Genomic DNA, 121,896 nt, shown 5'->3' on the forward strand with positions numbered 1-121,896 from the left:
AGAAGCCATGCTGTGCAGCAGTTTGACAGGGGTTTCTTGACTGTAGTATTGTAGCAGACAGATGAGCTCTCCCATTTTGACTGATTTGACTTGGAGCTTGAAGGGAATGGGTAATGAGTCCACCGTCAGGACCCAAGACCATCCACAAAGGCCCCCGAGTTGCCATAGGGATGGCATATCCATGGCAACTGAAGGAGCATGGGGTGAGCGGGATTAACACCAGAGAGTTGGGTAACAAATGACGTTAACGGGTGAAGAAAAAGTGACACAATTACTGTTTATGTGCTAGGCCCTTCAATACTTTACAGTGTGTTTAAGCAAAAAGTTCCATTTAAAAATGTATGTTTCCTGGGACAATAATACAGAAGACCTTAAAAATTCAATTAAGTTAGGTAACTCAAATGAAACATCAATGGTCCTTTATTTTGTAGATCAGCATGGTTCTACAGTTTAAATCATTACCTGAACAGAATTCAACATCAATCTAGCATAGCATTAGAGAAGGCGAAAACACAATAGTACAACTCTTTTTCACCACCGAGAGCATAATTAGGTCAGAGCCATAGACAGGGCATACTTTACCCAACAAGCCATCAAATAAAAATGACATTACAACAGGATTGATCTGTGATAGTAGACGTCATATGAAGAAATACAATGCACAGAATAAATGAAAAGTGAGAACAATTCCTCTTAGTGATGCTGCTGGTTATAGAGATGACTACTTTAGTATGTACTATATGTTATCCTCGTATCTTGGTTTGAATCAGAATTCATTCCATTTTGTTGTGTTCTTAAATGTCCATTGCTGTTAATACACTGATCTGAAAGATGGACCTCATACCTATTTCTTGTGAAAATAGAAATATGAAGCTGCTATAAATAAGTTACAAGGATGAACATCACCACTTATGTATGCATGGTTGATGAATTTATTAATGTATTCATAATTCTGTTGCTAAATTTCAGTCTAAAGTATTACAGCAAATAGAGATAAGTAATTCAGAGCAATAATTTGATTCGTCACAAGGAAGAAGTCATTATTTCACACAAAACGAGTCAGTAATATGCAAAACATATAGGCTTGTTAATGCAGCTATAACATTCAGAAATTCTGTAGGCCAGGCCTATATAATTTCACGTGTTAAAAGTGTTTAGGTATGCTGCAACCAACAATTAAATTACTGATGCACACTTTGTGTAGATTTGTGTACATTTCAAAGTGTATATTTGTAAAATCCTCCTCTAACACAGTATTTCTCAACCTTATGACTCTAAGACCCCCCCACTGTCCAAGATAAAATTCAGTCTGTGCTTACCGTAATTCAAAACACGGCCCCTAGTGGCCAAAGTATTAAGTATTGCTGGCCGTATGGGCATGTTTGAGCTCCATTTTCCAAGTGTAATGTCCACAGAGGGGTGCCAAAGCATCTTGTGAAGAGAGTTGTTTTCAGCTGTACAGTCTGTAATACAGTGAAGAGGAATGCTTATTTTATAAACTGAACCACCAACCCAAACCCTAAACCTAACAATAAGTGGAGTAAAAATGTAGCCTAATGTTAGCGGGGGGAAATGCAAACTCTGAATTGTGCTTGTCACTGACTATGCGAACACAATTACTTCCTGGTTTCAAAGCGGGATCTGAACCCGGGTTTACCACGCTGCTGATGCAACATGCTTCCGGTGGCGCCAAAGGTAAATGATGCAAAAATGATGATGCATAATGTGTCTGATCCTAGGGTACTGGAACTGTCGGAAACAACATGCTGACTTCCCGTGTGATCGTGTTGCTTAAGAACCACTGACACATGACATTGTCTACATATTTGTCACGATTCACTGTTGTTTGCTTTGTGTTTCTCCCCTGTCATCTGTTCCTCCCTGACTACACTTCTCATAATTCCCTGCCCTCATCACTGCCAGCTGTCCTCGATTGTCCTCACCTGTGTTTCATTAACTCATTATCCCTTGTGTATATAATGCCCTGATTTCTGTTCAGTCCTTGTGAGTTGTTATATTTATGCATGTGTTTCTCAAGTTCATGTTCCCAGTTAGTTCTTGTTTGTTTACGTTTTGTTCTTGCTTCACGGTCCCCAGTTTTACCCTGTTTTGTATTTTGCTTTATTCATTTATCATTAAAACTTGCTGCACTTAGATCCTGCTCTTGTGACCTCCTTTCAGACTTTACAGAACAACTCACCACACAAATGGATCTAGTAGCATACTTCATCCAACTGAGCCATGTGGATTTATCCATAAGAGAATACTCCCACTTTTTCACCACCATTGCCAGTCACACAGGATTTGATGATTCCACCCTAAAATCCATATACCAGATCGGACTCAGAGCTCGCCAATGGAGGGAATTGCTGGAGACCGGAGATTACACGTGGGAGGAATACGTGAAGCTAATCTTAGAAACACTCGCTTCAGAGGATTCTCCTCTCTCAATCCCAATCCCGGTTTCCGAGTCTTCCACGCCTGATTCCACTCCACGCCATGTCCCAGCCACATCTGAGTCTGCTCCAAGCCATGCCACTGCCACACCACAGTCACCTCCACGCCATGTCACAGCCAAGTCTGAGTCTGCTCCATGCCATGTCACAGCCAAGTCTGAGTCTGCACCACGCCAGGTCACAGCCAAGTCTGAGTCTGCTCCACGCCAGGTCACAGCCAAGTCTGAGTCTGCTCCACGCCAGGTCACAGCCAAGCCTTCCGCGACTCCTTGCTCCAAGCCTCCCACAGCCCCTGTCTCCAAGTTGAATGATCGCCACTGGTATCGGTGCGTAGGGCAACAAAAACCCTTCCTCACAAATTGCCAGAGCCCACGCCTGCCACAGCCTACGAGCCAACGCCTACGCCTGCCACGGCCAACGAGCCAACACCCACGCCTGCCACGGCCAACGAGCCCACGCCCATGCCTGCCACGGCCTACGAGCCAATGCCCACGCCTGCCATGGCCAATGAGCCAATGCCCAAGCCTGCCACGGCCAACGAGTCAATGCCCACGCCTACCACGGCCAATGAGCCAACGTCCACACTTGCCACAGTCAACAAACTGCCAGTCTTGTCCATCCCAGGGCCAGCGTTGCCAGCCTCATCCATCCCAGAGCCAGCGTTGCCAGACTTGTCCTTCCCAGAGCCAGCGTTGCCTACTTCGGCCGTCCGGAGGAGGAGAGGAAAGGCTTCCGTTTCCAAGTCTCTGCCAGTGTTCATGACCACAGAGGACGTTCCCGAGTCTTTGCCCATGCCCATGACCACAGAGGTCGTTTCCAAGTCTCTGCCAGTGTTCATGACCATTGAGGTCGTTTCCAAGTCTCTGCTCATGTCCACGACCACAGAGCTCATTCCTGAGTCTATGCCCATGCTCACGACCACAGAGATCGTTTCCAAGTCTCTGCCAGTGTTCATGACCACAGAGGTCGTTTCCAAGTCTCTGCTCATGTCCACGACCACAGAGCTCATTCCTGAGTCTCTGCCCATGCTCACGACCACAGAGGTTGTTTCCGAGTCTCTGCCCAGGCCCACGACCACAGAGGTAGTTCCCGAGACTATGTCCATGCCTACGACCACAGAAGTCGTTCTCGAGCCTCTGCTCATGTCCACAACCACAGAAGTCGTTCTCGAGCCTCTGCTCATGTCCACGACCACAGAGTTCGTTCCTGAGTCTCTGCCCATGCTCGCGACCACAGAGGTCATCCCCGAGTCTCTGCCCATGTTCATGACCACAGAGGTCGTTCCCAAGACTATGTCCATGCCTACGACCACAGAGGTCATTCACGAGTCTCTGCCAGTGTTCACGACCACAGAGGTCATTTCCGAGCCTGCCACGGCTCCGCCTTCCATGGCTTCACCCCTTGAGTCTCCCACAGCTCCGCTCCTCGAGCCTCCTACGGATCCGCCTACCACGGCTCCACCCTCAGAGTCTCCCATGGTTCCAGTCTCTAGTCTGTGGTCTAACCCTGTTTCAGCCCTGTGGCCGCCAACCAGGCCTCCTGATCCTGTCCCTACCCTGAGGTGATTTCCTTGGTCTCCTGGCCGTCCACCTGATCTGCTTTGGTCTCCCTGGTCTCATGGCCGTCCGCCTGATCTGCTCTGGTCTCCCTGGTTTCCTGGCCGTCCGCCTGATCTGCTCTGGTCTTCTGAATCTCCTGGCCGTCGACCTGATCTGCTCTGGTCGTCTGGGTCTTCTGGCCTTCTGCCTGATCTGTTCTTGTCTCCTTGGTCTTGTGGCCATCCGCCAGATCTGCTCTGGTCTTCTGGGTCTCCTGGCCGTCCGCCTGATCTGCCCTAGTTTCCTTGGTCCCCTGGTCATCTGCCTGATCTGCCATGGTTTCCTTGCTCTCCTGGTCATCCGCCTGATCTGCTCTGGTCTCCTGGGTCACTTGGCCGCCCGCTTGATCTGCTCTGGTCTCCTTGGTCTCTCGGTCGTCCACCTGAGCTGCTCTGGACTCTTTGGTCTCCGGCTCCATCTTGGCCCTGCCTCCCTTACCTCCCATCCTTGGGCGTCTGGAGCTGCCCATTAAGGGAGGGGTTATGTCACAATTCACTGTTTTTGGCTTTGTGTTTCTCCCCTGTCATCTGTTCCTCCCGGACTACACTTTCCATAACTCCCTGCCCTCATCACTGCCAGCTGTCCTCGATTGTCCTCACCTGTGTTTCATTAACTCATTATCCCTTGTGTATATAATGCCCTGATTTCTGTTCAGTCCTTGTGAGTTTTGTTTATGCATGTGTTTCTCAAGTGTTTCTCCCGGTTAGTTCTTGTTTGTTTACATTTTGTTCTTGCTTCATGGTCCCCAGTTTTACCCTGTTTTGTATTTTGATTTATTCATTTATAATTAAAACTTGCTGCACTTGGATCCTGCTCTCGTGACCTCCTTTCAGACGTTGCAATATTAGAGGCTGAATGTTTTGTGAATCTGTTAATGGCATATAATCAGAAAACAATGCTAATGGTATTAGAACCACATTTAATAATTATGTTAATTATACAAAACAATGTACAATTGAACTGAATCCTATATGATCACGCTATTAGTGTAATGCCACAAACAATTCCATCAAAACTTATGGGGCTTGAACCTCCATGTGTAAAGGAAGCATTAATGAAAAGCTTTCTATTCTGAGGTATTGCTGGAAACCACTTTCTGTCTTCTAGCTCCCTGAACCTGTCAGTGAACTCAACTCTTGTTTTATTCTGTTCAGATGTGGAATTGTGCCCTCCTGCTCTACAATGACATCTACATCCTCTCCAGCAATCCCCTCACATCATCATTCTTGTCAGTCAGACCTACCTGAAGGAATCCACTATCACAAACTATCTGATCTCTTCTATCTCTACACAAATAAGTGGACTACTCAACAGAGTCCTCTTCTTCATGCCAAGGAAGAGGAATCTTTTCTAAACTAGGTTGAGTGAAGGCATCTACCTTAAAGGAATGTTCCGGGTTCAATACAAGTTAAGCTCAATCGACAGCATTTGTGGCATAATGTTGATTACCACAAAGTTATTTTGACTCAACCCTCTTTTTCTTAAATCAAAAAGCAGAAATCTGGGTTACAGTGAGGCACTTACAATGGAAGTGAATGTGGCCAATTTTTGGAGGGTTTAAACACAGAAATGTGAAGCTTATAAGTGCTTGCATTAACTTGTCTGTTAAAACCAGTGTATTATTTGAGCTGTAACATTGTTTAAATTGTCATTTTTATAGTCGTTTTAGCATTTGTTGACATTACATCGTCATGGAAAGGAAGTTGTAAAATTGGCTATAACTTTACACGGAAAAGGTTAGCAAGCGATTTTAACACTAAAATAATTTTTACATGCATATCCTTCATGTCTTGTGGCTATACTTTTGAAACAGTGAGTATTTTAACATAAAAAAAAAAAAAATTGGCCCCATTCACTTGTGCCTCACTGTAACCCAGATTTTTGCTTTTTTTAAAAGAAAAGGAGGGACCAGTCGTACTAAATGATTATGCCACAAATGCTGTCAACTGAGCTCAACTTGATTTGAACCATGAATATCCCTGTAGTCTGTGTGTAAAATGCATCATAATAATTCTCAGAATGACTTTATTGCTGACATGCAAATTATAAATATTTTTAATTATTAAAAGATTAATCAGATTTTTAATTGCTAATGAAAGCTAACTGTTTGAGTGTGACCTTTTTCGTGAAAAGTTCATACCATATATGGCAAAATCATTAACCGTCCACAACTACAAACAATATCACTATCATGGAGTAAATGGGCATTGAAAAATCTCAATGAGAAAGAGTAATTTATGCTCTGCATTAAATGAACACTGCAGAAACCTTGGCGCAGCCGGGCTTTAGATGCTCTGCTGACTGAGGAGGATGCTGCGGGACAAATGAACAGTGTGGGCTGCCATCACTAAAGAACTTACTGCCCCAACAATAATTAGCCTGTTGGACCTGAGACACGTAATTGCGACATCCATATAAGTCTATGCTATCGATGAGACACTCTGACCTGACGAGGAGAGGTTGGCCTTTGTTCCCTCCTGGGTGATAAGTCTGAGGCAAAGTTACCAGCTGTGAACTCAATTACAAGAGAGGTGAGCTACATGCTCTGTAACCATATCACAGGTCTGCAAGACTGTTTTTGTGGGAAGATGAAACTGTGAGAGACAATAAGTTTATGTGAAGTCCAGAAACAAAGATTTTGCCAGTTAGAACAGGTCTGAAAATTCAGTGTCATTAATGCAATAAGTGTTACACATTGACAACTTTGGAACATATGTTTATTATAATGGACAAGACAGAACAGAAAACAACTAGACATTGCTATTCTTACAATTAACATTTAATAAAAAAAAAAGCAGAATATCAAATGCACAGATGTGACGGAGCTGACATTATACATTTTACCATTTGGGGATGTTGTCACAAGGCTTATACTGTATATCAGTAACTAAGGTTTTGTCAAAAGTCCAATTGCAAAAATACTTGTTCTTTCTAGCACTGATTTTGTATATTTGTTTCAAACATCTACAATGGTAGCCAAAGGTTTGGAATAATGTACAGATTTTGCTGTTTCGGAAGGAGACAGAACTTTAATTCAGCAAAGTGGCATTCAACTGATAAGTTTAGTCAGGACATTACTGATGTAAAAAAAAAAAAAAAAAAAAAGAGCACCATCAGTATTTGAAAGTCATTTGATCAAATCTAGACAGGCCCAATTTCCAGCAGCCATCACTCAACACCTTATCCTTAAGTAATCATGCTAAATTGCTAATTTGGTACTAGAAAATCACTTGCCATTATATCAAACAATGAAAGCTATTTTATTCGTTAAATTAAGCTTAACATTGTCTTTGTGTTTGTTTTTGAGTTGCCACAGTATGCAATAGACTGGCATGTCTTAAGGTCAATATTAGGTCAAAAATGGCAAAAAGAAACAGCTTTCTCTAGAAACTCAGTCAGTCATTGTTTTGAGGAATGAGGAAGTATCTGTAGCAATGATGGCAGGGCAGTTGTGTTCCATGTGCAGTTTATTAACAGTATAAATAGTAAAACAAAGTAACAAAATAAAGGAAAAACAAAAGGCAGGAAAGGGTTCGATACACCGGTAGACAATCCAGAAAGGCAAACCAAGTAAATCTGAGAGGCAGAGGGGTAATCCAGTAAACAGGCAATAAATCCAAAAACTCACTAGCAGGCTGGGAAATACGAAGAACAGGCAGGAGTCAAAACACAGAGAAAACAGGAATGGTAAATAACGCTCAGAAATGTAGACCAGACAAACAAGACTTCGCAATGAATGCATGTAAACAGGGAACTTAAATAGACAGTTAATATGGAACAGGTGGGAGTGTAATCAGTTTGAACGGAGGATTATCGGAAATGTAGTTTGTGAAATGTTAGTACTCTGGAGATGGCAACCTCTGGCAGCATACAGGAGAGATAGCAGGCGCTGTAGGTGTAACGGAGCGCCCCCCCCCGCCGCGAACGGCTCCTGACGTGAGGAGGTTGTCTACGTCGGGGTCTACCTTAACCTCTGGGAGCGGGACGATTAGGAAAATTGTGGTGGAATTCAGCGATGAAAGCAGGGTCTAGAATGTCCTCAGAGTTAGTCCAGGAACACTCCTCAGGGCCGTAGCCCTCCCAGTCAAACCAAGTATTGAAGCATCTGACCCCGGCATCGAGAGTCCAGGAGCTTGTGTACCTGAAAGGCTTCCCCTCCATCAATGAGGAATGGAAGGGGTCTCTGGGGGTCTTGAGGGCCCTCCTCTCTCGGAGGCGCCGCAGGTTTGAGCAGGGAAACATGAAAGGTGGGGGGGGGGGAAACACGGTAATTAGCAGGGAGCTGATGTTTGATCCGATAAACCCATTGTCCTGGAGCATAGTTGGGGCCAGGGTGCCGATGGAGATTGGCCGGTTCTCCCTGTCGGCAAATGGCATGCTGTAAATGGACGTGAGCTTGATACCAGATAGCCTTGCTGCGCTGCATCCAGTCGTTGACTGCAGATACATCGGATGGCTCCCTGGACCAGGGAAAGTGTGGGGGTTGAAAACCTAGGATGCACTTGAAAGGCATGGTTCCGGTGGCTGGTTTGAACAGGGAGTTTTGAACATATTCTGCACAGGGAAAGAAACGGCTCCAGTCGTGCTGGTTGACTTGACAGTAGGCCTGGAGGAATTTACCTAGGTCCTGATTTAGACGTTTACCTTGACCATTGGATTGAGGGTGTTAACCAGAGGTTAGACTAACATTGATGTTGAACAGTTTGAAGAATGCAGACCAGACTCGGAAGGTGAATTGGGGGCCACGGTTGGAGACAATATCTTCAGGTAGGCCATAAAAGCAGAAGACGTACTGGAACAGGTTCTCAGCACATTCCATAGACGAGGGGAGCTTGGGCAGAGGGATGAACCTCCAGGCCTTAGAGAAGCGGTCCACCACGGTTAAGATGGTAGTGAATCCCTGAGAGTTGGGTAGATCCGTGACAATTCACTGCGATATGGGACCAAGGACATCGAGGGGCAGGTAGAGGCTGAAGGAGACCAGACGGGAGCTGTCGAATATATTTGGGAGGCACACATATTGCAGTTCTTTGCATAAGAGACCTCAGTAGCTAGGTTCTCCCACAAAAACCAGTTTTGCACTAACCTGCAAGTAGCTTGAGTACCTGGATGTCCCGAGCAGGCAGAGTCATGAACCCACTGAAGAACTCGGTTGCGTAAGGAGCTGGGAACAAAGACCTTATCTGGAGGGCAGTCAGCGGGAGTGGGTTCTTGGTTCTGAGCTTGGGTGATGTCTGCCATTATGTCCCATTGTACGGGAGCGACAATGAGAGTAGGTGGAATAATGGAAGTCACATGGTTGTTGCCAGTAGTGGACCCATAAATGCGGGACAGGGCGTCGGCTTTGGTGTTCTTGGAGCCAGGTCGAAAGGTGGTGAAATCGAGCCTGACAAGGATTTAAGCGTTTAGCAGACTGAATGTATTCCAGGTTGCAATGATCCATGATTACCAGAAAAGGATGAGCTCCTTCTAGCCAATGTCTCCACTCCTCGAAAGCCACCTTCATGGCTAAAAGTGCACGGTTGCCAACATTGTAGTTTCTCTCAGTAGCAAATAACTTGCACGAGTAGAAGGCATAAGGATGGAGTTTGGCAGGAGATCCTTGTCACTGGGAGAGTATCGCACCAACTCCTGAATCTGAGGCATCTACTTCCAACACGAAGGGTCGAGTGGGGTCTGGATGATGGAAAATGGGGGCTATAGTGAAATGTCATTTAAGGTCATCGAAAGCTTGACGAGAAGGTGTCCAGTTTAGCTTCTGGGATTTACCATGGAGCAATGAGGTGAGTGGGGCAGCCACAGAGCTGAAACCTCGGTGAATCATCTGTAGAAGTTGGCAAAACCAAGGAAGCGCTGTAGTTCTTTGACACAGGTAGTGGCCACTGCAGAATGGCTTGTAACTTGGAAGAGTCCATGGTGACCCCCTCAGGGGAGATGACATACCCCAGGAAAGAGATGGTAGACTTGTGAAACTCACATTTAGCCATCTTGGCATACAGTTGATGTTAGATGAGGTAGTTGAGCACCACTCTGACATGCTGAATGTGCTCATCAAGGGAAGAAGAGTATCAGAAAGTCATCAATATAGATTATAACCCATTTGACATATTTCGCGATATCATTGACATTCACAAAGGCTTGGAAGACAGATGGACTGTTGGAAAGTCCAAAAGGCATTACCTGGTATTCGTAGTGCCCAGTGTATGTAGAAGAGACCGTCTTCCATTCATCCCCCTCCCAGATGCGGATTAAATTGTAGGCGTTACAAAGATCCAGTTTAGTGTAGATCTTGGGGCATCATAACTGTTCTAACACTGCTGGTACCAGAGGGAGGGGATAGCGATACTTGGTGATTGTGTTCAGGCCTCAGTAGTCAATGCATGGACGAAGACCCCCAACCTTCTTTCCTACAAAGAAGCAGCAGAAGTGGATGGTCGAATTAATCCTTTTTCCAGGAATTCCGAAATGTACTCCTCCATAGCTTTAGTCTCAGGCTCAGATAAGGGGTGTATCCTCCATGTGGAGGAGAGAAGCCTGGCAGAAGGTCAATGCCAGTCACAGGAACGGTGAGGAGGAAGTTGTGTAGCCTTTGATTTGCTGAATGCCTCCTGGAGATCCAAATAACAATGTGGTAGAATTGAAATCTCCTTTTCAGGGAGGATCGTTATGGTGCTTACAGGAGAGAGAGAGACGGGTTCAGGAAGGTTGAGGCAAGACTGGAAACAGGAAGCACTCCAACGAGTGATTTGTCCATCTCTCCACGAGATCTCAGGGTTGTGAAGTCTCAGCCATGGCAGGCCAAGAACAATCGGGTTCCTAGGAGATTGAATGACTAGGAACTGAATTTCCTCATGAAAGACTCCAACTTGAAGACGAATGGGTTGATTGATCTGTAGAATCTTGCCAGAGCCCAGGGGTCGTCAGTCTAGCGCTGAGACATGTAAAGGAGGGACACAAGGGACAAAAGCGGTTTTAGATTTGTGGCAAGTGCCAGGTCAATAAAGTTACCTGAAGCCCCTGAATCTAAAATGACAGACAATTGATGTTCACTATTTAGAACATGCAATGTGACAAAGTTCAAACTGTTCAATATGAATTAAGTTTGAAAATTAGTTGGGCAGGCAGCTAGTAAGTGTCCCAACTGTCCGCAGTAGACACATAATCTCTCTCGGAGACGGCGTCGAGAGGAACGACCCACTTGCAATGGCTCATGATGACTGGTTGCAGCGATGTCAAAGTGAAGTGACTGTAGAGAACTGACTGGACGACGGGCTTTGATCAGGTTATACAGGTGATTGGCGAGTTTGATGAATCCATCAAGAGGTCTCCCCTCATCACGACATGCTAGTTCAGTTTGAAGGTCAGGATTTAACCCCTGACGGAACAACTTCAAAGTGTCCTCCACCCATACGGTTTGCGCTGCTAGCGTGCTGAAGGATAAGGCGAACTCATCAGCAGACTTCTTCCCCGGTTTTAAACTCAATAGAAGTTCTCCCGGGTCCTTACCACCCTCAGAGTGCTCAAATTTCCTGTAAACGAGCTAGGAAGTGAGACAAGGAACACTTTAAAATGTTCTCACAACTCCAAACTGCCGTAGCCCAGTCTAGTGCCTTTCCTGACAGCAGTGATACATTGAAGGAAACATGAGCTTCATCATTAAGATACATTTGAGGTAGTTGGGATAGAAAAAGCTCATCGTAAGAGAAAACCTTGACACTTACTGGGTGATCCATCAAACTACTCTGGAAGTGAGAGTTGAGGATTAACAACGGCTGTAGAGTGCGTTGTGCTGCAGGCTGAGTTGTTTGTGGAAACCCCCTTCGGAGATACCTGCAGGTTTGGCTGCACGGATTTAAAGAGTTCTTCCGTGACTGAGGTAAGCTTGCACAGCTGATGGTGACTGGTAAGCATTGCTGCTTGCGTTGTAACAAGCTTGTGTAACTGTTGGAAAGCTGCTGGATCTAAGTTAGGTGAAGTCTTCTGTAGCAAAGACGCTGGGGCAGTTGTGTTAAGATCCATGTGCAGTTTTATAACAGTATAAATAGTAAAACAAAGTAGCAAAATAAAGGGAAAACAAAAGGCAGGCAAGGATACGATACACAGGGAGACAGTCCAGAAAGGCAAACCAAGTAAATCCGAGAGGCACAGGGGTAATCCAATAAACAGGCAATAAATCCAAAAACTCACTAGCAGGCAGGGAAATATGAAGAACAGACAGGAGTCAAAACACAGGGAAAACAGGACTGGTAAATAACGCTCAGAAATGCAGACCAGGCAAACAAGACTTCGCAATGAATGCATGTAAACAGGGAACTTAAATAGACAGAGTTAATATGGAACAGGTGGGAGAGTAATCAGTTTGAATGGAGGATTATGGGAAATGTAGTTCGTGAAATGTTAGTACTCTGGAGATGGCAACCTCTGGCGGCGTACAGGAGAGATAGCAGGCAATGCAGGTGTAACGGTATCTGGACAAACTGACAGCTAGAATGCCAAGGATCTGCAAAGCTGTCATTACTGCACGTGGAGGATTTTTTGATGAGAACTCTTTGAAGTATTTTAATTTTTTATATATTTGTTTTAAATTGTAATAGTAATTTTTCACGTTATTAATGTCCTGACTATAAATTGTGATCAGTTGAATGCCACTTTGGTGAATAAAGTTACCAATTTCTTTCCATAAGAACAAAATCTGTACATTATTCCAAACATTTGGCTGCCAGTGTAGTTCTGCATTGTCATAAAGGTGCACTCAGTAATTTTTGAATATGTTGTCTTGGACCTACACAGACATCTAGCGACATGGATGCAGCATAATTTAAAAGCAATTGTGTCCAGTTAATTCACTATTCACATTCAGTCATGATCAGTTTAATCCATGAGTGAAAGTGTCCAATAACAGAGTGGTTACTGAGATCAAGAGAATAGTATTCAGCTGGTCATGTGATCCCAACATGGCCACCCCCTTGAGGGGACCCTCTTCATGTAGATTCAAACAGCTTTTATAAGGTTACTGATATAACTGGAGTCTTCATCCCATGTGAGTGCGCATGATTTTATACATATGTCTCAAAATTAAAAAATTTTTTTTTTTTAAAGTAAAACTTTTTAAATGAGAAAAAAAATACTGAGTGCACATTTAAATTGTTTCAAATCATAATTTTGCAATAGTTATCTAGTAAACAAGTGAACATAATAAAACCACACTGAGATGTATTATGGTAAGAGTCAACTACAGTAGATTTTTTTAACTGAAAGGTTGAAATGTTTTTTTAGAAAAAGAGTATTTCTCCTAAATATCAGGTCAGGGCAGATTTATATAGAGACAAGTGGTCACATGTGTTTTATCCTGTATGCTTTAACTTTATACAATTCAATAATTACAATTTCTGTGAACAAAGGCAATTATTTGATATTTCTGTGCTCCTTTTACATGTTTGCTTTTGTTTTATAAATTGTTTTGTGTTTCCTTATTGTTTTCATTTTTTACTGAAAAGCCATTTAAAGAGCATACAAGTCTTTTTTTTTAGGCTGCACGAGGCAAGGCAAGTCATGTTTATTATAGGTATAGCGCATTTCATACACAATGGTAATTCAAAGTGCTTTACATAAATACAAGATACATTAAAAATCTATTTTAAAACCAAGAACAAGAAATGAGAATAAAAATAATAAAATAAATGCAAAAATGTATTTAGAAATTATTATAATAATAGAAAAAAATCCTAATTCAAGAGCTTTTTTATTCAGTATTTTATGATTATTTTGTGGGAAACTAGGACATTCTGTTTGACACTGACCATAGGCCCTTATCACACTTCCAGTTGCAGAGCAGAAGCTTTGCTTAGTAGCATAAAACAACTTCCGATGCAGTCTGTTTCAATGGCAGTGCCCACAGTGCGGAATTATTATGGACTATTTTATGTATAATTCATCTCAAATACTTAATCTAAACAGACCTACCTCACCGTACAATCATTATTCATGGATGATGAAGTATAGAAAAACGATGTCATGTTGTTTTATTATTTTAAACATGTATGTATGTATGTGAGCAGGGAACGCTTCACATAAGTATAAGTACGTTTTTTTTATTAGATGAATGCAAGAATATATACAAACAAGAGTACCTTTACACATTAAAGAGCATTGGAACAAGACAAGGATATACAGTAAGTCACAAAAAAAACAAAAAACATATATTCCGAGTAAAGATTATATAGTGTACTTGCAATGATAATGATCACATTGCTTTCATGTACTTATTATAATCTCCATGTATGACATAAGATCCATTTAAAAATGTTAAAATAAAGAAACCTTTCTATCCTAGAGTCCAATTACTGAAAATAACTGGTTTAATCATTGTAAACATGGAGTAATATCTTTGTGGTTTGAGAACGATGATCGGGGAAGCGTCCACTCACGAGTCGTGACCGAATGCAATGTAAATAAAACAGAGATGAAACTGTCACAGTGTCTACAACTGTATTGTATTTACAATAGTGACAACATTAAACATTAACATTAAACAACAACATTAAAACTCTTAAACGCTGTCTCTTTGCACTTGAGTTGAGCACTTTCATCCTCTGGGAGTAAGCTGAACAACACATACAGCTCTTCCTGAACTGGGAAAACTTTGTGCTGATAATTGCTTCACTCAGATACTATTACACATTAAAGTGGTAGATAACACATATGGTGAAGTGCTGTTAATCCAAATAAACAAATAATCTGCCAAGTGCATCCAAGTTGGCTAAATTTATTTAGAAAAACTCGGTTACGTACATAACCTCGGTTTCCTGAGACGAGGGGAACGAGACATTGCGTCACTAAGATGACGCATATGGGGGGAGTGTCCTTCTACACGACCTAGTTGAAACCTCTCTACAATAACACCAATTCTAATATTGGCTATGGTGTTTGAGCACCGCCCTTTTAGACACGAAGCTGAAACACCATTCCTCAGAATTTTTCTGACTGAGGGACAAAAAGTGCAACGCTTAAACCTCAAAGAACTCTGAGTCTTATAGTGCGGCCGGCTTACGCAATGTCTCGTTCCACTCGTCTCAGGAAACTGAGGTTACGTATGTAACCAAGATGTTCCCTTACTACTCAGTACACTTGACATTGCATCACTAATCTGATGCATATGGATAAAAGAGTCCCATCAAACCACACTACATGACATAACCTTCCAGAGAGGAAACATGACGCCGCAGTCCCGCGGGGTAGCGACCGACATGAGTATGCCGCAAGTGAATGACCATTATGGTCAGCCAGGAACTATGGTCATATAGTATGGATTAACCCCTTTACGAACCCAGTCGGAAAGGAGGTTTATTTATAATGAAGTGCTTGTAAATTTGGAAACACAATGGTCTGAATGCAGGCGGTTGTGTAAAGTGACAGGGAGCCTGTACTTAAAAAGAGATGCATGAGTATATATTTGGCCAATAAAATAGCAAGCGCTCTAGGTGGTAAAACCTTGCAAATGTGTCTTGAGAAGACCATCCTGCTGCAAAACATATGTCTTGTAAGGACACATTGTTCGTCCATGCCCATGAAGAGGCCATGCCTGTAATTGAGTGTACTTTAACATCAATTGGGCAATTCGCACCCTGTGACTCGTAAGCCAGGGTGACCGTATCAATGATCCAGTGAGAAAGTCTTTGTTTGGAGATGGACATTCCTTTCGTGGGTCCTACATAGCACACAAAGATTTGGTCAGACAGTCTGAACTGGTGTGTGCGCTCAACATATGTCTGTAGCATTCGCAAAGGGTATAACAAATGCAAGGCCTGTTCCTCATCCGAATTAAATGGAGGAGGGAAAAAGTCTTGAAGGTGAACCACATGTGCTCTGAAGGGTGTGGTTATGACCTTAGGCACGTAGCCTTTTCTGGGTTTGACAGTGGTTTCCAGACATGAATTGTCAATTGACAGTATTTGCAAATCCCCAACCTGTATTACTAAGGCCAAAGCCAGCAGGGATGCGGTCTTAAGAGAAAGCACACGCAATTCAACATAGTCCAGAGCCTCGAAGGGAGGCCCACGAGCACTTTTAGGGCAAAGTTAGGTCCCAAGATCGGGCTGTAGCCAGGAGAGGGGGATTTAGCTGCCCTGCCCCGTAGGAATTATGATTAAATCATGTTTTTCTATAGAGGTGCCGGTTTCAGGTACGTGATACGCAGATATAAATGCCACATAAACTTTGAGCATAGACGAAGTGAGCCCTGCGTCCGATCGCTCTAAGGAAATGTATGAATTTCAGGTATGGGGCAGTTCACTGGGTCTTTGCCATGTGAAAAGGACCAATTAGTGAACACATTCCATTTCAGTGTGTAAAGGTGTCTCGTGGACGGCGCTCTAGCCTGTAAAATGGTGTTCATAACCGACTGAGCCAATTCTGGCTCATCCACTGTGCTCCGTTCAAAGGCCACATGTGTAGGCTTAGCAGCCCTGGCTGGGGATGCCAAACCGTGCCTTGTGTTTGAGAGAGAAGATCTTTCTTCTGCGGTATTTGCCATGGAGGCCCGTCCAGTTTTTATACCATCTCCAGAAACCAGGACTGATTTGGCCATTTTGGCGCAATTAACAGAACAGTTTCCATGTCCACTCGGACTTTGCTGATGACAGAATGAAGGAGGCGCACCGGGGGAAAGGAATACTTGAGTTTCGCCGACCATATGTGGGCCAGCGCGTCATGGCGACATATATACGCCACTACTGTTGTGTTGTCCAAACGAATCAGAATGTGGTGTTTCACAATATCAGAATGAAAAGCTCTCAAAGCTAGAAAGACAGCCAGTAGCTCTAGACAGTTGACGTCACGGCCGTTTCGCACCTGTCCAGGTGTCAAAAGTCGGGCGTTCATTACACACCGCACCTCAACCTGTGTTAGATGCATTTGTGGTCAGCACTTTCCTTCTGAAAACTTGATCCAGCATAACACCCTGTTGGTAGAAGGCTGGCGCTGTCCATGGTGCTAGAGCAGCCAGACAGTGGCAAGTCACCGCGATGCGCATGAAAATGAAATAAATTCAGTGGTAATATTTTTTCAGTTGAACTGAAACAGACACCGAAGAATGGTCTGTACGCGCTCGTTCATAAGGTGAGCACACATGAACTCCTAAAAAGGAGTTTTACCATATACTATTACCATTTTTTTGGGCTGCCTTCGTTTGGGCCATGGCTTGCGTGGCTTTACCAGTGGCTCGGCGGTGACATTTGGTGGTACTGAGGCAGCTGGTGTGGGGGTTTTATCCGGGCGCTGGCCCGAGACAGAGCGGGAACAAGCCGTTTGTGACGAAGTACTGCTCCGTTTTGGCATAAAATGTCTCATAGCCTGTGAGTGTTGCTGAGTCTTGATGTAGCGCTCAGCAAATCTCTCCACAGAGCCTCCGAAAAGGCAGACTGAAGACACTGGAGCATCAAATAGAGTGGCTTTTCCCATGTCACGCATTTCCGTAAGGGTCAACCAGATGTCACGATCCAAAAACACCAGGTTGCTCACTGATTTAATTGCCAATGGCCTATGCAGTGACTTTCGTGTCACACAGCGCTAAGTCCGTAGCAGTGTGGAGCTCATCGTACACGATTGTCCATAGACAGATCGATGGGCAGATGTTTGGTTATGCTACTATTCAGAGCCTGATGTGACAACACGCGGACTGTAATAAAGGCTATTGTGATATCTTGTATGTCATTCGTTGATAATGAAGCATAACATTTTTTTTTTTAAAAAGGCCAGTATCAGCAAAGAACAGCATTGGGGTGAGTTGGAATAATAGGGTTCAAAACAGTGTTACTATGAATGCAAACTTTAATACAGTGAAAAAGACACTCTATTAGCGTAACATAAATATAAATAAATAAATAAATAATTCCAACATTCTTTTGAAGTCCATGTACTAAAATAAAATATTTGATTGCATGAGTGTACCTTCATTTACTATTACTATTATTTTGAATGGCCAGGGAAAATGAAGCAATGTGATAACAATTTAACCTGGTCGCAAAAAGTAGTCCGTTAATTTACCTGATGAACTTTCACCTTTTGCTGACCCTTTATGCTTGGCAGAGCTAATGTGTCCTTCTAAATCACTTGCACCTTTATTAGCAACTGACACATAAGTGCCAGCTTTACATGTCATACATTCTGTTTCCCACGGATCTCGACCTGGACGAAAGCGTGGGAATTTTTTGTGCAAATCTTCTGTCAATTTGCTCTTTCATTTGGGCATTGTTTCCAGTCAGCTGTCATTTGCTGCTACTGTCAAGCAACTGTTTGATGCCAAACACAACAGCGCTTCGCGCATTCGCGGAGAAATTGACAGGCAGGAATTTGGTCAATAGTTGCTGCAAGCCTCTTATAATCGACCAATTGGTGTGCGAGAAGGCGGGACTTACAAAGAGGGGTTAAAGCAATGCAAATTTGCCCGCACACACAATGAAGTATTAGACCAGATGCACATCGTAATGCAACTAAAGCTGAATCCCGGACATTTTTGCAAATTTAGAAATCCCGCCTGGATGCTTTTTTAAGGTCCGAAAAAGAGGACATGTCCGGGAAAAAGAGGATGTTTGGACACCCTAATTTTTGTAGAACTTCATAAAAAGTCATGTTCAGCAGTTCACACTTCAGTATGATAGAATCAGCTTTATTGCCAAGTATGCTTACACATACAAGGAATTTGTCTTGGTGACAGGAGCTTCCAGTGTACAACAATACAAAAACAATACAGCAGCAAGACATAGATAATAATAAAAAATAAAAAATAATTATACACATACGTACAGACACACACATGCATACATACATACACACATACACATGGGTAGTGCAAATCTAATACAATCTGTTATGTACAGTGCAAATGTTTTTTTTTTTTTTTTTTTTTTTTTCAGAGGAATGAAATGGCAGAAGAGGTTGGATGTGTTGGATAAATATAAAAAAAGACTAAACTGTGTATTGCACATAGTTATTGCTCAATGGGGCAGTTTAACTGTTCATGAGATGGATAGCCTGAGGGAAAAAACTGTTCCTGTGCCTGACGGTTCTGGTGCTCAGGGCTCTGAAGCGTCGGCCAGAAGGCAACAGTTCAAAAAGGTTATGGGCAGGGTGAGTGGGGTCCAGAGTGATTTTTCCAGCCTTTTTCCTCACTCTGGAAGTGTATAGTTCTTGAAGGGGGGCAGGGGGCAACCAATAATCCTCTCAGCAGTCCGAACTGTCCTTTGTAGTCTTCTGATGTCTGATTTCGTAGCTGAACCAAACCAGACAGTTATTGAAGTGCAGAGGACAGACTAAGTAACCGCTGAGTAGAACTGTATCAGCAGCGCCTGTGGCAGGTTGAATTTCCTCAACTGGCTAAGAAGTACGACCTATGCATTGTTGTCCTTTGTTGGGAAATACTTATGATGCTTAAACACTCTACAGTGCTGAAGTCTCATAGAATTGTTGAGACGCAAATTTTAATAAATGATCATTAGGCTTTTCCCGATCGTGAAGAAATCTGGCTTGTCCTTGTTCAAAGCGTAAAAGACGGTCATTTGGCACTATCTATTGCCGCAAAAGAGTAATTTGCAAAAACGGACAATGAACGAATCAGTGAACTAAACTGTACGAAACTTTTTGTTGAACAGATTAAAAAGACTCGTCAATGAGATTAACCAAAGTTCTTTGAGCCAGTGGATGGGTCCACTGGTGTAAGATGAAGTAGGCTATAATGTAACATTTCGCACAGATTTTTTTTTTATTATTTATTTATTTTATTTTATTTTTTTTTCTTGTTCGCCTACAATAGAAAAATATAATAAAAGTTCTGTTAAAATTTTTGGGCCTTTGCCCACCCTCTTCATGTCTTGACATGCATTTGTCAGTGAATAGAGATAATATGTATGACAAAGTATGCCTAAAAATTGCTAAGAAATGTATACATTCAATAAAGTTACCAATATTAAAATCATGAATGGATTTTAATTGTAAAATGAATCTATGTAATAAAAGCAGAAGAATAATCTAAGTCTGGCCCCCCATGAAAACACAGCAGAGTGACCTGGCCCTGGAAGCAAAAAATTTCAACCCCTGGACAAGTGTCTGTAGTTTATTTGCTCTTTTGCTGGTGTACAGCGACATCTACTGGTTCACAGAGCAATCACAACAGTAGCGGTTCACAGTTGATCATAACAGAGGATGTTGCTTTCAGTAACTCTATAAAAGAGCATATCAATCTTGTTGTTTCTCAGCAGAGCGCACATTGTCTACTGTGTCATTCCTACAGCTCTATATAGATGTCCTAATACAATGTACACTGAAACAAGTTTAAATGAATGTCGCAAGACCTAAATAGACACACGAAAACAATTCCACACCTTCCGGACTCCGTTTCCTGCGTCATGACGCATAATTGATCAGGTGGTGTGATTTACCTTCGTTCAACTTTTCTGTTATAAACTTAATTGTGAGTTTATTCCGTATGGTGACATTTGTGGCTTTAAATTCTGTTTAAACTGTAGAGTAAATATTTAAAGAATGTAATATGTTTACACAAGGTATCTCTGGTTTAAAATTTGTGTTGGATATACAGGGTAATTTTCTCCAGGGAACACGTGTGTAACCCTCAATGCACTTTACATTGAAAATACAATTGCAGGTATCTCCTGACCTACTCACGCACATATTTTTGACATGCATATCCACTTTTTTTGTTTCCACCTTCGTCTCCTGTTGTTTAGCGCCGAAAACAACCTATCTAGCACTTCTTCGGGACAACACCAGCTCAACTGTGAGTGTTGGCACCTTGTGGACCCACTCAATACTGCGCGTTCAGAGTACGCACGGTTACAAAAATCGGGCCGCACGCGTTCAGTGCTCAGGCACTCTGCTGATGATGAAATTTGCATCATGCATCCTGTACTCATACGCCTAGCGTTCGCGTCTAACTGAAGTATATTTTGGGCTTAAGGGTAACATTCTGCCTAAAATCTGACTGACAAAACATGAATTTTGCGGTCTAGAGTTTCAGAGAACCTCTTGAAGTGCCTTTTACATCACTCAAAAATTAAAATGTACTCACCCTGCTGTTGTTCCAAACATTTATGGCTGCCTAACACCTAAAAGGTTAGTTTTAGATGTTTTGACTCTGATGTCAGCATTGCCTTTCAGCGTGAGGCATAGCTTGGGTTGTGATTGTAGTCGTCTTGTCAGACACATCTTCATTGTGCATCTGACCAAATTTATCATTCATTCATCTATGGTGTCGTATTACTGCTGTGCTTTCATTGATAAACAGGCTTAATATGCAGTGTTCTAGTCATCTCATTTTCTAACTTTAATGATTTAGTGTCATTCAGCTTTATTTTTGTTGAATTATTGACCTCCATCCTTTACCAATGTTTGTAACATTCTCCTCTGTGCTTCAAAACCATAGTCAGGACTCATTATACTTGAGATGAGAAGTAGGGTAAAGGTCTGACTGGTAGATGATAGAGTTGTAGACAACAGGAGACTGGAATCCGGAACCACTACTAAGATCATCTCCGATAAATTGTTGATGTTACGTATTTCTCATAGGCCATAGACAAAAAAGGTTCTAGAAATCATGACATTTCACAAAACTGCGGCAGTATGCAATAGAATCAGTGAGTTACTCTAACAAATTCTGCACATGCCGTGTGCATGAGTATTTTCTGCTATGCCTTGAAGTCACAATTAAACTTCAAAGAATTAACTAATAACCTACATTTCCCAAAACAAACTCGTAAGATAAAGAAATATACAAAAAGTTTAATACAAATATCAATATAGAGAAGAATAATACAAATGTCTTGGTTCTCAATTTTCAGCTGCTGTATTATTGTATCACACATTATATTTGTATGCAATATTATGTCCTGTTATTTTATTATTTTAATTTATTTTGTGAGGAAAAGATTGAATGTGCTGCAAGTTGTTTCTTATATCTATGTACATTATTTAAAATGATACAGTACTTATGTGTGACCACCTCAAATCAGCCGTTGACAGTAACCAGTCCTGTTTCACTGTTTTTTAGAAGGGCTTTCCCCTCTCACTCAAAACAGTTTAAGTGAATGGCTCTCTTGTTTATTGAGCCAGTCTGATACGGCGTGGACTCCAGCTTTTTTTCTATTCAGAATCTGCTGATGTGTCAAAGCCAGCTGTTAACACATGAATGCTGAGCATTCTGAAAGTCTCTCTCCATGCAGCAACTCACTGCAGTTCCCTCAAATTAAGACCATAGCTGAAAATAGAAGTCCACTGTCTACCTTTGCAGTCATGTATTTGAGTCCCACAATTGCATGCATTTTGCAAAATGCAAAATTACATAAATTTAATTTTCATAGTCACATGGTCTGGAACTGTATGCAAAGTTTTATTCAGTGGTAATGAGTAAAATGGGAGAAAGCTGATTTTGTAAATTAAATCAAGTCGGCCAATTTTTGTTAAGTGCCTTTTTTGTTAAGCTCCCAGACTCTCCAAGTCTGCTGTCACACTAGGCTTTGAGATTGTGAATTTACTCTGGACCCTGCAACGAATATGATGTCACACCCTAGTGTTTCTGTTTTTAATGAATAATCAATTTAAATAATAATATATTATAAATGTTAAAATATACTATCCCGCAACTACACTGAAAAAAAAGGCGAAATAAATATGGCAGAAAAGATTAAGTAGCTTCTACATTTAATAAGTTAGTATAAACGTGAATTAAAAAATATTAAGTAAATTCTACATTTGTACTCAATTCAAACATGTTTAATGCTCTAGTTTATAAGTAAATGTTATTTATGAAATTAGGTTTACTACTTCTTTGTTATCCTAAAGTAGTAAACCTAGTCATATTTATTTGCTTATTTGAGTAAATTTCACTGGTAAATAAAATAGTAAATTTCACTGAACTTTGTGAAGCTGGTGTTCTCAGAATGCACCGGGCTTGAATAAGTAATGAGCTTGCAGGGGTTCACTGTTTAGAAGTATATGTACACCGTTTTACATTTTTAATTTGTTGTTACCTTTGGAAACTTTTTGTTTTGTGAAGTCTGAAGTTTTTCTACTCAAAATTACCCATTCATGTTCAAAAAAAATTACCTGTTGATTGTTACCGTCATCTTATTATTTGCACCAAGTTTTTAGGTCAGTGTGCGCAGCTCTGTATCTTGTGTTTATCACCAGTAATGCAAGGAGATGTTGTTAAATAGACTATAGCATGCATACGCTTCCCTGTAGAAGGCTTCTGTATGGCATGTGGTACATGATTAAACATGTTTACAAGGAAAGTTCAATATGTGAACTGTTCTAAAAAAAAATTCATTTAAATTGTATTTTTATTAAGTGAAGTTTAAAGTTTATTAAAAGTACCTTTTACATCAGAGTTTTAAGTAAAAATTGCTGTATTAACTGAAACATTTGTTGAATTTACTCACTTTAATCATTATCATGTCATAAAGTCAAGTACATTTTACTTAATTTTAAATAAATTAAAATTGACTTAGAAAAACTATGCAAAAGCTCTAGCTATCCAAATTCGCATGTCAAAGTTCACTGAGCTTGCAGTGGAAGATTAAATTTCTTCACATCAGCTTGTGTTTCCATTCTACCATGTTCTGATGCTTCAGAATGGAAGTAAAAGGAGTGTGAAGTCTAGTGTGACCGCAATTTGCCCTAGAATGCTTTGACTGCTTTAGTATGCAGTGTTAAAATCTTTTTTTTTTTTCTTGCTTGGGTAGTTGCAGCATAGCCTAAAAATCAACACAATACAGCTAATGTTTAGAGCTGAAATTAAGCTAAAGATTTAAATTCCAGACAAAATATCCTAGGCTCAGAATAAAGAAACTGATATCTAATGTATTGGCCTATGCAAAAAAATAAAATAATAATAATTAAAAAACTGGTCAAAATGTCTTATTTCTTCTAACACATAAGATTGGATAAAGATTCGCTTTTGCACTGATATTCGGGGCCAAATTGAGAATAGATGCTAAGGATGGTCGTAAAACATTCACATGCCCACAGCAAGCGATGTCCTTCATAAAGTCAATGGAGTAAGTCATCTTGTGGTACTCGCGTTGCAGTCGATTGGACCGGCTCACTGAATATTCGCTTGACTGTTTGACGAAACTGCGCACTTATGGATGAATCTACGCACTCTCTGTGCTTATTCCTCCTATTGGCTGGAGTTTGTTTTGTGGAGTATTTCTTGCAAAGACATTGGAGTGATTAAGTCATTTGTTTGCACTTATGTTGCAGCCGAGCGGACCGGCTCACTGAACATTCATTTGACTGTTTGACGTATCTGCACGCTTTTTTGTGATGGTTCCGTCTAGCGGCTGGAGTTTATTTCATAGAGTAACACACCTTCAAGACAGTTTTATGGATGAATCTACACGCTCTTTGTGTTTATTCCGCCTATAGTCTGGAGTTTGTTTTATAGATTATCTTTTGTCATGTAATTCTGTCTCAATTTCTATAAAATTGTTATAGAAACACGGACTTCAGTAATCCGACGGCAAAGTTGTCGCAGGGGTTTTCGTAGACCAGGCAAGACTCCGGGGCCAGACGGCTTTGCCGCTTAATTTTTCAGATGCTACAGAACTGGCACCACTTTTGCTAGAAGTTTATACAGAATCATTAAAGATTGGAAAGCTTCCGCCAACCATGACACAAGCCCGGATCAGTCTGATTCTTAAAAAGGACAAAGATGCATGCGAGTGTAAGAGTTACCGTTCAATTTCCCTGATCCAGCTAGATATTAAAATATTGTCAAAAATGTTGCTAACCGATTAAGTAAAGTTATGACATCACTTATACATATAGATCAGGTTTGGTTATTCGGGGCTGTAACTCTTCTGATAACATTAGGCATTTCATTAATGTCATGGGGCAGTAGTGAACGATCAGGCTCCAGTCGCTGCCATCTCGCTTGACGCCAAAGAGGCATTTGATACAGTAAAATGGGATTATCTTTTTAGGATTTTGGAAATGTACAGGTTCGGGAATACTTTTATTGGGTGGATTAAGTTACTTTATAGCCACCTGGTAGCGGCGGTTCAAACGAATAGATTAATTTCAAATTATTTTACTCTGGATAGGGGCACCCGGCAGGGTTGCCCTCTTTCCACATTATTGTTCTGTCTTGCCCTGGAACCATTAGCAGCCACGATAAGAAAGGAGGATGATTTTCCAGGGGTGGTGGCGGGAGGTGTAGTGCATAAGCTTTTGCTTTACGCAGATGATATTTTATTATTTGTCTTTGATCCTACTAGATCTATGCCTTGCCTCCACAGAATTATTCATTACTTTTCTAAGTTCTCAGGATATAGAGTGAATTGGTCTAAATCCGAAGCTTTGGCTCTGACAGCGTACTGCCTGGTAACGTCTTTTCAGTCGAGCACCTTCCAGTGGCCCAAACAGGGCAGTAAGTATTTGGGTATTTTATTCCCAGCAAATTTGTGTGATTTAGTTAGTTAATTTTGACCCTTAATAAAAAGGTTTTCAAGCGATGTGGACAGGTGGGCTTCATTACATTTATCAATGATTGGGACGGTTAATGTTATTAAAATTAATTGTATTTCAAAATTCAACTACCTGCTACAGTCTCTCCCTATAGATGTTCCCCTCTCTTATTTCAAGCAATTTGATAGCATAGCGAAGCCTTTTATTTGGAATGGTAAACATCCATTACACTTCAATAAGTTACATAGGCCGATTGACAAAGGTGGGCTAGGCCTACCCAAGATTTTGTTTTATTATTATGCATTCGGTCTCAGACATTTGGTTCATTGGTCACTTCCACCTGAGAGAGCCCCTCCCTGGTTTTGAATTGAACAGGAATTTATTGCCCCTATTTTGCCATTGCAAAGCCTTGCTATCAAACTAACCGGAGAAGTCAAGTTACACCCTGTTATCTCGCATTTGCACGCGATATAGACAAAAGTTTCCAGAGTGTTTAACTCGGACATTTATTTAAATGTTGCTTCGAGCATATGGCTGAACCCCAAATTATGTATTAATAAGTCCCCTTTCTGCTGGACAGGGTGGATTGTGCAGGAGGTTAATACGCTCGGTGACCTATATGAGAGTGGAGTGTTGAGATCCTTTGAAAATATGTTCAACATTTTGGGATTCCCAGGTCTCAATTCTTCAGGTATTTACAGCTGTGCCACCTGCTTTGTACTATTTTTGGGAGTAGCATACACCCCCTAAAGTAGCAGATACTCTGGGAGTGGTGATTACTGCTTTTGGAAAAGGTCATGAGGCATCAGTGTATTACTCCCTGCTAATTCAATGTCTGGGGGATGGAGCTTCGGCTTCTCTCAAGAGATTATGGGAGAAAGATTTAGACTTGGTAATGGAGGAGGGAGTGTGGGCCCACCTGCTGGCGATGCCAATCAGAAGATGTGGACACAACCCATGTTTTTGATGGTGTGTTAAGATCCAAGAATTTTGGTTGAGGGTTCAGAGTTTATGTGTGACGTATTGGGCACTCAAATTTCATTTTGCCCCTGACTCTATTTTAAGCGATGGGGCGGTCATTAATATAGGGGATAAGTACATAAAAAATTTGGTCCTAACCAGTGTTATGATCGGCAGACAGGTCATCCTTAGGGGATGGAAGTCGGCTGGAGTGCCCTCATTTCAAGAGTGGTGCACAGAGATGGGCAGGGTAGCAGCATTCGAGGAGATGTCATGTAGAAGGCTAGGCACCTTAGATTTGTTTAATACAAAATGGGGCTGCTATTTGGCCTTTTTGGAGGGCTGACAGGGAGGGGCAGTGGAGAGAGATGTGCAATTTTAAATGTGTGTGATATTTATTATATTTTATATCTATCTATCTATCTATCTATCTATCTATCTATATATATATATATATATATATATATATATATATATATATATATATATAATATCTTTGTGTGTGTGTGTGTGTGTGTGTGTGTGTGTGTGTGTAACTGAAGTTGTGACCACGGGAATATTTGTTGTGGGTCAGGATGGGATTGGGGATTGGGAGGGGGAAAGGGAATAATGGGGGTTATAGTTGATTCTATGAATATATGTTTTGCTTTTCTGTTTCAAATGTGTGAATCAATAAAAAGTGTTAATCTGAAAAAAGAATGTTAAACAAGAGATTGGTTGTGTAGCTAAACGGGCAGAACAACTGCCAGTTCTTCTGATTACAGACACACTGCTTTTATGAACAACATCCACAACATTCCAGAGAAAAAACAAACATATGGAGCTTCTATACATATATCATCTGATTCAGTTTAGTTATATATGTTGGATTACATAAAATTATTGAAGTACTAATTTTGGTTAATTAATAACTGAAATTATGAGATCAAGCAAGAGATCAGGAATCCAAAATCTACCCCTTGAGGTACTACAGTTATTAATCCCACTGAATCCAACTGGCTGCCTGTGGCAGTTTTTTCTGTCATCACACTGTGCCATTTTTTAACATACTTTGTGGTATTCATCCTTTGTTAGCTGTAGTAGTGGCATTTACATGCAAGTAAATGAAAATTTTTAGCACATATTTGTCCATTAAATAAGCTGGTTCAGATCTCGTCATTCATCTTTGACAACTGTAAGCATGTTTTTTTAAATAGTTTTTGTAGTGCCGTTGAGGATTACCTCTACACTGAAAATGAAGCCATTGGTAAAAGGAATCCAAACATCTCTCTGTGACAACTCACATCCACTCTCATCTCTCCCTCTCTTCAAAGTCTTTCGAAGGAGTTTCGGGGAGCCTGATATTCCTTCACTGTGTGTGCAAAGAAGAATTCAGATGGTTGTGTGCCTATTCATTCATGTGTACGGTAATACCTACTTTTTGTACCTCAATATCCTTTGGACATGCTCAATGGGTTGTGTCATCGGGCTCAGTGGGTGTGGCTAAGACTAATAATATAAATTAAAACATTTACATCCCTCTTAAAATCCCCCAAAATTCCTAACCCAATTCTTCTTCTACTGTACAAATTTCAGCATCTAATTCATGCAACCCGCATCGTTTTTCATACACCTGGGAATGAGGTGTCAAATCAACCATCTTAATGTGGAGACATGTGCTATGACTTTTATAAGCAATTGGGCATATATTGTTCAGCTGGCAGGCGAAAAATCAGATGTGTAAATCCCCTAGACTTCACAAGTTATCACATTGCTAATATCTGTGGATCTGAATGGCTCATTTGACCCAGGCTAGCAAGCAGTATCAATCACCATGGCAACTGGCTAATCACACCCTAGCAACCATTCAAGGCACCCTGGCAATCGTATAACAGCATACCCCTGCCTTATCTCAACACCAGAACATCATAGAGACATGGGGGTGCGCTCATTTTCGGGCTAGCAAGAAGCCTTTAAGTATCACCCTGGCAACTGCCTAGGCATGCAGTATGCTAGCAAGCATCCAGAGCACCCTCGCAGCCATATTGAAACTTAACCCAGCCATGGCTCTGCACCAGAAAATTGTTGAGACAAGGGGTTGGGCTCTTTTGAGAGTGTATTTTTCTTTTGGCCCTTGGTGGGGCATTGTGGTAGCGAGTTTTGCGACGGCCAGCACCTATAGAGTTCTAAGTTTAATTTTGGTTAGTATACTTCGGTTTTAAGAAGTGGACAAAGTTCTACAAAGGTCTTTATACAGGCCGAGTTAATCTTGATATCTCTCTTGTTTTTGAACGCATCTCTGGTGTATGTGATGTTGAACACTCATGGTGTTTATTAGTTGACAGTATCTTTGGCAGTGACAACAGAACTGATCTTATCTGGTATTTCAATGAATGTGGTGGAAAGAGGCTCAAATTTAAGAGTGTGGCCCTAATGGTTATAGGGATTCAGCTTTGTGTCCTGAGCTTTCCAAAGTTGAGTAGCCCTAAAATAGTGTTGTTGCTTTCTGTTTTATTCCTAAATGATGAGTTAGAATAAGATAGAATCGTTAGAATATTTATTTCGGGTTTTTTTTTTTTTTTAATATGTGAAATATGATTAAAGCTATTTCATTGGTTTTGTCATAACACTGAGTGTATCAGTTGTCACACTGCTTCTTGTGTCATAGCAAATGGCTGTAGAGTTAAGACTCCCCACTCATGTCAGGATTTTTGTAATATTTCACCTCCTCCCCGACTGAGTCAGTTTGACGGATCCCACACCCTGTCCTCAACGTCTGAGGAACGGGTCAGACCAGTGCTACGGCAATCTATTGAAACTGACTCGGGGATGTTAATGTACCAGCGTAGAACAAATGCCACATGGTAACTCGGAGCTGGATGGCTCACTGGCTTATCACACATATAGTTTATCACACATTGTGATAAAGCATATCTAGATTGAGATGTAAATGGAGGCCCAGAATAGACAGATGTTCATCAGTGCCATACATTGACTGACAGATAAATGTTGATTAAATTATGTAGTAGTTAATCTCTGTGAACCCTTATAAAAGGGTGGCTATAATGTAACATTTCCACATGAAATTCCCTTGTATGGAAAAAAGGTTGATTATTTTATTACATATTCAACCACACTAGACTTTCATGTTACATAGTACATCTGTGATTTATGTTAAATCACCTTTTATTGACTAAAAACTTAATATAGCCTACTCTATAAATGACCAATGTGGAGTCTTAAATCATTCGCATTTACTAGAAAAGTTAACTGTTATTTTTATATATATATATATATATATATATAAATGTGTCATATTTTCTAAGGCTATTACTATTGGTCTTATTCTCAGTGGACAAGCCTTGCACCCATTTTTTGTGACCCTAGGGAAACAAAAGACTTTTCATTGTCAAGCCATCAGCACTCATTTCTCGCCTACTTCCACTGCATGACAAAAACCTTACCAGTTTCAGAGCCAATCACTGACCAGCCTCAGTCTCAACAGCCAATCGTTGGGTTTTGAGGTGGGTTTCAGAAGGAATCCCGAAACCAGGCGGGCGTCGTCTCTTTAGAATGAGCTGCTGCTCCGGTTTATATTGGGCGGGGATTGACTCTTCTAAGTGTTGGCCTGTCACTGCCTTGCACTCTCAGTTAGTACACTGGTGACAACTGCTGTGATTGAAAGTAAAGATAAGGACACTAGGAAAAGTTTCCAGTGAGATCTTTTTGCCCCTGTGGGGCAGTATTTTTTTTTTCCATTTCATTTTATTTATTATGTATTCTTTTTGTCTGGAGTAACTGTAAAAGAGAACCTGAGTGGAAAGAAAGATAACAGGTAAGTTAAAAAGAAGTTTGCGCTTGTCAAGATTTCATTTTTGTGCCTTATGTCTGTTTACATTTTTTTTGTGTGTGTGTACAGTTGACCGTTTGTGGTTCATTTTCATGATGTTTTTATTAATGGTTCCTCTCTAGTGAGTTAATCTGGTTCTATGACGGGATAGTAAGATAACCTTTCTCTACCTCACTAGTTCGACTAGCTTTGCACTATTAGTCAGCGAAGGTCTGGTATTAGAACAGCTTTATCATTACAGGTGATTTTAGAGTGTTTCTTTGAGTGTTCTGGTATTGATTTAGAGCTGGTACTGTAGTGAAATGTTTTTAATCCATCTTAAACCACCTTGTAACTTGTATGATTCAGTGAGAATGAAGAGTTAGTGAGTGAAACAGAGAGAGTTTAGGGAGTAGTTTGTCGTGGCATCATTCAAGTTCATGATCCATGAAGTGTATTTTTAAAGATTTTCTGATCAAAACACTTCTTTTGTGCGTTTATGGTGATTTTGCTCTCTTCTGATAAAACAGGCACTGTAGCAAGATTTGTAGTCCGATAGGCATTATAGGATATTAAAAAGCGTGCTTTGTCGTCCTGTCCCATTGTCTCTGTGATGAAAAACAGCTGTGAAGAATGATATTTAAGTATATAGTCCTGTTTTGTTTGCCTGGTTGGATCCTGCACGTGTTCGAGAGCATGGAAAAACACTGACTTGTCTGTCCATTGAGATCAGTCTGTTGACTTCAGTGAGTTCTCATTTAGCTTTAATGTGTTGCGCAACTCTGATTTTCAACAACTGTATCTGAAAATCAGTTTTGTACATTTGTATATATTGTTACTTACTGCAGCTTAATGGTGCCAAACGAGACTGCTGAAACTAAAGTCATTTTAACAATACTCACTTAAACTTCGCAAAACAGAAAAGTTTCATTATTCATTAACAAAATTGGAGTATTTTGGAAACTGACACAAGCTAAATGTGACTCCTGTTAATCGGCTGAGTGGGCATAGCTATCGGCTTGTTGAAGTTGTCAAATATTAGCCTTGTAATTGTTCTGGCCAAAATATCTATCCAACTAATAATAATTTGTATGAGATGGCGAAAGTGTAAGATATCCTACAAAAAGTTACGACTTTTATCCTCATAGAGACCAAACAATCAACAAACACATTTCAATTTGATACAATACAGGCATCACATTTTAGCTAGCCTCATATCCAATACTTTATTTTAAGAAAGGAAACAAAAAGTCCCAACTCTTACGATTTCACCAACTCATACTAATATTACGACTTGTCATGAGACCAGGTTGATCAGTCACTTGTAGAAATTGCTCTTTAATAAGATGCACATCTTTTAGAATGAATTAGTATGGCTCTATAATCGTTGCAACATCATCTACAAGTGCCTCTCAGGTATGGCTATCTCTTGTTCCCTTGGCCAGCTGTTGCCTGTTTGCTTTTGGTGGGATGTCATTGTTGACTCTGTCCTCCTGATAACAGCATATTACCATCAGCCTTTTCCTGGTGTACTGTCATTGTCTGGGCACGTAGTTTTAACAAATGTACTTCTTTCCTTCAGTTTAATAGTTGTCTGAAGAAATAAAGACAAGATGTTGGGAGAGGTGGTTTCAAACGTATTGAAGTTCTATGACTACCTTCTCAAACGAACTGGTAAGAGCTCATTGTATTAATGCTGTTTAATCATTTTGCTTGAAACTGTAGTGTTGCATCAAACAACTGGTCACAGGTAATGCAGGATTTATTATTCCACTTGTCTAGAACAGGGTTCTCATGGTCATGAAAAACCTCAATATCAGGAAATTTTAAAATTGATGTTCATGCCTGGAAAAGTCATGGAAATTTGTATAGTGAAATATATATATATTTTTTTTCTTTATAGTTTTGCTCTGCTCTACAGTATGTCATTGGCTTAATTGAGTGCTTGTGTAGAGTAATAAACTCAGCAAAAATGAAACGTCCCTTTTTCAGGACACTGTATTTTAAAGATAATTTTGTAAAAATCCAAATCACTTTACAGATCTTTATTGTAAAGGGTTTAAACAATATTTTCCATGCTTGCACAATGAACCATAAATAATTAATAAACATGCACCTTTGGAACGGTCGTTAAGACACTAACAGCTTACAGACGGTAGGCAGTTAAGGTCACAGTTATAAAAACTTAGGACACTAAAGAGACCTTTCTACTGACTCTGAAAAACACCAAAAGAAAGATGCCCAGGGTCCCTGCTCATCTGCGTGAACGTGCCTTAGGCATGCTGCATGGAGGCGTGAGGACTGCAGATGTGGCCAGGGCAATAAATTGTAACGTCCATACTGTGAGACGCCTAAGACAACGCTACAGGAAGACAGGAAGGACAGCTGATCGTTCTCGTAGTGGCAGACCACGTGTGACAACACCTGCACAGGATCGGTACATCCAAATATCACACCTGCAGGACAGGTACAGGATGGCAACAACAACTGCCCGAGTAACACCAGGAACACACAATCCCTCCATCAGTGCTCAGACTGTCCACAGTAGGCTGAGAGAGGCTGGACTGAGGGCTTGTAGGCCTGTTGTAAGGCAGGTCCTTACCAGACATCACCGGCAACTACGTTGCCTATGTGCACAAACCCACCTTTGCTGGACCAGACAGGACTAGCAAAAAGTGTTCTTCACTGACGAGTTTCGGTTTTGTCTCACCAGGGGTGATGGTCGGACTCGCGTTTATCGTTGAAGGAATGAGCGTTACACCGAGGCTTGTACTCTGGAGCGGGATCGATTTGGATATGGAGGGTCCTCCATGGTCTGGGGCGGTGTGTCACAGCATCATCTGACTGAGCTTGTCATTGCAGTAAACCTCAGTGCTGTGTGTTACAGGGAAGACATCCTCCTCCCTCATGTGGTACCCTTCCTGCAGGCTCATCCTGACATGACCCTCCAGCATGACAATGCCATCAGCCATACTGCTCGTTCTATGCATGATTTCCTGCAAGACAGGAATGTCAGTGTTCTGCCATGGCCAGCGAAGGGCCCGGATCTCAATCCCATTGAGCACGTCTGGGACCTGTTGGATCGGAGGGTGAGGGCCTTGGTGGAAGTGGGGCAACATCTTGCAGCAAGAACTGGCAAATCTGGTGCAGTCCATGAGGAGGAGATGCACTGCAGTAATTAATGCAGCTGGTGGCTACACCAGATACTGACTGTTACTTTTGATTTTGACCCCCCCCCCCTTTGTTAAGGGACACATTATTCCATTTCTGTTAGTCACATGTCTGTGAAACTTGTTCAGTTTATGTCTTAGTTGTTGAATCTTTATGTTCATACAAATATTTACACATAAGTTTGTTGAAATAAAAGCAGTTGAAAGGTGAGAGGACATTTCTTTTTTGCTGAGTTTACTTGCTTGTAATCTGTCTGAAAGTCTTAGTCATTTCCACTCTTAAGTATAATAATTTAAATCTACAAATTTAAATCACAAAATTGGTACATGACATACAAATGGATATCTGTCCCAGCAATCTCTGTAAAATTATTTTTGAAAATCCTTATCCATTAGTCATGAATGACTGGAAAGATCATGGGAAAAGTAATTGAAATTAATTGGTCAAATTAGGTGGGAACACTGCTAGAAGGATGTCATGATAGAGTACAGGCACATCTCATGAGGTTGATCAGCTGATGTGTAATTTTCTTCAGATGCCAGAGTGCGGGATTATCCGCTGATGCAGAGTCCCATACAGATGACCCTCATCTTGCTGGGATACGTGGTCTTCGTTCTATATGCGGGACCAAGATACATGGCCAATCGCAAACCTTTCCGCCTCAACACAACAATGATCGTCTATAATTTCTCAATGGTGGCCTATAATGCCTACATTGTTTACGAGGTGGGATAATTTTCTGTTTATTTGTATGTGTAAAGTACTGTGCAAAAGTTGTTTGTGAAAAATGTTGAATAGTGAGAATGTTTTCAAAAATAATGCTGTGAATAATTTTTATTAATCAATTTCATATAAATTGCAGTAAACACAACAAATATTGATTCAGCTTTTTTTGTGACAACCTTTGCCTTTAAAACTGCACCATTTCTCCTAGATACACCTGGACACAGTTCAGATCTCAATTGCTTCTGTCTCTTCATGTAATCCCAGACTGACTCGATTATGTTGAGATCCAGGTTTTTTGGGAGCCATGCCATCTGTTGCAAGACTCCTTGTTCTAATTCTATTCTATTTGCAAAATAAATGTTTGGAAATCTATAACTGAGATGTCCTATTGACATACTAAAGCAGAAGATTTAACATGACAATCTTCAGACAAATCATCTTTGTGAAACATCTAAGACTTTTGCACAGTACTGTATGTCAATGTAAGATGATCTACTTTTGTAGTATAACTAAACTTACTGCAAATTGAACTAATATCTTTGAATAGATCCTCTCCGGTCAAAAGCAGAGCTTAGACAAGATTCAAGAATAATGTATGTCTTTCAGGTGACGTGTGGAAACAAATCTATGTTAAATAATAATCATTGTTTTCAAACGTTTCAAAAACTCCCCCTGTCCTCCATTGGTCGGATAAACACTATTTTAAGCTAGTGTAGGGTTGCTCAAACAAACAAAGCAATATATTCACCCTTAACCATTGGCTTATTTTAATAGATCAACAAACAGTGTTGTCTTTGCGTGTATTGCTAGAGATATTTTAGATCAGCCTGACACTTTCTTTTGTCACAGTTCTTGATGTCTGGTTGGGCAACAACATACACCTGGAGATGTGACCTCTGTGACCCCTCCAGCAGCCCACAAGCACTCAGAGTAAGTACTGCAGCAGCCCTTATCCATTTCATTCAAACTTGTTTTCTTCTTATTCTCAGAAGTGATCATCAACATGACTAAGCAACTCATGATTCGAAAGTGTTCTTTGGTTTGTAAACAATCTATCATTGTGCTTCTCTTTGATTCCTCAGATGGTTCGAGCTGCCTGGTTGTTCTATTTTTCAAAATATGTTGAACTTCTTGATACGGTAAGAATGAATTTTTTCCCCTAAAGTGTATCCTGCTAATGCTGTCTGTGGCATTCGCCTTCCCACCAACTGCAGGATGATTTGTGAATTAACAAGACCTGTGTCTGTTATCCAGGTGTTTTTTGTGTTGAGAAAGAAGCACAGTCAGGTGACATTCCTGCACATCTTCCATCATTCCATCTTACCCTGGACGTGGTGGTGGGGCGTCACTCTCACTCCTGGTGAGTTACTACTGGTGCTTACTGAGTTAAAGCTAATTTATTCTTATTAGCGACCCATTCTCCTTTTAGTTTGCCTAAAAATATGATGAAATGTACTGACATTTTTGTTCTGCTAAGGTGTTCGTTTCGTGATATTTGCTGTTCACGAACATCACTGAAATTCTTGACCAAGGAGAACTCGGCTAGTTGAACAGTGTTGGTGATCGGTTAAAACTAGGGCTGTGAATTTATAAAAAAAAAATTTAATCTAATTAATTATATATGTCGATTATTTAGTCGAAATAATCGCTTATAGTAATTTGCTAAAAAAAGGCCCTCAAATAAAAATAATTTTATATACAGTACTCCGCAGGCATTTTAGGCACTTGAGAAAAATATTGAATCGTGAGGATGTCTTCAAAAATAATGCTGTAAATAGTTTTCATTTATCAATTATCCTCATACTAAAAAAAAAAAGGTTAAATCAATATTAGGTGTAACAACCTTTGCCTTCAATACAGCACCAATTCTCCTAGGTATACCTGGACACAGTTTTTCTTGGTTGTTAGCAGATAAGATGTTCCAAGCTTCTTGGAGAATTCGCCACAGTTCTTCTATCTATTTAGGCTGACTCAATTGCTTCTGTCTCCATGTAATCCAAGCCTAACTCGATGTTGAGATCCAGGCTCTGTGGGAGTCATGCCATCTGTTGTAAGGCATCTTTTCATCTTCTATTCTATTTGCAAAGGGAATGTTGAATCTAAAACTGATATTTCCTACTTGTACACTAAAAGCTGAATATATAAATTAACCATTTGAAGACAAATGTTTTTGTGAAAAATATAATGCGCCTAAGACTTTTTCAAAGTACTGTATAATGATATAAATATAAGAATAATTATGAATAGTTATATTTACATAATTAGAAATATTATATATATAATATACAGTAATAGGATAATTCAGATTATTAAAATTGATTGCATTTTTATGGCAGACAAGTAAAGCATTGATAAGACAATACAAATTTGGCTTTAGAGGGCAATATTGTGATTTCCATATTATTGAACATAAGCCTATCATTGGCCTACAGTTCACAGTAATCCATTTTGCAATTAAATCCGTCAATTTCTTTGGGATAGATTTATTAAAAGGAATTTTCTAAGCATCAGAGGGACGTTTTTGGTGCATCTCACTTTGGTTGCGTTGCGTCATAATCGCAGAATTTTTAGGTCACTGTCTACATAGTTGAAACTTAGAAAAACATCAAGTTCCCTGTTCTCATCTTGTGCTGTCACTGGTGTCAAGCAAGCCTATGGGTGCATCTCAATTGGAAGGCTGCAGCCTCGTTAGGCTGGATATCTGGGTTGCCACGTCATCAAGCATCATCGATTGTGATGATGGAAGGCAGCTTCTTTTCGCAGCCTTCGTTTGCCATATTTTGGAGGATGCATCAGGTGTATCCTTCGTGGCCTTCAGTCACCCACAATCCTTTGCACATGTCCCAAATTATTTTAAAAAAGGGTGGAAAACTAGTCATGACCGCAGAGGCAGAATCCTTTTTTTTTTTTCTTTCTCTCCAAGTTTTTATTTGCATTTGCAGCAATGACAATGTAAAAAAAAAATGCAAGTAGTTTAGACAATACAACAAAATAGAAGACACAAAGCACCAAAAATAAATACATTAATTAATATAAGGACAATTGCATTAATTTAAAAAGCTTTTATAGTTTTTACAAGTCTAGGGTTCTGTTTTTTCATTATTGAAAGGATTTGAATATAAATTCTAAGATCAGTGTTGCAAAATGTATTATATAAAGGCTTTTTTTTTTTTTTGTGACTTTAGCTTTGTGAATAACAAGTTTTGCTGAAATAATTGAGATTAAGGACATTTCTCGTTTTCTGAAGTATATGGGTTTTCTAAAAGTAAAATATCACATGGTTCTAAGCATATGGATTGCCATCTGCACTTACTCATTCTAGCGCTGAATGCTGAGGAGTCTAGGCTACAGCCTCAGAAAGACTGATCTAGACACAGCCTAACTAGGCAGCAGCTTTCCATTTGAGAAGTACCCTAGTGTAGTGTTGTCCAGTTCATGAACGAATCGTTCTTTTGAACCGGTTCTTTTTAGTGAACGAGTTGAACCAGTTCACCAAATCGGACTGAATCGTTTGAAACAGTTCGGGTCTCGAGTCAACACTGATCCACAAGTTACTCTATCTTAACCTGTCTCTCGGATATGCCTGACACTCCGACTTGAAATAAGCAGATAACCGGGAATAATATGATCCTAGAACTGGTGATATCTGCTTTTCCTAACTCTTCTTTGCAATGAACTGCTCCAGCTAGTTCACAAATCAGACTAAACCCTCCAGTCGCAACAGTTCTCGAGTCAACAGTACACTGAAATGCTAACATTGAGCATGCGTGTGATTAAGAGGCGAAATATCTGTTTCTGGTGTATTTTGCTGAACAGCAGAAAATATAACAAAACATACTGGAAATATGTTTGACTTGATTGTATTATCGTTTTATGAACGTATGAAGATGATCTAGTCTACAGTTCTCGAGTCAACAGTACATTGATCCCTGGACAGCAGCTCTCGAGTCAACAGTACAATGAGTCGATCATAGCAGTTCGCGAGTCACCAGTACACTGAACTGAGAATCGCCTCTTTCGGACATTATACTGAGAACTGCTCATCAGTGAGTGATGAGCATACGTGAACTGAATTTAACAACACGTAACTTTTTATATAATTAATCGCACTGAATTAACACGTTAAATCAATAGCCCTGGTTAAAACTAATCATGGCATTCTTTATTTACAAGTGTGCGTGCCAGATGCGATTGTTGCTAGCAAGGTTACTATCGTAACATGAAAAATTGAAAACTTTGAAGCCCGACTCTGTGAGGTTGGTCAAAAGTACACTTTTTTTTTTTTTTTTTTTTTTTTTTTTTTTTTTTATATGATGCTTAACACAAATTTTGCAAAGACAACATGGCCACAAATGCGTAAAGAGAGATTTTGGTGTATATGGAATCAGATCAGGTAAGTTCGCCTAATGTGGAAAGTTCAATAAGACAAAAAAGCGACAGTGCTAAAAGCGGCAATCCAAGCAGAGAAAGGCCTGCATTAATGCTGTTACTTCAGTAGCTGGACACCAGTACATTAAACGTCAGGAGAGTAGACAACCTTCAGTGATGTAACCAACTAACTAATTTTAAAACAAGATTGCACACAAACTCCGCAAAAAAAAGAAACATCCTCTCACTTTCAACTGCTTTTATTTTCAGCAAATTTAACATGTGTAAATATTTGTATGAACATAAAAAGATTCAACAACTAAGACATAAACTGACAAGTTTCACAGACATGTGTGACAAAAGTAACAGTCAGTATCTGGTGTGGCCACCAGCTGCATTAAGTACTGCAGTGCATCTCCTCCTCATGGACTGCATCAGATTTGCCAGTTCTTGCTGTGAGATGTTACCCCACTCTTCCACCAAGGCACTTGCAAGTTCACGAACATTTCTGGGGGGAATGGCCCTAGCCCTCACCCTCCGATACAACAGGTCCCAGACGTGCTCAATGGGATTGAGATCCGGGCTCTTCGCTGGCCATGGCAGAACACTGACTTTCCTGTCTTACAGGAAATCACGCACAGAACGAGCAGTATGGCTGGTGGCATTGTCATGCTGGAGGGTCATGTCAGGATGAGCCTGCAGGAAGGGTACCACATGAGGGAGAAGGATGTCTTCCCTGCAACGCACAGCATTGAGATGGCCTACAATGGCAACAAGCTCAGTCCGATGATGCTGTGACACCACCCCAGACCATGACGGACCCTCCACATCCAAATCGATCCCGCTCCAGAGTACAGGCCTCGGTGTAACACTCATTCCTTCGACGATAAACGCGAGTCCGGCCACCACCCCTGGTGAGACAAAACCGCGACTCATCAGTGAAGAGCACTTTTTGCCAGTCCTGTCTGGTCCAGCGAAGGTGGGTTTGTGCCCATAGGCGACGTTGTTGCTGGTGATGTCTGGTAAGGACCTGCCTTACAACAGGCCTACAAGCCCTCATTCCAGCCTCTTTCAGCCTATTGCGGACAGTCTGATCACTGATGGAGGGATTGTGCTTTCCTGGTGTAACTTGGACAGGTGTTGTCACACGTGGTCTGCCACTGCGAGGATGATCAGCTGTCCTTCCTGTCTCCCTGTAGCGCTATCTTCGGCGTCTCACAGTATGGACATTGCAATTTATTGCCCTGGCCACATCTGCAGTCCTCATGCACCATGCATGTTTATGCAGATGAGCAGGGACCCTGGGCATCTTTCTTTTGGTGTTTTTCAGAGTCGGTAGAAAGGTCTCTAGTGTCCTAAATTTTTATAACTGTGACCTTAATTGCCTACCGTCTGTAAGCTGTTAGTGTCTTAATGACTGTTCCACAGGTGCATGTTCATTAATTGTTTGGTTTATTGAACAAGCATGGAAAACATTGTTTAAACCCTTTTCAATAAAGATCTGTAAAGTTATTTGGATTTTACAATATTATCTTTCAAACACAGTGTCCTGAAAAAGGGACATTTCTTTTTTTGCTGAGTTTAGTACAAAAGCTGGCTTCATTCACCTTGGGTGCTTTAGTTCGTTCGGAAGATAAAAGCTTGGTTTCTTCCATTGTATAGATGTATAATTACACAACATTTGAAACTTGGCTTTCAAAAGCCTGATCATGGACTACTTTTATTAGTGCTTTATTTTGTAGTTTTGTGTGGTTTGATATATTATACCAGTTTTAAAATATGAATATGACTACATACTGGGGATTCTGTCAGGTTCCAACTTATCACAACTATTGTGGATGTGGGCAAAGTAATTAAAAGTATAAAAGTATAAGGTTAATCTAGAACCAGTGTAAACATGTCCTCTCTGGTCATAATGTTAATCTATTTGTTTTCATCTGCAAATGACAGCTGGTGGAATGGGTTCCTTCCATGCTATGGTAAACGCATGTGTCCACGTCATCATGTACACCTATTACGGTCTGGCTGCTGCAGGACCACACTTCCATAAGTATCTGTGGTGGAAGAAGTACATGACTGCAATCCAGCTGGTTAGTGTACATTCTTTTAATGAGCTCTAAATGCATTTGCATCTAATTGACATTTTACAAAAAGTGTTACTGGAATGGCAAGTTATTATATATTTTGTTAATTATGTTGTGCCCTGTTTACTAGGCATTTGTAAAACAACATTTTCAAAATCGACTTGTCGTCTGGGAAACCAACTAATCAGTTTTAAGGAAGCCCTGCATAATTAGGCTAATCTCAAGTTCACCTGACCCGGATCGGGCATGTTTCTCAAGGGGCATTTACGTAAAATGCAACAGAATGGAACAGGATGCATGGATCTTGTGACACGTTTTTAGAAGTTGGACTATTTTAACTTGACACTCTGTCTTAAAAATGCAATGCTCATAGCATGCTAATTAAAGCACCTGTGCAAAAAAAATATAAAAACTAGAAAAATATCAAACAAAAATCTAGATAAACTAGTCATTCTCACTCATTTACTAGTCGATTGTTGGACTGCTAGTCGGTCATCATGAACCATCCCTTCTGTTTACTCCTGGCATTGAAATCCGTATCGGGTGATCCCATCACAAGTGGACTGCTGAGTCAGATTGGTGTTTACACCTGGTATGTACATGCATCTCAAATGCATCTCCTGTGACCACTTGTGATCGTTTTTTTTATAGAGGGGAGGGACATTGAACCTGGCTGCATACTTCACTTTGTCAGTGACCCCTTTAGTGACACCATCTGATCAAACTTACCCGTGAAAAATGGAAAATGCACTAACATATTGCATAGGCTGCGGTAACTGAAAATTCTCCATTTTAATCTTTTTTTAAAACATCGATGGATAATTCAAATCATTTCCCTCATTTTTACAGTTAAACTGTTGAGGGGTCCCATGTGTATTCCAATGGAATAATTCATGGGATATTGTTCATTAAAGTAGGTGATAATTTCTTCATCAATTGTAAGCCTTTCTACTCACTGCGGGAGTTTTCCTTATTTATTCTGGTGAGTGTGTACATCCCGCCACAAGCATGTGTGAACGCAGCATTGCAACAGCTGGCTGAACACATTAGACATGAAGCAACAATACCCAGACTCTCTTATCATTATTCTGGGAGATTTTAATAAAGCTAACCTCACCCGTGAACTGCCAAAATTCAAACAACACATCACATGCCCCACCAGAGAAATAAATATACTGGACCACTGCTACACCACTGTAAAGGATGCATATCGCTCTGTCCCACATGCAGCTTTAGGATGCTCTGATCACTGTCTGGTTCATCTTCTCGTGACAAACAAGCAGAAATTAAAATAAGCTAATCCTGTAGTAAGGACTGTAAAGAGATGGACTAAAGAAGCAGAGCTGGAACTACAAGCCTGCTTTGACTGCACTGATTGGAGTGTTTTTAAAGCTACAGCCACAGACCTTGACAGATACTGTGACATCACTTTCTGTGAGAATATGTGCATCCCCACTAGGACATTTTTAGCATTCAATAATGATAAACCATGGTTTACAGGAAAACTCGAGACAGCTTCGTCATGCCATAGAGGATGCTTACAGAAGTGGGGATAAAATCTTGTACAACCAGCCCAGAAATACACTGAATAAGGAAATCAGAGTGGCTAAAAGAAGCTACTCTGAAAAGCTGAAAAACCAGTTTTCAGCCAACGATCCTGCATCTGTGTGGAAATGCCTAAAAAGTATTACCAATTATAAGACACCTCCCCCTCGCTCTGTAGAGAATCAACAAATGGCTGATGAACTGAATGTGTTTTACTGCAGGTTTGAAAAGCCCAGTCTCACACCCATTCCCCACTCTGATCTTCACTTCACACACACCAACACCTCCTGGAACCCCAGTCCTCCCCCCTTCTGCTACTCAGCCTGCACTTATGGTCTATGAGGAGGATGTGTGCCGGGTCTTCCAGAAACAAAAGACTAGGAACACTTCAGGCCCAGATGGTGTCTCACTTGCCTGTCTGGAAGTCTGCGCTGACCAACTGGCCCCCATCTTCACACAGATCTTCAATGGATCATTGGAGCAGTGTGAAGTTTCCTGCTGCTTCAAATGCTCCACCATCATTCCAGTCCCCAAAAAACCCAAAATCGCAGGACTTAATGACTTCAGACCTGTCGATCTCACATCTGTGGTCATGAAAGCCATTTTAGAGACTAGTTTTGGCCTACCTGAAGGACATCACTGGACCCCTGCTAGGCCCCTTTCAGTTTGCTTACCGAGCAAGCAGGTCTGTGGAGGATGCTGTCAACATGGGACTGCATTATATCCTGCAACACCTCAACAGACCTGGGACTTATGCAAGGATCCTATTTGTGGACTTCAGTTCAGCCTTCAATATCATCATGCCTGATCTTCTCTCAACCAAACTGACCCAGCTCTCCATGCCAACCACAATACGTCGGTGGATCAACATCTTTCTGACAGATAGGCAGAAGCTAGTGAGACTGGGAAAATCACATCCGGGACCCTCACTATTAGCACTAGTGCTCCTCAGGGATGCGTTCTCTCTCCAATTCTTTTCTCCCTGTACACAGATGTCTGCACTGCAAATGACCCCTCTGTCAAGCTCCTGAATTTTGCAGATGACACCACAGTCATTGGCCTCATCCGCGACCGTGACGAGTCTGCATACAGACGGGAGGTTGAACTGCTGGCTGTCTGGTGCGGTCACAACAACCTTGAGCTGAACACGCTCAAAACAGTGGAGATAATAGTGGACTTCAGGAGAAATCCCCACCATCCTGAACAGCACAGTGGAGTAATTCGGGTTCCTGGAGCTGCTGACTCCGTTCTTCTCAGCCATCATTGAGTCTGTACTGTGTACCTCTATAACTGTCTGGTTTGGTTCAGCCACCTAGTCAGACAGAAGGAAACTACAATGGACAGTCATGACTGCTGAGAGGATTATTGGTGCCCCCCTGCCCACCCTCCAAGATCTGTATGTCTCCAGAGTGAGGAAACGTGCAGGTAGAATCACTCTGGACCCCACACACCTTGCCCACTCCCTTTTTGAACTGTTGCACTCTGGCCGGCGCTACAGAGCACTCAGCACTAGGACATCCAGGCACAAGATAAGTTTTTACGCTTAGGCCATTTACCACATAAACAAATAAACTGCCTTCAGGACTCCCATAGTGCAATAATGTGTAAATATGTCATGTGCATATGTAAATTCACTCATATTTAATTCAATAACTGTACATACCCCTATCTTGCACATATATTACCACTTGCACATTTACATACGCCATTCTGTTATATATCCTATTTTTATTTTTATTTATTTTTTGGTCTATTTATGCTCTTGCATTGTTTTATATTCTGTGTCTCACTGTAATGTTCTGCGTGCACTTGCTTGTTTCTCCTGTCACCAAAAAAAATTCCTTGTGTGAGCGAGCACACTTGGCAATAAAGCTCATTCCGATAAGATCACAAGACCTCAGTGTCTGTTGTGTTCTTTACATTTCGATGGCAGAATAAATAGAAAAGGTCAAGAACCCGCAACACAACGCTTTCACAACCGGTGACTGGTTCACAACCTCATTACATAATTTTGTATCCAGATAACGAAAACACATTTGAATTTAAACCTTAGAATGTGGTTAAAATCTGTCCCTGACCACCTCCGAATGTGGTTTCAGTGATCCGTTCACAATGCGTCTTGAGTGCAATTACTCCTGTCGTTTAATGTGGTCAAGTGCTATCCCATTGCGATCCGATCACCAAACGCGTATGTTAATGCCAGGTGAAAAGTGTACCAATGTGTTACTGTATGTTGATAATACGCAATTTATTTTTTAAAAAGCACAGAGAAGTCAGCGCACTGTTGCTTCCAGTAGTTACATTTATTTTAGTTGAGTACCTGTATTAACCTCCGATGTACTTCACATGATTTGTGTCATTGTGTGTTGATATCAGACACTGAAGATGTAGATGATGTTTAGATATTTTATTTTTTATTACAGCTATTGTCTTTTTAAGCGGCATGTTACCAGCAAAGTTTAAAACCTAAACTTTTAATGCAGTGTTTTAGAGTATGGATCTAGAACAATGACTGAAGTATTTGAATCTGAATTTTGTTCATTTGAATTCTAGACACGTGATATTTAACAAAATTGAAGATATTTTGAATGGCAGATAAAAAAAAAAAAACAATTGTGGTGGAATTAGCTGTAAATATTTAGATCATAAAATTATAGGTTCAAATTTTCAGAATGAAAAGAAATCTAGAATTCCAAATACAAATTGGCCAAAATGCTAAATTCGACTAATCACAAAGCTACTAGAATTCTCTGAATTCTGAATATTTACAGCTAATTCCACCTCTATAAAAATCAAAACAATAAATCTGCTGTTTAAAAGTAAAAATAAAAAAAAATAAGCCACAAAATCTTAACAATTTTGTTAAATGTATCATGTCTAAAATTCAAATTGATAACCTTCAGATTCAGATACGTTAGTCATTCTAGTTTCATATAGTGCAATGGTTTTCCTTCACTGTTGTTCAGGACATGATGGCATTTGCACTACAAATATGACCGTTATAATTTAAATTTCTCTCTTGGATTTCCACAGATTCAGTTTGTGCTGGTGTCTGGCCATATCTCTCAGTATTACTTCATGGAAAAGTGTGACTACCAGGTTCCCATTTTTATTCATCTCATCTGGATCTACGGCACCCTTTTCTTTATCCTCTTCTCCAACTTCTGGATCCAGGCCTATATAAAGGGCAAGCGACTACCTGTTAGCAGCGAGGACAAACCCAAACAGAATGGCATTACCACTGTGATTGAGCCGGTTCCAGTGGCCAACAGCAAACACTTGGAAAATGGCACTGTGCACTACACTAATGGATTTGCTCACAATGGGAAAGTAAAGGAGGTTTAAACAGGCCAGTAGCATACAGGACTCCACTGGAACATCACACAGTCGAGAGACATGGTTGTTAGATTATTTTTGTTTTCTTTGTCAAATGTAAAAATGTTTATAATTGTGTGGGAGATGAAACGGCACATTTGATCTGGCAGTGGGTCCCCCTTTCTTTGTATTTATTGAGCATCAGGCTGGGGAGCACAATGCATGAAGAGAATTCATCCGCTGAAGTTGGCTTTGTAGACATCGCTCTGAAACCTGACAGCATATCTTACAGCTGTCTGTAGTTGAATTTGTTGTCCTTGGCTTTTTTCTGGCATATGAGTCTCCCAGTTTGCACACTGTACAGTCCTCACAGATCTAACTCAAACTTGACTGTAAATAAATTTTTCCTCACAGTTTATTGGAAATGTATGAGTTGTCTTTTTTTTTTTTTTTTTAAATGTATGTAACTTATCAGTTAATAAAAGCTTTTTATAATAAATTGTATTTTTGACTTTCGTATGCTCTTTGTGAACAGATAAAGGGATATAGGCATTTTAGATATTAGCAGCATTCCTCAATATACAGTTATGCATGGTAGTGTCCAGTATAGTCTGGAAAGGTCTTACAATGGAGTCTATACATAGGGCAATGGAATTGCTCTGTAGTTCTCACACTCACTATTAATTTTATAGGTCATCAAGAATCTGAACAGCAGCATTGTTAGGATGGAGATGTCTCTCTCATGCACTTGCACCCATGTTCTGTATAAGTTTTTACTCGATCATCTCTAGAAGGTAACCCCCCTGGTTGCCAAAAGTCTTGCAAGAGCTACATGCATAATTCAAAACCATTGTTTATTTGGAGTCCCATGGAAACCCTTCACCTAGACCTAATCTTATTCAAGACAATGAGATTCTTGCGAGATTAGGCAACCAGGGTGTTGCCTTCTAGACACAACCATTGTACTCTTCCTTTTAGTTCTGTAACAGTGTTGAGCTTCTAATTGTAGACTTTTGTATAAATGTGCTGATCCATAGCCGTTTCTCCAGGTGTTGCTTGTCAGTTTTTAAATCTAGTGTATCATTCATTAACATTTAATCATTGCCATATGTAGTTTTTTTGTATTCATAATATCAGTAGACATTTACATAAAATCACCAAGACAGGACTGCAAAATTCCCTCCAACATTTCACTTATGTCAATAGTTAAAATTCCACCCCAAATTCACACCATTGGTATAGTCAATGTTTCAGTCTCACGGTGCAACAGCGTTTACACTGGGGAAATAAACCAATATATGGCTTATAGTGGTCTCAGCATATTAAGATGGGATAGGAGAAAGTATTTCACACCTTCCTGGCTCACCCAGATGTATTAGTTACCCCTTTTAAAATCACCTTTATCCTTTAATTTACCTACAATTTTCAAGCTTTCCACAAAACATGACTTACACTAAAAGTTTCCTAACCCTTGTACCAGTATGGGAATCCTCATCCCGCTTAAAATTAAAAATAATTGTTACCTGTGATAGCTGGTCATAAACATTGCACAAGTACCTATAAAGCAAGAGGAAGCCATCATGTCCTTTCAAAACTTTATTTGAAATTTACATTTTTGTATATAATTTAATACATTTCAGGGATAAATAAGCAGAGCAGGAAAAACAATTTCACAAGTCACTTAAAAAGTCCTTTGGGGGTTTAGCTTCCAAAGTGGGTGTACTTTTGGGAACCCCACTTAACCACCAAGACATTTTTCAGCTTTAAAAAAAATGCACTGAGCTCTTGAAAACAAAAAATAAAAAGGTGCATCTAATGGCCAATTAGAAGTTAGTGTAGCTTGTCACATGTGACTGAGGGCACCCAACAACCCAACTGAGTTCCTCTGTAGTTTAATTTGGCAAGCCAAATTACAATAAAACCAAGTGAGTCATTAACATTGATTTTCCAGTTATTTCCCCACTCAATCTTTGCTTTTTTTTTTTTTTTTTTTTTTTAAGAAAATAATTTATCTAATATGTTGCTGAATAATACTGCTGGTGGTCTTGGGTTTCTTGACAGGATCCTTCTCGAAACTCTTCCAAAGTCTGATAGTTTCATCAGCTGATAAAGAAGCCACAGTGGAACCATCTGGACTGAGTGACAAATTCAGAACTCGGTCTTCATGTCCTGAGAAATACAATACCATTGTTAAATTCTTCAATCATCATACAATTTGCTGTGGTTGATATTTTCACCTGAACAATTGACAAGAATAACCAGTGTACAGCAAATCATAAAACTTACCTTCAAGCTCCACAACTTTAGTGAGTGAGGGGTATTTCCAGATGATAACCCTGTCATTAGCAAAACCATGGCCTGACACCAACTCTTTGTAATTCGGAGCAAACACAAGAGATGATATCTGAAAGAAAGCGATAAAGGAGGTAATTATATTACTCTGTGTGCATGTATGTTTTCATTATAGAGGCAGAGATAAATGTTACCTGTGAACAAGTAGGTAAGGCACTGATACAGGAGCCACTATTAACATTCCAGATGCGAATATGACGGTCACTGGTGCCCCCTCCTGACGCAAGGATGCTAGGTTGCCATGGGCACCATGCCAAAGCCTTTTGGGAGGAAAAAATAAAATCATGTTGTAGAAGAAATGTTCAAAATCTTGGCCAGTTAAGATCCAACTAAATTCAAGTCACCTTGACTGCTCCTTGGTGTTCAGTGAGAGCATGGATAGCTTGATGCTCTGTGCCCATTGTCATTGGCCAAATGTACACCATGTTGTCATTGCCACCGCTAGCTAAATACTTCCCATCTGGAGACCAGGTAAGGCCACAGACTTCCTGAGTGTGTCCCCCGAAGGTGAATATGTGATGGTCTGCTACCCGAACATCATGCTGATGAATCAAACCAGATCTGGAGCCACTAAAAGGGGAACCAACAGAATAAAAGGGCTTTATCTCTTCCAAGAAAAAGCACACTATCAGTGGAGTACAAAGTAATACTGGTCTTACCTAGACAAAATGTGATCATTCCAACTCAAGCAACCAACTCTTGCCGAATGGCCATCCATACTGCGAAGACGTTTTTGGTATTGCACATCCCACAACTGCAAAACAAAAAGGCATGAACATACATGATAAAGAGTTAATGACATGCCTTTTTTATTCTTCTAATATGTTCCTTGAGGTTCACTTATAAAAGTTTAAAAAAAAAAAAAATAAAATTCGTTATTTTCCATCACCATGTTGCCCCTGTGTCAGAAACGCTCAATTTTGTTGCTGCTTCTCATTTAAGACTTGACAGTAAACACCCACTGTTCTGATTGGCTCTCTCCTTGCCAACTCACTGCTCACCAATGCTGGGTGGGCTATAGAAGTGATAATATAAAAGTAGGTATTGATGCGTTATTGTGGAGGTGGTCAGATACAATTGTTTACCACAGTGTGACATCCCAATGTGGAGAACGAGTCATTTTGGAAGCTTGGTTTTAACAAATGCTCTTTTTGCAGTGAGAGAGTTCTGAAACTTACAGGATGTTTTAGTAAAGTTACCTCTCTTGTCAAAAGATCAAAGAAAATTTGATTCCTCGTTTCATGACCCCTTTAAACAAGAAAGACGGCAGTCACAGAGAGAACTTGTTAAACTTTAGTTGTGGTCTTTTTGACTTGCATTAAGATCATCGTGTTAGTTGCACTCAGTAATTAGCATGTTGCGCTGACAACTAACGGCCTAGATTCAGCATCATGTAAGAGCAATGATGTCACCAATATAATTTCAGAAATGTGCTAGTCAGCCAAAAAATAATAAATTCCACAAGTTAAAAATGTCCCAATACAGGGGATTGTTCAGAGGCTCCAATGATCTCAAAACGGCAGCGCTCAGGAATGTGCGCACAATCGCCATTATGTAGAACAGCATTACTCAAGCTCGAGTGATCTTTTGCGGCCTAATATCATAATCAGAAATATATTAATCAGCAGCCTATCAAATTTGTATGAATTATAGTGTTCATTTTCATGAGGATTTACACTAGTTCTCTACATTGCTGAATCATGTTAGAGTGGGAATTAGACTGCAAGAGGAAAAAAAACAAATACCAATCAGAGAATGGCTGATGTTATGAGAGCGGTGGTCTGTCTGCACACGTGTTCATACATGGTACGTGCGCTCACGCGCAGTCTGTCAATCACACATGTGTGCTCAATCTCACTTAAATCACTCAACACGGCGCCAATCGGTCCAATCTCTTGAATAGCTCATCAAATCTATGATTTCACTGAAGGATTTTTGGTGCTAATTAAGCAATATCAAGAACGCAAGAGTGCGATTATGGCCCTACATCAGCACTGCTGTGATTCGGCCGTAGGCCGAGTGCTGTAGGTAAATCACAGCAGTGCTGATTTAGGGCCATACAGCACAATTGCAAGTGTGATATTGCTTATATACAGTTGTGCTCAAGTTTGCATACCCTGGCAGAAATTGTGAAATTTTGGCATTTTGGCATTGATTTTGAAAATATGACTGATCATGCAAAAAAACAAACTGTCTTTTATTTAAGGATAGTGATCATATGAAGCTATTTATTGTCACATAGATGTCTGGCTCCTTTTTAAATCATAATGATAACAGAAATAATCCAAATGGCCCTGATCAAAAGTTTACATACCCTTGAATGTTTGGCCTTATTATAGACACACAAGGTGACACACACAGGTTTAAATGGTAATTAAAGGTTAATTTCCCACACTTGTGGCTTTTTAAATTGCAATTAGTGTCTGTGTATAAACAGTCAATGAGTTTGTTAGCTCTCACGTGGATGCACTGAGCAGGCTAGATACTGAGCCATGGGGAGCAGAAAAGAACTGTCAAAAGACCTGCGTATCAAGGTAATGGAACTTTATAAAGATGGAAAAGGATATAAAAAGATATCCAAAGCCTTGAAAATGCCAGTCAGTACTGTTCGATCACTTATTAAGAAGTGGAAAATTCGGGGATCTCTTGATACCAAGCCAAGGTCAGGTAGACCAAGAAAGATTTCAGCCACAACTGTCAGAAGAATTGTTCGGGATACAAAAAAAAAAAAAAAAAAAAAAAAAAACCCACAGGTAACCTCAAGAGAAATACAGGCTGTTCTAGAAAAAGACGTGTGGTTGTTTCAAGGAGCACAATATGACGATACTTGAACAAAAATTAGCTGCATGGTCGAGTTGCCAGAAAGATGCCTTTACTGCACCAATGCCACAAAAAAGCCCGGTTACAATATGCCCGACAACACCTTGACACGCCTCACAGCTTCTGGCACACTGTAATTTGGAGTGACGAGACCAAAATAGAACTTTATGGTCAAAACCATAAGCACTATGTTTGGAGAGGGGTCAACAAGGCCTATAGTGAAAAGAATACCATCCCCACTGTGAAGCATGGTGGTGGCTCACTAATGTTCACAAGGAAGTGAAAAAGCATCCACCATCGATCAATTACCTCAACTTTACAATCACTGGTCCCAATGGCCAAGAAATTGCCATCTTTGCTCCAAGAGACTGAGCAGATATAACCATGTTCATCCTCCATTTTCTTCAATAAAACTATGTCCCCCGCAGCAGCATCCCACAAATACACGTCGCTGGTAAGGCCAACTGCCAACATGTTTTGCCTTCCCCAATCTATCAAGTTCAGATCTGAGGAAAAATTGCCATGTTAAATGGACAAATCCAACAAGTACTTTTTTTTTTTTTTTTTTTTATAAATGGACAGTATTTTTGAAGAGCCATTAACTTACAAAAGTCATTTCTGATATCAGGGGCATCTAAAATCCGCTCTGGAACAGAGGAAATGTACCGGCTCTTCTTGGATGAGACAGGTGTGGGCACTTGGCTGTAGAGAACCTTCAAGTTATTCTGATAACCTGTTTGAGATGGCACTCTGTTAGCTTACAACACTTACTAGATTTACTTACTAGATTATTCATGGAGCACTGTGCTGCATTTAATGATTGCACTGCATAATTTTATTTCTGTATTCTTTTTTCATTTTTAAACGTGCACTTTTAAATTTGTTTTATTCTTATTTCTTGTTCTTAATTGTTTTCAAAATTAATTCATATATCTTGTATTTACTTGATCAATTTTATGTAAAGCACTTTGAATTGCCATTGTGTATGAAATGTGCTATATAAATAAACTTGCCTTGCCTAGATGGACAGCAACCAGAAGGGCATGTGTAGTTAAATATACACATAAATAAAAGTATATAATTCTCAGTTTAGAGAAAACTATGCCATTTGTAGGACAAAATAGATCTGGACGTTACCTTAACTTGCACAATTAAGACCGTTTGACCATGGGCAGACAGAGAAAGTGTTAGTGAAACCAGTCAATTTTGCAATTCTGTGTGGAGACACTGGGAGTGCAGAAATTACACACTTTACCTTTAGCAAGATACAGTGGATTGTATATTAAACTCTTGCACTCCTGCTGATAAATGCAGTAGCATAAATAACACCGGACTTAAAAGAACTGCAGAACACAAACAAATATTTTTAGAAGAATCTCTCAGCTCTGTAGGTCTATTCAATGCAAGTGAATGGTGACCAAAACTTTTAAGCTCCAAAAAGCACATAAAGGCAGCATAAAAGTAACCCATAAGAATCCAGAGGTTTAATCAATGTCTTCTGAAACAAATCAATTTTGGTTGAGAAAATACCAAAAACGTAACTTTTTCCATTGTACATCTCATCGCAGTCTCCAGGCATGATCATGATTTCAAGCTTGATTACACATCCTAGTGCTTGACGCATATGCAGAGCACTAGTTGGTGCTAGGAAGTGTAATTGAGCTTGACACCATAATCGCCAAAGGAGACTGCTAATGTCAAGACTTATACTGATAAAGAAGTTATATTTTGGTCTGTTCTCACCCAAATCCAATTGCATCACTTCAGAAGATGTGAATTTCTTATGAGTCTTATGGCTTACATTTATGCTGCCTTTGACTTATTGAGCTTCAATAGTCACCATTCACTTGCATCGTATGGACAGTGCAGAGATATTCTTGAAAAATAAATTAGTAATAATAATAATAAACATTATTATTATTAGTAGTATTATTATTGTTATACTACTGCATTTGTGTTCTGCAGAAGAAACAATAATACACATCTGGAATGTCATGAGGGTGAGTAAATAAAAGAACTTGAATTTTGGGGTGAAGTACCCCTTTAAAAGTTTTGAATAAATGTTCAAAGGCAGTGCAATATTTCATTAACAATATTTTGTCAAAACAACAAGCTAATACCATACCCTCAGGTGCATTAAGTGGTTTTCCTCCTAAATGTAAGATCTTTGCTTCTTCAATGTCATAACCATTTAGTGTCACAGACCAAGCTTTCTGATTTGCCTGTCAGGACAGAGACACAAAATCAGTAAAAATGACAAACTGTTATTTGGAAATCTGATGCGCATATCTCAACAGCAAAACTAAAAATGGTTAGGCCTTCTTACTGCTGCTGAGGGGCTCTCTTCAACCAGCTCATTCTCTTTGGAAATAAGAAAACTTGCCACATCCAACTGTTTGTTATTTCTTGTGGGAATAAAACGATCTCCTCCTGCCTTAGATGGTGTGTTTTGGGTCTTGCCACTCTTTCCTGGTAGGGATCATGAAGATGCATCAAGTATGTAACAAATTAAACAGCTCCATATTGACTAGGATCTGCACATCAAAACGGGACTCGTACCTGGTGTTTTACTAGGCGTTTTAGAAAGGCTCACTGATCTGTTTGCACTCTTGCTGGGCGAGAGGGAGAGGGAGTTTGAGTTTGTAGAGTTGGATGTGCTGGCCTTCCTCTGCCACCTTGCAATCGGGGCGTTTGTGATAGGCATATCTAGCCTTAAGACGTTGTGAATGTCATTCTCAAACCCAAATTGGGACATGGTTACTCTAGATGCAAACACTCTGGAAAAATAAATAAGTCTGGTCACACGGCGCACACTTCTTACCATGATTCAGCTTTTGAAGTGACAATGTAATGGATAAGATAAAAATATAACCATGTTTCCCCAAGTGGAATACAAGGATAAATAATAAGAGCATCAAAAACATATGCAGCTACAGTGCTTATCTCAATTACTCAAAACTAGCATTTAAAACAAGTACGCAATAAACACTTATATTCCATCTTACCATAAATCCCACAACTTCTTTTCGATGTTCAATAAAACTTTCACCGATGATTAAGCGCTTGTATTTAATGCAATTTGTGTGAGTTTTTCGTACGTGCACAAGCAAAGCCAACAATCTTCAGACTAGCTGAATATGACTGACGGATGAACGCTAGTTTAAATGTCTGAAGTGCGCTTTCCTGATTGGTCAATTCAAAAAACAAGTTTTTGCTGTTACCACGGCAGCCAGGCAGAAAGCTGCGCGCTGATTGGTGAATCACATCTTGGAGGACTTCCTGGAAGTATTACGTATTAAGAGTTCTGTTGTATTGTTGACAATTTTGTAACAATTTGGTCCATTATTAGTATCTTCTGAACTTTTATTTCAGGATAAATCCTCGGTGCGACAGGTTAATATTTTCAAAAGATGCATTCTGCTTGAGTTGTTAAGTTTTTTTTTCTGCCAGTATTAAATAAAGGAATTATTAAATTTTTTTAACGATCAATGCAAAATGTCTGCAAAGTATATGTCAAAACTATATTATTACATTTTCATTTTATTTTTCACAGTGACGATGCATCTTCTTAAAGGTCAAGAGCATAAAGATACCTCAGAAAATTAATTAATTGCTATTTTCCAACACATTAGGGCCCAAATAATAAATTTCCATATTTTTCCACATTTTACAGCTTACAGAAATTAAATAACATTGAAAAGAGAGGAACATCTGCAACGAGGTCAGCTGCTTTCTCAAAAAAATCCTACAGGATACAAAAACCTTTTCAAAAATGCAAGTGATGATTTCTACTGATCCCTCTTGTTTGAATGAGCATTGCGCAAGCGCTTGTCTGCTTGTGTCTTTCAGCATTTATGTTAAGATGAGCGGAAGAAGAAATAGATTCCATCCTGCACATGTATTTGCTAATATAGCCTTTTGTTGGGTAAATATCATCTTCATTCATGTAATTGTGGAAAAAATGTTAACCCTCTTTTAATCTTTTTCTCAAGTGATTATGTGAATACATTTCAGAGTTTCAAATACTTCAAGAAACAAAATAAAAAGACTTAAGTTATATGTTCCTCTATGTAAGTACTGTATATTTATTATTTGAGTACAGTTTTGTCTCTTCTCTAATGTCTTTTATTCATTTCCCCATCCTGACATAAATCTTGCTTCTTGATCCTTGCTCTTTTTATTTTGTTTTGTTTCTATTTAGTACTTTTGTGTTCATCTAAGTACTTGTGTCTTACAGTGTTGTAATGTTCCCTGTTTTGTAATGTTAATAAAAATCTATATCTCTCTCAAAAAAAACAAAAAAAAAAACAAACAAACAAAAAAAAAAAAAACAGCGAATGAAAAGATGTCTGCCATTCACAAGTTGAGACTTTTATTTTGAAAATGCTAAAGGCAGGTGTTGTGTCGAAGTCTGTTCCACCTATGTTTCCCCTTTGTCAAAGTCTGTTTCCCCTATGTTTCCCCTTAGGTTAGTGTCAAAGTCTGTTTCCCCTATGTTTCCCCTTAGGTTAGTGTCGAAGTATGTTTCCCCTATGTTTCCCCTTAGGTTAGTGTCGAAGTATGTTTCCCCTATGTTTCCACTTAGGTTAGTGTCGAAGTCTGTTCTCCTTCTGTTTCCGCTTAGGTTAGTGTCGAAGTCTGTTCCACCTAGGTTTCCCCTTTGTCGAAGTCTGTTTCCCCTATGTTTCCCCTTAGGTTAGTGTTGAAGTATGTTTCCCCTTAGGTTACTGTTGAAGTATGTTTCCCCTTAGGTTAGTGCTGAAATCTGTTCCCCCTATGTTTCCCCTTAGGTTAGTGTTGAAGTATGTTTCCCCAATGTTTCCCCTTAGGTTAGTGTTGAAGTCTGTTCCCCCTATGTTTCCCCTTAGGTTAGTGTCGAAGTCTGTTCCTCCTATGTTTCCCCTTTGTTGAAGTCTGTTCCCCCATGTTTTCCCTTAGGTTAGTGTCGAAGTCTGTTCCCCTATGTTTCCCCTTAGGTTAGTGTCGAAGTCTGTTCCACCTATGTTTCCCCTTTGTCGAAGTCTGTTTCCCCTATGTTTCTGCTTAGGTTAGTGTCGAAGTCTGTTCCCCTATGTTTCCCCTTAGGTTAGTGTTGAAGTCTGTTCCTCCTATGTTTCCCCTTTGTTGAAGTCTGTTCCCCCATGTTTCCCCTTAGGTTAGTGTCGAAGTCTGTTCCACCTATGTTTCCCCTTTGTCGAAGTCTGTTTCCCCTATGTTTCTGCTTAGGTTAGTGTCGAAGTCTGTTCCCCTATGTTTCCCCTTAGGTTAGTGTTGAAGTCTGTTCCTCCTATGTTTCCCCTTTGTTGAAGTCTGTTCCCCCATGTTTCCCCTTAGGTTAGTGTCGAAGTCTGTTCCGTCTATGTTTCCCCTTTGTCAAAGTCTGTTTCCCCTATGTTTCCCCTTAGGTTAGTGTTGAAGTCTGTTCCACCTATGTTTCCCCTTTGTCGAAGTCTGTTTCCCCTATGTTTCCCCTTAGGTTAGTGTCGAAGTCTGTTCTCCCTCTGTTTCCGCTTAGGTTAGTGTCGAAGTCTGTTCCCCCTATGTTTCCCCTTTGTTGAAGTCTGTTCCCCCATGTTTCCCCTTAGGTTAGTGTCGAAGTCTGTTCCCCCTTTGTTTCCCCTTTGTTGAAGTCTGTTCCCCCATGTTTCCCCTTAGGTTAGTGTCGAAGTCTGTTCCCCCTTTGTTTCCCCTTTGTCGAAGTCTGTTCCCCTATGTTTCCCCTTAGGTTAGTGTCAAAGTCTGTTCCCCCTCTGTTTCCACTTAGGTTAGTGTCGAAGTCTGTTCCCCTTATGTTTCCACTTAGGTTAGTGTCGAAGTCTGTTCCTCCTATGTTTCCCCTTTGTCAAAGTCTGTTCCCCCTATGTTTCCCCTTAGGTTAGTGTCAAAGTCTGTTCCCCCTATGTTTCCCCTTAGGTTAGTGTCGAAGTATGTTCCCCCTCTGTTTCCACTTAGGTTAGTGTCGAAGTCTGTTCCACCTATGTTTCCCCTTTGTCAAAGTCTGTTCCCCTTATGTTTCCCCTTAGGTTAGTGTCGAAGTCTGTTCCTCCTATGTTTCCCCTTTGTCAAAGTCTGTTCCCCCTATGTTTCCCCTTAGGTTAGTGTCGAAGTATGTTCCCCCTCTGTTTCCACTTAGGTTAGTGTCGAAGTCTGTTCCACCTATGTTTCCCCTTAGGTTAGTGTCGAAGTCTGTTCCACCTATGTTTCCCCTTTGTCGAAGTCTGTTTCCCCTATGTTTCCCCTTAGGTTAGTGTCGAAGTCTGTTCCCCCTACGTTTCCCCTTAGGTTAGCATTGAATTCTGTTCCCCCTATGTTTCCCTTTAGGTTAGTGTCAAAGTCTGTTCCCCCTTTGTAGAGGGAAACAGTGGATATCCAATTGTCTATTAGTAGATCAGAGTTAAAATCAATAATCAAAAATAATATTAATAACATATTGCAACAGCAATGGGATAATGAAATAAAAGGCAGACATTTGTATTCAATTCAACCAGAAGTAGGAAAGGGTAGGTTATCAGGAGGGAGAAGGAGAGAAAAGAATATAATATAAAGACTAAGGTTGGGTCATACAGGGCTGAACAGTACATTATACTTAATAGGCAAACATCCAACAGGATTTTGTGAAGTGTGTGGAGTCAGTGAGTTGGTGGAGAAAGTAATTGTTCAGTGTAGGAAATATAGAGTGGAAAGAAAGAGTGTAATAGAAGAGTTAAAGAATGTGTTAAATCCATAAATAGGAAGTAATAAAAGATCTATAGTGATGAAATATCTGGAAAGTTCTGGGCTAGTTAATCGAATATAAGATGAAAGGATTTTTAAAAAAAAAATTTTTAGGGGCTGCATGTGGAAGCTAGAGGAGATGAACACGCAGCACCAGCTGAAGCTGCAGCCCCGACAGGTTACGAAATTAGGTGTGAAGATAGATAGGGTGGTGTAGGTATTTTATTTGTAAATAGAGTGTCGATGGTCCAAATGGGAGATAGGTAGCGGTAATGCACCAATGGGTTTGCGTACCTCCGTAAAACAGCAAGAAGAAGAAGAAGAAAAGGTATAAGTGTTGACAAAGTTAATTTTAAACCGTTTACATTTTTGTAGCAATAGATGGTTTTGTTAAATGTGCTTTTGATCAGTCAGTGCACTTTGTGTGGTCTTGCATGAATGACTACTATGTTGGAATACAGTTTGTTTGTTAAGTACTATTCCACAAAGAGGTGTTATTTTTAACAGTTTCAAAATCTGCCAATGACACAGGACAAAATACACTCATTCAATCTACAGTTTCTGAGTCTTAACACCTAATGGCAAATATGCCATCCATGTGGTTCACTTATAAATGTATGCAATAATATGAAATTGCAACTTAAAATGCATAAAATGTTAATTAATACTTTGTTTTCATGATACATTTTTATTTTGTAGTGTGCAGAGGCACAGTTCTAATGGGCAATGATGCAAGTAGACAGGTCAGCAGTTACCACAACATTTTTAAAAAACTGGGGTGACAGGAATTATTTCATAAAAACAAAACATTTGTCAAAGGGAACATTCAGATACAGTTATATTCAGTTAAACACATTGCTTATTATATTGCTTATTACACACTTACATTTTGATCACTAAGCATGGTAAGTTCTTCTGATATTTGTTTTAGTGCATTTAGTTATAAGTAATAAAATATTTAAACCTTTTAAAGAATGAAACATAAACTCATAATGTGCTGTTAGAGATTCAAGTAGTTGCATATTTCATTCTTTTATTGCAGTTTCACTGCAAACATTCATTTTAGTGTTCAATAAAAGGAACATTTACCCACAAGCCTATTTTGGAAGGACTTTGCCTATCTGTCTAACTGAGGAAAAGGACTCTAAAGTGAGGATAGAAATAGACTGTTAAACATTAGCCAGAAAAGAGTAAGTTAACTCATCACCATGGATCATTAAAAGCTGGATGCTGTCACACAACATATTAATGAAGACATGCTTAAATAAAATGATTGAAATAGGTTGGGGGGGACGGGGGGTAAATTTACTTATCCACAGTGCAACATGTGATCAAATAACAGACAATAGCATTTATTTCATGTTCATGAGGGGAAATACGCTATTAGTCCCATAGTCTGGGACTGTTTATTGAATACACAGAATAATCACAGTTATAATTAATAATTTTTATTAAATCACAGATACTTCTGCTGGTTTATTGCAGTCACTGTTGTTGCAGAGTCACCAAATTATAACAACTTATAGACATATGAATTTAAAGGTATTTAAGAAAAGAAAGAAAAAAAAAACGCACAATGTGGACTTCTTTTTTTAATATATATATATATATATATATATAAAGTTTGCTCTGTTGTATTCTAACTTAGCCTAACACCTTCTTCATTGAATGCTGTATTCAGTAACACAAAACTAATAAAAACTAATATTTTACAAACTGTAAACCTTTACAAAAATCTGAATATGGTAGTTTATACATACTTTATTCGACACTGAAACTTAGATCCCTTTTCAAAATAATCTTTCATACAAGTTGAATCATGACAGTGGTGCGCTAATGTTTTCAGTTCCACCTCAACGCGCATGTCAGGATAATGAATGAATATTCGTGTATGCTCCGCCCACTGGAAAACAATTTCACAGGAACTGAAGATACTGACCGGTGTCGTTTGCTACTGTTGGACGTGAGGTATCTTGATGTTTTAGTTGCATTGGTTGTATTAGCAAAATAGATCTAATGGTATGAGCACTGCAGTGAGCTACGCTGTTTGTTTCTTTGTAAATCACAGAGGTAAATAAAACAACATTCTGTCAAACCGCTTAACTTGTAATACACCGGTATCCCTCTATGAGGGGTTGCTGGCGAATGGGACGTCTTTAAGGATTTTTCGGTTCGGTTGTCATCATATACTATATGTACTTTTTTCTTTTCAGCGAGTTTAATTTTAGCCGGACATTATCATTATATATTGTCTCTCATATCCGTAAAGTGCTGTTGTTTCTACCATATACACTGACAGCTTCATTTATTCAGGGTTATGAAGCACTTCATACGGACGGAAGGAGGAAGTGGAGACAGTTTGCGGTTGACGAGGAAAAGAAAGTGAAATAACAGTTCATAACTGTTTGCAGGATTCGTGGGGTGAGTCAGCAGTCCACGTGTTAACAGCACATGTGACTGTCGTTTGCTCTAAACTTCTGTCAGACTGCCATCAGACACCTTCATGTTATTAGTTCATACTCACATGACAACTGTTCAAAACCTTGAAGACAGAAACACAAAACATATCTTCTCTATTATTCCTTCGTGACAGCTCTATTTTCGTTTATTTACACTCTAGAGTCTGGCCTCAGGCACAGTGTTTGTCCAGTAAGTGGTGGACGAGCAGGAGGGAATGTTTGGCAGGAAAAACAAGCGAGCAGCACCGCAGAAAGGCCAAGGCGCAGCTGCAGCCAAACAGGCGAGTGGGTTTTTTTTAATTTTTTTTTTTATTTTTTTTTTTTTTTGGATATATGACATCAGCTGTAGGTATGTTGTTTGTCTGAGACATGTAAAGGAAGGGGTCTATGATTTAGAAACCCTCTATTAACTTCCCACCTGTGGACCACGACAGGTGTACAGTGGAAAGTTTAATGCTAGCATGTCTTTTTGCAGATGGGGTTGTTGCTTGATTTCAAACCAGATGATATGATGGTCATGGACCAAGACATGGATGACCCCGATTTAGAAGCAGAATTTGCTGCTATTGTTGGGAAGAAACCACTGCCTGCTGCAACAGGGAAAAAGGCTGGTAAAGGTGGGTATCATGGTTATTGTTTCTTCTTATGATATTCAAATTTGTATTATGAATACAGATTGTATATTTCGCAACCAATCCTGAAAAGATGACAGTGTAGGTCTACTCTTAATAAAGTGCTGGTATTGACTGCCACATTAAAAAAAGATAATTCTCTCATCATTTACTCACCCTCATGCCATCCCAGATGTGAATGACTTTCTTTCTTCTGCTGAACACAAACAAACATTTTTTCAGCTCTGTAGGTCCATACAATGCAAGTGAATGATGGACAATTCTTTAAAGCTCCAAAAAGCAAATAAAGACAGCATAAAAGTAATCCTTATGACTCGTGGTTAAATCCATATCTTCCGAAGCGATATGATGGGTGTGGGTGAGAAACAGATCAATATTTTAGCACTTTTTGTTTACTATAAATTCTCCTCCCAGCCCAGCAGATGGCGACATGCACGAAGAATGTGAGTTGCCAAAAACAAAAGGAGAAAGTGAAAGTGGAGATTTATAGTAACCACTGGAGTCTTATGGATTACTTTTATGCTGCCTGTATGTGATTTTTGGAGCTTAAAAGTTCTGGCCACCATTCACTTGAATTGTCTGGACCTACAGAGCTGAGCTGTTCTTCTAAAAATCTTCATTTGTGTTCTGCAGAAGAAAGAAAGTCATACACATCTGGGATGGCACGAGGGTGAGTAAATGATGAGAGAATTTTCATTTTTAGGTGAAATATTCCTTTAATAATGTTATCAATCTGATCGGTTATTTTCTGTCTTTTATGTTATTCTTTTATAACTTTCTTGAAAATGGTCTGTGAAAGTTTCAGATTCACTGACATTACTTTTTATGATAAAGCCCCATTACCAATGGAGGATATTGCAAAAATGGCAGAGGCATGCATGAAAGATGTTGATGATGATGACGATGACAATCTGGAAGATGACGAAGATCTCTTGGTAAATGAAAGATCTTGATTTTAGACTGTTTCAGCACCTACTAGATGTGTTAAAACAAATATGTATGTTGTGATGTGTCGCTAGGCTGAGCTACAGGAAGTGGTTGAAGAGGAGGAAATAGAAGACTCAGGTGCCGCAATCTCATCCTCCCATGTTAGTGCCAAAATTCCTTCAACAGAACCGGCACACCAGGTATAAGGCACATTTTATTTAGGACGTCCTAATTGATGTAGTTATCATGTTGTCAATGTGAATCTCTATCACCTTAAAAGCATTGAATTGCTCATATATATATGATTTTCTTCATAATACTACATCAGTTATACTATATTTGTCAGGAGTTCGTAGAAGGCTTTTGTATAAGAATAATGAGCCACATCATGTTTTGTTTTCTCCCACTGGAAACTAAGGTCTCCTCAGTGCCTGGGAGCATTGAACACACCTTAGAGGAGAGAATAAACATGTATAAAATGGCTATTGCAAATGCCAAGTCCGCAGGGGAATCCTCTAAAGCCCGGAGATATGAGAGAGGCCTTAAGGTGAGTGGATTTAGTGTAACTTTGGATAAGGGAAAAGCATGCAGTGTTAGGGAATAAAACAGAATCAATCATGCATGCACTCTTTAAATTTGTTTAAATGGTAGTTGACGAAAAATAAAGTCTTTTGACTTTTTTTAAATTTGTTAGACACTACAAACTATGCTGGTGTCAGCACGGAAAGGAGGGAAGACTGACGAAACGGAGATTCCCCCGCCAGTTGCATGTGGGGCCTCTAGTGGTCCCGATTGGCCTCTTGCCCCACCAGCAACATCACCTGATCAGCATGGGGAGTCTGATAGCGCTGTTGAGATCTCTCCTGTCTCAGTGGAAACCGTCCATGTTGTCATGGATCCAGCACCAAACTCTAGAGAGGAGTCCTCTGGTGTAACCTCTCCAGCTTCCCTGTCATCTCCAGAAGAGGAACATGCAGGACATGCTGCTGAATCATCCTCAGGTCAGTGATGTGCTTCTGCAGCAACAGACCACTATTTAATTGTTACAATTACAGTTACAATTACACATTGAAAGTGTGGGATTTTTTTTAGGGATTAAAGAACATTTGTGTAAAATGAAGAAATATTTAAGATGATCTAAGATTCTGTTTTTGGGTCACTAGTCAAATGTAAGCAAATTTGGGGCATTGACTGTTAAGTCCTTTGTACAAAATGTCAGATTGCCTTGCTTCCATTGAAGCACACAAGATACTTCTCAAATCATGCTGAAATAACATGGATCACATGTTTTTTCATGAACTGTGGAGTGCATGACAAGTCGAGTGCATGTTGTCATTAATGCAAAAGGGGACTTGCCAAATACAAAAAAGAATCTGAAATTCATCTATTTTTCAGTTAAACTTCTCACTCAAAACGTTATGTGAATAATACAATTGTAATTAAATATTTTATATTATATTAAGCCATCTTTACACTGCAAAGGTGGCACAGAAGCTGCATCTGAAGTGAGATTGTGGTGTATTTACAAAGAGCTGATCAGAGCAGGCATAAATGCATTTAAAAGCAATTACAATTGCATAAATAATGTTAAGAGATGAATATGTAAATTCAAACCTTAAAGTTTTGTTTGATAGCAGGGGCTGAGGTGGGTCAGAGCAGGCATAATTTAGTCTGGTTTTTGTGTTTTTACACAGAATTTTACACAGCCACAGAGCAGGCTTAACTCTGTAGTGTAAAGATGCCTTAAAATAATGCAAAATAGAAGCATTTTCACTGGTGGTCTCAGACTTTTGAACCCCACTTTACAGTATGTGGTTGTGAGATCAGATCAACTTGGTTTCCTATTTGGTTTGTATTTTGCATGCTTTTTCTGTTCCTTTAGATAGGCTTTGTTCCTTTGTTGCTTACAAAATATTAAGAAATCGATACATTAGATTTTAGTTAGATATTTTAATTTTTTGACATTTATATTACTTTTGGGTTTACGTTTGGCACATTTTCTGGTTACAAATATATTTCATTGCTGTCCAACAAAGAATATATATAAGGAAAAAAATATTTATTTATCATTAATAGTAGTCATAGTTTGTCAGAGATAAACACATACAAGAAAGAAGAAAATAAAGAAGGAAAAGTCTAATTCGCCAATTCTTGAGATGGACAAAACATGTTTTAAATCTTATTCTTTATTTTTTTAATACTAAATTATTTTAAAATGGGTAAATTTGTAGACAAAGTTATCAGCTAACAAACCATGTAAGGAAACTAGGAAAAATGCTTTTTTTTTCTGAAAATTGACATTTATTAATAACTTACATCTTACTGTGATTTGTCAACTCTGTCAGATACACTTAAAAGCAAGCCATTTTAATTTGATCCATCCAACAAGAGCGTTAAGTCTATAATTATCTAACAATAGTGTTCATTTAAGGACTTAAAGAGCACCTATTATGTTTTTTCAAATATTACCTTTCATGTAGTGTTATATAGCTGTTTGTGAATGTAAAAAAGTCTGCAAAGTTTCAAAAATCAAAGTGCACAAGTTATTGACTCCCCAAAGAAAGAACCGATTCTGAACACCTGAAACGAGTCGTTAGTAATTCCAGACTTACCTCCTGTACTAACCTACGTAATTTGGTAACAAAAAACCCACCTCTGATCTTCATTGGCTGCTCGCAAACAGCTTTGACCCGCCCTCAAACACTACACTAAGCGGTAGACCAATCACAACAGACTGGGACATCTGACCAATCAGAGCAGTGTAGGCTCTCTGAAAGGAGGAGTTTAGAATGAATCCTTTAGAACGGATCATTGAACGAGTCGTTTTTGACACTGGGAAAAAAGCTGCAATTTAAATTATGAGCAAATTAAAGTGTTTTTTGACCTTGGATGCATGTAAATCTATTGTACGAGACCTTTAAACAAAATTAGGCACGTTTAAAAACCATAATATGTGCTCTAAGCGATAAAAAAAATATTCTATAAATGTTTTCTGTTTTCACACTATTCGGAAAATTCTGACGGAGTTGACAAAATGTATATTTTTCCATTTTAACCATGTGTTGTACACTGGAGCCATTTTGTTTTTTTTCCCTCCATTAAAGCTGCCTCTATAACCTAAACTATAATGGCAAAGTTATTCCACTTAACAGAAATCATAACAATGGGAATGACGGAGTTGACATGTTGAAGCTTTGACCGCAGAGACTTAAACATTGTTTAAAATATACAAAAATATAAAACTTACCAGACCGTGTGTCCTACTGTTGCATCCACCATGAGCAAGAAGTGGGAAAGGGTTACTCAGAGTTATAGCTGACCATGGCATTGTCTGATTTATTCAGGATTATTAAAAAATCTGATGAAACTGATGCAGTGAGGACACAATTTAGATTTTTTTTTTTTTATGGAAAATGTAACAATGATTTTTATTTTTATTTATTTTATTTTTTTTAATGCAAAATGTCATTTAAAGTTTACTTTATGTATTGTTTGATATCTTACTGATCCCTACCTTTCATTTAATATTTATATTTATGCATTTGTGGCATTTTTAAACACTTTGTTTGGCAGTTTAACATTGTGACATCTTGCTGAGTACAGGTTAAGTTACATGTGCTTCCAAGTATAGAGCATGCATTTAAAAAAATCTAATGAAATTATTTGAAAATATAAGTAATAAATGCCCTGAGTATACACCTTTCCTTTAGATGTAACTTTTTCAGTATTTGTATTATTATACATTTCTTGATCTTTAACATAAAGAGGATTTTTGTATGTAGGACATGTTTTGTCCCTTATCTCAAATCATATTTATTTATTGATTGATTGAATCAACAAGGTTAGACATGTAAAAACTAAAAGTATGTTGAAAATTAAGATCTTCCCCTTTAAATTGTTCCTGACATGCTAATTTAACTAGAAGTTTGACATTCTACAGTGTTCTTGTAAAGGGCTTATTGTGGTTTCCTCTGCTCCTCAAGTAGACTCTCCAGTCAGACAGCCCACAAAAGACATTCTGCTGGAGCGACAGAGAGAGTACAGGATGGCAGCCGTCAAGGCCAAACAAGCAGGAGATATTGATCAAGCCAAAATGCACGTGAAGGCCAGCAAGGTAAGACATGGTTTCTGTCAGAACCTATATCTATATTGGCGGCCAAAAGTTTGGAATAATGTACAGATTTTGCTCTTATGGAAAGAAATTGGTACTTTTATTCACCAAAGTGGCCTTCAACTGATCACAATGTATAGTCAGAACATTAATAATGTGAAAAATTATAATTTGAAAAAAAATGTCAGAACTTCTTAAACTATTTTAAAGAGTTCTCATCAAAAAATCCTCCACGTGCAGCAATGACAGCTTTGCAGATCCTTGGCATTCCAGCTGTCAGTTTGTCCAGATACTCAGGTGACATTTCACCCCACACTTCCTGTAGCACTTGCCATAGATGTGACTGTCTTGTCAGGCACTTCTCGCGCACCTTACAGTCTAGCTGATCCCACAAAAGCTCAGTGGGGTTAAGATCATAACACTCTTTTCCAATTATCTGTTGTCCAATATTTGTGTTTCTTTGCCCACTCTAACCTTTTATTATCTGTATCAAAAGTGGCTTTTGTTTTTGCAATTCTTCCCATAAGGCCTGCACCCCTGAGTCTTCTCTTTACTGTTGTACATGAAACTGGTGTTGAGCAGGTAGAATTCAATGAAGCTGTCAGCTGAGGACATGTGAGGCATCTATTTCTCAAACTAGAGACTCTGATGTACTTATCCTCTTGTTTAGTTGTACATCTGGCCTTCCACATCTCTTTCTGTCCTTGTTAGAGCCAGTTGTCCTTTGTCTTTGAAGACTGTAGTGTACACCTTTGTATGAAATCTTCAGTTTTTTGGCAATTTCAAGCACTGTATAGCCTTCATTCCTCAAAACAGTGATTGATGAGTTTCTAGAGAAAGCTGTTTCTTTTTTGCCATTTTTGACCTAATATTGACCACAAGACATGCCAGTCTATTGCATACTGTGGCAGCTCTAAAACAAACACAATGTTAAGCTTCATTTAAAGAACCAAATAGCTTTCAACTGTGTTTGATATAATGGCAAGTGATTTTCTAGTACCAAATTAGCAATTTAGCATGATTACTCAAGGATAAGGTGTTGGAGTGATGGCTGCTGGAAATGGGGCCTGTCTAGATTTGATCAAAAATTACTTTTTTCAAATAGTGATGGTGCTGTTTTTTTACATCAGTAATGTCCTGACTATACTTTGTGATCAGTTGAATGCCACTTTGGTGAATTAAAGTATCAATTTCCTTCCAAACAGCAAAATCTGTACATTATTCCAAACTTTTGGCCACCAGTGTATATGTATTGCCGGCTCTATATCGTTCATTTTTAAAACAGCTTTATTTATAACTCTACAAGTAAAAATCTGCAACTCCTCTCCTGGAAAATGGTTGAAGCATTTTTAAGGCTTTATTAAAATGTATCAGCCCTAAGTGTTTTCTTTGTGTTTGATTGTATTTTTATTTGTACAGAGATGGGATTCTTATTATGCTCGAGTGATTTTATTCTGCAGTTTATTCCTATTTATAACAGATTTGAGAAATGCAATTTGGCTGTTTACCTTATAACTTGCTTACGTTTTGTTGTCACCAAAACTTTAGTTTAATTTTTTGTCTCCATTAAAACCCAAAGAACTCTCTTATAGCTGTGTAGTCTGTACTCTATGTACTCTCATATAAACTCAGCAAATAAAGAAACGTCCTCTCACTTTCAACTGCTTTTATTTTCAACAAACTTTGAAGATGTTGAAAAAGATTCAACAACTAAGACATAAACTGATCAAGTTTCACAGACGTGACTAACAGAAATGGAATAATATGTCCCTGAACAAATAGGGGATGGGCGGGTGGTCAAAATAAAAAATAACAGTCAGTATCTGGTGTGGCCACCAGCTGCATTAAGTATTGCAGTGCATCTCCTCCTCATGGACTGCACCAGATTTGCCAGTTCTTGCTGTGAGATGTTACCTCACTCTTCCACCAAGGCACTTGCAAGTTCCTGGACATTTCTGGGGGGAATGGCCCTAGCCCTCACCCTCCGATCCAACAGGTCCCATACGTGCTCAATGGGATTGAGATCCAGGCTCTTTGCTGGCCATGGCAGAACACTGACTTTCCTGTCTTGTAGGAAATCATGCATAGAACGAGCAGTATGGCTGGTGGCATTGTCATGCTGGAGGGTCATGTCAGGATGAGCCTGCAGGAAGGGTACCACATGAGGGAGGAGGATGTCTTCCCTGTAACGCACAGCATTGAGATTGCCTGCAATGACAACAAGCTCAGTCTGATGATGCTGTGACACACCGCCTCAGACCATGACGGACCCACCACCTCCAAATCCATCCCGCTCCAAAGTACAGGCCTCGGTGTAACACTCATTCCTTCGACGATAAACACGAGTCCGACCATTACCCCTGGTGAGACAAAACCGAAACTCGTCAGTGAAGAGCACTTTTTGCCAGTCCTGTCTAGTCCAGCGAAGGTGGGTTTGTAGGCGATGATGTCTGGTAAGGACCTGCCTTACAACAGGCCTACAAGCCCTCAGTCCAGCCTCTCTCAGCCTATTGCGGACAGTCTGAGCACTGATGGAGGGATTGTGCGTTCCTGGTGTAACTCGGGCAGTTGTTGTTGCCATCCTGTACCTGTCCCGCAGGTGTGATATTCAGATGTACCGATCCTGTGCAGGTATTGTCACACGTGGTCTGCCACTGCGCGGATGATCAGCTGTCCTTCCTGTCTCCCTGTAGCGCTGTCTTAGGCATCTCACAGTATGGACATTGCAATTTATTGCCCTGGCCACATCTGCAGTCCTCATGCCTCCATGCAGCATGCCTAAGGCACATTCACGCAGAGGAGCAGGGACCCCGGGCATATTTCTTTTGGTGTTTTTAATGTCTTAATGACCGTTCCACAGGTGCATGTTCATTAATTGTTTATGGTTCATAGAACAAGCATGGAAAACATTGTTTCAACACTTTTCAATAAAGATCTGTAAAGTTATTTGGATTTTTACAAAATTATCTTTAAAATACAGTGTCCTGAAAAAGGGACGTTTCTTTTTTTGCTGAGTTTACATGTTTCAGAGTGTGTTGTTTATTTCGCTTACCTTTTGTTTAATGTGGGGATTTAGAAGGACTTGAACTTTCCTCAAGCCTTTGCACAGTTTTCATTTAGCATTGCATTTAATTCATTTAAATCAACCATATTATTTTAACTGTTGTCATGCAAATTTGGATATTCCTCATAACCAAGTTTCTTTATTCCCATCAACATGGGTGATGATTTCTAATAACTCTCTAGTAACAACATTTTGCAAAGTTATTTTTAAGACTAAAATAAGACTTGTTGGATTTCACAAAGAGAGCCACTATGCTGTGTGCTTGTTTGGCTCAGGGATTCGATGCAGCAATTGAGGCTTTGGAGAAAGGCCAGTCGGTGGACATGAGCTCCCTCCCTCCTTCTTTGACTCAAGGTTAGACCACCTGAAGTGTCATCTATATACAGAAACATACTCTACATAAGCGGATTATCCATGTGATGTTGTTTCAGGCCTTGTAGCTCAATGGAATAGCTGTTGTTGCATTGTATTAAAAATTAAAGGAAACCAAGACAGTGTAATATTCAAACTAATATTAGTTTTCATTTAGCTTGTGAGACTTGATTGAGATTTTGTGGTTTGTATGGATACAGCAGTGTTCAGTTGTATTAGTACTGTCTACTGTATTTCAATCTGCTTTTAAAGGCTGAATTCTTTTCCTGGCTGCTACAGTTACTCGTGTCGCACCTCAGGCAGCTGTTAAAGTCTCAACTTCTGCTCCTGAAGGGCAAGGTGAGTCGTGTTTCTTTTTTAGCAATAGTCAAATTATGGTCTAAATGGAACTAAGAATTGTATGAGTTGCTTGTCCTGTCTCTTACTCTGCATTCTCTGTTTTTGGTTATTCTAGCTGACAATGTTTCTGGCCCGGCTCAGCCCAAAACTATTCTTGAAGCTTTGGAACAGAGGATGGCCAAATACAAAGAGGCCTTCACACAAGCTAAGGCCAGCGGGGATGATCGCAAGGCCCGCATGCATGACCGCATCACTAAGGTTAGCAAAGCTGTCACGCTAAAAATGGACCTGTAATCAGCCACATCATGTGTTGATAATGGCACGTAGTCGAATTTGACAATCATGCTTTCAGTTTCAGTCACATAGTTTCCTGTTTAGATTTTATCAGTTTGGATCAATGGGGGGTATGGAAATCCATTCAAGTTTGCATTAGCAAAGCATTGCACATTGTAGGCATAGCCGGGTGTTTGTACAGACTTGTTTGGTTATGGAAGGAAGTGGATGATCTTTGGTCTTCTTTCTCTGGTTCACAGCAATACCAGGCTGCCATCCGTGCCCATAAAGCAGGTCGAGCAGTCAATTACGATGAACTTCCAGCCCCTCCAGGTTTGATCTCAGAGCTCTTGCATAGTACATATTTTACATTAAATTCAATAGTTAAAGCCGAGAGAAGATTAGCACAACTGACAAATGCAAGAATGTAATGTGTACAGTACATTACTTTATAATCATCCATTAGCAGATGCTTTTATCTAAAGCAACTTAGGGCATCTAAGCTTTACATTTTATTAGAACATGTGTTCCCTGGGAATTGAATCCACGATTTTGATGTTACTTGCGCCATGGACTACCACTTGAGCTACAGGAACATATCAACATTTCTTTAATGACTTGTTTGAACGCCTGCCAAGAAATGATGGAGATCAAATTTAAATGTTCCCTGTAGGTTTTCCTCCAATCCCAGGCCAGAAGGCCACTTCACCAGAGCAAGGATTGGATGCTGTGCTGGAAATGGCCAATAAGCTGACATCTAATGAAGCTGATGCTGGTGCTGAGGAGGAAGCTGGATATGGGGAGGAGAAGGTGGCAGAAAAAGTAAGTATTTTTCTATTAAAATTTCCATAAAATGTTCTTGTAATTTTATAAATTTGTCCCCTTTTGTTTAAAGGGGTAAAGACAAGAGGAATCAAATTTGCCTTGATTCTTTGACATATATGAGGTCATTGTATTATAAAAAAAAACATACTGTAAGTTTTAGAACTCAACTCAAAAGAGCATTTTTTTAAACTAAGCTGTCAAGACGACTCGTTCTCTACTTCCTCTCCACATTCTGATGTCACACTGTGGTAGACATTTGCATCTGTCCACCTCCACAACAACACATCAACTCCTACTTTACCTTATGACTTCCGTAGCCCTGCCCCGTATTGATGAGCAGTGAGATCGCAAGGAGAGAGCAGGTCAGTCAAGAACAGAGACCCAATCATAACAGTGGGTATTTACTGTCAAGTCTTAAAGGAGAAGCAGCACCAAAACTGAGTGTTTCTGACAGAGGGTCAGAATGAGGGTGGAAAATGACCATGTTTTACAAATATATGACATATCTAATATAAGTGAATCTCAAGGAACATATTCAAATAATAATAAAAAAGCCATGTCATGACCCCTTTAAAGATGACAGTGTAGATTTAAATCTTTTGTAATGAGCACACAGTCTCTGTTTGACAACCATTTTGCCTTCCAGACTGCAAAAGTAGACAACCAGAAGAAGCCCACTCTTGCAGTACAGCCAATGGTACAGGAGCCCAAGAGGACCCCTTCCCCAGACAGGACATCCAAAAGGGGGAGTCTGCCTGATACTTGTAGGGTTTATGTTTTATGTAATTAAACATTTTAATCAAATTAATTTAATCATGTGCCGATTAATTTATCAAATGAATTACATTTAATCGCTTGTATAAATATTTATGAGAAAGGCGCCCAAATAAAGATAATTTAGTGTATAATAATTAAAATACATTACGTAATATACAGTGCATCTGGAAAGTATTCACAGCACTTCACTTTTTCCACATTTTGTTATGTTACAGCCTTATTCCAAAATGGATTCAATTCATTATTTTCCTCAAAATTCTACAAATAATACCCCATAATGTCAATGTGAAAGAAGTTTGTTTGAAATCTTTGCAAATTTATTAAAAAAATAAAATAAAAAAAAATCACATGTACATAAGTATTCACAGCCTTTACTCAATACTTTGTTGAAGCACCTTTGGCACCAATTACAGCCTCAAGTCTTTTTGAGTATGGTGCTACAAGCTTGGCACACCTATTTTTGGGCAGTTTCTCCCATTCTTCTTTGCAGGACCTCTCAAGCTCCATCAGGTTGGATGGGGAGTGTCGGTGCACAGCCATTTTCAGATCTCTCCAGAGATGTTCAATCGGGTTCAAGTCTGGGCTCTGGCTGGGCCACTCACAGAGTTGTCCTGGAGCCACTCCTTTGTTATCTTGGCTGTGTGCTTAGGGTCATTGTCCTGTTGGAAGATGAACCTTCACCCCAGTCTGAGGTCCAGAGCACTCTAGAGCAGGTTTTCATCAATGATGTCTCTGTACATTGCTGCATTCATCTTTCCCTCGATCCTGACTAGTCTCCCAGTCCCTGCCGCTGAAAAACATCCCCACAGCATGATGCTGCCACCACCATGCTTCACTGTAGGGAGAATTCAGTCTTTGTTTCTCATGGTCTGAGAGTCCTTCAGGTGCCTTTTGGCAAACTCCAGGTGGGCTGTCATGTGCCTTTTACTGAGGAGTGGCTTCCGTCTGGCCACTCTACCATACAGGCCTGATTGGTGGAGTGCTGCAGAGATGGTTGTTCTTCTGGAAGGTTCTCCTTTCTCCACAGAGAAATGCTGGAGCTCTGTCAGAGTGACCATCGAGTTCTTGGTCACCTCCCTGACTAAGGCCCTTCTCCCCCGATCGCTCAGTTTGGCCGGGCGGCCAGCTCTAGGAAGAGTCCTGGTGGTTCCAAACTTCTTCCATTTACGGATGATGGAGGCCATTGTGCTCATTGGGACCTTCAATGCTGCAGAAATTTTTCTGTACCCTTCCCCAGATCTGTGCCTCGATACAATCCTGTCTCGGAGGTCTACAGACAATTCCTTGGACTTCATGGCTTGGTTTGTGCTCTGACATACACTGTTAACTGTGGGGCCTTATATAGACAGGTGTGTGCCTTTCCAAATCATGTCCAATCGACTGAATTTACCACAGGTGGACTCCAATCAAGTTGTAGAAACATCTCAAGGATGATCAGTGGAAACAGGATGCACCTGAGCTCAATTTTGAGTGTCATGGCAAAGGCTGTGAATACTTATGTACGGGTGGTTTTTCTTTTTTATTATTTTGTTTTTTTATTATTATTATTATTTTTTTATAAATTTGCAAAGATTTCAAACAAACTTCTTTCACGTTGACATTATGGGGTATTGTTTGTAGAATTTTGAGGAAAATAATGAATTGAATCCATTTTGGAATAAGGCTGTAACAACAAAATGTTGAAAAAGTGAAGCGCTGTGAATACTTTCCGGATGCACTGTACATATATTGTGGCAGCAGACAAGTTAAGCATTTCTACAATACAAAAACACATTTCACAATGTGAAATTAAGTTTGAAACTTTGAAAAACCCACCTCGAGGTCCCTTAATTCTGTTGTGCTTCATTCAGCTGTGATTGAGTGCAAAAGCACATCTGTGGAAGGCAGAGCTGCTTGTCTTTTTGGTTTGACAAGGCGTGTTGCCTGTACAGTTGGAGTGCTGACTGCCCCCTACTGCTACATCAATGTGGTACATCAAGCTTGAATTGCTCTGATGGTTGGAACATTCCTTATTACGAAATTTACGTACAGATTGGAGTCATGATTAATTGCATTCATTTTCATTTCATTAATCGCACTAAATTAACATTTTAAATCGACAGCCCTAGTTTTAAGATTACCTGTTTATTGGGGATGCTTTCCTATTTTTGACTGATTTATGTGAGAAGCACAGAAAATTCCTATCAAATGGTCTTTGTTTCAGTTTGTACTTGTTTGCACAGTCATTCTGGTTATTGTCTTCTCAGCTCAGCAGCTGCTGGAGTTTCTGGAGGGCCGCAAAAAACAGTACATGAAAGCAGCACTGCAGGCAAAGCAGAAGAATGATCTAGAGCAGGCCAAGACCCTCCTGCGCACAGCCAAGGGTTTGGACCCCTTGATAGAAGCAGTGTGCAGCGGCAAGACAGTGGACATAAGCAAGGTAAGCTGATTGCTGTTTTTTGTAATAAATATTATTATTACTCTCCCGTGTCCCCATTTCTATTATAAATTATTAAATCCCTAATGAAAGGATGGTAGTGTTAGCAAATGTTTTGGAAAAAGTATATGGCAGGGTTATGACCCTGTTGCTTGTAAACAATCACCAGGAGGGATCCAGCAATTAGATCTTGATTTTAATTTGAGGACATCTCTCAAGTACAGTGCTGTAAAAATGAATCGTAGTGCGAATTGAATTGTATTGTCTTCAGGTACCATCACTACCTGGAGATGAGGACTTCATCCTGGTTCATCACAGTGATGTTCGGATCTCTGAGAAGGCTGAGGAGGTCTACACTCAACTTAACAAACTACTCAAAGAGCAACATGAGGTAATAAGAAGACAGTGATTTAAAGGGATAGTTCACCCAAAAATGAAAATTCTCTTATCATTTCCTCACCCTCATGCCATCCCAGATGTGTATGACTTTCTTTCTTCTGCAGAAGACAAATTAAGACTTTAGAAGAGCATTTGAACTCTGTAGGCCCATACAATGCAAGTTAAAGGTGACCAGAACTCTGAAGGTCCAAATATCACATAAAGGCAGCATAAAAGTAATCCATACGACTCCAGTAATTTAGTCAAGCGATCCAATCAGTTTTGGGTGAGAACAGACCTAAATGTAATGTCTTTTTCACTATAAATCTTGACAGCAGTCTCCTTGGCAATCCTGATTTCAAGCTCGATTACACTTCCTGTAGCGCCAGCTAGCACTCTGCGCATGCGTCAAGCGCTAGGAAGTGTAATCAAGCTTGAAATCATGATTGTACTTAGAGACTGCAATGGCAAGATGTCCAGTGAAAAAGGAGATACATTTTGATCTGTTCTCACCAAAAGCCAATTGGATTGCTTCAGGAGACATGGATTAAAACACTGGAGTCTTATGGAATACATTTATGCTGCCTTTATGGACCTTCAAAGTTCTGGTCATTTGCATTGTATGGACCTACAGAGCTGAAATATTCTTCTCAAAATCTTAAATTGTGTTCTGCAGAAGAAAAAAGTCATACACATCTGGGGTGGCATTTGGGTGAGTAAATAATGAGAGAATTTAAATTTTTGGGTGAACTATCCGTTTTATGAAGTAGCTGAGAGTATATGTGGAACATGCAAGTCTGATATGTTTTCTCTCTTCTTCAGAAATGTGTAACATACTCCAAGCAGTTCACGCACATGGGGAATGTTGCAGAGACGACCAAGTATGTAAATATAGCACATGTCTCACATATACTGTATAGTTTATTTAAGCTATTCATTTATTGCCATTGGTTCTCTTTAGATTCGAGAAAATGGCCGAACAATGTAAAAAGAGTCTGGAGATCCTTAAGCTGGCTCACAACAGGGGGCTTCAACCTCCTAAACATCATTTTGAGGAGAGAACATACCGCACTGTCAGGTCTGACATGCTCTCTGCAGATCTTGCCAGTGCAATGTAGAGTCCTGCTCTGAAACCGTTAAACACCACAGTCATTGTGGAGGTTGGAAGTTTCATTGCTTTTTTCTGTTTATTGAATTATTCTTTTCTAGGATATTTCCAGAGCTTAGTAGTACAGACATGGTTGTAGTCATTGTCAGGGGGATGAACCTCCCTGCTCCCTCTGGTAAGTATTAAACATAAAACACCTATGCTTTCTTGAACAACTGAATTCTGGAATACACCACCCGACTTGAGTACAAAAATACTAGGTATCACACACTTTTAAGACTATGTGAATGGGCATCATGCACCAATTGACTGAAGATCACACAACACCCAACTTTCAAGTCGATCTCACTTAAACTCACATGGAATCACAAGGCTTCCTGTTTTTGACATCATAGAGGCACCAGTTTTCCTGCCAAAACTTAATTGATTTTTTTTTTCTCCATCATGAAGCTCTTTGAGTTGCTCCACACATTTGATTTCTGTTGGTTGGTTACCGTAGGACTTTAGATTTAAGTTGAAGAGCATCACACACTACGACATTTCCTCTATTGTCGACTCTGAAATATCAAACATGTTTGATATCCTCTGACTAGATGTAAGAAATTGGAAACTGTTCACATAATATACTACGCAGCATTCTGTGAAATCTGTCAGCCTCGACTGGCCCAAAAATCTGCACACAGAAGCAGACGAGCACCAACTTTACTCAATTGCAAATCACGACTAAAATCTGTTAAAGCTAGGTTGTGTAATCCAGCCTTGAGTCACCTCTGTAGTGTTTTAACAATGATCCACTCATTACAAATAATTACATTAAATTCTGAGGGTATTCAAAGATTAAAAATAATCTTTAAGAACCTCATAACCAATATTTTGACCTCATAACCTCTCCTCCTCTGCTTCTTTTGAAAGGTGTTGCATCAAATGACCTGGATGCCTATGTCAAGTTTGAATTCCCATATCCCAGTTCAGTGAGTAACAGCTCCGTAATCTGTGCTTAAATTTACCTTATCACTCATTTGATCTTAACACTGTCTGTATTCATCGTAGGATCAACCTCAGAAACATAAAACATCAGTAATCAAAAATACCAACAACCCAGGTAAAAATGTTTAGTTATTCATTTCTGTACCATTAAATACTTGATTGGTGATGTGTTACGATTTTGCAATGCAATTTTTTTTTTACAGTAGCTGTTTGTTGAATATACATCATGTTAATGTTCTCTGCTGAATTTTCATTACTGCTGTGCTGAATTATTATTTTGTGTCTTGGTAGAGTATAACCAGAACTTCAAGCTGAACATCAACCGTAACCACCGTGGCTTCAGGAGAGTGGTACAGTCTAAAGGCTTAAAGCTGGAAGTGCTGCACAAAGGGTGAGCATTCCTGTAATAATCTGTGACCACTGTCTTTATTCTTATATCTCCACATAATCAAATAATGTTATGAGGAGTCCAAGAGGCCTATGTGTTATTACTCCTCTTATTATCTATCAAAATGGTACGTTGGTTTTCTTTTTTGTGTGTGTGTGTATTTGAAAACCAACACGTCAGTAAATAAGGAATGTTTTTTTGTTTTGTTTTAAATAGTGTTTTACAGGCCTGGAAAAGTCATGAAAATGAATAAAATCTTTAAAAAAGTCATGGAAATTTCCAGAGGTTGACCGAGAGTGGAATTTGCTGATACCGATATCTAAGGTGGAATAGGCTGATAGTTTTAAAATCTGTTATTAGAATTAGATGGGGTTTTTTTTTTCGATAACTGATAGTTCCAAAAAGTAACTATTGGCACAGATGAATTAGTAAAACCAATATATCTGTCTACATCTACACATTTTTGTAGTTTTGCTCTGCTCTAAAATATTTAATCAACTTGATATTGCTTGTGTGTAGAGCTTTGAGGTAAAACTTGCTCTCGAGCCATAGTAATGTCTGATTTGTGAGCAAATCATTCTTTTGAGTTGGTTCTTTTCAGGGAATTGGTGGAAACAAATTTATTTAGAAAATGTCATATTCAGTAATCACTGAAAAAAACTCATGAAAATGTATTGGTCAATAAGAGTGGGAACCCTAGTAAACATGATGTGACCAATGCTGCCCTGATTTGATTTCTGTGCCTGGCTGTGGTGCATGCTGGGTCAGTATGTGTAGGTGGCTCTGAGGGTCACACTGATGTCTTTGTTTTATGACAGTGGCTTCCTGAGGAGTGACAAGCCAGTAGGAACAGCCAACCTTAAACTGGAAAAACTGGAAGCTGAAAGTGAATTGAGGGAAATAGTTGAGGTGAGCTATAGGCTTTTTAATCCACAGTTCTAATTTTTCAGTGTGTTTAAAGGGGCGTTCATCCAGAAAAGCGTTTCAAATAGTATATGTGTAGGAATTGGATATGAGAATGCAAACATCAATTGCAAAAAGCAAACATCTGTGTTGAACCAGTGAACTTGAGCTAAAATGGTACATTCACATCCATCAGTGAGACACTGCTGTTTCCATTTGCAAAGGGAATTCATGTTTATGGTATTGCCTTTATTTGTGTATGTAGGTTATGGATGGGCGAAAAGCCACAGGTGGTCGTCTGGAGGTGAGGGTGCGTCTCAGAGAGCCTCTGAGTGGGCAGGATATCCAAACAATCACAGAACGATGGCTGGTGCTGGAAGAGCCACAGGTCAGTGCTTTTCAAAGTCAATGTAGGTTTACTATCATTTCCCTCCTACGTGGTAAAAACATACCATGTCTACAGATACTACAGTATAGTCAATATACTATAAATAATAGTTTCAATATACACAATAGATAGTATTCAGTGTATGTGGTTGTGTACTATTGTTAGGGCTCTAATGATCAGTGTTGGGGAGTGACTGATGAAAAGTAGCGATGCTACTAACTAACTTATTGTAACTACATTTTTCAGTACAGTTCAGTACATATTCAGTTAAGACAGTAGCTCCACTATTTTCACAATTGTGCAGCTTTTCCAGTAACGAGTCACATTTGTCTCATTGTATCATATTGTGAACACAGCAAAGGAGCCAAGGGAGTAATCAAATGTGCTCACTTAAATCAGACTGCGAGGAAGTGTAATTGAGCTTCGAAACATGACTGAATTAAATCTGATTTTTTTTTTTTTTTTTTTTTTTTAAAAAGCCTCAGTGTAGTTAGCTACTGTTTGTTATTAACTTGTTTTGCTAACTTCTTTTTAGCTTGAATGTAGTTTTAATTTTAAGTAACAAGTAGCTTGGGAAGCTACAGTTTCAAAGTATCTTCCCCAACATGGCTAATGATGAAAAATCTGCTAAATAAATAGTGTGTGTGTTAAATCCTGTTTTCTTGCTATTAAAGGTGCACTCAGTATTTATTTATGTTTTTTGTTAATTGCTTAGCTTTTAAACAGAAAGAAATAGTCATAGTAGAATAATATATATATTTTTAAAATATGTTTGAAAAATGTACACCCACATAAAATGAAAACTCTATTCATATCAAATTTGGAGAAAAAGCTTTTATTCTACAATATGGTGCTGGGTGCACAAGCCGCATATTCATGAGAGCTGCCATATTGAAATCATATGACCAGCAGAATATTTCTCACGTTATCTCGATAAGGAATGAGACAATATATCAAATTTCTATAATAAAAAAATGACAAACCATATAGAGTCTAAACTCGATATTTCGAAATTTGTAACGTATTCTATGGAGGACCAAATCTGCCAAAATAGAAATAAATAAATATATGTGCAAATAAATGTAAAAAAAAAAAAAAAAAATGTACACAGAAATAAATTCATTTTCAAATGTGACATAAATTAATATTTATACTTTTATACCCTTTATTATGTATTCATCTATTTCCACATTTATTTATTTCCACATTTTTCTGTTTTTAAATGTGTATATATTGGCTCATTTATTTTGTTACACATTATTTCCACATTTATTTATTTATACATTTCTTTGTCTGTATGAAATGAGGGGGTGTGTTTTCACTTTGGGACATAGCAGTCGGAGTAGTCCAGAGTGAAGTTTGGAGGCCACAGTGACATCTTGTGGTTGACAACATTAAATGCGATTCTACAGACTTGAAATATAGCCACAGAAGGGCATGGATTAGCAAATAGAAATTGTTAAATATATCTGTGCTGCACTAATGAAAATTAATCTGTCTATATCAGAGTCATATAATTTTGCACTTGGTCTTCCATAGTTTTCTGTCCATATGATCATAAATGACCCGTCAAACTTCATAATCTCTCTATCGCTTGATTTTACCCCTACTGCACTTTTTTTCTGCACTGTTTACAGGTTCGCACATGGTGCTTGAAGTGCTTAAAGGTGTTGTAAGCGATTGTTTTTATGGAAAAGTATGCAAAAAAAATGTTCCCACTCCCTTAAAGATATTAATGAAATAAGTGTCCTGAGATATCTCACCGGTCTCTGTGACACCTGTAGACTTTGTAAACAGCAAACAAAAATGTGTCCGTGAACCACGTACATTGACACTTTTCACCTGTCAATCGTTTTGCTCGTTCTCATTTGAAGCGGATCATTGAGGCTATGATTCATAATGTTTGTCAGTTGAGAGCGCTATTGTGCCACTGTACACAGGAACAAACAATGCTGCTTTTTTGCTGGGATTTGGTCTTAAAATAATCTTTGGAGGGCCAAGTTTTGAAATGAGGGGGCGTGGCTAATTCAAGGGCTCAGTCACGTGAAAGCTTCAGAACGTTAAAATCGCTTTTAGCACCTTTAAATGACTTAATTTAGCTTTTAGAAATATAAGCACTGGAATGCCTGGAAAATCCCCTTGTTTTGGTGAAAAGATCTTGAGATTAAAACAAACCATTATAATGTGTCCATCAAAGATGAGATCCACACACTCCACTTTCATTGAATGTCTTTTAATATCCTTTCTGTTCTTTATTGTCATATAAAAAAGTAAAAAGAAATATTCATTTTAATCACAAATAGCACAAATGCGATAGACTTCTCTCTTGTTAATAAACTGGAACAGCTTAAGATGCGTCTCATGTGATCCGATCACGTGGTCAGGTGAGACACATCGCTGTTTATACCTGGTCGCTAAATGCATCTCCTGTGACCACTTGTGTTCGGATTTTGAGGGAAGGGTCTCTGATTTCATGTTGACATACGTCAATCACTATGTCAGTGTGTTTACTGCATGACAATAAACAGCAAAAAGACAGAAAGCGTGAACAAAACTGGCGTGCTGTTTCTCCCAGATGCAGTTAAAATTGAATCTAAGCACAAACTCCACATTTCGAGCAGAATTTCCATTATTTTAGTGGATTACATGTATTAAAGGAGCTTCAGATGTTTTAGTGCAGTGGTTGATTGACAGGTGAGGGGTGGCACATCACTGCTGTCCAGGACACATTCAGGATGGATTTGTGTTTACACCTCAAATGCGATGTAGTTACATGCGTTTTTGACCACATTTGTGTGTGGTTTTTAGACCCTGTTTAGACCTGTATTTAGCGCTGACCACATGTGATCGGATCACCAAAAACTCATCTTAATACCAGATGAAAATGGGTCTTTGAGATGCTCATTTAACTCTTAAAGTGACAGTACCATTTTAGCGCTTGTTTACATACAAATGAATGTAAACTCAGTGTTACTACTTATAAATTGTACACTTTATTTCAAACAGTGATAGCTCATATCATTATTATATATAACATTTCATGATAGAATATTTATCATATTTATTAAAAAAAAAAATAGTTTTATTAATAACAATGACAAACAAATTATTAAAACATAAACAAACAAGCTCTTTTACAAACTTTTCCAGGACAGGTTCTGTTCAGTTCTATTGCTTGTTCTACACCTGATCAGCCTGAATGTAGTCCACTATTTTTGATGGCTTGTTTGTTTGTGATATTTTCTTACAGAGAAAGGCATATGAGAAACTCTCTAATACGGTATATTAAAGAACTTTATTTTGATGAGAATTTATAGTGCATTTTGCTCAAACATTTTTCAAAAAATAAACACAATTTTCTGTCATACTTTGTCATTTGTGTTATTATATCGAATCGAAATTATTTAGAATTGTGAACCTCATATCGTGTATTGAACCGAATAGTGAGATAACAATATTGTCCCATCCCCAATCCCCCCCAATTAGATGCTTTCACTCATGGAATAAATTATTAATCATGGCTGACTGCAAATAATGCATTTTTACAATTATATTGGTAACTGAGGACTTCGTAATGCTGCATCTACTCCGCCAGGTGTCACAGCAAAAACATAAAGACTTTTCTATGCAGTGTGCACCTTTAAAAATGACATTGGGAAATCCCAAGTGATTCTTAATTCTGATTTAATGTTTATGTTAGGTGCTGCTGTAACTGGCACTGTGATGTACAGAACTTCTTCTCAAAGTAAGACTATTTTTCCTTTTCTTTTAAAGACAGAGATAGCTTACAGATCATATTTACTGATTACACTTTCAATGTCACTCCTTTCAGGTTCCAAGGTCTAAACAGCTTCTTCAAAGTGGATGAAGATATGGAGGGTGAAATCTCCACAGTGCTGCAAGCCTCAAGCACTTGCCACTAGATGGATATCGCCAGGAAATTTCTCAACACACTCTCTGTGCTTTGAGCCATTTACGGAGACACATCGTCACTTACAGGCTTGTTTTTATCAGGGTAGAAGAGGATGTAATAGTTGAGGGTGATTAAAAATACAATAGATATTAATAAGGGGAGCAGGAACACTTGCGTGAGATTAATATTCCTTTTAAATCTGCCTTTTGAGATGGATTGCCTCTTGATTTTATAATAACCGCTCACCCCAACTGTTACGTTAACGCATTGGAGTTGAAGCCAATGAGAGCTAACCTTTTTTTTCTGCTCTGGGATGCACTTACGCCAAAGTAATCACTGTTGCTGCAGTAAGATGAATGACTTAATCTGTTCTCCCTCGTACTAGGAACCTGTGGCTGCCATACCATTAACACCAATGTGTGATTGCTATGAAAATGAGGTAAATGCGATTAGCTATGCAAAAAGGTTTGCATTTGCATCCCAAACATTTTGTCAGACATTTCAAAACTTGTTTACAACCTATTTAAATTCTCTGCACGGTTTAACATGGGTTGATTGTGCATAGGTCGTGCCAGAGTACTGTCGTTATATATTATTCCATATAAATGCCATAGAATAGCTTTTGCTAATTGAAGAAGATGTGAATTATTCATTAAAGGTTCCAAATAGTATTGAGCTTGTAAGCTTGAATAAGCTTTTTCAGCACTTTGTTGACAATCACTTGTGTATCTTCTGAGGTCTAAAGAGCCAGTTTGGTTAATACTTAGCAAAGGTAGTCTTATGCATTCATTTGTATAAATAAATAAAAGTCCCTTTCATTATTTATGAGAGTTAAAATTGTTTGGGTTATAACCGCTGTTGCACTTCATGGTCTTGTCCTGTAGGGATTGCAAATTTCTCAAGGCGCTTTACATTGTGTTTACATTGCGGTCTAGTGTTTACCTAAGATTTAAGACACACGATTGCCACCTTATGGCTTCATTTGCCATAGCAATGACCTTAGAAATCTGTTGTTTAATATTTACTTCACAAGTCCAAAATTACCTCATTTACACTCTTGAAAGACTCCGTTTTGGGATATGTTGGATTTAAAATTTGTAAGAATTGACCGGCTTTTCATTTTTAGGCCTAGATAATGTGCAATCTAGGTCAGCAAGTCTAGTTCTTATTCTGTATAGCTCTGTCCATTCATTTCACTTAGATCTTCCCATCTCATGTGAATTATTTGGTTTTTAAACAGCTCTGGCACATTCATTATATTTTTGTTTCTTTCATCAATATCTGGGCTTATTCTGAAAACTGACTCTTAGTTGTCTGGTCAAGTTACTCATACCATAAACTATTGTATTCTCTTTCCATTTCACAAAGTTTGTGAACTTTCAGCTGTTTTTTTTATTAAACGTGAGAAATGAAGAACTGTAGTTCCTGAAATTTTTCTTCGACTTCTCATTAAAGGAAATGTTTCCTTTTATTCTAACCTACATTGCAGTTTCTCAATGTTGCAAGAAATTATTTTCAGCATCATATTGTGCAAAGATAGCATATTTTTGTATACTCAACAGGTTTGATAAAGACTGCTTTTATTGACATTTGTAGTGTACAAGAAATGTTGTATACTTTTTATTTTTGGCTTTTCATACATTGCAAATTCACTTCCATTTTGCCCATGTCAATTTTTTTAGTGTATAATCACAGGTCAATCCAATCCGTAATGTCTGAATAGTTTGTACAAATATGTTCTTCCAAGCAGATCCACACCTCTGAAATGTTGCTCCAAAATGCAAAGGTTTCTGGAAAACTACTGTAAGTTCTTGTTGGTTTCAGCATGCATGCTGTCCTGTTACTGGTTCAGGAGGACTGTCAAAAATAAAGGCTATGGCAAACAAAACAATAACAGGTTATAATTTTGGATATACAAAAATGCACACCTGGAAAGAATGCCAAAGTTGAATGCAGAGTAACAAAGGGGTGTTTTGGGCTGCGGGAAGATAATGCAGCTTTCATGTAATGCCATTTATTTTTAATGAACAATCTTTTTCCAAAGCTGTCAGCATTCTTCAGCTAAACACATGATTTATGTCTCAACTATTGACCTGCTACAGTAGGTCTGTGAGGTTCACTTGCTGTGGATATTTATATCAGCTGCTGTCCTCATTCATCAGATGCTCTGAATGCATCTCACTGAGCTCACAGAATGACACTGCCATTTTAAAGTCATTATGCAAAATAGGAGAATATGATACCATGCCACCTTAACTCTCTGTCTGGTGCTCTGTTATCTGATTAAAAGATTAACTACAATTTGATTGTCATTGTCAAGGTTCTACTTCAGTTTAGGTCATTTTAATTATTGACTTGTTAACTAAAAAGCTATGGTTAACAAAGCCATTCTGCGGCGTCACAGTGCCTTTATTTCAGTTTAGCATGATTGACAATGAGTGCGTATACATGCACAATCTTACACCGATTATGCGTACTAAGCCGACAATGTGCAAGGTCGTGTAAATGGCCTAAACAGTTTTCCTTTGTCAGGGTATAAGGTCATAAACAGTTTAAGCATAAACTAATCGCCACATATACAGTAGACTTTAGCCCGATTTCGTTCTGCATGTAAACACCATTACCAGCGTTGTCGTAAAGGGTATAGCTGTAGACAGAGCTCCAAAAAGGGGCAGGAGCTCCAAATCACCAGCAAAGATATAGGGAGCACCATACCTAACCATAACTGTCTGTGGAGGCGTCACCCCCTTTTAGAGTAACCCCACCCCCTTCTGGAGAAACCACACCCTATTTGGGAGATTCTACCCCATTTGGCGATCTCCGTACTGCAGCTATACCCACTTGGTGTTGTCACCAGCTTATCCAATGTATGCAAGTTTTGTGCGCATTCCTGTTTACGTTTTCACGTCAAAAGCTAATCCCATGTAAGCACGGTTTTCTTTTGTTTTTGTTTTTTTAAGCTGATTTTTGGTTATTCAAAAAATTGGTGAGTATGCAAATGCACTCCATAAATCCAACTGACCTTGGAATATGATGTCTGATGATGGGCATATCAGTTTCTGAAATTTGAAATCAAATGCCCCTTTCTCTGAAAATGTTATCGACGATGCCCCACATACTGTACATTGAGCTCCTTATCGTATATTGATAGTTATCTATTTTGGAAGAGTGTCAGTATTATACCAGATAACCACAGAAGGCAATCAATTTTCTGAATGAAAAATCAAGTTCATTAAAACAATAAGCACTGCTCATGAAGAAAGTTACATTTTTATAACACATTATATCTGTAAAAGAAACAAACATTTTGGGGAAAACCGCTGATATTTACTCAACTAAAGCATATTAACAATATTCATAGCAGCACTACAGAAGCGCTGTTTCAAGACATAATATATCTTTAAACACTGTGAGAAACCCATTGAGTTAATGACCCCGAGTTGTCAATTTAATTAATGACTTGGAGACCTCGTGCCAAAATCCAAACTTTCCTCTTATTATCAACTAAAATAGCATCCATCTTTCAAGAACCCTTAAATCTCAGTTTCCACTCTTCGGTAGGGCTGCAACTAACAATTATTTTGATAATGGATTAATCTAACGATTATTCATTAGCTCTTAACCGATTATTCAGCTTGTGCCCGACTTAAAAGTTTGTATTAAACGTGCTTGCAAACAATAAAGAGGACAAAATCATCTTTTAAAAATACCTCTAAACGACATTCACTGAATTAAAGGGAAAAAATAATTTTTATTAAGTTTAATTCAGTAAAGAAATTCACTGCAAAAAAAATCCTATTGTTATCAAGTGTTTTTGTCTTGTTTTCCATTTAAAATTGATACATTTACTTGAAGCAACATATAAGATATTTACACTTACTTTAAAATAATGTATCTTAAATATAAGTGTATTTTGTATATAAGTATATTTTTTCACTTGGTTATACTTCTGTGTGCAGTAAAGACAAAATATACTTATATTCAAGATCTATTCTCTAAAAGCAAGTCTAAATATATTATATGCTGCTTCTCAGGTGAATTAATCTTTTTTTTTTTGAAAGGATTTTTAGATATTTTAAAATATGTGCATTTTTAATATTATATTCAACATTCTCAGATAACAATGTTTTCTTCTGCAGTATAGCTGCTAAAGGAATTGTACTTTGTTTTAAAGGAGTTTTAGATATTTATATTGGAAAACAAGTCAAAACAAAAACAAATCAAAAACGTATTTTGTTGCAGTGTATAATGGGGCAAAGACTACCCTCTCTCACCTTTCTGTTCACTTCAATCCATCTTTAACTCACAAAAATCAAACAAACTCTCTTTTATTAATAAAGCTGTGTATTGCCAATTTTCTTCATGATAATAAACATACAGTGATGTGTTATGATACAATAAGTCGCGAGCCATCATGTTATAATCTAGCTACATAAAGTGTGCGCACTCGAGGGAAGAGCATCCCCGTGACAGAGTGTGCATCAGCCGGCTGCAGTTTCAATATCTCCCCCTTAGATCGGGACATTCGCGCAACTCATAGAAGAGGCACTGACGCACAGAGAAATGCCAGTTTCGGAGTTTGTAGTTATTTACATGATCTGCTTCCGTATTATTTGAACTTTAATAAAGCTGTAACACATTAAATATAACTGCATTTAAGATGTAACGCCGGGGTGTTTCCTTTAAAGTCGCTCGACACGCAAGTTTTGCTTCAGCAGAGCGGCAGCTCCAGCTCCACTTATTCCACAACGAGAGTGCTTCTGTATTTACTTTTGTATTTTTGCATTATAATTCCCTCATACTTCGCAATCTACATCACCTGAAGCTGTGAAATTTTAGAGTGCATCTGGACTGTGAGCTGTGTAATTCTTCCTCAGTCAGGCGCGAACTGCAGTGCTGCTCTCGCGCATCATAAGTGTCTCATATGATCTCATGTTATGTTAAATGAGATGTTGGCGACAATTTTTTATTGTCTACGTTGTCGATAACGTTGACTAATCGTTTCAGCCCAACTCTTCAGTGTTCTTTATTCCCTCCTTCAATTTCCTAATAATGGCTTACTATACAGTGCACTGCATTGCTTTTTTTTAGGCCTATTCCTTGTATTTGCATAATCCTTTCAAATGAAAACATGTTTAAAACATTAGGAGAACATTATATAAACATAGGTCACTAAAAAGGGTTGGAAAAGAAATGAGACAGGGACAGAATACTAAATGAAGTGGCTTCCATCATTAGATGAGCTATAGATCATAACCAATCCACTACAAAAAGCTCCTTTAGAGGATTTTTATTGGATCGGGACCTTCAGTGGTGTCAACACTTGAAGTTGTAGTTAAAATCCTGAAGGCTGCATGAAATTATAGTTGGATCTTATTGATTCAATAACCAGTCGAGAAGTCTTTTTGTACCAGAGGTCCATTCTAGACATTTGTAACAGTAACTGAATCGTCATCATTCTAAACACTATTCCATCTTGCCTCTGTCTGCCGAGCAGTCCATCGCTGAGGAAGCTATATCATTTTAGCTTTGGAGCAATTTTACACTCTAGCTAAAAAAAAAAAAAAAGACAAATAAAACAAATTGAGGTCCAGTTTCATGAAATAAAGCATCTGGTGATTCATAAAGCTTAGAGACGAGACTGAAGCTCAAAGGAATCCATTCCTTGTTTCGTATCGAGTCCCAGGCACTGTCCACCAGAAACCATTTCTTAGAGCAAATCATCCTGCTAGAGTTTCTCTCAGTCTTTAATTCTCAATATCCAAGGAGAGTCTCCATAAGGGCCGTGAGGTTACAGCCCCCTCTTTTTTTTCAGGAGCTTAATGTTGCTACAATGGATTCTGAAGAGATCTGATTCAGGGTTACCGCCCTTTCTTGTCAATCAACAGGGCCTATGGTTTCCACAGTGGAGGTGGGGAGAAACGAAAGATCACCACATTCAGAGGGGCTGGGCTGAGGGTCCCAGTGGAGATGGTGCATAGATGGCATGGAGGACTTTTTCCTGCACAGCTTTCAGGCTTTTTGAAGTGCAAATGAGAGAGAGAGGGAGAGAGATAGGCAAAGGAAGAAAGGAGAAAGGAGAGCTGGACGGATACCCTCCTTTCAGGAGATGATCTCCAGGATGTAGAAGGTGAGCTCCATAACCACAGGCCCCTCACTCAGCTGGCAAGCCCTGCTATGGATCACTGGGATGAGGGCACTGTCAAGATCACTCAGGTACTGGGGGAGCAGTGGCTGGCCGTTACTTCCAGCTAAGTAGCCCACCTGTAATACATTTCGGAATATATCAGAGGTCAATCTGGACTACTACGGGTAATCTTGTTTTTAATTTTAAAGCCAGTCATTCTCACCTGGTCAGAGTCCAACGTGACCCGCAGGCCCAGTTTTGCCATGCCATCCTCTTTGAGAAGTTTTAGGTGAGGGCACAGGGCCATGCAGAAAGCCCTTGCCACGTTCTCAGCGAGTCGGCTGTGGTCTGCAGGATCGCTCAGGCCACTGGTCTGGTCCTCACTCCGCAGGAAGAACACCTAAGCAAACAAGTATTATTAAGTTAATTAATCATTTTCAAGAAAACAAAATAGATCACACATACTTTTATAGACTACACAAACTAAAATGAATAACAAATCAGTATTAAGAACCTCTGTCCAGCGGATGACTTTCCCATTGGCCTTATACTCTGAGCCATGGAAGATCTTAATGCTGGTGACTGACTCCATGGATTTCCCATCAATAGGGCTGATGACTCTGTCATTAAAAACAAAAGTACATAGGTGAAAATGCCATTAGTTGATAACAGTTCAGTTCATTTAACCAAAACAGTTCAGCATTCACCATAGTACCCTCAAAGCCTGTCATAAAGCTCCTTTGAAAACAGATTTTGATCTATTTGATGGTATGTCCACAAAAGGGTAGGAGCTCAGTACCAACATATCATCTACACTGACTGTAAACACTGGAGCTAATCCAAGACTGTGTTAGCCCTACTGCTCTTCTCTTTATTCACCTATGATTTTGTCACCAGGCATAATCATGATCACAGATGGTGAAAAGTCTGTAAACAGAAAAGAGGTTGGAATTCTGCCAGTATGATGCCAGGACAACATGAACATCAGTTAGACTATGCCTATGATCGTGGATCATACATATAGCATTGAATGGAATGATACTGAAATGGAGAGCAGTCAGTAGTCTTAAAAGCATTGTTCTCTCATTCAAAATTCTCTCATCATTTACACATCCCCACACCATCCAAGATGTGTATGACTTTTTTCTTGTGCTGAACACAAGCAAAGATTTGTAAAATAATATTTCATCCCTGTAGGTCCACACAATGCATGCGATTCCGAATGGTGCCCAAAATTTGGAAGCTCCAAGAGTACATAAAGGCAGCATGAAAGTAATTCATACGACTCCAGTGGTTTAATCGATGTCTTCAGAAGCAAGATGATAGGTGTGTGTGGGAAACAGATCAATATTTAAGTCCGTTTTTTACAGTCAATCTCCATTTTCACTTTCACATTCTTCTTTTGTTTTTTGGCGATTTGCATTCTTAGTGCATATTGCTACCTACTAGGCAGCGTGGAGAATTTATAGTAAAAAAGGACTTAAATATTGATCTGTTTCTCACCCACACTTATCATAGCGCTTCTGAATACATAGATTTAATGACTGGAGTGTTATGGATAACTTTTGCAATGCCTTTGTGCTTTTTGGATCTTCAAAATTTTGGTACCCATTCACTTGCATTGTGAGGACCAACAGAGCGGAGATATTCTTTTAAAAATCTTTGTGTTCTGCAGAAGGAAGAAAGTCATACACATCTGAGATGGCATGAGGGTGAGTAAACGATAAGAGAATTTTCATTTTTGGGTGAATTATCCCTTTAAGTTCCTGGGTGTCATGAAGAATATATTTACCTGGTTTTATAACACCTGCACTGTGGTCAAAAAAGCATGGCAGCAACTTTTTATTCTGTAAAGATTGAAAAATTTTGCCATGCCATCAAATATCCTGAACAGGAGCACTATTAAATGTGCCTGACTGGTTACATCAGTCTAGTTTTGGAGCTCTAACACTTGTTTTTTTTTTTTTTTTTTACTTTGGCAGTTTGCAGGTAAACACATTTCAGAGCCTGCAATTACTGCTAAATTCTGAACTGATGTGCATTTGATTAAGATCTCAATACCACACTCCAATAAACCAGCCTGTCTCATTAGTTGGTGAAGATGTTGTTTGTTTGTTTGTTATTTAACACCAACACTGCAAATATTTTATATTTGCAATTAATTTAATTAATTAATCAGCATTCAGCATGTCATGTAATTAAGTAGATTAAAAATGTTATTGATTGAAAGCCCTAGTTCCAGCTTTACTTGTCTGCTCACCCCTTGTTAATGTTGTGGTCATCCTCAACCCATTGGATTTGGACCTGCTCCTGGTTCTCTTCCTGATCAGCTTTCCCACAGGCAATACTGAAATCTTTCATCTCTCTTAGGGCTTGCCTTAAGGCCTCCATAGTTTCAGCTGTAATCTGCACCATCACACCATCTGAGACACAACAATTCAACATTACTACCACATCACATAGTATGTGCTAAAAGAGCTCTGTGGGTCAATGGCTGATGAGACTGAATCTTTAGTTAGCATTACATGGTACTGAATGTACAATTCAGCCTCATGGTGACTTTTGTCAAAAAAAGTTAAATGGGAAGTTATGTCCAGTTTAGACATTGTTCCAGAGGGATCAGATGTCCTACATGAACAGAAAGAGGTTATAAATGCCTTATGTAGTACCTTCAACAATACTGGTCTTAGCCAAGTAGCCCGATGAAGCCTTCAGAGCCCCACTGAACACGAAAAAGGAGGCACCAGTAACTAAAAGAGGAATGAAATTAGTGAGGGGGAAAAACATGAGTACATGCTAAAACATTCTTTCCTTAAAGGAATATTCTGTGTTATACAATACAAGTTAAGCTCAACCAATAGTATTTGTGGCATAATACTGATTATCACAAAAAAAAATATTATTTTGACTCGTCCCTCCTTTTCTTTAAAAAAAGCAAAAATCGAGGTTACAGCGAGGCACTTACAATGGAAGTGAATGTGGACAATTTTTGGAGGGTTTAAAAGGCAAAAACGTGATGCTTTTAATTTTATAAAACTACTTAGATTAATTCTTCTGTTAAAACTTGTGTATTATTATTTGAGCTTTAAAGTTGTTTAAATCATCATTTACCACGATTACAGGGTTGAAGGAATTACGTCGTCATGGCAATGAAGTTGTAAAATTGGATATAACTTTCCACAGAAAAGGTAAGTAAATTAATTTATCACACAGAAATCATGTTAACATATACTGTTTACGTCAAGTGGCAACACTTTTGAAACAATGAGTATTTTAAGGTTTATGGATTGGCCCCTTTTACTATCATTGTAAGTGCCACACTGTAACCCAGATTTGTGTTTTTTTTTTTTTTTTTTTTTTTTTTTTAAAGAAAAGGAGGTGTGATGGCAATCCTTTTTGTTCCAATGTTAAGTTCATAAACCATTAAACAGACAAGTAGTAACGAGTTTGATGGAAAATGTAATTCAAAATGATAAAGAAAAAAGAAATCATTCACACAGTTCTGAGTGTTACATCTTACATCATATTTTGTCTTTTTCTTTATAATCCAGCTTGTTCATCAGAAAACTGTGTTGCTTCTAACTTGCCCGCACTTGTACTGAACAACACAGTGAAAGCCAATCACTTAAGATGTAGCACATTCCAATATGTAGCCAAAAAAGGGGGGGTTACACAACTCCCAAAAAAAAAATAAAAAAATTGTATATACATACACACTGTCGGCCAAAATTTTGGAGTAATGTTTTTCTTTTGCTCAACTGATCACAATGTATAGTCAGGACATTAACAACGTGAAAAATTACTATTACAACTTGATGTTCAATGTTCAGAATTTCTTAAAACTAATTCAAAAAGTTCTCATCAAAAAGTCCTCCACGTGCAGCAATGAAAGCTTTGCAGATCTTTGGCGTTCTAGCTGCCAGTTTGTCCAGATACTCAGGTGACATTTCACCCCACGCTTCCTGTAGCACTTGCCATAGATGTGACTGTCTTGTCGGGCACTTCTCACGCACCTTACAGTCTAGCTGATCCCACAAAAGCTCAATGGGGTTAAGATCCATAACACTCTTTTCCAATTATCTGTTGTCCAATGTCTGTGTTTCTTTGCCCACTCTAACCTTTTATTTTTGGTTTTCTGTTTCAAAAGTGGCTTTTTCTTTGCAATTCTTCCCATAAGGCCTGCACCCCTGAGTCTTCTCTTTACTGTTGTACATGAAACTGGTGTTGAGCAGGTAGAATCCAATGAAGCTGTCAGCTGAGGACATGTGAGGCATCTATTTCTCAAACTAGAGACTCTGATGTACTTATCCTCTTGTTTAGTTGTACATCTGACCTTCCACATCTCTTTCTGTCCTTGTTAGAGCCAGTTGTCCTTTGTCTTTGAAGACTGTAGTGTACACCTTTGTATGAAATCTTCACTTTTTTGGCAATTTCAAGCATTGTATAGCCTTCATTCCTCAAAACAGTGATTGACTGATGAGTTTCTAGAGAAAGCTGTTTCTTTTTTTGCCATTTTTGACCTGATATTGACCATAAGACATGCCAGTCTATTGCATACTGTGGCAGCTCAAAAACAAACACAAAGACAATGTGAAGCTTAATTTAACAAACCAAGTATCTTTCAACTGTGTTTGATATAATGGCAAGTGATTTTCTAGTACCAAATTAGCAATTTAGCATGATTACTCAAGGATAAGGTGTTGGAGTGATAGCTGCTGGAAATGGGGCCTGTCTAGATTTGATCAAAAATTACTTTTTTCAAATAGTGATGGTGCTGTTTTTTTACATCAGTAATGTCCTGACTATACTTTGTGATCAGCTGAATGCCACTTTAGTGAATTAAAGTACCAATTTCCTTCCAAAACAGCAAAATCTGTACATTATTCCAAACTTTTGGCCGCCAGTGTATCTAACAACAGTTTCTTATAATGGCTCTTAAAGGAGGTTCAAAATTCATTTTGTGGTAATCAACATTATGTCACAAATGCTGTCAATTGAGCTTACTTGTATTGAACCCAGAATATTCCTTTAAGCTCATCAAGCAAGTAGTTCTGTTCATAGATGCTGACTGGTCAATGGAAGGATGGAACTTAATGTATTTGCTTTATGAAAAAAGTTTTAATTGTGTCCTAAATATTTTATGAAGAAACTGTTTAATAAAAGCAATAAGGCAATTGAGGCAGTGCTACAGTATATTGTAAATTCACTAGCAAAGCCTTTAGACGTGGCTATTCTAAATATAGCACAGCCTCTTAATAATAATAATTTCTTACATTATTTATATATATATATATATATATATATATATATATATATATAGGGAATTATTAGGAAGTTATGATGGATAGAGACCAATGGGCAAATTTGACCAGGACATCAGGGTTACACCCCTAGTCTTTATGAAATGTGCCTTGGGATTTTTAATGACCACAGAGTATCAGGACCTTGGTTTAACTTCTCATCCGAAAGACAATATAACGTCCCCGTCACTATACTGGGGCATTAGAACCCACACAGACTGCAGGCTGAGCACCCCCTGCTGGCCTCTTACACCTTTAATATACTATTTTTGGGATATATTACTCTCCATATTACTTTATATATTCCCTGAGACTCCCAAATGCACATAATCATGACGCACCTTTGCGAGGCTGGTGATGAATACTGATAGCCTGCGTCTGGTAGTTACCATCATCATTCTGAACACACACAAGGTGGGAATCTGCCCGCTCATTGAAGCACGCTCCCATGGCCAGCACATGCTCGTTGGACTTATTCATTGCCTTCATCAGCTGAGAGAGGAGGAAACCAAAAGAAAACTTTAGCATTACTTTACAAACTCATGCATAATCTTAAGACTTAATTAAGTCCTATCCACCTTTTTCCTGACTTCTTCATGGGCAGCGCCATTACGGCGAGAGACTTCCTCTTGGATGCTCCACACTTCCGCTTAGTTGTTGTTATCTGCTAGACCAGGGGTTGGGAACCTTTTTTCACTAAGGAGCCAATTTTTTAATTTTTGGTTGATGCATTTTTTCGAAAGAGCCATAGCACAAACTAATAATTTACTATTTTCAAAAAACTAAGTTTTTCAATAAAATAAAATGTTTATTATGCCCATAGACTACTCAAAAATACAAAAACAAACAAATACGCAACAATTAATAGGTAACATGAACAATCATTCATGAAAAAGTTCACTTCCCTTTTGGGCTGGGCGATATGTAAAAAATATTGAACGATAATTGCATTAAACAATTTTGGTCAACCCCCCTGCCGAGGGTCAGTGAATATTTTAGCTTTATTGATTTTGCTTTAAAAATTAAATTAATTTATTGAAACACGAAAAACTTAAACAAAAGACATTTCTTAATTCAAATTGCACATTCAATGAAACAACAACAAAAAAAGTGATCAAAACATTTTATATATAACCACCTCCCCAAATCCAAACATTTACCCTCTCCAACAGTTCCATTTGCCATCACGCAAGTATCTGTCAACGATACCAGGTGAAAAATTACTAATAGCCTACAAATTAAGAACTAAGGACAATTACAAATGTAAAGATAATAAAAATAATACTCATAATAAATAAGTCTAATAAATTCCCTTGTGTTCCCAAAAATGCTGCCAAATGTGTGTTCTTATAGAATGCGTTTGTATTGTGTTTTGGTAATACAGTTAATGCTGCCTAAAGAAAATAAAATAGAACAAAATTTAAGTTCAGTGTGTCTTGTATTATTTTATGATTGAATCACTTTCATCTTTTTTTAATACATACACACACACAAATATACATGTGTGTGTGTGTGTGTGTGTGTGTGTGTGTGTGTGTGTGTGTTTGAGTGTTACTAAGCCTGCAGTGTTGCGTTCACAATGCATGTTAACCACAAATTGCTCCGTGGAAATAAAGTGAAACTCACGGCACCTCCTGAGATAATCGAAGATCATTTGCAGCATTCTCATAGATGACATTGTTCTTGCAAACATTTTTCAGACAAATGAAACGGAGAAAAAGGAGTGATAACTCATTACATGTGCGTGTTCCACGAGACAGACTCGCGCTGCACGCCTCTGAACAGCGAATCCGACACAAGCAATGATGGCTTTTCTTTTGTCTGTTCTTATATGATAAAATGTAATAAAGTTTCTTCAAGCGCATCTTTGTGACTAACAGCATTTCTTGTCATGTGTCACTCCGAGACACCTTACATGTCACCCGCCTGTTGCAGGTAGATGAGCAAAATGACTCGCACATGAAATACCTGCATTTGGACGAGGAGCTCGTGAGCTGGATTGAGCCTCATGGCATTTTGCGGGTGGCGGGTGCTATTTCACACCCTGGGCGCACATAATATATAACAAACATTTGTAAAATCGCTCATAGAAAATGCTCTTAACCGCTAAGATCAATAGTTATTGGGGAACGAGGCTCAGAACTCTATGCATGTGCATGTCTTGGAGAAGTGCTTTCATTGCACTCGTGAACAGCAAAGCTCAGTGCACACACATAAAATCAGATGCACATTGACGGCTTTTCTTTCATCTGTTCTTCAAAATATAATCACACATGTTTCGTCAAACGCGCATCTTTGTGTTTAATTTCTTGTCATATATCACCCGAGAAGTCTTACAGATCGCCCTCCACAGTGGCTGGTACATCAGCAAAATTACCCACCATTGCGCTTGAAAAATTCGCATTTGGCGGGTGTTAATTTCAAACCTTGTTCACCAGGAGTAGGCTGTACCACAAATTAGAAAAAAATGAAGTCACTGACTTCAAGCTTTACAACAGCACCCGCACTTTCTGCAGGAAAATTATCTCTAGAAAGTTTTAAACGATCACGTGTTGGTGAATGGTGAGCCAACAGGCGAGCCACTTGATTTTTAACAAAGAGCAACTTGTGGCTCGCGAGCCATAGGTTCCCAACCCCTGTGCTAGACTAACGTTACTGGTGATTGCGAGCAGTGGAGGCTCTGGATGAATATGCGCTGTTATAGGGTGTTATAACAACTACAGTTGGCTTAAAAACTACTGTCAAATGAATGTCACAACAATAAGCCCCCACAAAAGCTGCCAATGCTGAAACATTTCGAGTCAAACCAGATGTAATAAGCAGAGGTTGCATTAAACTAATTCTCTGTCACTTGCCTATTTTTTAAAACATTGACAGATAATTCCAAATGATGTCTGTCATTTTGGAAGATAACAAAGATGAAAAACATTTCAACCAAGCTCCTTGTTGTTTGTTTTATTAATCATCTTTATGATGATTATGAGAATCATATCTCATGTCGTGCTGTGAGTGTATGTGAATGAGGTAGAGACAGAGTTGTTGTTGGCAGAGTGCGTGAGAAGGCGGCACTTGTTAATGCAGAAATAATGTCATAAATCGGAAGATTTTTTTTTAATGGAACCTATGATGACCATACACCCTCTTTTCACGGACATGTCCTCTTTTTCGAACCTTAATAAAGTATCCGGTAGGATTTCTAGATTCCCTAAATGTCCGGGATTTGGCTGTTTTCATATTGAAGTGCACAACAAGACACGCAGTGAAATCTAGCACATCATATTCGTAGATTCTCTCTCTCTCTTTCTGTGTGCTATATGTCTGTTTCTCTCTTTCACACACACACGCGCGTGCAGTGAGCGCTAGAGTCCAAGTAACTTTACCATGCAAATGTGTGTGTGCTTGTGTTGTCATCTATATGGGATTGCCATCCAAACCTAATGTCCATATGTAGATTTTAGTGAGAAAGTGATTTACGTTAAGTAAACAGACTGTTCTTCTATTTTTTTACTGTTGTTAGTGATATTATAGTGCTTGATAATGGGAATAAGTTGCGAAGCAGAAGTCTGTTGCATCCGCATATGAAGAGCACGCTAAGCATAATGGGTAATTTCGCTGCCTGTGAAAAAGGTGGATATGAGTAAAAATGACAGCTTATTAAGGAAGAGAATAAGTCCATCCATATGTCAACTGTTTGCCATTACATGTTCTGCTTGGTCAAACACAAGCTAAATATCTAAAGTCTTCAAAGAAGACTTGTGAAAAGGATGCTAAGACAAGCTGTTGTTAATGCATTACTTGTTCTGTAGGACAGTTTGCATCTTGCTCCAATCTGCTATTCTAGCTGTTACTCACTCTGTTGCACATAAAGATCAGTTACATATTCCATGCATTCTATTTTTAATTTGCTGCCAGACGACAACCAAATTTTTGATGAATCTGAATTGCATCTCTATGGTGTATTCTACTAGCATTTTGTAAGATTTTAAAGACTCCATTCACCTCATTGTAACGGTTGCTGGGTATCTTGATGCAGGTCTTCCTCACTTCCATGTCCAGCACCAGCCCCTTAACCACTGGCAACGTGTACTGGTAGTTACGGAAATCCTGCAAACAGACAAATGACCTTTGGTGACTCTTTTTGGTTTAAAGTTGAGTGTAAGTGAAAAGAATGTGCTAATTAAGGGGATTGAAGTGCAATATTAGTATCTTACCGCTAATAAGTTCATAATGGTATGGCCTGTCTCTCCAAAGAGTGGTTTTCTGAAGCGAACACTAAATAGTGGGCAGGGATAGACTGCAATACAAGTGAACATGTTGAAAACACACCAGCAAAACAAGTAAGGGATAATGTACATTCAGCTGGTCATTATCACATAATAACCCGAAAGGGTGATCGGGGAAGTGACTCTACATTATCCCGCTTATTACATGGCGACCTACCAAATAAATAAATGCACAGAAAAAATTGATTTGAGCTAAAATTATATAATTATGTGAGAAGAAAGAGTCTGGTGAGCTACGAGAGACATGGAACTTGCCCAGTGTAACTCAGTTTAGCAGTCATTTTACAAAAATTATTTGACTGCAGAGTCCCATGATTGACAAATCAGAATCAAGTATTCCAGAGAGCCTTGTAAAAAGTCAAGCTCTTTTTTGGAATGTTAAATGTCTAGATCAGAATAATCTCCTTGACAATTCATATGACTGAGATATTACATAATACAGCAACTGTAATGTACATATTTAAAAGTTATTACACCTGTGTGCTATAGGTCACCATTCCCTAAAGATCCAAGCATACTTGAGATTAAAACTGTTCATGCTATTTCTAAGTGAGCCCATTGCATGTCAAGGCTGAGATTCATAAGCTCTACAGGAAACCCTCCATTTATATATTCAATCTCCACAGGAGGTAGAGCTTACGAATTAGTTCGGAGAAGCTTTCGCTGCGTGTGGAGATGGTATCTCAGAGAGATGGAGCAATGTGAAGACATTTTCTACATTGCCTTATCCTAAACAGTTCAGAAAGGGAGCTTATTTCATAATAGGGATGTGCACGGTTACAGTTTTTAACATTCAGTTGACCGTGAGATTTAACCAACGGTTAATAGTTTTTTAGCCAAGAGTTGGGGTGCGGGAATAAAGAATGTTTATTGTAATGGAATTTCCTCAAACACTACTCAAAATAGCAGCAAGTAAAGTGCAGAGTGAGCTGTGAGCCTAAACAGCACAATACATAGATCTTCAAATGATAAAATCTCACAAATAATCAAACTATCACTGCCTGTTAGTGCATGCCGGCAGGTTCACATTTCCGTGAGGCAGTGAACGCAAGTATTGTTATGTGCGTGGAGCTATTGTGCTGCAGTTAAATAGCCTCTTCAGGGTGCTTTGATTTTTAAATTGTTTAAAATCAAATAGTTTTGAATTTGTCAAATTATTGTATGTAAATATGCACACCAGAGCAAAAGGAAAAAAAACAGTCTAACCATGTTTCAAGCGCTGAAACTCTGCTCTGTGAAAAACAACCTGGAACCACGTTTAATGGTGTAACAGTCACATGAAGTCCTCTTTGCAACCTGAAATTCTTCAGAATGCAGCACAACAAATAAAACAAAACACAGGTGTTTCGAGATGCTTTTAATAAATAAAAGTTATTTTTAACATTAATTGGTGTCTAAAAATGTTGCTATCCTGCCCGTGAAAGAAAAAAACAGTGAGATTCTGCGCAACATTATAAGACGCCCGTCCAGCGCATTAACAGTATATAGAAAAACAGCACAGACTCGCACAAAAGCATGTTTGAACAGCCCCTAACTCGATCCATACTATAAAACTTAACCAAACCCGGCTGGAAAATCAGGTTGAGTTGAAGACCTCTATTGCACGTGTAGAATAACCGAATAGAGATTTTGGTATTCGAATAGTGGCACGTCGAACGGTTAACCGAAAATCGACTATCCGTGCAGATCCTTTCATAATCAAGTGTACACTTTTCCATGTCAAGGGGTAGCAAATATATCCCATCATTTAGCCATTTTCAACTAAGACAGAGATTCACAATAATCCGACGAATACTACAGGAACAATCAAAATCATTCAACTTTTTCAACACAGCTAAACCCTTAATAACCCCTCAACATCAAACCAAAAACTCACATCTGTATTCCGCCCCTAAGCGAAGCATGAGTCGGATGGGAAAGACCTTGGCCCAGGGGGTCTCCCACTTCTGCACCAGGATGCCAAAGAGGTATGGTGGGTTAGGCAAAGGCAGGTCCTGCAGGGACTGGAAAGTGGGGCTAATGTAAAGGAAGCCGCCATGCTCCTTGCTTCCCAGGAAGCTCTGAGAGAAGAAGGAGTGACCCAGGTGGCTTAACACATTTCCTGCACAGAAGACAGCGTGGGATTGGCTCAAGTTCTTCCACATTTCATACTTGGATGGAAATTCTTTAAAACAAACAATATCTCAGCTTCTCAGCACTGACAGAAATATCAATATGCATTGATTGAGATGTGCACAGCAGCCATAAGGTCATGTTATAATGCTAGAAATAACATGAGCTATGGTTTATAAAACCTTATTAAGTAGCTCTAAAGACTGTTTACATTCTGTCAAAACACTGAAAATAAATAAGGAATGACTTGAATGAGGTAAATTTTTTATGACAGGTTAAAACAATAAGGGTCAGGGCTAGAAATTAAGTCATTGGAAATAGAAGCTCTGTTCCAAAAACTAGTGAGCTGACTACTTAGTATTTTTAGGCATCATAGCCTCGTTCCCGACACCAAAATTACGCTGCCATCTAAGATACTTTGTTATGACCAAATTCCAGGGCAGCAATGCATTAATCCTTTGCAGACAAAGCAAAATGAAAATGAAAAATAAACAAATATATAAATAATATTAATATAATATAAATCATACTATATATATATATATATATATATATATATATATATATATATATATATATATATATATATATATATATATATATATGGCCCACAAAGTTAACAGAAATGTCAATTATGAATACTGAAAAATAGTGATACAGAGTTAAATTTAATTCAAAATTTACTATTTTATCCAATATTTGTGTATTATGCATTTTTGGCTTATTAGAGTATCATGTTGTTAGCTTAGCAGCACGTGCTAAAGCCAAACTCCATTTTAATTATTTATATGGAACACGGAATTGCTGCCTATTTAGAGTGTTTTAAATCAGTCAGGTTCTGTTTATGTTAGGATACCAAAGGCTGCTGCCAATGTAGACAGCACACTAGGTTTTAGAACAGAACAAATTTCATTTCAATAAAAATAAAAGGCTCATGGAAAAAAAGATTCATGAGTTTCACAGCATTAGCCACTATAAGGTGACAGCCACTAAATCTACTCAGACAGACAGAAGACGTCTGAATTAGACCTCTGCACTTTTGACAGATCATACATTAGGCTCAAAGGGATGGCGGTCAGTGTGCAACATGACATGGGAACTGTTCTGTGGCTGCACTTACTGACCTGAAGTAGGGCTGGGAGATAAGAGGAGGATTGTGTCTGGAAAAACAATTTCTGCTGAAGTGGCTCCTCAATGCCAATAGGGTCAGCAGCCTCATTTTATCTTTGAGAGCCTCCTGATACGGCGGTTTAATTTTATCTATGTAGGCCTTGGTCTCATTTAGTCTGGATCAGTTTCCCAGAACAGCCCTCCTGGTGGAAGTGTATCAGTTTACCTGTGAGTGCCTCCCGGTAGAGATGGACAAAGTGGCTGAAGATGTCCTTGGGAATGCTTTTCTCATCAGGCAGGCACTGTAGAAGCACTACTACCTCCGCCTGGCCGACGGCATGCATACCTTTTGTTGTCATATACCAGCATTTCCTATTCACATCTTTAAGCAAAAAAATAACACAAAAGATGTTTATGGGAAATCTCTTGGTATGGTCAAAGACAGCTACACAGGTTTGTAACTTTCTACAATTCCACAAAAGTATTACAATGGTTAGAAAACATAGCTACAGCTACATCACAAAAATATTCTTGCCAATGAAAAATGAAAGATTAACAAGATTTGTCCAAATTCTGAAGAAAATATAAGTGTAGCTAGTAACACTTTACAATAAGGTTCCATTTGTTAACATAAGTTAACATGAACTAACATGTCAGGTGTTTAGAACACACCCCTGACCTAAGAATGAGCAGTAATAATAGTAATGCACACCTTTGCAAGCACCACTAATAAATACTACAATCTTACATGTTGTTAAACTGACTAATATTAATGGATATTTCACACTCTAAAAGAATTCACTCCATAGCAACATAAAACTGTAGAGAACATCAAGCAAGTGGCACACTCACAGTTGACAAGTTTCACCATGGCCAGAAGGTTGGCATTAAGGACAAATACCAGGGGATCAGAATCCCCCTCCTCAAGCTGCTGCATTAGCACAATCTCAGCAGGTCTCTCCTCCACAGCATAGTCTGTAGACAAGACACTCATTATTATTCTTGTTACTAACACTTTAATATATTCATGGTGCAACTCTGATGAGGAACCATCGTCCCACCCAATAAAAGCCCTCCCTTTGCATGAGTGGTGGAGACATAAGCAGAAACAAAGAATACATGCACACATACACACACATACATAAGTACAAATACATACATAGTACAAATACACATATTTAGAGGAGTGGAGGCAACTGAATGGTGAGGATGAGCAAGCACCTGTGATGTGGCCTCCCGTACCTCCTTTGACTCCTGTGGAGATGAGGATGGGAGGAAGCCCGTCCTCTGGAATCAGACTGAGGGAGCTGCCCAAAGGGTTAGCAGTCAGGGCTCCAGGGGCACGGGCCACCTACAACCAGGTATAATAGATAAACTTATGGCTGAAACATTTCTTACTTACATTTACTCAATAGGACAGTATTTACACGACAGTGGATATATAATAGTTATATGCCTAAGACTTGTTATAGCATGAGAATAGAGTGAGGTGGTGAATGTATTGTATGCATAAGTATACAAATTAGAAAGTCTAAACCTTATAAACTAAGGCATTGGCTGTACAAACATTTTAAACATAGCATAAAAAGTATAATAAATAGGCATAGCCAGTAAACAGTTATCGCACAAATGTACTCGACAAGTACAGTTTATCACAATTGGAAGAGATTATTCTTGAGGGAAAAAAACTAATTTTTCAGATTAATTGTTCAGTTTATCAACTTTGAATGGAACAAAGTAAATTCTCACCTCAGAAGCATTGGCTCCTGAGGATTTGCTTGAGTACTGGGATGCAGCCACAGGCTGTGGAGGATTGGAATTTGCCGCAGGGCCTTTAGCCGAGTCTGTAGCTTCCCCGTTGGGGAGAATGCCATCAGCAAACCATACCCTTCTTTGCTCTCGAGTTAGTGAACCTGGCAGTACACAACCATGGTGAGGTTGATGATCAGCTAACTCTTGAGTCTTAATGAAAGTCTGTGAAAATCCACAAATTATTTACCGTCAGTTCCTGGCTGTTTGAGGACACCGACGGGCACCATGACAGTTGGTGGTGGGGAGCTGAGTGCTCCTGATGCCTGGGCCTGCTGCAGAGGGGGAATAGTGGAGCAGTACTCCGCTGGGTTGTTGGGATTGGGGCTCTGATTGCAGCCACCTCCCATATTTTCCCATGTTTGAGCTAATGAAGGAAAGATTACAGGGTCTGGTTATTTACACAATAAAACTTTTCATTTTCATTTATTTTTTACTTTCTTCCACTGTACAAAACACTAAGTTTTTTAAATCAATAAAATCAGTTGTAAAATGTAGGCTTTGTAAATTTTCAAATGCTCTCTGAATCGCCCAAAACAAAGACTTCAATTGAACACAACACTTCTGAATTATACCACCATCAATTTAAAAGAAAACTACAGTAAGCTAGTGCTGCAGACAAGTGCCATTAAAAATGTTAATAAAGGGAAACATTTAACCATGATTCATGTTACATGAGGGTACCTGGGAAATTTGATTAGGTACAAAAATTCACGGAATACAATGGAGAATTTATCATTACTCTTAAGAATAGTTTCACTTCACTCACCATTCATGAGAGCACGGTGGCAGGTTACACAAACTCTCGCTTCTTTCCTGTCCATGTACATCAGCCTGCTTTTCAGACTACAACATGCTGCACAGAACACCTGGCCAGACACACATCATAAACATGCTTGTTTGAAATTAATGTGCACAACAAAATGAAACTAAATATAAAATAAATAAAAAAAAACAGGGCCATTCAGACAAAACACACATCACAATGAACGCAAACTTAACATGTCTAGAGACAACTGCATTTTTAAAAGTTGGGGCTTTTTTATTCCAAATAAGTACATGGTCTAGAAGAATCACAGTTCTGTCAGATTAAACTATTTTGCACCATAGCTACAATTCATTTTCACTATGTTCCTTCCACGTGTTTCAGCCCATATCTGTGAAAATGTCATCAACGATGCAGCAGTTTATCACCAAGGGAAATTAAGGTGCTATTCCAGCCGATCTGCAGCTATTTTTAAGTGCAGTATCGACAGCCATTTCTCCCAGAAGAATTCTGACAGTTTCACATGTTTTAAGATATCCCGACAATTCCTTGAAATTCTACTCTCTCATTTTACAGTGGTATGGCTATCAATATGTCAAGAACAATAGCTACCACATTATGTGAGATTGTAAAGCATGTACAGAAAGGTAAGTGACATTTTAACAGTGAGAGATGGGACAATCTTGAATTCCACGAGCTTCCAACTTGCATGAGCACTAATTTTAAATAGATTTTCACATTTTCTGAAGAAAACTTGAGTGGTGCTTGCCTCTGCCAAATTGCCGCTACAATTCTAAGGTGTGAGTTGTTACAATGGAATTGATATGTAATTGCGGAGATGGTTTATACATTGCTATGAGGTTGATAGGGTGTTCGAGATGGTTGCTTCCTGGCGCAAGTCAAAAGAGCCCACCTCCACGTCTCTATAATATTCTGGTCACTAGATATGGTTTGGATCCCTTCTTCAATGAAAAATGGAATGGATTTATACACCAGTTTTAGCGTCTGCTAGATTAAAAAAAATTTTAGGAATGATTGCTTAGAAAAGTAATAACACATCTCTCCTCAACAAATTACACAATTTGAGTATAATTTATGTCTATAACACAAACTGAGCAGGCATAATTGTGCTCGAAAGTTTAATAGTTAGGTTAGGGGTTTGGATGGATCCCTAAACCTAGAGGCCAAAGTTCGCTTCTACTTTCCATTTACTGCTACATCTCACACACAGCGCAAGTGAAAGAAATTTAGTCATCAGCACAGTCCACACAGAATGTCCATGTGCATCACAGTCCTTGTAACATCTACACATGTGCATGAAGTCGACTGCATCACAAAGAATCACAAAGCAATGGTAACATGCATGCTTCAAACACGTCAGTAGGGGCTCGCAGTCAACAGACTATACACTGAAAGGCTAGTACACAAGGTTTAATAGCACGTGGAAAACTAACCATATCCTAGCCATAGGTATGAACTAAAATAATAGTGATGCTAATCTTAGCAAGCACCTCTAATTAATGAACAAGAGGCCTTACCTTGCCACAAGCCCGACAATGATGTCTTCTTTTAGTGAAGGTAAACTTGACCTCGCATTTCATGCAAATGGGTGCTTGAGAGTCAGGAACCCATACAGGGGCCACCTCCCCCAAAGAACTGAAAGGTTTCCTAGAGAAGGCCCCCTGTTGGCTTGCCAGAATGTCATTGTCGGGACTCTCAGAAGGGATGAGCGAGGCTGACGAATCATCACCAGTCTCTCCATTCAATCGAACTACTCCAAACCCTGTTCCTCCACAAGATGACTCAGGGCCTTCTGTCATACCCTGTGGCACCAGGTTCTTGTTCTTGCCAGTAGTGCCAAATTCATTCTGGACTTGGCTCAAGAGAGGCTGGGGAATTTGCAGCTTTAAACTGACAGGTTGTTTTGGCCGAGCGCCACCGTAGGGCACACTGACAGGCTGCAGCCGGCTGTTGTTGAGTTTGCCAGTTCTGCCAGCTTCTGATCCCCGAACTGGATCACAACACTCTTGCTTGCTCTCCTCCATCTCTTTTTCCTCTGTCACAGAGTCCTCCTTTGAAGGGACTGGTGGCTGGCTGTCCGCATCTCTATCAAGGTCCACAATCAGTCCATTGGACAGGGACTTCTCCACCCCTGATGATTCAGCAACTGAGTCACTGTGTGTCCCCTCCTGGACTTTATTTAGTGCTTTGTCATTCTCTTCCTGATTTGATGTCCAAGTGTCTTTCCCTTCACTTTCAGTCTCAACCAGTCCACCATTCTGAAAGGCACCCTCATGATTCTCTCTCATGCAGTCCAGCTCCACACTGCCATTGGCTGTTTTGTGCAATACTGTTTCCCCTTTCTGGGGATCACTTCCCTCTGGAAATTCCAGATTACAGTCCCTCATTCCAACTTCCTGGTCCCCTACAGGTGAACTACCACTGGAAGTCTTGCTTGCCTCCATCTCAAAAGATGAGCCACCATTCTTCAAAACGGATTTCCTAGTGATAAGTACTTCCTTGGGAAAGGAGAGTTGAGAGTCATTAAAACCAGCAACACTTCTCTCATCGGTACCATTCTGCTCCATCCTAAGCTCAAAGGGACCAGTATCAATAACACTTTGTTGGTCTGAAATAGGCTGACTTGTTTCATTTTTGCCCAGAAGGACTTCCGAACATCCGCTATGATTAAGACTAGCTGAATAGCTATTTTCCAGGCCCACTCTGTTAGAGGATGGCAAATCTGGCAACTGCCCATCAGTGCTCACCAGCTTGCCAATGTTGGGCTGGGACAGAGGGGGACTGTGAACATCTGCTCGCCGGTCCTCACTCCTGCCCTCTGGCTGTTGCCCCAGCCCCTGCTTCCCCTCTAACCTGGTGACTTCAGCCAAAGAGGAGCTGTCTGAGGTGTGGGCGTCCAGAAGGGGCTTGAAGCTAATGGGACTATCTCTTGGGCTGAGGTCAGAGTGGGTTAAGGCAGGGTTCAAGGAAAGAAGGTGTGACGGAGGGGCCAGAATCTGAGTCCATTTGGCATCCGAGAGAGTCGGTGTGTCTGTATCATCTGAGAGGACAAGACAAATAGGGAAAGAACTCATTATCTTCCTTCTGAAAAAGTGTGAAAAGATTGAAACAAATAAAAGATAAAGTGAGAAATTAGGTCAGGCCAGATTGGAAAATGTTCAGGAAGTGGGCCAATCTGGTCATAGCCTTGGGATTTATCTGTCAAAGTGACACATGAATGCTTTGGAATGTGGGCAGGCATTCCCTGTCTCTTACGTACACCCAAGAATGATCAAACACACACAGTACTTGACCTTGTGACACCAATTAAACAGTCTTCAGGAAAATAAGAGAGAAGCAGAAGTCCTGAGGGGAAATGCTAATTCAATTGACCCCATTTACACTACAGACTGCTGCCACCAGCACAGCTACCTCCTTGTGCTAGCCATGCTTTGTGCAGCTCAACCCAAGCAGCAGTGCCAAACATTTGTTCTACTTATATCAGCACCTGTGTTCCTCTGGGCTCATTCATTATGCTCCAATTCATTTGACTATGCATGTTATCTGAAGATATGTAAATGTACTAAAACAAAATAAAATTTGTTCTGTACAGCAATCATTTTTGCTCCATCTAACACATCAGTTTTCACACTGACAGCAATGTTTTTCGCAGGAGTTCACCAGGTCATTGTCCTGTTGGTTACTAGTAGGCATTCCTGTCGCTGGATACTCAAATATTATTGGTGGGCTCTGCAATTGGCCAAAGCCTTTGAAAATCGGATCACAAATGACGAGTTATGTTAGTAAAAAATTTATCAATTTATGAATCAGAAGGCCACCAATTCCTGACATGGTTTTCCACACATTCTCTTTTATTATATCCCTGAATGTAGTCAGGGACAAAATATACAGAACAGTGGAATTGCTCCACTGTCTTCTCTACCACTGGTGGTCAGTGCAACCGTAGTCACCATCAATGCTCATTTGCATAGAGGTAGACTTTTCCCAACTTTGTGTTTGCTGGACACCTACATAGCATCACCAGCAATCACCATCGCTCATGTTGCTGGAAATCTCCAGCTCTCGCTAAAAACAAAAGACTTTCAGAAGCTTTGTTGCTGTCAGTGTGAATGGGGCTTAAGAGTTTTTGCTTTTAAATTCATTTTAAAGTTTTGCAAGATGTAGTCAAATAGTAGCTTCCTCTTACCTTCATTCTGTTCAAACTCATCCAGCACCTTGTCCAGGTTAAAGGCCTCAGCCTGGAAGTAATTCTCCATGGGTCAAGAAACTCCACCCTGCCAAGAGCTGTGTGAACCTGAAAAAAAAAAGTTGAAATTTTTATAACTATATAAATGCAACATCAATAATTTCCATACTGGCGGTAGACGTATAGTGGATTTTGCGGATAACGATAACTAAGGTGGTGGAAAAGACCGAAAACCTATTAATTGGCCGGTAGTTTTCAAAATATGTAAAAATAAAAATAAAATGTCTTAGTCTTTCATTACCATGACGGGCACAGGCACAGAGGCTACAAGAATCAAAAATGAAAAATAAATAAATAAATCCCAGATGCAGTTTACTGTCCAACCAAAATCACAATAATAACTAGAAAACAAAAATGAAAAATTGGTGCATAATTTGCAGGGTTCGTACACATTTTGACTAGGAAATTTCCATAACTTTTCCATGACTTTTTCATGAATTTCCAAAACTATTTTGGTGCATTATCAAATGTTTCTCCTAGGACTGTCGATTTAACGTGTTAATTTGGTGCAATTAATTATATATAAAAATAACGCGATAAACAAATGAATGCAATTAATCATGTTCCCGGACCGTGATAAGGAATATATCTACCATTAGAGCAATTCAAGCTTGAAGTACAACCTGTTTTCAGCAGAGGGCAGTAAGCATATGCAAAACACACCCCACTCAGGCTGCTTGATACTTGCAAAATCACAAGATGAGAATGCATTCTTGCTTTCAAACACAACTTGATGGAACGCAATTCCAAATGCAGGGATCTCGAGGCATGTTTTTCTATGATTCAAACCACGTTTAACTTGACACGGTGACTGAAAAAAGCTGCGTTTATGGCGCTATGCAACCAAAGCACTCTAAAAGCATTCATCTGACCCATATGTAAATTGATGCATCCTTAGAAAAGCCCTTATAAAAAAAAATATACCTTCTGACAGATTAACTAATTCAGTTGCAAAATGGATTGCTGTGGACTGTAGACCAATGATAGGATTATGTTCAATACTATCAAAATAAATATATTGCCTTCTAAAGCCACTTTTTGTCTTATCATTAGCTTTACTTGTCTGCCACAATAATGTAATGCATTTTAATTATTTGGATTATTAATTTTATAATATAGATTATTTTTTACAATTATTTAAATATAACTATTTATTATTATTTGATCATTATATATTATTGTTATTATTGAATTATTGTTATTTGTGGTTCTCAGCAAATATTTATATACTTGATCAATTGTGGTTAAAAAAAAAATAGTTTCTACCCACTTGTGAACAATTTAATTCAGCATTGTGTATAGCTATATACAGTCAAAACATACACCTTATACAATATCACTAAAGCAATGACACACAGCATTTGCTTTGTAATAACAAAATATTTCTTTATTTTTATTTTATTTATTTATTTACTGCTGTGAACCCACTGTTTTTAAATTTTTAATGCCCACTTCCTATTCAAACAAAGAGGAAAATATACCGGTATATCTAGGTACAGTAAAATGTTAACCACTGGATTTAACCTTATTTCAAGCACCTCCCGAGATGGTCTGAGATTATTTGCAGCACTCACAATTGAGACAACATCCTTGCAAACAATTTTCAGACCACTGACACAGAGAGAAATTCTTCAAATGCGCATTCTGTGAGAAGCACTCAAAAAACACTGAATCAGACACGCATATCTTTTTTCTTTCGTCTGTTCTGCAGAATATAAACCAACCACGTAGGCTATAATACGGAATTGTTCAGTACTAAAGGGAACAGAATTGTGTTTAATATTAAATCAATACAACACGAAGGAAATATGAAAAAAACAAATAAAAGAAAAAAAATAAATAGGCTATTGGCAACTAGTGGCATATATTTTTTGCCGATTACTTGTTCCAAAAGGCAACTTTTGGCACAAATTAATCTGTAAAACCGATAAATCCGTCTACCTCTATTCCATATGACAAAAAAAAGCTCAGCTAACAAGTTAAAAACCTTGTTAACAAGTGTTTACAGTGTCACAAAGGTACTGCAAACTGTGAAAGCCTCCCAGAGTCTGGTAGCTATATCAGATTTATGAGGTCACTGATTCATTCTGACGTAATTTTTATGTTCTAAAAAATGCCATGGTGATCATATAAAGTGCCAAATATTTCAGACAAGCTCAAATAAATCACACCAACAAATTTGTAATAAAAATGAACAAAGGTGGATATAAACATACAGTCATACTCATTCTCACCTGCCTAGAGGTCCTCTTCAGTAATTGCAGGTAAATCTGCACAAAGGCTCCTGACAGAGCCCTTGTCTCACCCAGTCTCGCACACATTGGACAGCCAAACCTGAAACGGAACAGGACGATAAGAACAGAGGCCACACCGATGAGATAGAATCTAATGTCTTGAATTCTTGTAATGCTTGATTCAACCTAGTAAGCCATATGCTAAATAGATGCCTCATGTTAATACCCTTAGGGCCCAAAAAGAACCAAACTGTTCCAGCTGACTGTTGTTAAAGTCAGAGTTTATATATTTTGCTTGAACTTTGAGCATGGATACAATCAGGTGTATAATAATTCCTTATGATCCACACAAAGTTGTGGTTGACTCTATGGTAAACTGCAATGGGCAGTACGTCACTGACAAAGTGGGTAATGGAGAAGGCTGGTGACACATAAGAACAAGTGTGCTGAGGATTACACCAGAGATGAGACATTCCGGCAAGCAGAGGGTTTTGAAAGTAGCAGACTCAACACATTTTACGCTTAGATAAAGATGCACGCTCTGCCATGCTGTTAGCGCAAAGCTAAGAAGACATGGGAGGAGAGGAATACGAAACATACAGCTGGGCAAACCGTTTGTGTGGGACGGAGGACAGGAACCCTGAAACTGCAATTGCTCTCTATGACTGAAAAAATATCTGCTGTGTTTTTAGAATACCATATCAACTAAAAAACAATTTAAATTAAATGGTAAAAAAAGGCTCAGTCAACATTCACTTTAATTGCATCTTTTTTCCATATAATGAAAGTGGATGGTGTCTGAGGTTGTCAATCCCTAACGTTCTGCTTAACATATTTTGTATTCCACAGAAGAAAGAAAGTCATAGGCCAAACTAACCCTTTTACAAAGAAAACATTTTTGTCTTACTCAGAATAAAAAATTGTTAAGTCACTTTGTCTATTGCTATGTTTTCAACCAATTTGCCAATTTAATTTATGCAAATAAAAACATAATATCGCAAAAATAACGTGTGAATAAAGCCACATTTTCATCCCGTGTTAAAAGAACAAAATCGTCACTTTCGGATAAATTGTACACACTGTGACTCTTTTATTATTAAAATTAGGGCTGAACAATCGATTAAAATTTTTAATCGAATTAATTACATGGTATGCCGATTAATTAATCAAATTAATCGCAATTGATAACATATATAAATATTTGCTTAGAAAGCCCCTAAAATAACAATAATTCAATAAATAATGATTAAATACTTATAAATAGTTATATTTAAATAATTATAAATAAAATATATATTATAAAAAATAATAATATAGATAATTAAAATGCATTACATCATTGTGGCACACGAGTAAAGTATTAAAAAAGATGGTAACGCTTTACAATAAGGTTCTATTTGTTAACATTAGTTAACAACTTTAGTTAACATGAACTAACAATACACAATACTTTTACAGCTTTTATTAATCTTAATGTTAATTTCAACATATACTAATATATTTCTCAAATCAAAAGTTGTTAACATTAGTTAATTCACTATGAACTAACATGAACTAACAATCAACAATTGTATTTTTATTAACTAATATTAACAAAGAATGCTGTAAAAAATATAAATAAATGCTGTAAAAAATAGATTGTTAATTGTTTGTTCATGATACCTAATGTAATAACTAATATTAACGAATAGAACCTTATTGTACCAAAAAGACAATTCAAAAAGTGGCTTTAGTATGCAATATTTAGTTTATGTCCATATTACTGAACTTATGTCACCTGCCTATCATTGGCCTACAGTTCACAGCAATCTATTTTGCAATTGAATCAGTCCGAGATAGATTTATTATGAGGGCTTTTCTAAGGATGCGTCAATGCACACCTGCGTCAGACGCTTTTGGAGCATCTCGTTTGCGTAGCGTCATAAACATACAGTTTTTAGGACGCTGTGTCAAGTTAAACATAGTTTGAAACTTGGAAAAACACGTCTTAAGATACCTGCGTTTGTATTTGCGCTCCAAGCTGTTTGAACGCAAGAACGTGTTTTCATCTTGTTTTATCTGCCGTCGGTGAGTGTGGTTTGTTCTCTGCATAAGCACATTGCCCAAACAGCTGAAGTTTTGCTTACTGCCCCCTGAAGAAAACAGGGGGTACTTCAAGCTTGAACTGCTCAGATGGATGGAATATTCCTTATCACGGTCCGGGGACATGATTACTTGCATACATTTTTCTGACGCGTTATTTTTTATATAATTAATCGCACTGAATTAACGCATTAAATCGACAGCCCTAATTAAAATACTTGCATTTTAGAACACGCAGACAAAACACTAAAGAACTTCTCATGTTTGGGAGCAACTGCATGTCTCAAAGTTCTGGGTGCACTAGCTATGTGTGTGTGTGCATTCCTCCATCCTTATGACTTTACCCGTGCACATCTATAAGATATTTTCAAAAGTGTCAATAAACCTGCTCTTCGGCACAGTTCAAATTTGTATTTGACTTATTTGCTCAGCAAACTCTTTGCAGGCTTTTGATTTTCATGACACCACATTTCAGGATGACCAAAGCAACATTTCAGATGCAATGATTGGTCCGCTGGTTAGTCCAGTTATAAACTAATTATTCAGTCACATGACTTTGATGAGCATCCTGTATTCCTAATAAATTCAATGGGAGTTTATTCAGTAAATGTGCATTTCTTCTTATCAAATTAAAAATGTATCAATAAATTAAACTAGATGTTACTGTAAAGGCCAAAGTATACTTCCATTGTCTGCGTTGCTAATAGTTTCATGCGCAGTAGGGCTGCAACTAACGATTATTTTGATAATCGATTAATCTAAAGATTATAGAATGATTTTTCGACTATTTGGTGATTATTGCAACGATAACAGATTATTCAGCTTGTGCCCTGACTTAAAAGTTTGTATTAAACGTGCTTACTAACAATAAAGAGGACAAAATCATCTTTTAAAAATACCTCTAAACGACATTCACTGAATTAAAGGGAAAAAATAATTTTTATTAAGTTTAATTCAGTAAAGAAATTCACTGCAAAAAAAATCCTATTGTTATCAAGTGTTTTTGTCTTGTTTTCCATTTAAAATTGATACATTTACTTGAGAAGCAACATGCAAGATATTTACACTTACTTTAAGAGAATGTATCTTAAATATAAATGTATTTTGTATATAAGTATATTTTTTCACTTGGTTATACTTCTGTGTGCAGTAAAGACAAAATATACTTATATTCAAGATCTATTCTCTAAAAGCAAGTCTAAATATATTATATGCTGCTTCTCAGGTGAATTAATCTTTTTTTTTTGAAAGGATTTTTAGATATTTTAAAATATGTGCATTTTTAATATTATATTCAACATTCTCAGATAACAATGTTTTCTTCTGCAGTATAGCTGCTAAAGGAATTGTACTTTGTTTTAAAGGAGTTTTAGATATTTATATTGGAAAACAAGTCAAAACAAAAACAAATCAAAAACGTATTTTGTTGCAGTGTATAATGGGGCAAAGACTACCCTCTCTCACCTTTCTGTTCACTTCAATCCATCTTTAACTCACAAAAAAAAATAAAATAAAAAACTCATTAATAAAGCTGAGTATTGCCAATTTAATCACGATAAGAAATGCAGTGAAACATATATTATGATTCAATAACAATATCACGTTATAATCTAGCTGCATTAAGTGTGCGTGCTCGAGGGAAGAGCATCCCCGTGACAGAGTGTGCATCAGCCGGCTGCAGTTTCAATATCTCCCCCTTAGATCGGGACATTCGCGCAACTCATAGAAGAGGCACTGACGCACAAAGAAATGCCAGTTTCGGAGTTTGTAGTTATTTACATGATCTGCTTCCGTATTATTTTACCTTTAATAAAGCTATAACACATTAAATATAACTGCATTTAAGATGTAACGCCGGGGTGTTTCCTTTAAAGAGCTCCGGCTCCACTTATTCCACAACGAGAGTGCTTCTGTATTTACTTATTTTGTATTTTTGCATTATAATTCCCTCATACTTCGCAATCTACATCACCTGAAGCTGTGAAATTTTAGAGTGCATCTGGACTGTGAGCTGTGTAATTCTTCCTCAGTCAGGCGCGAACTGCAGTGCTGCTCTCGCGCATCATCATTAGAGTTTAATGTGATCTCATGTTATGTTAAATGAGATCAAAACGACTATTCAACAACGAAAATTTGTGTCGACAATTTTTTATTGTCGACGTTGTCGATAATGTCGACTAATTGTTTCAGCCCTAGTGCACAGTATGCGTGATGCAAATTTCATCTTCAGCACAGTCTGCAAGGACCGTTCGTGTGCAGCCCATATTTTCTTGACACGCAGACAGTCCTCATCTGTGTGCACTGTCGCCGCAAACGCCTGCTGTTGACTACTAAAAGAGTATTAAAAAGCAGTCATAGTGCGCATTTGTCGAAAGCATTCGTATTCGCTCACAAATATACTTTGAAAGGCAAAACAAGTATAATCCCTGATGTGTCCACAACCTACAGAATGAGTCTGCATGTACAAAAGTAAGCCTTTAATTACAACTGCAATCATTGCTATAGATGACTGTGGCAGCACAGCAACAAATCCTTCAAACCGTACTGTGAATCCACCCATGTTTTCATACAAAGAGCTTTAGATTCAGAACTAATCACCAAAATTAAAGAAATGCACTGTGTAATCCACAGTATATTTAATTTAGAGCACAGAGTTCAAATTTGCAACATTTTTGCTTATTGTGTCTTTTATTATGAGTCACCGGAATAAACTAAATGGTTTGTAGACAAGCTAGTTGTGACCCATGAAACCAGAGACCATTCCTGATTAAGATTTAATTACTCAGCAGATTCCCTGAATAATACATGGGCAGTCAGAGTCAACCAAGGTGCAGTATTTTAACACCTGAATGTTTATAATTTTATTTACAGACATTTAAAAGCCATTTAAAATCTTTTTGGGATTGGAAGTTATATACAGCGTGTAATTTTTATTCCACATTTTTATTTTTATTTTTTGTCATGTTTTGTCCTTTTTATGTCCTTTAAATGTTATCAATACTTCATGTAATATTCAACAAAAATGAAATAAAATTTGATTAGACAAAAATAACCTATAATAAATATAGCATACCGTATTAGCTACTTTCTTAGAAGTTTGGCCATGGTTTTGTGAATTTTACTTGCTTAGACTACTATGTGTTTTAGACAGTTTAAGATATCGCATTACATGTAGCATGATTTTGCAGAAACAGCACATTCATAACGTAAGATGCGCATTCGGACTACCGTATTGTGCAGATGTAAGTTACAGCTATTTAATTAATCTCATATTTAGCCTTTATAGGATGTGTATGAGTGAGGTAATTTAGATTGCCATTGAACAGACTTAACATTCATCTATACCAGAGGTACAAAAACATTTTTTTTTTGTGAACAAACCGTTGCAAACCATGCCACAAATATGGATTGACAGGGCAAACAGAATATGGATGGTGACTTGTTGTGCTTGACATAAATGGAAAAATTCTGTTCTGCCAATGTGCTGTTACATAACAAAGCTGTTAATAGAGAAGCACACACCATACCACACCTTTCTACACAGTTTTGTTGGTCTGCTACTGATCACAAATCATGATAAAGTTACTACTCATACCCTATACTGCAATGGCCTGTTCTTGACTCACACATGCAATCTATTTTCCCACATGAAAACAAAAATGAACATTATCCTGATATGCTAAAGGCACTCCCTGTATTCCCAGTAAATTTTATTCTTGCAAGAAACTAACTAATTTTCGAGAATGTCATGTGATGTGATGTAATCGGTTTGGACTTTTGCAAGGCATTGGAATGTGGAGATCTGTTAACTTTTTTTATACATCAAGTATGGTCTTCTTTCCTGTTAATGTTCATTTTCCAAAGCATCCATCTGCCCCAGACTGTGCTGTTAAGACTGTTGACGGGAAGCTCAGTTTGATTGCTTCCGCACTCCAAGAATGGTTCACTGTCACTTTCTTACCACTGAACTGGATAAACTCGATGGCACGCTGTGGCATTTCACCCATCCATAACAGTCATCCTGAACATAAGGCTACATAAATTAAAGGAATATTACGGGTTTGATAATAGTCAAGCTCTGTCAACAGCACTTGTTGCATAATGTTGATTACCACAAAAATAATTGACTTGTTCCTCCTTTTCTTTTAAAAAACAAAAAACAAAAATCGAGGTTACAGTGAGGCACTTACAATGGAAGTGAATGGGGCAAATTTTTGGAGGGATTAAAGGCAGAAATGTGAAGCTTATAATTTTATAAAGCACTTATTTTAAAGCTTCTGTTAAAAAAACAAATATTTATTGAGGCGTAAAGCTGTTTAAAACTTTGTTATTATGATCATTTTATGGTTTATGGCATTACATTGTCATGGCAATGAAGTTGAAAATTGGCTATAACTTCACACAGAAAAGGTTAGTAAGCGATTTACCACATAATAATCACATTAACTTTTGAAACAATGAGTATTTTCATGTTTACGGATTGGCCCCCATTCACTTCCATTGTAAGTGCCTCACTATTACCGATTTATACTTATGCTTCCCTAAAGATACAATTATTTTGTGGTAATCAACATTATGTCACAAATGCTTTCCATTTAGCTTAACCTGTATTGAACCTGGAATATACCTTTAAGGGATCCAGTGGACAAACGTAAAGTGATGCTCCATCAAAAGCTGAGAGCTCACAGCTGTCGAATGAAGTGTTTCTAAATCACTGCACATCATAGCAGGTGTCTCAAGCTAATACAGGATTTACTTTCATCTCTCCTTAAAAAAAAAAAAAAAAAAAAAAAAAAGAGAGTGAAAGCAACATACTAGCCTAAGTTCTGCTATCAGTAGTGAGGCACCACATTTGAAGGAAACAACATTAGTGGCTCAGATGTCTAAATAAAGCAAACAGGCTGTATCTGTTGCTGAAGGAGCATGAATCTGGCAGTCCATCACTGGGTTCACTGGATTTCAAGACCTTCCAAAAATATCTCAAGCTGAGGTTACACTCAGTCACACATTAAAAAAGTTGAATGAGTAACAGTAACTTCTGCATTGCAGAAGTGTTGATTCACTCAGACAAAACAAGTGCCAAGCCCTGATGACTCTACACAAGCCCCACCAGAATAAAAAAAATATTGTCAAATCCAAACATTAAAAAAGGTTCAGTGTCATTATCTGGGATTTTTATATATTTGCAATTCTTAACTGCATCCCAAATTCCCAAAATACTCACCAGTTGATCAGAGCAAAAATGGTTGGGCACTTAAAACCTTTCCTCAAACACATTAACAATATTATTAAATCATACAATGCTCAACAGATGAATAATGTGCATTAGAAATAGTTAAAAATACCATGAAACTTTTCTTTATAATTTTCCATATATTTGAACAGATGACCCACTGATCTATTAAGCATTAATATATAGGGATGCACCGATGTATCAGTTGCCAATATTTATTGGTCCATTATTGACCATTGGCTATCGGTTATAAGCATGAAAACACTTATATGATGGTTTATATATAATTAATTAGTAACACACTTTGTAAAAACTCTGTGAATTTAAATGCACAGCCAAGAAATAATAATAGCCGCATTGTGTAGAAGAGTTGGCACTCCTAAGAACATGTAATATTTATTTTTTATTCTTTCTCATTCTCACATTAATGTGGAAAAACATCATAAATGGACGTAACAGTTATGTATGCGGCATTTAGCTGTAGTTTACATGAAGAGAAAACCATCCAAAACACTTTGAAACCAGCAGACTTAGACTTCAGAGACATCAGTATAATATCCATAAATGCTGCATGATTGATTGAATTAAGATTGAAATTGCAGTATGGCCTTGCATGACTACTAAACCTTAAAAGGCTGTTTTAAAATATAGTATATATAACTTCTGTACATCTTTGTTGATTTTAACAATATACAATTGAAGTCAGAAGTTTACACACACTTAGGTTGAAATCATTAAAACTAATTTTTTAACCACTACACAGATTTCATATTAGCAAACTATAGTTGTGGCAAGTCGTTTAGGACATCTACTTTGTGCATGACAAGTAATTTTTCCAACAATTGTTTACAGGCAGATTGTTTCACTTTTAATTACAGCCCGACCGATATGGGATTTTTGAGACTGATACCGATTTTAGAGAGGAAAAATTCACTGATTACCAATATGTGGCAGATATAGTTCATTTTTGAGCTCGAATGAAAAAAAATACCTTTTCTATGTGGATTGTGCACCGATATTGCACCAATATGACTATGCAAAGGTACTCAGAAGGCTGCTTTCTTAAATATTTTTATCAAAGAATATTTGACATTATTAATATACATTGTCAACATAGGAAAAAAAAAACTATATTTCCCTCTGAAATGTAGTGGAAGTAATAGAAAATGCCATGGTAATACTCAAGTAAAGTACAAGTACCTCTAAATTGTACTAAAGTACTGTTTTCTTGCTTATCAAAACATCATCAGCAATATTTCACTGTTAATGTATAACAAAACAGTCACAAACAATAACTCATGGTTCACTGCTGCCGAGTCAAGAGATAAACAGCGGCAGCAGTGTTACACCGTATTCTGCTATACAAGTTCAGGGGAAACTTTCAACTGTGGAAAACCTTTTTTGGACTTTTAAATATTACATTTCGTAAATGCAACGACTGGAATTGAAGGGGGTACCAAACTGTGAATCCTGAACAAAACAGTTTGGTGAACACATGTTTACTCATTAGCTTCAACTCAATTGACACGGTATGAAAGTAGCTACATGGTTAGCTAGTTAGCTATAAGCTCGTTGTCACGGAAAGTACAAGATGGACGTTGTTTATTTACTTTCCAGCATTGCGTCTCACCAACTAGGTAACAACGTCGCATGAAATCAACACTCAACAGACACAATCCACCACTGCACTGTTGTCTGCTGAGCTGCAAAAAGTTGCTCTGATGTTTATCTTTCAATCTGCTACATTACTGACTGCACTGACAAACTATAGATGGCTAACAGCAAACAGATGTGATAAACATGAGTGACATGGTTGTCAGAGACATGGTTAATGTTATATTAGTTATATTGAAGGGAAAATTATGGGGTCATTGTTTATGAACTTTCCAGTAGTATTTCACAAACTAGTTAGCAACTTACCGAGAAGAGACCGCTTAACTCCGCACTAAAGCTCAGCTCTGTAAACAATGGAGTCAGAGCACGCTTTGCTGGACAAACTATGTTATGACACCAATTCTAAATCACCCCAAGCATTGTTTTCTGCATTATATGTTCTGAAAAAAAGTTTCATATCTGCACATATCAGAAAACATATGCACCGATACGATATATCTGTGAAAGGCTAATATCGGAAGATAATATCGGCCGGGCACTACTTTTAATTGACTATATCACAATTCCAGTGGGTCAGAAGTTTACATACACGAAGTTAACTGTGCCTTTAAGCAGCTTGGAAAATTCCAGAAAATGATATCAAGCCTTTAGGCAATTAGCCAATTAGCTTCTGATAGGCTGATTGGCGTCAACTGGAGGTGTACCTGTGGATGTATTTTAAGGCCTACCTTCAAACTCAGTGCCTCTTTGCTTGACATCATGGGAAAATCAAAAGAAATCAGCCAAGACCGCAGAAAAAAATAGTGGACCTCCACAAGTCTGGTTCATCCTTGGGAACAATTTCCAAACGCCTGAAGGTACCACGTTCATCTGTACAAACAATAGTATGCAAGTATAAACTCCATGGGACCACGCAGCCATCATACCGCTCAGGAAGACGACGCATTCTGTCTCCTAGAGATTAACATATTTTGGTGCAAAAAGTGCAAATCAATCCCAGAACAACAGCAAAGGACCTTTGTGAAGATGCTGGAGGAAACAGGTAGACAAGTATATATATCCACAGTAAAACGAGACCTATCTCGACATAATCTGAAAGGCTGCTCAGCAAGTAAGAAGCCACTGCTCCAAACCACCATAAAAAAAAGCCAGTTTGCAGTGCACATGGAGACAAAGATCTTACTTTTTGGAGAAATGTCCTCTGGTCTAATGAAACAAAAATTTAACTGTTTGGCCATAATGACCATTGTTATGTTTGGAGGGAAAAGGGTGAGGCTTGCAAGCCAAAGAACACCATCCCAACCGTGAAGCATGAGGGTGGCAGCATCATGTTGTGGGGGTGCTTTGCTGCAGGAGGGACTGGTGCACTTCACAAAATAGATGGCATCATGAGGAATGGAAATTATGTGGATATATTGAAGCAAAATCTCAAGACATCAGCCAGGAGGTTAAATCTCGGTCGCAAACTGTTCCAAATGGATAAAGACCCCAAGCATACCTCCAAAGTTGTGGAACATGGCTTAAGGACAACAAAGTCAAGGTATTGGAGTGACCATCACAAAGCCCTGACCTCAATCCGACAGAAAATTTGTGGGCAGAACTGAAAAAGCGTGTGTGAGCAAGGAGGCCTACAAACCTGACTCAGTTACACCAGTTCTGTCTGGAGGAATGGGCCAAATTTCCAGTAACTTATTGTGAGAAGCTTGTGGAAGGCTACCCAAAACATTTGACCCAAGTTAAACAATTTAAAAGCAATGATACCAAATACTAACAAAGTGTATGTAAACTTCTGACCCACTGGGAATGTGATGAAAGAAATAAAAGCTGAAATATATTATTCTCTCTACTATTATCCTGACATTTCACATTCTTAAAATAGTGATCCTAACTGACCTAAGACAGGGAATGTTTTCTATGATTAAATGTCAGAAATTATGAAAAACTGAGTTTAAATATATATATGGTGTATGTCAACTTCTGACTTCAACTGTAATTCTTAAGTTAAACAGTGTTCTGATGACAAAATAAGGTGAGCGGCAAAATATCGGTTTCTGCATCGACATATAGTTTTTTGTTAAAATCAGTATTGGTCAAAATTGTTAATATCAGTGCATCCCCTATTATTATATAACGTATGTTAAAAAGTTTGTTTATTAAAATTATTACAAAGTGTTAACAACAGTAATGTATACTTGAACACACACATTTCATAGCAACACTGTGTTAGGAGACCACACACACGTATAGCTGAGAATAGCTGAGGTTATTCTGCAGTCTCCACAGACTATATTAACGATTGCTAACTAACATTAGCTGGTCAAATATCCCACTACAGTATTTAGCTTCGTGCTCCACTGCATGTGTTTACTAACCTGATTACCAGCTATTTATAAACGCTTCACAAACATTCAGACAGAGAGTAATGTAATCTTAGTGCTTGGAAAGTGAAGACAAAAATGCTTCCGCCTTAATTAATCCCTCTCTGGAAAGAAACACACAGTTTAACAGCTCTAGTGATGAGTCCTTCTTCACTCTTGCTTGTTTTTTGAGACTAAAGGAGTCTAAAATGCTGAACTCGTATAGTAAACATCACAGCTATGGTAAGAGAATAACAGTTTGTGTGTTGCTCGTTCACTCACCGGTGGAATCCCCGTCATCTTCACGCACGATTCCGCTATGAAACTCCACGGGTAAAATCCAACATACTTCGTGTCGTATAAACAACCGATAACGTCTTTGACATCTGATGTATATCTCCTGGCACGGCTAGGCCATTTTCCAGTCTTCCACAGAAGTCGGGGCAGAAATAGTTCGTGCGACGGCTCTCGTAAATCCCTCCCCCGAATGGAGAAGAAGGTTACTACGAACTGCAGCAAGGGTGGGACATTTTGGCTCAAGGAACGCTAAAGTGGCGCGAGAGATTCCCACGCTGACAGTTCATGGTTGAGCCAAAATGGCGTCTATTTCGTAACCTTGTGTGGTAAGCGTTTCACAGCGAGGTGACACCGCTGTGCCTCTGAATCCCGGGGAAATATTACCGCGGGGCGGTACCCGACCCGATGTGACGTCTTTGCTACGCAACAATCGAGCATCTTTCGGCTGCAAAAACTTATGTTGCAGATCTTGTGCATCTGGGCAGTGCGAGTATTTTCAGATTAATTTGCTTTACTTAATAAACCACCTTTCGCTTATGTAAAAGGATTCATTTTAAGTAAATCATTGATTATTGCATATACTGTATGTACACTCAGAATATATATTTCAGTCTGTTTTTAAGATTTATTCATTTAAATTAAATGGCAAAT

The 121,896-nt window shown here is 38.8% G+C and overlaps 4 protein-coding genes across 10 annotated transcripts; 2 read left to right on the plus strand and 2 right to left on the minus strand.

Moving 5' to 3' along the window:
* Positions 1–30,076: 30,076 nt before the first annotated feature.
* Positions 30,077–46,535, plus strand: elovl1a (ELOVL fatty acid elongase 1a). Its single transcript, XM_051698804.1, has 8 exons — positions 30,077–30,305; positions 31,882–31,973; positions 34,006–34,196; positions 35,046–35,126; positions 35,279–35,335; positions 35,451–35,556; positions 40,515–40,654; positions 45,227–46,535. The coding sequence occupies exons 2-8, from the start codon at positions 31,913–31,915 to the stop codon at positions 45,536–45,538; spliced, it is 948 nt and encodes a 315-aa protein (XP_051554764.1). The 5' UTR covers positions 30,077–30,305; positions 31,882–31,912; the 3' UTR covers positions 45,539–46,535.
* A 561-nt stretch (positions 46,536–47,096) lies between these two features.
* LOC127441401 (cell division cycle protein 20 homolog) lies at positions 47,097–53,833 on the minus strand. The gene is made up of 11 exons (XM_051698784.1): positions 53,686–53,833; positions 53,240–53,457; positions 53,007–53,149; positions 52,806–52,902; positions 51,288–51,413; positions 50,990–51,186; positions 48,520–48,614; positions 48,205–48,430; positions 47,995–48,120; positions 47,795–47,912; positions 47,097–47,677 (listed from the first exon to the last, which is right to left on the minus strand). The coding sequence occupies exons 2-11, from the start codon at positions 53,433–53,435 to the stop codon at positions 47,517–47,519; spliced, it is 1,485 nt and encodes a 494-aa protein (XP_051554744.1). The 5' UTR covers positions 53,436–53,457; positions 53,686–53,833; the 3' UTR covers positions 47,097–47,516.
* Positions 53,834–59,270: 5,437 nt separating this feature from the next.
* On the plus strand, positions 59,271–85,975 carry LOC127441399 (coiled-coil and C2 domain-containing protein 1B-like). 5 transcript variants are annotated; one of them, XM_051698778.1, is made up of 29 exons: positions 59,271–59,362; positions 59,708–59,815; positions 60,015–60,134; positions 60,329–60,470; positions 61,119–61,155; positions 61,291–61,420; positions 61,505–61,612; positions 61,831–61,959; positions 62,107–62,413; positions 65,399–65,526; positions 68,863–68,941; positions 69,239–69,298; positions 69,414–69,556; positions 69,832–69,904; positions 70,245–70,393; positions 70,714–70,758; positions 71,043–71,160; positions 73,420–73,592; positions 73,861–73,980; positions 74,790–74,848; positions 74,929–75,045; positions 75,177–75,250; positions 75,988–76,046; positions 76,126–76,177; positions 76,354–76,453; positions 77,269–77,359; positions 77,619–77,741; positions 81,442–81,486; positions 81,574–85,975. In XM_051698778.1, the coding sequence occupies exons 3-28, from the start codon at positions 60,069–60,071 to the stop codon at positions 81,451–81,453; spliced, it is 2,694 nt and encodes an 897-aa protein (XP_051554738.1). In that variant the 5' UTR covers positions 59,271–59,362; positions 59,708–59,815; positions 60,015–60,068; the 3' UTR covers positions 81,454–81,486; positions 81,574–85,975. The 5 variants fall into 5 exon arrangements, with proteins under 5 accessions (XP_051554738.1, XP_051554739.1, XP_051554742.1 ...); XM_051698779.1 differs by lacking the exon at positions 61,119–61,155 and having other exon boundaries at positions 61,320–61,420; positions 68,830–68,941; XM_051698782.1 differs by lacking the exon at positions 61,119–61,155 and having other exon boundaries at positions 61,320–61,420.
* Positions 83,218–121,496, minus strand: zfyve9a (zinc finger, FYVE domain containing 9a). 3 transcript variants are annotated; one of them, XM_051698774.1, is made up of 19 exons: positions 121,231–121,496; positions 109,663–109,762; positions 107,369–107,476; positions 104,700–106,222; positions 103,165–103,264; positions 102,586–102,762; positions 102,336–102,499; positions 101,829–101,937; positions 101,439–101,561; positions 100,813–100,968; positions 99,241–99,465; positions 97,293–97,375; positions 97,081–97,185; positions 93,423–93,573; positions 90,451–90,531; positions 90,042–90,204; positions 88,296–88,401; positions 88,005–88,181; positions 83,218–87,918 (listed from the first exon to the last, which is right to left on the minus strand). In XM_051698774.1, the coding sequence occupies exons 3-19, from the start codon at positions 107,436–107,438 to the stop codon at positions 87,757–87,759; spliced, it is 3,675 nt and encodes a 1,224-aa protein (XP_051554734.1). In that variant the 5' UTR covers positions 107,439–107,476; positions 109,663–109,762; positions 121,231–121,496; the 3' UTR covers positions 83,218–87,756. The 3 variants fall into 3 exon arrangements, with proteins under 3 accessions (XP_051554734.1, XP_051554732.1, XP_051554733.1); XM_051698772.1 differs by having other exon boundaries at positions 101,808–101,937; positions 121,231–121,495; XM_051698773.1 differs by lacking the exon at positions 109,663–109,762 and having other exon boundaries at positions 101,808–101,937; positions 121,231–121,495.
* Between the last annotated feature and the right edge of the window lie 400 nt (positions 121,497–121,896).

This window comes from Myxocyprinus asiaticus, chromosome 5 (assembly GCF_019703515.2).
Source record: "Myxocyprinus asiaticus isolate MX2 ecotype Aquarium Trade chromosome 5, UBuf_Myxa_2, whole genome shotgun sequence".
NCBI lineage: Eukaryota > Metazoa > Chordata > Actinopteri > Cypriniformes > Catostomidae > Myxocyprinus > Myxocyprinus asiaticus.

Excerpts from the sequence above, each read along its gene's own strand:
- LOC127441401 (XM_051698784.1), bottom strand. The coding sequence starts at position 53,435 with ATGTCCCAATTTGGGTTTGAGAATGACATTCACAACGTCTTAAGGCTA. Across the intron at positions 48,121-48,204 it reads AACACCAAGGAGCAGTCAAG|GCTTTGGCATGGTGCCCATG; the intron begins GTGACTTGAATT and ends TCCTCCCAAAAG. Across the intron at positions 47,678-47,794 it reads TAAAGTTGTGGAGCTTGAAG|GACATGAAGACCGAGTTCTG; the intron begins GTAAGTTTTATG and ends TGTATTTCTCAG.
- zfyve9a (XM_051698773.1), bottom strand. The coding sequence starts at position 107,438 with ATGGAGAATTACTTCCAGGCTGAGGCCTTTAACCTGGACAAGGTGCTG. Across the intron at positions 102,500-102,585 it reads CAAACAGCCAGGAACTGACG|GTTCACTAACTCGAGAGCAA; the intron begins GTAAATAATTTG and ends GTGTACTGCCAG. Across the intron at positions 99,466-100,812 it reads CTACCGGGAGGCACTCACAG|GAAATGTGTTAAGCCACCTG; the intron begins GTAAACTGATAC and ends TCTTCTGTGCAG.
- LOC127441399 (XM_051698778.1), top strand. The coding sequence starts at position 60,069 with ATGTTTGGCAGGAAAAACAAGCGAGCAGCACCGCAGAAAGGCCAAGGC. Across the intron at positions 61,960-62,106 it reads GATATGAGAGAGGCCTTAAG|ACACTACAAACTATGCTGGT; the intron begins GTGAGTGGATTT and ends TAAATTTGTTAG. Across the intron at positions 69,557-69,831 it reads TGCATGACCGCATCACTAAG|CAATACCAGGCTGCCATCCG; the intron begins GTTAGCAAAGCT and ends TCTGGTTCACAG.
- elovl1a (XM_051698804.1), top strand. The coding sequence starts at position 31,913 with ATGTTGGGAGAGGTGGTTTCAAACGTATTGAAGTTCTATGACTACCTT. Across the intron at positions 31,974-34,005 it reads CTACCTTCTCAAACGAACTG|ATGCCAGAGTGCGGGATTAT; the intron begins GTAAGAGCTCAT and ends AATTTTCTTCAG. Across the intron at positions 35,127-35,278 it reads GCAGCCCACAAGCACTCAGA|ATGGTTCGAGCTGCCTGGTT; the intron begins GTAAGTACTGCA and ends TTGATTCCTCAG.